This window comes from Kogia breviceps, chromosome 1, assembly GCF_026419965.1.
Source record: "Kogia breviceps isolate mKogBre1 chromosome 1, mKogBre1 haplotype 1, whole genome shotgun sequence".
NCBI lineage: Eukaryota > Metazoa > Chordata > Mammalia > Artiodactyla > Physeteridae > Kogia > Kogia breviceps.
In genome coordinates, this window is record NC_081310.1 from 143,349,659 (window position 1) to 143,493,837 (window position 144,179).

Genomic DNA, 144,179 nt, shown 5'->3' on the forward strand with positions numbered 1-144,179 from the left:
CAATAAATATGCACTGCAATCTTTATGACCTTCCATATGCCAAACCCTTCAAGTAAATCAATGGATAAATCAGGATCCCCAACTTAAAGTCTAGTGACATGGAGTTGGAAAGATCAGTTTCAGTTGGCAGAGTTGGACTGCATCCTTGGATTATCTGTCTTTTGGACAATGTACCTCATGACTCCAAAAAAGTGTTTTACTGGTGATTGGGTACAGTTTTTAGAATAGAATATCTATATTTAAGGTTCACTGAGTGTTGTTCAGAGTTCAGTACTAGATGTTGGCCTTATTAGCACTTTTGTCAAATAGTTAATCACCCAGACTGCTCCTAAAATATGCTTCCAAAAATAATTATAACATGATAAAATTTTAGAGCTGAGAAAGAACCAATTAGTGATCAGTTTTACTAGTCTTTTAACACAAGGTTTTCGTTTTCTTCTAAGGGTTCCTAAATATAATCATCGTTATCATCATCATCATCATATCTTGCAAGAATACCATGAGGTAGGTACTATTATGATCTCCATTTTACAGATGAGAAACTTAAGCCTCAGAGTGGGTAAATGACTGTGTAATGGTTTATGGTGATCTCACAGAGCAAGAGGCAGAGAGCTGGGATCTAGGCTATACCCGAGATCCAGCAGACTCCAACACTCATGCTCTTTTCTACTCATGTGTGTTATTCCCTTGGGAAATAAGGATCTGATAAGTCACTTTTAATATTCATAAAGACATAATAGACATTGTGAATTTTTTAAAGCAGTTCGTGGTGATGAATATTAATATTGCATGTTGTCTGCCCTACACTCAGTTTGGCAACATTGGTAATCTCAGGCAAGCTAGAAGCATTTATTAGCACTTAGAAATATCTCGTTTTAATAAAAATGGTTATATAAGTACCTGTTCAAAATAGGGGATCATATTTGTGGTGAACCAGTATTTTATCCCAAGCCTCTGGTTTCCAGATATGGACACTGGAACATAAGGAGTTAAGCCAGTTACTCTGAAGAGATGCATTTGGGAGCTACGGGGATGGGGTGTGTTGTAGCAGTTGATAGAAAAATGAGTTGAGGACTCATTAATCTTAAATGAATAAACCAGTGCAACTAGCCAAGAATATCTATGGATCCAATTCAAACTTGAAGTACGTGGGACACCCATTTCTTTCTTCTTAAATAGTGAAATGTAATATCAAATGGAGAGTAAATCTTGATATTGAATTCTGTCAACCTTACTTTAGAAATATCCCTTGATATTAAAAAAAAGGAATTCTAACCCTAAGGCATTATTATTTAAATGTGTGGAAGTTGCCAGCTTGTTGAGATGAGAACACAGAATGTGGAGTTAACTAGCAGTAAGGTGAGAAGGACATTCTTACTTCTTTTTATGATGCTCTGGAACCAATTGTGACAGGGAAAAAAATGATGTAAGATTCTGAAAAGGTAAAGAAAGAATGCAAAAATAACCCACGCTGGTCTATCTATGTTTGGGTACCAAAGTGTTGACCGCTATTGTTCACAACAATTCTGTCTATTTCTGACCATTTGCCATTTGATCTGCTGTTCTTTAAAGTAAAGATGGTTAATCACTATTCAGTGAATAACAGCTATTCTGGGGCTCCTCCAGGTCAAGGGCAAGTGTCTTCACATCTTGGTATCCTCAAGTGCTTAGAAAAGAAAACTTGGGACAAGTTAAGGGTGCAATATGTGCCTATTGGTTAAAGGGTTAAAGGAAAGAATAAATAAATAGCAACTGTATCCCCAGAACTGTTAAAAACTGTTAGACTCCAAGGAGATGGAATTTTATATACGTATGGTTTGGCACCTGTCCTTAAGGAGTTCCTGGTCTAGCTGGAGATTAGAATCGAACACTTCTATTAAGTGTAACCTGCATGGCATCTTCTATAAGGGCACCGAGAAATCAGGAACAGAGTAGAGGAGGAGACAGGATTTGGGATATTTCCCTTGGCATGAAGAGGGTGTAGGTGGAGGCGAGGGACAAGAAACCAGGCATGTAAGGGGTGGTGGGTGGTGGAAACTGTGTATGTGTGAGAATAGGATGTTACCAAACCAAGGGTCTGTTGGGCAATGTGAGTTATACTGGCCAAGTGGCTAGTTTATGTAACGTGGAACAGCCAGGCCCAGGAATTTAGACTTGATGGAGCAGGAAATCTCTAGAGTCCCACTTACCTTTGCCCCTGGAAGTTAAGCATAAATATAAATATATCCTTACAAAGAGAGGACAAACATTGTAACTTAATATGTGTTCCCTCTAAGGCAAATAAGGGCTCAGGCTTTTGAAATGCACACCGTGGGCTTGCTTTCACATTCACTTATTTATTCATTACACAAAACTTTACAGAGGACCTACTAGAGCTAGAATGTTGTTAAGCACCACGGGGGGCACAAAGATGAAGAGCACTCGGTCCCTATCCCCCAGGAGTTTACAGCTAAATGGTGGAGACAAACGTGTACACACAAGTCCTTGCAATAGGAGGTAAGAACGTAAACACAGGAATTGTAAGGGCTTAATGCCCGGAGATATTAAAAGGAGGTGGTTTAGAAAGTAAGAAAGATTTTTCAGGCGAGCTGGTTTTTAAATGAGATTTAAAACTCCGATGGGGTAGAATATATTTTCTTTCAAGGCAAGAGTCAGGGTTAAGGCTCTGGAAACCTATGGAGTGGGGGGATAATGTGGTAATGAACAGTGGTCTGATCTGGCTGGAGCGCAGGGTTCCCCAAGGGGTGCAGTGGGGGGATTTAGCTGGGTATTTGCCCAATAACGAGGCTGGGATCAGGCAGAAGGAAGCCCAGCTGCGACTTTATTCCGCATCTCCGTGCTTTGCCTTAAGCATCTATTGGGTCCCTTTAAAAAAATTCTCCTCCTCTTTCCTAAAGAGAGTTCTAGCAGTTGGGGGTGGGGACCATTTCCTAAAGTCAACGCGTAAGTTAAAGGTCTGCCGAGCTGCCCACGGGGGATTTACATCTCGCACCAGAAGAGGAAACGTGTGGGAAGCGGAGTAGGGGGAACCCACTAAACAACAACATCAACCCCAAACCACACGAGCCCCTGGCGGGACAGGTTGCCTTCCAGACCCGGGAGCGGGACACCAGCACCCGCCAGAGCTCGGAGCCCCGCACTGGCGGGCAAGAGGGAGTGGAAGAGCGGGAGGTAGGGAGGGAGGGAGGAAGCGCGAGAGGGAGGGAGGAAGAAAGGGAGGGAGGCGGCGTCATGTGATCCGCTTCCCTGCTCCTTTAAGCGTCCACAGGCGGCGGAGCGGCCACAATCACAGCTCCTGGCATTGGGGGAGCCCGAGCCGGCTGTGCCGGGGGAATCCGTGCGGGCGCCTTCCGTCCCGGTCCCATCCTCGCCGCGCTCCCGCAACCCTGAAGTTTTGCAGCGCCCAGAAAGGAGGCGAGGGAGAAGGGAGCGTGAGAGGAAAGGGAGCAAAAAGCACACCCTAAAACATTTATTTCAAGGAGAAAAGAAAAAGGGGGGCGCAAAAATGGCTGGGGCAATTATAGAAAACATGAGCACCAAGAAGCTATGCATTGTCGGTGGGATTCTGCTCCTGTTCCAAATCATCGCCTTTCTGGTGGGAGGCTTGATTGGTAAGTGCGAGAGCTGCAAACTTTTCCCCCTTTCTCTCTTTTCGGGCCCCTTCCCTCTTTGCCTCTTCGGCTACTTGTTACAGTATCACTGCCTTGCTTCTATGATCTAATTAGTCCGGCTATTGTGCTTAAGAAAGCAGAGCTCCATGGGGCTCCGTGGGGCACAATCCAGTCTAGTGGCTAAGAGAAAAGGAGGGGGAAAAGTTTTGGCCTAGTTTCAGTATCCACTTGAAAGGAAGGAGGGGGGTAGCGGGGGTGGGAATCTTAAGCATGGCGACGGATCGCGCGAGGAAGCGCTGGGTTACAAAGTTGATTGCCGCTCCCCCCGCTTTTTCCCGCGTTCCCCCCCTTTTCCTCTCGCTTCCCTCCCAATCAGCTCCCGGAGGGCAACGTAATCGACTTTATTAGGAACAACTGAAGAGTCAGAGAACTGCGCCCGGCGCAAACCCAGAGAGCCCTGTTACAGGGCTGTGATCTCTGCATGTGTAAACGCTTTGGGTTGACTCAGCTGGGGGCTGAGAGTTTGCATTTTGGGTCTTGACCTTCGTGCCCTCGGCTTCCTCGTCGCACTCTCATCCCACGCCCCGCCGTGGCCGTCCGCAAGGTCCGAGCCTTGGCCCGGAGCCTGGATGGGGTGAAGTAGGGTTGGAGAAAGTCCTTGGATGGCGCTGCGGGAAGTTGGAGAGGTCGGAGGGGAAAGGCGTATCAGAAAGGTGTTGCTTTTGGCCTCCCGCCCTCTCGCGAATCTCCCCTCCCCCACTTCTTAGAGCTCCGAGAGCCGGTGAGTCTGGAGCCCCGGGTCCTGCCTTGGCGCCTAGGAGGGCGGCCTGCGCCCCCGCCGCAGCCCCCCGCAGGTGACAGCTCCCACCCTGGGAGACCTCCCCTGGCGTGCATCGCCCGGACCTCTCGAGCCAAACACGCTTCCGGGTGAAGAAGATGGTTTCACGGACCTTCCACTCAAAAATACTCCCTTCTTCTTGCCGTGTCTCCATCTCCATCCATCGTCCCGCCTCTCCGCACACTCGCTTTCCCCTTACCCTCGAGATTTAGGACGTCCCGGCGCAAACTTCAGCGCCAACTTCGCCACGGGTGCGGATGAGAGGCTTGGCTTCCGTATTTCGCAGATCTGTAAAACTTTGCGGAGTGGAGAGTCTACGGAGGGGCTTTCTGCGCGCGTCCCTTTTCCGGAGCTCGCGCGGCGCGGGTGTCGTCGTGGTCGTGAGAGCTGCACAGGCTTGGGCACCTCGAGTCCTGTGCCTGGCGTTTTGTCTCCAGACTTGGGTTTGATGGGAACAGATGAAAGGCAGTCTGGTTCTGTAAATCACCGTAACACCCAAGCTAATTGTTTAAACAAAGGAGAGTGGGTGAAGCTTCACCAAGGAGAGAAATTTCTGGAGGAGATCGTGCCTTTCGCTGTGTGTGTATCCACAAAGCAGAAGGAGGTTCAGAGTTTTCCAAGCTCGTATCCTCAATTTGGGTCAAACAGCTTAATCTTTTTTATTCCTGGAACCCTCCCCCCACCCCTCCCGTTAGGAGCTCCTGTTTAGCTACGTGCAATCTCCATGTTTCCCTGTATTGGATTTTTCGAGGCTCTTAATACATTCTCTACTGCGAGCTGAAGGCAGCCTTCTCTGTGCCCTCACGGTGATTATGCAGCGGTTACAATTACACCTCTTGTCTCCCTTGATGAGCAGTTGCAGTTAGATGCCATTGGATCTTGTGTGATTTCAGTGGCAGACCATAATTAAAATTGCTTGCACCTAGTGCTTTCAGAATTAAATTGGCTTATTATCCCTGTCTGACCTTCATCCTCTTTGAGGTTTTTGCACAAGCAATGAACCATTACACAGTTCCCTGGTATTTGTTGGTGTGTGTTTCTTTTTCTAAAGTCGATCTAGCCCATTATCCACTGTTGTAGGTTTCTTAGGGCACTTCTGGAACTAGCATAATTTCTGGAATTTTAGTACTGTGGAGAAGGTCCAAGGGCACTGGTGAGTGGCTGCTGGACATTGGAGTTGCCATAGGATCAGAACAGTTGTAGGTTCAAAGAGGGGTTTGTTTGGAGTAAGTGGTGCCAAAGGTGGTTTTTCCCTGAGAACTTGATTAGTGACCGTATCTGATAACAATCTCAAGTTAGTGATAGGTCTAGATTCCCCTCAGTAAATCAACTGATTTAATTCCATCTTTGCTTGAAAAAGAAAACTATCTGTATAACACTTCTTGGGGGAAATTGTTGTGTACGTTTACCTCGTACCTCTCCTCCTTCCTCAGTTGCCAAGGCTATGTCTCTAGTTCTGGCCTGAAGGCTGAAAAGATCAGATCCATTTCACCGCAACACTTGAATAGTGGCTTAGCCTTTACCTCAACCAGTTATAGAGTAATTGTTTTGTTTGTTTTTGCTGTTAAACAAATCTAAGAACTTACTTATGCTATAAGACCCAAACATGGGAAATAAATATCAACAAAAGGTAAGTGATATGTTTTCCCACCAAACTTTCCTAAACTGGAAAGCAGGTGAAACTAAGCAAAGGATGGAACTTCAGGAAAGTGAGTGAGTGGAATCAGTAGCTGAAGAAGTGTGTAGGCTGGAAAGTCTAAGTAAAGTCCAGAAACCTCCTCTTCCACGCTCCCCAGTGAGAAGAGAACTTCTTCACTGCTCAAACCTATTGATCCGTAGGAAGTCCGGTGTCTTGGGTGTGCAGTGTCTTTCTAATTCATCTGCAGAGGCCAAGTGAGAAAGTGAAATCTTCACTTTGAATTGGCCTTGGTATATATTGTTCCTTTTTGATCACTGTTGTCCTAGATGAAAGGAAACATGACAGCCTAGAAAGGGGAGGATCCGAATGGCAAAGCTCCTGATGGTAAGGGTGTAAGTACTCCACACACGCAGATGCAAAACAAAAACAATCAACCACCACCCCCAAACAATAATGACAAACCACACGCACCCAAGGTGACAGGCACTTTTTCAGTTAACCAACAGGCTTCAGTCTCCTCATCGGTAGGTTGATGAGTTTAAGATTCCTTTCAGTTGTGAAATTGTATGAATTTTTCAGTGCTTAAGTTTTATGTGACATTCAGACTGGTGTTTGGTTGTAGCCTTCTAGAATTGATGGGGAAAAATTTAAACACTAGGTAAAAAGGAAATAAGAGGGATTGGGTTTTGGTTTAGTCAGTTTAAATCTTCCCCTGCTCCAACAGCCTTCTTAGAACCAAGGTTTTTTTTGTTTGTTTTGGGGCTTGTTTTGTTTGTTTGTTTTATGCCAGGGTCTGTATACTGCTAAGCCTTTAGTGGGATTTTTCAAGAAGTCTCTGGAAAGCAATATCTTATGTGGTAGAATTTGGGGTACTTAAGAATTCACTGAATTATGCCATGCTTTTGTAAAAACTTTGAGTCATTATAAAATCATGCATCTGATTGTTTTCTTATGTATTGAGGTTTCTTAAGTGGCTAACTTATTTTGTATTTAGAATTCATTAAAAAATTTAAGAACCCCTGAAGGAAAAGAAAATATTTTTAGAGATATACCTTAATCTTTAACCTCCTTAAAAAATAAGCCTGCAGAAAATGTAAAAAATAATTTTCCTTTGATTTCACGTTTGGTGAGTTTAGTTCATGGAGAAGCAGCTGCAGGGGTGGTGGAAGGGGGGAGGGGAAGGAGACCATGTGTGCTGAAACAAGAGTGCAGCCGACTAAAAATCATGAACTTGATTCCCTGGCCTATTATGTGCAATTTGCTCAGCTTCAAATTAGTCATGTCTGGGAGATATAATGGTTGGAAAAGCAGGTCACCGTTCCCACCTGTTCTAAAACTGGTAAGAGTATAAAGATCAGGATTGGATGAATAGAAAATTATTGCATTGTTTTAAGCATACCCATAAATTAGAATATTCCAAACTTAAACCCAAATAAGTATCAACAAATTGCCCATTATTTTTTTAGGAAGGATTGCTTTCTTTCAAAGGCTTAGTATGTGAGCAGCCTTTTCTTGTTTTTTATTGCTGAGAATATTACATGTGTGTATACATGTAGAATATACATACATATATACACACATGTATAATCAGTTTTCTCAATTTTAGCATGGACTTATCTACTGTTTTTCAATGATATAGCCCATATTATTGTGCTATTATTGTTTGAATGGAAACTATGGATGGTTTTGATTGTGGTCCATTCATATGAAGAGTTTTTGTTTCTGCTACTATCACTTATTTGAAAGGGGCAGGATTTTAAGAAATTAAATAAAATTACAGTTATGCAAAGTATCTAAGTGTTTGCTTCCCAATATATTAGGTTTTAAACTTGTTGTGGTATTTATTACATTTTAACATGTATTAATAATGCAATACTTGGCAGTCCTGCAGTGTTTGGATATCTGTTGAGAAAAGAACTAATGAACTTGCTTTTGGTTGATGTTACTCCATATTTTTCTGTATTTGATTCTTATTTTGTAAAATTTCATATCTGACTAAACCATGTTATTTTTTTCTTTGTTAACTATCAGAGTATCTAATATGGTTTGTGGAAGTACTGTGCAACCTCAAAAATTCTTTTGTAAAGGGTGGGAAATTTTTTGTAATTGAAATTACATTATTTGACTTTTAAAAAACTATCTAAGCTACCTACTTGATTATTGCAACAAAGTCATGCTAGTGCTAACAGTCTCTCATCATGCTTTCATCTAATCATTCAGTACAGCCTGTCTAGGCTTCTATTGGAACTTTCCCTTTTCCCTGTTCAAAGTGAGAAACATTTCCTTGAGATAATAGTGTGGCTTTGTAAGGTTTTCAAGTCCCCTGCCTGGAACCCAGATCTAGACTCAAATCCTTTCCTAGCTAGTTGACATTTTGCAATAGTGCAGCCTTAAAAAAAAATTTTTTTTTTAATCCATGTAGACTGAGGAAAGATTCTTACCTTATCTTCCTCATAAAGGTGTTTCTATGGAGATTTAGAATTTGGAATTGTGTGAAAGTCCTTAGCTTAGAGCTCATATATGTTATCTACCTAATGTGCAAAATGTTGATTAGAGCCTAATGTGTACCCAGCATAGGGCTACAATGCTGACTAGGGCTTAGGAAAGAGGGGACTTGAAGCCTGAGTAACCTCGGGGAGCCAGAGGTAGAAAAGAGTCCCTCTTAATCCAAGTTCACTAGCCAAAGATTTCTTATGATGAGGTTTTTAATATCATGATAATTCTCATTTACTGGGAATTTGAGAACATGTGAAATGAGAAGCCCTGTTAATTATGTCATCAAATAGTTATATTAATATTTCATCTTAACATATTAATAGAACAATATAATGCTAAACATGTGTTAAATATGTACATGTGCTAGACTGTTTAATTTGATTCATGCAAAGCCTTGCCACATTGGTACTGTTGTACCCATTTTACATATCAGTAAACTGAGGTACAGAAAGATCTAGAAAAAGAGCTCAAGATTACCTAGCTAGTTAGGGTCAAAACTCGGATTGGATTCCAGTCAATCCAGAATTATCAACCATTAGGTGCTCCTGACCCTACTTCCTAAAGCCTTGCCTTCTAGGGCTGAATAGAAATGGTTTGAATGTAGACAGACATGATAAGTAACACTGCAAATGCAACTAATTTCTCATTTCTAATCAACAGGTAATATGTTAAAAGAAAAAGTATCAAATCTGATGATAAGTGAAATGGAGTCCAGCTGTACTTAATAAATTAGAGCCTTGACCCAGATAAGGGAGGACAACTTCTGAGAAGTCTATATATGCCAGTCCAACCAATTTCTTACAGGTTCTAACCAGTCCCCATAATTCTATGAATAATCCAACTGGCTGAGCAGCCAAGTTCATTAGCCACAAAGTGTTTGAGTTCTGCTACCTTAAGGAAGATTACTCAATTTTATTTTCTCTAGTTAGTGGTTTTAACATATTTATACAGTTATTTAAGTCTGGACTCTTTCAAAGGCAGAGGAGAGAAGAAATCAACTGAGGTTGGAGAGGTTTTTTAGAGGGTGTGGATTGGCAGTGAGAACAGTTGAAAGAAGAGCCTCTTACTGAAAGTTGAAAATTCAGTTTCCCCAAAGGATAATTTTTGTTTATATATACACCCATGCATAATAATGAGGGCATTTCAAACTGGAGGCTTCCATGCTGACACCATGAATAGGTACATGTCCTATTGGAAAAAGTGCTGTTGGATTTTCTCTATTGAGAGATTTACTGCCCTCAGTTTTGATAGAGACTTTTAAGAGATGAAGGGAGACAGAGAACATCAAGATGTGAAAAGATCATGTCTATTTCATTTGTCTTCTGTTTTCTCTGAGGTGTTGTAACAGTGGCACAATAGAATAGACAAGTGTGCCAGATGTGGATGGTTCCCAGAAAAAGTGCCTGGATGGGGATGGGAGTGGAGAGGAGGAGCTTGAGGCACTTAAGTTCTCAAACTTGATGAAACGTTTTGCATTTTTCCCTTTTCATAATAGGGCTAATCAAAAAGAATTGATAAATAACAGAAAAGAGCAACTCATTTGTTTTAGAATACAGAAATCCTAAGGTTCTTTAGCCCTTTAGCACTACCTCTCCCTCCCCTCCATCCCTCCCACCCTACCATGTTCCACCCATAATTAAATTTTGTTGAGGAGCAAAAGGAATAATCAGAGTGTCATCTGACCAGTAGTGAGGGATTTGGCTAATTACGATTTGTTGCTTTTTTGAAGATTTATTGGGTGACTATGGAAAACATTTTACATGTATTGATTCACTTAATGAACATAACAACCTAGAGGAACAGGTACTTTCTCCAGTTTTCAGATGAACGTGAGGCTCACTTAAGGAACTTTTCAGAGTTAACAGAGATGGTAAATAAGAGGGCTGGCATTCAAGCCCATGATCCTGAACTGAATCAAGCCATGCTCTCAAGTCTAATGCCACTCTCCTCCTATTGTTCCTTCAATTTCTATGGGAAACAAAGAGTCAAGTGTGATGAAACATTCTACACAGATTCAATAGAAGATGAAAGCTCAGACTGGCTTTTTCTGCTTCTACGCCTTTCCCAGACCACATACTCCCATCACTGCCTGGGTACTATTCACTGACCTAGTTACTTCCTATACAAATTATCCCAATTCCTAAAATATATTAACCTCCTTCCCCAGCTATTGTAAATGTTGGCCAGTGCTTGCAGGCCATGCTGAAGAGGGCTGAACCTGAGGAAATTACACCCCAGCTCCCCGCCACCAGAAGAAATTATTACACACAGCAAAGAGTAACTGAGAGTTGTAATTGAAAACTTGTCAAAGAGTTGCTTCGACCTGAATGCCAGCTAGACTTAGCATACACAATAGGTCCTGAATATAGCTGTTAAATACAAGAGAGGGGAATGTGGGTGTGGAGGAGGGAGATAGGAGTAGAATATGGATTCAGGAAAGGAAAATTAAGGCCCCTATAAACATATGAGAACGTCTCTTTGGGACATAACTTATGCCTGGATTTCCAAAATCTACTTCCCATGTCACCCACTCCTCCAAAGCTGAGCCAGTGTTTCTCTCTACTTGCCTGTTTAAATCCTGGGCTTCAAGCGCAATTTCTGCTCTGTCTTTTTCTTTTCTACTCTATTCTTTTAATATTCCCTGGTAAAGGGTGTTCTTTCTTCACTGGCCCACAGGAATTATAGGGCCTTCTTAATCTTCTAGTTAATTCCCTGGGTTAACTAAGAGGCTTTATCCATAAATACACATTTCCAAGAAAGCAGAAGAAATTGAAAGAAGATGCCAAGTTATTACATTTGTTTTGGCAAGGCATTATGATTTTTCTTTATGAAGAAGGTAACCGGTCTGTAAATGATTGGTTCAGTTTTTTGTGTTTTTTTTTTTTTTTTTTTTTTTTTTTTTTTTTTTTTTTTGCGGTATGTGGGCCTCTCACTGTTGTGGCCTCTCCCGTTGCGGAGCACAGGCTCCGGACACGCAGGCCTAGCGGCCACGGCTCACGGGCTTAGTTGCTCCGCGGCATGTGGGATCTTCCCGGACCAGGGCACGAACCCGTGTCTCCTGCATCGGCAGGCGGATTCTCAACCACTGCGCCACCAGGGAAGCCCTGTTTTTTGTTTTTTATTTTTTCAAGCCCCAGATTAAGGAGGTTAAGCTCATGAGAGCTGGTTGGGGGCCAGTTATCTGCTGCTTTTAGTTTTGGACTGAGCCCCTCCCAGGGAGAGAGTGCCTGGTCTCAGGGCAGCATCGTGTAGTGGAGAGGAACTTGGCTGTAACTCTGCAGATGATCCGTGGTCTCCGTGATTGCAAATAAGTCACAAGAGCTCCTTGGCTCCCACCCTCAACTGTGATGTGGGGCAGAGGCCTCCTATTTCATGGATAACTGTAGTGAGGAATCCACTATCATGAGGATAAGGCACCCTTTGGGTTTCTCATTGAGCCAGGCCCACCAGAGATCTGATTCCCAGAGGACATTTTGCTGAAACCATCTGCTTAACCCGTATCCATTTCTCCTACTTTTATTTCCCTGAACCTCTCTACTCTCGGATCTGGAAGAATTTAGCCTTGACGTCATTTATTTTCTATTCTTTTTCTTTCTTGAGTCACCACCACTTTGTCAAACACCTCCAGATTCATGGATCTATTAAGGCAGAGGGAAGTGGAATGACCCAAAGCATTACTCATTTTGGGTTTGAAGGTGCCCAGAGAGGTCAACCTGCTTTCTAACATGAATTCTCATTATAACTGCATGTCTCAGAATGAGCTTTCCCCAAATGGTAGACATTAATATTGTTGCAGATAACTAGCTAAAAAGAACATGAGTCTAAATCATTGTCCTAAAGCATGCACATTTTGCTCCAGGTTAATTACTTTTGCTTTATAGGCAATATTAACAGAGCTTGGTTATGCCATTTTCTAAGTCTACAGCAGTTGGAACAACTTGCCACAGAAGCTCACTGGCAGCAGAGAGATGTAGATGTGTGGTAGGTAACATGAGGACACAGGAAGAGAAAGGGAGCATGCCCCGGCTTCTGGGGTCTCTGGATATAGGCAAGTCATTTCACACCTAGCAGTAGCACCCCTTCCCCCTCCAGTGGCATCGTTACATTATAGGCTGGGGTATGTTAATTGATTCCACTCTAAAGCTTTGTGATCTTATCACTTGCCATGAGTGCAGCTTTTTGGATCCGCTGTGTCCGTCCCCTTTGGTGGTATCTGGCCTGAATGGAAGCTGTGAAGCTTGAGGAGGAATCGGAGTCCCAAGAAAGGGAAGGGGCTCAGTTTACACAATTAGAGGCAGAGCCTTGGTTTAGACTCAGGTTCTAATGCCAGTCAGCACTCCAGGCATATATCTCTTTCTGCGTTTCAGCGTGAAGATCATCTGATTTCCGTCGTATAGTTATTGTGCAGAAAATTCCCAACTTGTGGTTCTTAAAGCTCTATTGACTTTCCTGTTACTTAAAGTAGCAATAACTTTACTGTCTTCTGCTTGCCTTTGTGTACTTAATGTTCTTAGCTAATTTCTGATGAAGCAATAGGATTGATTATATGGAGTGTTAAGCTGTTCTATGTGGATTCTAAAGAATACCACATAATAATAAAAAAACAAAAATAAAACTAAATTTCTTCCTTGTTTGCTGAGCGGGTGGTACATCCCCTTTCTCCTGCTTGAGAAAATGTAAATTTAAAGCTTAAAACAAAACTGTGCACTATAGTCCTTACCAATCCAACCAAAAGTGACATCCTCATGTTTAAAGACTTCATCAGTCTAAAGCTTCCTTGTCTAAATGTCTGTGACTAACTTTTGTGCTTTCAGGGGATGTTTGTGGCAGGCATAATCCTGAAGTTGTAGTGAGTTTAGGGGAAGTGATGTGCCCTGTATTTTCTGGGTCTATTTTGCATACAAAAGAAACAACAAAGTTGCTCATCCTTTGTGTCTGCCATTTCTGCACTCTGAAGGTAATTGCAAGTAGAAAATTCAAATTGCCAAAACAGGGCTTAAAACGTTGAAGGCCTTATGCAGTTGTGTCTGACAAGCATATTTTTGTGATTTCAGAGGTGCCAGTATTACAGGGTAGATTCTTCTTCTTTTATTTTTGCTGAAACTAAGTAGAGTCACAAAACACTGTTTTTCTGCGTCCTCTGATTTAGCTGTAATGAATTTCTTTTTCTTTTAATTCTCTCTTTAACATGCTTGCCTTCAGGTGATCCCAGCCAAAAAGTTGGGATCCATATTTGTGAAACCCAGCCCTCTCTCAAGGCAGATCAAGTCTTTTTTCTGTTCCTTTTACTCTGGGTTCTTATATATTTTATCTGCTCTCATTTAGGTTAGAACTCGTCTGAGAACGGAATGCCTCAAATGTAGAAAAGACACATCCCCACATTCCTTTCTTTGCTCTGCTCTGTTGAGCTAGTTCTGGCTTGTGTGAAATGGGCTCTGACTTCAGCCCCCCTGCGTGCCTGGGCAAAAGGAAGTCGTAGATAAGATTTTTACTGAGGCTTTGGAAAGACTGCACCAGGGGCCTTGCTGTCACTTAAAGAACCCATCTGTACTTAGAAGGGATCAGCTTCTTCCGAATTGCGAGGTGGCTGTGGGTGAGGTGGGGAGGGGCTTGTGACAGGCAACTCCAGGGCCTTGGACATCAGTTCAGTCACCCAGTCTCCCAACTGTACAGAGTCTGCATGTTCACGAGCCAGCCTGTGTTAAATCCTCGGCCGGCCTCGTTCTTTGAACGTGCCCAGATGGAACAGAGTTATGCTCTATGAGAATGTGGTGCTTCTGGATAATAGTTGATGAAAGAGAAAGAAACAGAATAATTTGTAGATGCCTAAGATTTTTAAACTAAAAGTATGCTAAGGTCCCCTTTCAGTTAGCATCTTATTTTTTTCTAGAGATCGGGAGAATTCTCTCATGTCGCTTCTCTACCCCACCTACCTGTTAAAAAAGGCAAAGAGAGAAAATATAGTTTGGGAGAGGGCTGGGCAGGAGGCTTTGGGATTTGAACAAAATCAGCCCTAGTATATATTTGAGAAGACAACATTTCCAGGTCAGGATGTGGTTAGGTACTGATACCAGCTCTGTCCAGGGGAACTGCCAACTCCCTGTGCATCTCACGTTAGAGTAACTCTCCCAGCTAAGCAGTGATGCTACAGGAATTTGGAAATTGCCTTTAATGACTTGGGCTTCTTATAAGATTCCTAGGAAATTGTCACACTGCAAAACAACATGGTGTTGGCTCAAGGTTTTCCATATGATGTTTCTGTTCAATGACAGACTTACTGATTTAAAGTGATCAGATTTCTACCTGCTGGCATGCGGTTTTTGGGTTGATAAATGGGTGTGATCCGGTTTGTTATCAAACTTGGACAAACCATTTACATTCTATGAGCCAGCCTCAGTTTCCTCGTCTAAACATTTTTCCCCTCACAGGAGGTTATGGGTTTAAATGAGAGAACATAAGTTACCTGTGCATATGTGCTAGATCCGTCAATATACGTTAGACCTTTCCCTGGATTAGAAGTCATCACTAATTAACTTTGTAAGGATTTTTTTGAGTCATCCATGTCTAGTTAGGCTCATGGCAGCTTATTTCTGCCTCTTAGTGAATGACATAAAATTAGAAACCCAGCAACCCTGCTTGATAGCCTTCCCATTAAGCATAATCCATGCAAGCCAGCAGTTCAAGAAGCATGTCATCCACACATCTGGTGAATTAGAACAGTTAACTTACTTTTTGATCCAGTTAGTGATAGTTTTCACCAAGGTTTAATTTGAATCTTAAATTTTGCCTTTTAAAATGCTTGCCATTATTCACGGCTCTTTATAGCATATATAGCCCAGGTAGCTTGACTTTTAAATGAATACCACTCAATAAGTGGAAGAGAGATTCCATCCATGCCTGCTGCATAGAAAGTCCCAGTTGTTCTGTTTTACATTATAAAATTGAAGTCATCATCCACTGGGAAATGTTTTTGCTTCTAGATATAGTATAAATGACAAAGACCTTTGAAAGTCAAGCTTCAAGGAAAGAAATGATCTTTTTCTTATAAAATATTAACTACTTCTGAAACTTGAGCTAGAATTATCGTGCTGTATTATAAGGAATTATAAAGAAAAATAAAGTTAAAATATAATGCCTGTAAGACTATAAGCTACATGAGAGCAAAGATGGTCTAATGCGCTCATCTTTATCTCCTGTGGTTACCACAGGGTAGTGCAGTATATATAGGTGCTCAGTAATACTTTTTGAAGAAATAGATAAATGCCTTGCATCTTGGACCTGTTGCAGGGGTAGCTAAAATGCTTCAACTTTAAGGCCAGCCCTAAAATTTCTAACACTCTATTCTGGGCTATTCTTTTATAATTTAAATGAGGACAGGTTTCTTATTACTTACTTGAACTTAAAAGATTATGTCACCTTCATGGTTTATATGCTTAGATTTATAAAATTGTAAGTTTGAGGAGTTTGGGAAAAGGACCTTTTCTTGTTATGTTGTATAATAGAAACTAAAGCGCAGAGAAATTGCAATGAGAGAAGATTTGAACCAAGTTTCCTGACTGCTAGGGGAGTGTTTCATTACCTATGCCAAGTGTTACAGTGATTACTACTAGGTCTGATTCATGTATTGGGTCTTTATTTGGCCATAAAGGCAGAAAATGGACTGTGGTTATCCATACTAGCTGATAAAGTTTGCTGGGAAAAAGGAACACACCCTAGTACATGAATCTTGAATATTCAAATGGGAATGTGGAACCATAATGGAATTTTGTGATTTATTATCTTTAAGAAGTAAGTGTGTTTCTTCTACTCCCTGAGAGCAGATTTTTTAGGGGCTTCTTTAAGAAGATCACATAATTTGCTTAGTTTTCTATAAACTTTTAAAGATGGAAAATTCATCTTTCAAAGTTTCCCTTCTAAGAATTTTGCAGACGTATTTATGGTTCTTCTTAGAGATCAGTAATGTATTTGTGATGTCAGCTTTTACAACTGCCCTTGACAAGAAAGCATAAGACATTCAAATAACCACCTCTGCATTCCGTTGTGTTCAGCTTGTTGATCTGGTGGGTGGGAATGAATTCATCCACACATTCTTCCAGGTTCCTGAACTGTACTGAAACATGCTGTGTGGAATAGGTGCCTGCAGTCAAAGAGGAGCCTGGGCCTGCTGACTTTCCAGTGGAGCCAGGTGGAAAGGTGGGAACAGAGATGTAAGAAGCAGATGTGCACTGAAAGGCAAGGAGGCAAAAGCCAAGGAGAAAGCTACGCAAAAGCTGGACTTGGACTTCTCTTAGCCAGACCTTCCAGCTAGAGGTGGAAGTATTGGGGAGGGGACACAGAGCTGACGCAAGAGGAGAGGGGGAGAGGAGGTGGCGGTGATGGAGAGAAAATGGGCTTGAAAGAGGCGACAGGAATTCCTCCTCGGCTGGGTCATCACGTCATCATGCAAGCCTTCCCTCTAAAATAATGACGTGTGTGTGTGTGTGTGTGTGTGTGTGTGTGTGTGTGTGTGTGTGTACACGCTATGAACCTATCCACTGTTTTATAGGCTAGGTAAAACCACAGCAGAAATGGAAGTTTGCTATTCTAAATGTAAGCAAGAGAATTGCATTCAGAAGGAGGACTGGATAGAAATCCTTGCTTTACCTCTTGGTGGCTATGTGGCCTTGAACAAATTATTTAAACTCAGAGCCAGAGTTTCCTCATCTACCTGTTGGGTAAAATGGGAGTAGTAGCGCTTGTGACATTGCTGTGAGGATTAAATGAAATAATCTGTGAAATGAAAAGTATGTGTACAGTAACTTGCAAATTGTAACCACATAGAATATGCTACATGTTATTTTATTATTAGTCTTATTCTTTTAACCCAAGAATGATTTCCCAGTGTTAAATCACCCAGAATCCTATGGGAGCTGACATAGAAGGTTTTCTGCTGGCTCTGAACCTGGATACAATGGTTCAGGGAGATGTAGGTGGCTCTAGAGTCGGGTTTAGATTGCTTGTGTGAAATTATCATCTAGTGACTAGAAACATGCATTTTTGTCCCCTCCTAATTTTATTTGTTTTAAAGCAAGAACACAATGATGTTAAAGGAATTAAAAGCAAAGAAAACAGGAAAAGAATCCTCCTAAAATGCACCATTTTAATACAATTCTGCGTTAATTTTTTATTTTTTCACACTTCTGTGACTATTTCCAATTTTGTATACAAGAAATGTAAAAACCTAGTTAGCAGAGGCTCAGACGTTCATTGTTTATGCCTCTACCAATTATGTGTTTTCTTTGGAAATTCAGCAGTCAGTTCCTCCTCTCCTTCTAAAACTCTTCTCTCATACTTAACTTAAGATTGCTTGTTGAACCATTGAACCATGGGAAATTCATTTTCAAAATCTGCTTAATTGCTGTGAGACTTTTAATTTGTTCTGGATGATGGTGCTAATGTCTGGGAAACTGGGACTGAAGCCCTCCAAAGTTGTTAATTCAATCAGCCACTGTGCCCTTGCCATGCCTAATGAAGGGAGGGGGGTATCCAGACCCCTCTCACAAAGAGGCTGGGTCCCTCCTGACCACCTCGTCAAAGATGAATAAGAGGGACCCCACAGTTAGGTCGAACACTTGGGGCAAATTACCAGGGTGTCAGTCCACATTATCCAAAGCCCTGGGTTGTGCTTTCCCAAATAATTCTTCAGTTGGTTTTATGTAGGAGCCCAGAGTTTTAAGGCATGGTTTTTGTGTGCATGTGTTCACACCTGCTAATCTGCAAAATTCTTTAATCACCAGCATCTATTTGGCTCTGTCTGCAATCTGTAAGATCATAAACATCACCCCCAGACTATTGATATTCCTGTTAACCACTGAAGTTTTCCATGGCGAGACTGGTGAAAGCTTGCTCTGTCCTCATGATAAATTAGCTTGTTTATTCCTCTTCTGCTTATTTCTATCCTGCTGTTGGTTAGTGTAATGAAGCAGAAGTCCATTGTGTATGTTCATTGGGTAGCGATCCTCTGGCACCAAAGGGGGTAATTGAGTAGAAAGGCAGAATGCTGTTGGTGCATGGGAGAAGTTAACACCACATGAGGTCACCAGGCTTCAAGCTTTAATCAATGTGGACACAATGCAATTGAGATTTTGAAAAGGGTTTGTTTATAGTGTGAGAGTAAGGGTCAGTAGTTAATTTGAAATGCTGTAGGTGTGTTTTCCTTGAACCAAGAAGGTACAGAGCATGTGTCATAGAGGATTGTAAATATCCTCAAGGGAGGGATGTAATTCGGGTGGAGGCTTAAAAAGAAGGGAATTTAAGAACTTCAGTGTGCTTATTATTGACCCATCCATGTTTCATTTAAACTTTTACCATTCTTCACAATGGGAAAAAGACTGTAGGAAAAAACCCTGTAAAAGTCCATAGTATAGAGGCACAGCCCTACCAAGAAACAACTTTTTTTTTTTTAAAGCAATGCTTTCCTTTGGGAAGATATTTGGAGTGCTATAAAATATTGCACTAAGAGTACTTAGTAGTACTAATGTTACTCTCAGTATTAGCTGCTAATTCTCAAAGAATTCCCACTCTCAAAAGTTTACATCTTTTAGGATTTTTAATTGCCATGGCTTGAATGAGATAATATGAAAACCCTTAACCCCTCTACTCATTTATGCTGCTGCCTCTTTCCATTTCAGCCTCCAGTCTAAACCAGGCATGTCTGTCTGCTTTTTGGGTTATCTTTGACATTTCTCCCCATTATTTAATTACCTAAGTTTCAACAGCTAGAAACACCATGCTTTTATAATCACTATTCCAATTTGAAAGTAGAGAGGGACCTATCCTTTTGTTTCAGGGAAACTCTGCAGGCCAACGTCTGGTTTTCAGAAATGACTACAGGAAAAGAATGTGAAGGCTATGGCAGAGCCAAAGACTAGACATAGACTCAGAGATGCTTTGTTAAGTGCATGTTAAACCTAGGTGATGACTTCATACTCCTAATACCTCATATTTGTATAGTGCTTTTATCTTTCTTCAAAGCACGTTCATAGAAATGATCTCATTTGATCTTAGTAACAGCACTCTGAGACAGGTCAGTCCACCAGGAATATTCACATTTTAAAGTTATGGAAACTGAAATGGAGAATAGCTGTGTTTGTGGTTAGTTTTGTTTGAGAAGTGTTGATTTGGTAAGATTTATTTGTGGTGGAGTTACTCTGAGGATTTGAAGATTAATTGCTACATGATGATATAGGATAAAGAGTAGTAAAAAGCTTAGTTTTTTAATATAGAGAATTATTTCTTACAGAAGTTGCTGTATATTAACCAAACATTACTTTCTGAGCTATCTTCTAGGACAAGTACATGTCACCTGTGGTCCATCATGTTTAATTTCCCCATGTAACACTCAGCTGCTCCCTTAAACAATTGTTAAGCAAACATGTCAAAAATATCTCTTTGAAGGAACAACAAATTTTAGCCTGTTGAAGGTGTCCAGATATTTTGACCTTTCCCTGGGCAGATCTGGGTCTTTATAACCCTATGGAAAATCTTAAAGAAGGAGCCAGGGAGCACCTAGAGATGAGAGTGAAATTAATTTACTAATATTAGCCAGTAAATGGTGCTGTGGTATGGTCACCCACTTAGTAACTCTTCCATGGTATGCCTTTCTCCCTTAAAGTCATGCCAACAAATATGCATTGAAAAGCCATTTTTGGTGTTCGTAGGATAGCCCATAGCATGGATTACCATACTTAGTTTATCTAATCTCCTACTGTTGGACATTGATGTTATTTCCAGTTTGGGGGCTATATAATAGCAATACTGGGAAAACCTCCCTTGTAGTTAAATTTTTATTCATACCCTTAATTATTTTCTTAGCAATTCACTTCTGTGAATTTATCTGAGGTCAAAAATCGTGCCCATTTTTAAAGATTTTGATAATCTCCATCTCGCCCTTCAAGATCAATGATAACCATCACATATACCTCATAAGCCAATCCTGGGAGTGTCCATATCCCTGCATCTTGGCCAGTACTGGACATTAATTTAAAAAATTTTGCTAATGTGCCAAGAATATTTTTTTCTTTTAATTTACATTTCTTTGATTACTAGTGAGGGTGAACCTATTTTCATATGCTTATTGGCTACTTATACTCTTTTGTGACTTGCCTGGTTGTTTCCTTCCTTTAGTATACTATTTTCAAAGTTGATCATCCTTGTAATACAACTTGTTAGAGATTAGGGAAAAAGGGAAGACTTACGGAGGAGGATGGTTCAGCCTAATTCTGTTGATAGCAGGATCCTGCATTTCCTTTGTGGTACCTCCCTTTTCCACTCTCAGACCATGAGCTTTAAGCTAGAATCTTCATCTCTGACTCCAGTTATGGACATGTGACCAAGCCACTGGGAACACGTGGCTCAATTTAGTCTAATCAGAATGAAGTCTGAGATTTGTTGTGGAAGCTACCAGGAAGAGATATCCTCTCTGTTTATTACTGAACCTGAACCCAGATAATATGAGCCTGGAACTGCTGGAGCCCTTCCAATGAAGTCTGAAAATGAAGCTAGTAAAATATGATAGAATTCAGTGACCGTAGAGAGATGAGATCTGTTGATATAATTTGATTTCTCAAAACAACCACTATCTAAAGACCATGCTGTTTCTGGACATTTTTCATCTTCACCTTGCTAATTGATTAATTTAATTTTTGCTCAAGCAGCTTTGTGCAGGGTTTCCTTTCTTTTGCAACCAAAAGACCCCAGACTGATTTACTTACTATGCCTTTGGTTTAAAGATAGGTCAATGGAGACTGCTGCTATATCGTAGAAGGTGTATTTGGAGAGTTTGCTCATGTTAGGTCTTTGGTAACAATTAAAAAATAAAATTAAGTATGGAACCAACTTCTATTAGGCACAGCTCTTCCAACTATAGCAATAGTTGAAATGGTGTGTGTGTGTGTGTGTGTGTGTGTATTGTATCACGGTTGGAGCACCAACTGGCTGGTGAAGATCATTAGTGACAATTCTTGGAACTTGGCCAGGCTGTTGGCTTTGAAGCAAAGCTCATTGCAACATGTACTCCTGCTGAGCTAGATGTGTGTGTGAAATGGATGGCAAGAGCAGCTAAAATGAGGTTCTTGATGGCACCACAGGAGAAGCTTAATGACTGCCCAAGCAGGCTAGTATTGGGGGGGATGGTTGGGAAACTTGAGTAGGTATTATGATGACTCGAGGTTTCTTTGGGGCATCCAGAAATCTATGAGGCAGAACAAAGGATGAGCTGGCACATGTTACTACAATCCCTGAGCTGGGTTAGTCATGGGCTACAGAAGGAATGCACACATGGATCTTACCTTTGGGCAATTTAACTTTGATTAGAGAGATAAGAGCGGTAAAATAAGATAGCCTGTTGTCAAGGTCAAAGTGGGTGAAATGGATTAAGTGCTCTAAGTATTTTTTAGATCAGATATAAAGATGTTTTTGAAGAGTTAGGGAGTTTGACCTGGGCCTTTGCAGTGTGGGTGGTCATTGGAAGCACAATTTGATGTACATAATTCAAGACAAGATTCACGTCATTCAAGGCACTGAATTAAGAGCAAGCTTAATAGAAAAAGCTATGAGTAGAGTATCAAGAGATCTGGCTCTAGCCCCATTTGCTTCCTTAGACATATCATTTAATCTCATGCTTCTTCTTGCCTTTGATTTTTTGCTGAGTAGAACTGGTAATGCTTTCCCTTGGCAAATAAAGACAGAGCTGAGGCATGTCTTTCTCAAAGCCAAATACATTGGCTTTTTCTACCAATTTCTTTTCTTTTTGTTAAAGGCATTAAAGTAAGTCCTCGGAGTCCTTAGATTACCGACAGATTAGAAATTTGTTTAGATGGTGATTAAGGTATATCTTAGCACTTTGCTAAATTCTGGGGAACATAAAGAGGCACAAATCATGATAATCTGCTCATCTGTCGTGTCATGGAAAGAAAGCATGAAGTTAATGAGTTGAGATCTCAGGGAACCTATTTCTCACCAGCTATGAGACTAGGTTTGCTTTTAGTATCTTGTCTGTACCCTACCATAGATCTGTAAATCTGTAGATAAGAGGATGTGTATGAAGGCAAGGCACTTTTGTAATGTACCAAAGACAAACGAGGTGGCACCGTTTTAGCTGAGTAGACAGGCAGGACATATATAAAAATAACATTAATAAAACAGAGCATGGTGTGGTAAAAATATTAGGTAATATTAATTGAGCACTTACTATGTGCTAGGCAATGTGCTAAGTGTTTTATATGCATTATGTTGGCCCGCTAACATGGTTGAGCTGGAACTAGAATCTTTGTTTCACTTGCTGTTTTCATGTTTAAAGGTCTAGAGAGACTGAATGATCCTTAAAGCACTGATTTGGACTTCTTTAACTCAATAATTGTATTTTCTTTAAAAACTGTAAGTTCGAAAAGCGGTGGAGTTTTGGGGACAAAACCTGGGGGTGGTTGTAAATTGACCAGAAGGTTTACAAATACCCATAAGGACGGGCATTGTGTTAGACATTGTGGGCAAATCCATTCAGCCTAGGGCCTTCCGTCTGTATTTCCCTTTGTGAACTCTTTTGCTGAATGTCCCATCATCCTTTGTGAGATGAGGTCCTGTTCATCCTGTCTGCTTTCACGACATAAATGTTTTAGGAACTCTCCACAGACTGGCTGGATTGTCTCTTTGGGCTATGAACAGATTGTGTGGGTGATGAGACAAGTAGGAAAAGACTCAGCAATCAAAAAAGGGGGTTGGAAATCTCTTTCTCTGGCTCTCAGAATGGAGCTTGGACACAAAGGGAACTTCGTTAATCATGCCTCCTTTGTAATCAGAATGGTGGAGGCATTTTTTTAAAAACCACTATTATTTTGTCCTTTGTCTCGTCTGAGTGAAACCAATTGTTAATAGCTAATCGAGGGGTTAAAAATTTCCCAGACATGGCCAGGCAGAATCAACTTCACTTGATAAAGTAGTGAGTTGATTCTGGTTGGAACACCAATTCAGGTGTGGTGACAGGCTTGTTGCAGACATGGTGCTGGTCTGATAGGATACCCTTGTCCAAGATCTACATGGTGGCAGCATTGTGCTTAGTTGATGAAAATTTCACGCGTGTGTGAGAAATGGGGAAGAGATAGGTAAGACTTGGGGCTTGCTTGTTTGTTTTTTTTAAATGAAAGCTTCTTTCTTCCTTCCTTCCTTTCTGGCTGTGTTGGGTCTTCGTTTCTGTGCGAGGGCTTTCTCTAGTTGCGGCAAGCAAGGGCCACTCTTCAGGGTGTTGCGCGGGCCTCTCACTGTCATGGCCTCTCTTGCTGCGGAGCACAAGCTCCAGACGCGCAGGCTCAGTAGTTGTGGCTCATGGGCCTAGCTGCTGCGCGGCATGTGGGATCTTCCCAGACCAGGGCTCGAACCCGTGTCGCCTGCATTGGCAGGCAGATTCTCAACCACTGCGCCACCAGGGAAGCCCGACTTGGGGGTTTTGGTGAGTTAGGATTCAGTCACTTTGTAGTACTAAGTCCCTAAAACAAGCACTGAGTGGACAACTCCAAACATCTCAATTTACTGAGCAACTTGGACAGCTTACTTGTTTAATCTTTCTGTAGTTGCTTTCTTAGAAATCAAAGGAGGATAATAATCTTTGGTACCCACTTAATGGGTGTAAAATAATGAGAATGTAAATGCTTTGAGTGCCCTGGAGATGAAGAGATAGGGAAAATTCTCTTAATGTATTATTCATATATAATACGGTAAGATGAATCAGTATGGTTTTTTTTTGAAAACCTGTTATTATTTTAGCACCTCCTCCCTTTTACAAGGGAGGTTGTGTGCCTTAGCAGAAGTTGACTTTGTAACAATTTTATTTGCCAAGACAGGTCCAGCAAATTTACAACGTGGTGGGTTTTCCAAGAGGAAAGGTTGAGGTTATCCCTGTCCTATCCATTCCCTCACTCTGGTGGTGAGTTGTTTTATAACGAATTGTTGGTTGAGGGCAAGTCAAGGATAGTGAAACCAAAGGCAATATCAGTGTTTAGAAGAAAGCTGTCAACTGTTATTCTAGCTATTCCTTACCTGGATGTTTGTCTATTTTCTTTAAAAAATTGAATGGATTTTAAAAGTCAGATAGAGCTGGCTGTAAATTCTAAGAAAGAGGCATCACAGTGTCTTAGGGTTGGAAGACAAAAGAAAGAGCTGCTTGATTCTTGGTCCTTTTTTTAAAACCCTACTGCCCTACCCCTTCATCTATTCAGAAGAGAAAAACATCCCCCACAAGGTCTTCCCCTCTTATCTGGTACCACCTAAATGATATTTTCTTCCCAGGCAAGATGGGAGTCTACCTCTCCTATTATGGTGATGAACTACTGCTGGTGCTTTTTGCCCAATGGAGATCCCCACCTTTTCCACCCTCCATTTGTCTGTTTTCAGCAGGAATCCACAATTTTCCAATTCTTTAGAGAAACAGAGATTCTTGTTTTGTAAGGGGCCTGGGAATTTGTCTAGTCTAAACTCACCCACACTGGGGTCTCCCCAACACAGACGACCTCCCTGGCAGCAGTTTTTCCATTCCAGTGACGGTTGCTGAGTAGACAATTAAAATTGTTTAATTTTCAATCTAGTTGAAACACTATGATGGTTAAATGTTCTTTCTTATAACTCAGCGGAAAACCATTACCACATTGTATTTTCCACTCATGAATCCTGGACTTTCCTTTTGTAATAATATAGAATATGTGCTGCTTCCCTTTTGTTAGATGGTGGCCTTTCAAATAATTGAAGATGACTATCATTTCTCTCTGACTTTCCCTTTTCCAGGTGAAAACACTGTTGTCTGGTAAGATTCCTTACCAGAATCTTGCTGTTCCTCTCTGGTGATTGTATTCCCAGTCAAGATTAAGTTTACCTCTGCTACCATGGCAACCAGCTACTGCTTGTTGTTTCTACTTAGAGGAAACCACCATTTTCCTGTCTTCAGTAGAAAATCCATAATTCAAAAATCAACTTGGTAGTGTCCTTAGAACAAACACGCCTCTATTACTGGTGATCAGCTTAGTTCAGAGAGCACCGAGTTCTTCAACAGTCTTTGTGCTGGCCTCCCCATTTTAACTCATGTAACTTATGAGAAATGTACTTCGCATATATGTCTGCACTGGTTTTTCTCATTAGTAGAAATAGTGTGACCTGAGACAGAGAGAGACTCTGGACTCAGATGGATTTAGGTTCAAACCCCAGCTCAACCCTTTATTGGCTGTGACCTTGGTTGAGTTATTTACATTTTCAGAGCCTCATTTTACTCATCTCTAAATGGAGATAATGATATCTACCACTTACTGCTGTATAAGAATGAAAATCAATCCAGTTAAATCCCCTAGCCTACTTCCTGGCACATATGAAATACCCAACGATTGGTAGTTGTTATAATCATTTATAATTTGTAGATGACAACCTGATGCCTGATGCAGCCAGTCCAGCATGCAGGCAACTGTGATGGTTATGGATTATTCAGAGCTTGGAATCCCCGTAGTTGCAAACTCTGAAAAGGGAGTGTCGCAAATTGGCTTAATGGGGTATGAATTTTTCTCCGAAGCCCGAGTGATTGGGATAAAGCCAGGGTTCTCAACCAGGAGTGATTTTGCCCCCCAGGGGATATTTGGCAATGTCTAGAGACATTTTTGATTTGCACTACATTCTGGAGGAGGAGAGAAGATGCTCCTGGCAACTAGTGAATAGAAGCCAGGTCTGCTGCCAAATACCCTGTAGTGCCCAGAAGAGCCTCCACATTTATCCAGCCCCAAATGTCAACAGTGCCGGGGTTGAGAAACCCTGGGGTAGAGGGATGGTGGCAGGGTAGCCAGGAGTTTTAAGAGGGAATAGGCATGTGCAGCTCTCTGATTGTAAAGAGACCAGGCTTTGAACAAAATATTGAAATAAAATGTTGATGATACAGTGTAGGTGTAGTTCTAACCTCATACGGTCAGCCCCATAATCCTAACGTGCCTTTATAAAATGTCAGTCCTTTCCATCTTCCCAGTGTCATGTGCTGATTAAATAAGTCCTGCCAAAGGTTTGGATGACGTTTTTGCACCTGTTAATCTGTTTTGTTTGTGTTGCCCCCATGTAAAGACATGACTAGCCTAATAGAGCCATCTTGAAGTAGTGATTATGTCAAAGAAATGGACAATCCCCTTAAAATGAATTTAAAGTAATATAATAACTTCAGTTCTCTATTCATACTGTGAAACACAGTAAAGAAGACATATAATCTGTAGTACTACTTCTGGAAATCCCCCTTTGCTTCAATGCTTCTAACTTCTCTCTTCCAAAATACCCCTAAAACCTCCTCTGTTAAAATTACCCCCAAGCCCATCTCTTCCACTTGTCCCTTTTCTCTTGATTGTGTATCGTGAAAACTCAAAGAATCCGTTTAGCAGTAAGTTGAACCCTTGTTGGGGGCTGGTGAGGGCCTGCAACAGAGCAAGCAAAACCAGCATTCTCTTATCTGCAGGGAGGAAGAGATGGGAAGACCCACATGAATACTTTTGGCTATAGTTATTTTCTAATAACTTATGGAAATAACTGAAAAAATATGTTATTAAGCCCATTTCACTGAGGAGAAAATTAAGAGCTAATTCTGTGTTCAAACAACAGGCTGCTTAGGATATCCCTGGGATGTTTCTTAGGGAAAGACATCTTAGATGTTCAAGTTAAAATTCTGATAGAATCATCTCCAGTTGCTGAGAACCTCTGTTTCTAATGACCCAAGATTCAGACCTTCTGGTTCCTTGAATGTTTAGATAAACACATCCCTGGGGGGAGGGAGGGGGAGACAGGATAGACAGCAAGGAGCATGTCACCATTTCCCACCAGATTATTCTTCTGCATCTGCTGGCAGCTTTCTTATTATCGGTAGTTAACATTCATTAAGGCCTCACTATGTGCAAGGTACTGTGATAGGCTCTTTTTACTAATTATTTTATCTTTACAACAAACTTACGAGGTGGGTACTCATAGTAAACTTTTCCAGAGGAGAAACTGGCATTTTGTAAGGCCATGAAAATTGCCCGACTAAATTGCTAGTAAGAAACAGAGTTAGATTTGATCTCAAGTTTTTCTGAGTCTAGAGCCCTTGCTTTTAATTTCTCTTGTTCTGTTTTTGTAGATGCCTACAGCAACCTAAAGAACCCTTTCAGTGAAAGCATTTCCCTTGCTGCACTGTAATTGTCATTTTCTCTTATGGAACATTTTTTCATAGAGGGTAAATTTTGAAATATATTAAGAACCCAGCAGTTTAAATGAAAATCTGAATGAATGTTATGAATTGATTTCTTGTTAGCAAATTTTGTCCATGATCTTTTGGCTTAGGGCAGTGTTTGCCATGACTTCCATTTCTTCTGAATAATAGACTCAGCTCTGTTGAGCCTATTTCTATCAACCTGAAAAATAGAGGTTGGACATACTCCAGATTATTTCATTGTGTTGGAATGTCTTTGTGTTGTTATACCGCAAGTGTATGGGCCATTGGCTGGAAGCTGGAATGGAGTTTTGGGTTTTTTTCCCTAAACGTTTTCATTATGATTAGGTTGGACCACCTTCCCATAGTATGTATTACAGGGGTATATTTCATCATGCTGAATATATCAGTATGAAATTTTACATATACAGTTGGCTCTAGCTTGCCTTTGCTTTCTGGAATAATTTGTTGATGTCAGCAGTTGTTGGAAGATAGAAAACACCCAGAGCCCATTTCGGCCTCAGTAAGCAACAGAGAAGAGTAAGAGATTACAGTCTTTTCCTCTAACAGATGTGAAAATACAAGGAAAATGAGGGGAGAAGGGGCTAGATTGGCAAGGTGTGGCAGCCTGTAGTGTTTTAATATATTTCAAAATGTAATATATTTCAAAATGTATCATATACATTGATCCTAATTTAAAAGGGTATTTTTCAACCTTAAAAGAATGACTTTCACCATAACATAGAACATATAAATTCCCTTTAGAGTCAAAGAATTTCTAAGTTAGGAATGTCTAGCAGTTAAAATACTGCCCTTTACAGTTGAGAGAACTGGGACCCAAGATTGGTTGAATACTTTGCCTGCTTAGTGGCATATCCAGTACTAGAACTCCGCAATCCTGATTCATTGATAATTCATGATAATTGATAATTCATTCCGCCAAGGTTCTTATCCTCAAACTTGTAGTAATTCAGGATAGCAGACCAATTTGTGGCCCAGAGTTGAAGCTCTAAATGTCTGAAGAGTGCTCATAGAATATAATGATGGAGAAGGCCCTAAAGGCTGTCTTTCCATCCCCATCCAGTGCTCAAATGTCCTCTGCACTCTTTGCACTTACCAAGTGTTTCTAGCAGGAGCATTTGTACTCACACAGGTATGACCAACTCATTGTCTTCAACTGGTCAGGTTAACTTCGGACCATCTGATTTCTATTGCTCTCAGATTTCCTTCCTTAGAACTTGCAACATTGGAACCACCTAGAATAAATCTAACTCCTCTTCCAAATCTTAGTCATTCATGTATTTGAACTTTTATCTGTAACACCCCCTGCATCATACAGACTGAACTCTTTAATTTAACAAGCTCTACACCCCCAGCTTCTTTATATTCTGCCTGTCATATGACATATCACTCATTTTCCTTTGATTCCTCTCCTAGCAAATGACATTGCCATCCATCTGCTGTCCATGCAAGGAACTTGGACATCCTTGACTTCTCTCTCTCACTCACGTCCTGTGTTAACCAAAAGGGCCCACAAATTCTTCCTCCTAACTAGCTCTTCCCTCCAGTTACAATTGCATTTGCCTGTCACCATTCAGAAGCGCCATGTGTCATCTCAAGACTTCTGATACCATCCTGTGCTCCACAGTTCCTTCAACACCAGAAGTCTTCCATTGCTTTTCTTTGCTACTCTTTTGTGAACTTTCATATGTAATTCATTGGACCACAGAGAAAATCTCATTTAGAGCTGCTAGCTAAATAGATCATAATGCCGCAGAAGATTCTTTTGTCCAGGTTTCTGTCTGAGCTGTTTTGTAGATTTGATCTCAAAAGTAGGATTTGATGCCTTTAAAAGCAGGTGACTTGTGTAGGGATGTTAATGAAATGGCCCCAAATTTCCCTATACATGTTCTTAGGAATATAGATTTTGTTATAAAATCTTCAAATTTGCAGCCATTAATTATATACACTTAAGTCTAAGATGTGAATATTTTATCTCGTTTTGTCTCCTATTTTCTTTCCACCATGCAGGCCTTGATCCCTTCAAGGTAGTGCTGGTATAGGGTAAATAACTGATAAGCCCTACCTTTGTGAACCTCAGTTTCCAGGAAATAGTGCTAAAGAGTGGTATCTAAACATGCTCCCACAATTTTAATATTGGCTGCAGACCCTCCTAGTAAACAGGTAATGGCTAATAAGTAAACTGGCAATTGAGGCAATGTGGTATGTTGGAAGGAGCAACAGATGTGAAGTGAGACCAGAGTTCTAGTCCCAGCTCTTCCACTTACTGGTGGGACAAAGCCACCAATCTTCTGCATATGCAGTGTGGACCATTATAATAACAACTTCACCTGTTTCCTATGAGGATTAGATGATCAAAGTGTCTGAAAGTGCTTTGTAAAATGTAACGTGCAGTTCACATATTAGTTAGTATTCATGTTTGTTATTAACATTGATAATATTGATAAAAGTAGAATATCTGTAATTTATAAATAATACATGTCTGATAATAATAAATTATAGGTAATAAACATGTGAAATTATTGTAGAATGTAATAGGTACTTCAGAACAAAGCAGCTATTTCTCCTAGAAGATTTAATTTGGGGGTTTTCTAACTGTAAAGTTTCACTCCAAAGGTGTGCCAGTGGTGAGCTGGCTGGTTCATAGAGCCAGGTGGCCACCTTTGTGTCTTCCCTACCCACATAGCTGCCAAGAGCAGCTTTGGGGGCCTCTACAGGGGCTCTGAGAGATTTTCCACACAATAGCTTGTTCACCCTCCATGCTGGGTTTATGAGATCATAGCCAAGGTAGTAAATTATAAGATGCTATAATTCACTTTCCATAGGTGGTCTTGGCTGCATTCCACAGCCCTTTGGCTGAATGGTGGCTGATTTTGACGCACTGGCACAAAGTCAGAAATTCAGCCCAGATGACTGGTTTGCTGAGCGATGAGCAATAGTGTCAACAGATGAGCCGTTTGCTTTTTCTGTGGAGGACTTTTGTGTTCACTTCGTGTGTAGTTTCTAGTGTTTTGAGTATTTTTGAAGCGATGGAAAAACAGTAATTGTAGGTATTTTTCAGAGCTAGAGGTTAGAAATATTTGATGTACCTGTCAAGCCTCTTAATTTAATCTCTGTTCGTTGCCATACACCAAAGTTGAGGGTCAGTTTTTAAAATCTGAATTCAGGATTGCTCCCCCAATTAGCACGTCTAATGGTTGGCAGATTTTATGTGCTAAAACTCTGGCAGGGCTCTTTATGTGCATTTTATTATTTTTTCAAAAAGAGGGGGGAAAAACTGGCACTAATCTTGAGCCTAAAGTAACTTCATGTTTACCACAGCATTTCAAATACTATGTAAGAATTTGGCTCTGTGTCCTAAAGCACAGTAATTTTTTTCCTCTTGGTTCCAGCGCTCCTCAATTCCACGGGATCCAAGCCAGACAAGTAATGGAAGCCAAGTGGCGCTTCATGTTTGCTGTGTAGATTCTGACAAATGTAGAGTAATTCTTCTAGTCCTCAAAGCTGTTGCATCTTTGGCTCCAGAACAATTGAGGTTGCAGGCTAAGCATTTAAAATCCTCATCAGCCTAAGATGTAAACATACACTATTTTTCAATATTTTTTAAAGAAGGAATGAATTACACAAGTGTTTGCTACAATTTCTGAACCTTTCCTGTCAAAATGTCTGTCATTTATTCATAAGTTTATGTTGTAGGGAACTGTTTTAAAATACGTGTTTGACTTGTGTGTGTACAGTACAAATTACTTTGCATTCATCTCTGCTATGTGGGGTGTGTGTGTGTTTGTGTGTTTTGGTGGTGGTAGGTTAGTGTAGAGGAATGTTCTGCTTGTTCTGCTGTGTTTAAAAATTTAGCTTTCTTAGAACAGATGTTAGCATAATTAACTACTACTTACTGAAATCGGCTGGCAAGAATGAATTACACGTCACTTAGTGTACCCCGTTACGCCCACTGGGGCATAGCTAGGATAATTCTGAAAATTACTTCTCCAGATCTTGGCCCTGCACACCCACTTTTGGTTCTCTAGTGACTGAGATTGAATCGTGAAATAATATTTTAGTTAGTAATCTAGTAAGATTTAATTGGTATGGTTGAAATATAGGAGAATTTTATCTTCAAAGTCAATGGCAGAGGTAGAGTGAGTGTCTGACCATTACAACTTCAGAGCAATTTATCTAAAGGAGTTAACACTGAGTCAGTTAATTCTGAAGCACTCAGTTTAACACAAGTATTTACACTTTCTTTAGCTGAAAAGTTTTGAAGTGGTCATTATTATGAGACAGTCTAAAACTTAGGTACATGCTGTGGTAGATACTAAGAAATCTTTTTAGGAACTGACCTGGAGGGAACAGTAAGCAGAATTGGTCAAGGAATTGCTAGTTGTCTAAAACCTCTCAACTCAACCAGATAATATGATCTGGCTACTTCAGTTGTATAGTATATCCCACATGTATCCTTTTAACTAGAATTAAGGTAGAAGGTTTCTGAGCTTAAGAAAGGCAGGTGCAACCTCTGAGGGAATTCAATTTAATACATTTAAAAGCTAATTTTTAAATTTAGCTGAAGATTCCTTTATGTTAAATGAGTGTTTGTGGGGGGTGGTTTGAATAAAACTTGTAGTTGTATAAATAACAGGTATTCATCTGGTCTCCTTGGTTTCTGTGGCCACCTGTGTTCCTCTGCTCCTCTTTTCCCCATCCCCTTCCTTGGGAGGGAATCAAAAAATTCTAAGCAAACCCTGGAATTGTCCAAGGGCCTTAAAGGCCCAATGCATTTCATATAAATTCTCATCTAGGCAAGCATAGATATTCAGATAGGTAAAGCTTAGAACCAATTTGAGTATATAATCTTTTATGAACATCTTATAACCATCCATGATGAACACGTTATACATACCGTTCATAGCCAGGAAATGGAAGTGTTCTTTATATTACAAAGTGAAATGGATATTGAGCCATTTAACTTTGTAGTTCAGGTGAAAGCTGTGGGGCTTACATTATCCAGCTATTGCTTTTATTCTCTACTTTCATAGATACAGACATAGGCCAAGTAATTCTTAGTGCCCCAAACATTAATTCCATGCTTTTAAATCAGCCTCAACTCTTTTTAAAAAATAAAGTCTAATATTCACTTCCTAGTATCCAAAATCTTTTAGGGAACAAAGTAGAGAACAAATAAACAAATAAAATTGTAAAAAATAAATAAACCAATTATTCATGTTTATACAGGTCAGAGATCATGACAGCAGATTTTTTTTTTAAACATCTTTATTGGAGTATAACTGTTTTACAATAGTGTGTTAGTTTCTCCTTTACAACAAAGTGAATCAGTTATACATATACATATGTTCCCATATCTCTTCCCTCTTGCATCACCCTCCCTCCCACCCTCCCTTTTCCACCCCTCTAGGTGGTCACAAAACACAGAGGTGATCTCCCTGTGCTATGCCGCAGCTTCCCACTAGCTATCTAATTTACATTTGGTAGTGTATATATGTCCCTGCCACTCTCTCACTTCGTCACATCCTACCTTTCCCCCTCCCCATATCCTCAAGTCCATGCTCTAGTAGGTCTGTGTTTTATTCCCGTCCTATCACTAATCTCTTCATGACTTTTTTTTTCTTAGATTCCATATATATGTGTTAGCATACGGTATTTGTTTTTCTCCTTCTGACTTACTTCCCTCTGTATGACAAACTCCAGGTCTATCCACCTCATTACAAATAACTCAGTTTCATTTCTTTTTATGACTGAGTAATATTCCATTGATGACAGCAGATTTTGAAGTAAGACCAGATTTCAAGAGTTAAATCAACCTCCCTCTTGAGTCAGGAGAAGTTACCTGCTAGCAATTGTCTGTTTTTATTTATTTATTTATTTATTTATTTTCACTTTAATATTTTAATACATCTCTCTTCTAAATATAATTCTGTCACATATTTTTTACACCTATATAAACAGCTTAATAAGTTATTTTAAGAAATAGGAATGAAATTAAAGGAAATAACACCTTAAGTTTTTATTAATTAGCAAAAGCAAAATAATAAAAAATAAGAGTAATGAACTCGTATACAAGTGCACCATTTTCTACAACAAAAAAAATAACACTTTCAAGAAATTAAATAATTGTAAGAATATAAATAATGTACTTTATTTAAAAAGCTCTATAGTTTACCTGGATCAGCCTTATTGCATATATTTCATAACAGTTTAAAAATTTCTCCAGATTTAAATGTTAAGTCCCCAAATTTATAACATTGTATATCACATTTCATTCCAGAAGAGAAAATGACCTGGTCTCAGGGAGAGTTGCTTACAGCTTGGATATTTTGTAAACTTTTATATGAAGTATTAATACAATTTCTTTCATTCAGACAATTAAAACAATTTTCCTGGAATACAGTAGGGAACAAAATGTATAGAAATCATATAGTTAAAGGGGTTCAAATCAGACAGCAAAGATTTCCCAGACCATAAAATCTATGAAGACAGGAAGCAAGTGATTTAACTTTCAAGATGTTAATTTACAGATCTAACTATTAATTTATGTTTGACATTAAAACAAATTTTGAATAAGTACTGTTATAGCATTTTTGTTTTAGGGACAATCTTATACTGGTTGGGTTATTCTGTCAGTTATTATATATTCATTATTAGATCATATAATTAATGGGAGTCTACTCAGCTTTGTTTCATTTCATTAATTGTAAGGGTGTGTTTTTATTTTTTTAAAATGTTTTTCTTCCAGTTTATTGAGATATAGTTGGCATACAGCACTGTGTAAGTTTAAGGGTTACAGGATAATGATTTGACTTACATATATCATGAAATGATTATGTTTTTAAATCAGTGTGTATAGTTTTGTTTTTTCATTTTTGTTAGCTAAGATGCTATTATAAAAATAAAATTCTCTAAAATATTTCTGAAACGTTTGACCATTTTTAATTAAAATCATTACTTTTGGGCTTCCCTGGTGGCGCAGTGGCTGAGAGTCCGCCTGCCGATGCAGGGGACACGGGTTCGTGCCCCGGTCCGGGAAATCCCACATGCCGCGGAGCGGCTCGGCCCGTGAGCCATGGCCGCTGAGACTGCGCGTCCGGAGCCTGTGCTCCTCAACGGGAGAGGCCACAACAGTGAGAGGCCCGCGTACCGCAAAACAACAACAACAACAACAAAATCGTTTTCAATTAGAGAGGTTCTGGTTATTAATGCTTGTAAACATGAATTACCCTATTAATTGGTCTGTTTTCCACATTCCTTCCCCTTGGAGCCCAAAGCACATTAATCCTGAAATATCATTTCTGTTGCAAGAAGCCAGTCTTCCTCTAATTTAGGTGAAGGCTATTCTGATAATGGAGACTGCACAGGCTCTTCGGAGACCCCATTGCCTTCTCCCTTCCTTCCGGGGCACCGTGTTGCTCATGTCTGGCCTTGTGGCTACCTATAAGATACCAACAGTGTCTTAGAAGGAAAGATTCCCCCAAATAAAAGTTCTTTGTTATTTGTGGGTCTCTTCATGTCGCTGTACAAAGTGAAGCTGAGACTGTTGGGAACAGAAGCCAAGGCCCCCTAAAGAACTAGACCCCTGGTCAGAGAAAGCAAAGGGCTGTAACAAGGTTAGGGCTGTGCAGCATTTTCACCTAGTAAATGATCTCTTCTTAAATTTGATGCTCAAACACAGACTGAACGATTGGCCTTTAGTATCCTCAGATCAACCAGCCAGGGATTGATCTGCTGATCAGGAGGGCCGACTGTATTGTGCCATTTTATAGAAGGGACTTGAGCATCCTCAGAATTTGGTATCCATAGGGGCCGTGGAAGCAATCCTCCATGGATACAGAGGGATGACTGTATTGTGGTTTTCTAGATAGCCTCTGACCCAGCACATGCTCTTCTTCAACGCCTTCCCTACTCCTGTCCCCTTTCACCTGGCTAACTAACACCTGCTCTCTTTGAAGTCTTAAGTCCAGGCCTTGGTCAGGCAGCTCTCCCAGCCCCCCTCACAAATGGTGCCTCCTGTGCAACATCTGTAAGGGCACGTTTCAATCAGGATGGACTTCTCTGCCAACTTCTCACCCTCCCACACTCGACTGTGAGCAACTCAGGGTCTGGGACTGTCATTTGTCTCTATCTTTAGGTTGCACAGTGCCCGCATAATAGTAATACTCCTAGATAACTGCTAAAGGAATCTTCTTTACTTGTAATAAAGCAAAGAAATAAATAGTCTGTGTTGGCTTAAACGGAGACCATGTGTCATGTCAGCATGTTGTTTTAATGTTATTTTAACTTTTCTAGGAGGCAACCAAGTCTTGTGTCTCTGTCCAACTCTCTAATTAAAGGTTCTGGCGGGAGTAGGGGCTAATGATTTGATGTTGACTCAACTTTGAGCATGATAGCGGTAGTGGTTGGCCAGATAGTAATTTGTAAACTGGACAGCCATTTGAGATGCCGTAACAGGAAGCTGACTGGAGTCAATGAATATTCTTCCAAAAGAAGTACAGGTTTAGTCATTGTTCACTTACATTTTTATTCAAGGTTGCATTGTAATGATGACTGGAATTTTTGCCTCATTCTAGTGAATTCATTTCTCCTGCCTTCCAAATATCTGACTATGGCCCTTTCTCAGGTAATGTCAGGGTAAATATAGTATCACCACAACTATAATTACTTTTTCCTGTAATTATTTATGTATTGTCTGTTTTCCCCATTATTTTTACATTCCACATGGCTGGTGTCTGCTAGGTTCCCTCAAGCACCTAACAGTGCTTCGTGCATAGTAGGTATTCAAGACATATTTGGTGAATGCAGTATGAGCCTCAGTGATGTATGTCACTGAAGCGTCACTGAATTTTTAAAGAGGCTTCACGTTGTGTTTGTGCAGTTTTTCCCAGCCCTGAAATAGAAGTCTTATTGATTTCACATCGCTTTAAAATTAAATGTTGTATAGTGTCAGATTTCACAGTTCTCTGCTATTGTGGAGAGACGGAGGCCAAAAATACTGTGTTGAAATACAGATAAAAAAAGGAAAAAAAATGGCCTATGTCTGACACAGTAAAGAGAACTGGCCTCAAAATGGGGTGGTGTTTTCAAAGAGTAGCTTGTGTTTTATAACTTCTGTGCCTACTCCAAAAGTTGTGTTAACCTACCATAAACTAACCAGTCCATAGTGCCTGGGCATATTCATTTTGGGCCAGACTGCTCTGTCTATGAAATTGTACTGATGTAGAAGTAGCTTTGGGCCACTTGTTTTCAACTAAGTGCTACGAATGGGTAGAGGGGACATTTATAATATGTGCCAAAGCAGCTGGGTGGTATTACATTACTGTCCTAGGAATACTGAGGAGTGGTTATTTTTAGCTTTCACCTGAGCAAACATGACTCAGTTTGTTGACCTGAATCCATCTAGTTCCTTCTTAAGTACACAAACTATTAATCCCTAGAACCACGCTGGTGACTGAGGCCTTCCTTACGTATAACTGTTGGTTAGTTGACTGTGGCTTGCTCAAAGGTCACAGATAATTTCAGCTTCTCCCATTTCATTCTTTTCTCTTACAATAAAATCCCTCACACTTTTTAAAAATTTAAAGACATAAATCAAAGTTCTTTTGATTTTAGACACTGCTTTGTGATCTATGTAGTCACATTGTTGGCTATAGCTGATGAAAACACCTTCTATAGTAGGCAAACAGCTAAGAGCTATAGACTTTGTTATTGGCTTACTTTGATATGCTTTCTACATAAGAAACACCTGGAAATTCACTTTTAGCTGGAGTAGGAAGTTGTCTTGAACTGTAAACATATTATTCAGGGAACATTAACTGTCCATGTTTGAATATCAGAATGTCTGTTCACTTTCTCAAATGATACAAGGGTTTCGCCTTTTGAGCATTATTAGAAATGGAAAATGTTGAATTATCTTCAGATTGTTAAAGTTATACAAAAGGTTTTTTAGACTAGATTTATTCAAGTGAAGAAAAATACTTGTGATTCTTATAGTATAGCTTGAGATGCACTTGTGGCTTCCCAAGTTCATTGCCATGCTATTTATGAAAATATTAGTATTCCTGGGATTTTTTTCTTTATGCAAAAAAACACTAGACTAATGAAAGAATGAAAATAATTCAGGCTGCTACAAAGGCAGGCGTTCACCGTGTCCATTAAAAATGCAGCCTTTGTGCCTGTAAAGTGTTCAGCTTCTCTGTTATTAAGTTTGGAATGTGGTTTTGGAGGTTAACTAGGAACTCAGATAGTTATTTTTCATTTTGGTCTAAGGAGGGAGAGACTTGTTTTTCAAAAGGAAAAAAAAATAAATGAAAAAAGGTTAGGTTCATTTTGGAAGAATAGAAGTTTTAAAATGTAGTAACTATTTTCTGCAGCAAATAGTCAGTTTGAGTATGTTAGCCAAAAATAGAATTCATGACTTTTGTCTCCCGGTTTATTCTCCTACCACATTAAAAGAAGTTTAGTTAAATGTGCCATTTGGTCTTTGTAATGTTGGTGGGCTATTTAGCAGAGTCAGGATAACCAAAGTTTGATTGGTTCATATTTCTAATAATAAGTGAGATGTCTGATTTTAGATGGATTAGGTGTAAAATGTATTCATGATACAGTTTTGAGTTTTAAAGAAAAACTTCCCTGGCATGGATTAGTGGTGGCTCTGTGTTGTGGTATTCAGGATACTACATTGAAGAACTTTCAGCTAGAGTTTAGCAGTGGTGTGTTTCTGGTGAGTTTTAGTAGGCATCATCCCAGCTTTCTGGGAACATAACATTTTACTACTCAAAATTTACTGTTAGGACTGATATTTAGGGATAGAAAAATGTGTATTTGAGCACTAGAAGTAGGGCAAAGTATTACTAATACACACTCTTGTGTCATAAATGACTTTTCCTCTTGCTTCACATATTCCTCTAGTTGCTATTTGATCTCTGTCAAGTAAGAGATGATTTCTGTTCATAAAGGGTCTGGAAGCACTGTGTGTCAAGTATCATATGTGAAAAATTAAACATATTTAAACCATGCACATAAACCAGATTTATGTTTTCCTTCCACTACTTTCAGAGAAAAGTTTTATAAATAGATTTAAAAATATATTGTAGTAGAAGGATCTACATGAAGAAAACTGTGAAAATTTTCAAAGAGATATTAAAATGGACTGTAGTTAATAGAGAAGTGATCACTGTTCTTGGGTGGGAAAACTAAATGTCAGGAAAGGCTGCCAACTTTGTCCACATTAATTTATAGACGTAATTTCAATCAGATCCCAGCAAAAAATATAAACATGAAACGGCATGGGGGAGGGGTTTTACTCTATCAGATATTGATATAAACCATTAGTTTACATGACTTAAAACCATGTTGTGGGCTTCCCTGGTGGCGCAGTGGTTGAGAATCCGCCTGCCGATGCAGGAGACACGGGTTCGTGCCCTGGTCCGGGAAGATCCCACATGCCGCGGAGCAACTAAGCCCGTGAGCCATGGCCGCTAGGCCTGTGCGTCTGGAGCCTGTGCCCCGCAACGGGAGAGGCCACAACAGTGAGAGGCCCGCATACCGCAAAAAAAAAAAAAAAAAAAAAAAAAAAAAAAAAAAACCATGTTGTGTTGGGCCATGAATTTACAGTCCAATACATGGAAATAGACTAGATTGTCCAGAAATATCTATTTGTATACATAAGATAAAGGTGCTGTCATAAAGCAACAAAAAGGGAGAGTTTGTTCAGTAAAGAATAATTTAAATATTTAGAAAAATGAAACTAGATTCTCACCTCATCCCTTATATCAAAACAAATTCCAGGTGGATCAACTATTTAAATATTAAAAAAATGAAATTGTTAAAAATGACTAGAAGGTAAAAGTTTATTGAATTTGGAGATTAGAAAGTCTCTCTATACACAGAAGAATGGGAAAAACATAAAAGTGTGATTTACATGAGATCTGGGATTTCTCTGTATTAAAATATGCAGTAAACAAATTGAGGCAGCAGAGGGAAAAGTTGAGGTAAATCACTAACAAAACATATTAGGCAAAGAATTATTCTTATTTATAGACAACCTTTACAAAACAAGGGGTGGGGGATATAGGTAAATTAAAAGTGTATCGTGGGGTTTCCCTGGTGGCGCAGTGGTTGAGAGTCCGCCTGCCGATGCAGGGGACACGGGTTCGTGCCCCGGTCTGGGAAGATCCCACATGCCACGGAGCGGCAGGACCCGTGAGCCATGGCCGCTGAGCCTGCGCGTCCGGAGCCTGTGCTCCGCAACGGGAGAGGCCACAACAGTGAGAGGCCCGCGTAACGCAAAAAAAAAAAAAAAAAAAAAAAAAAAAAAGGAGGGGGGGGGTATATCGTGTGATTATTTTGCAACCACTAGTTGAAAAAATTCTAATTACATAGAAAATATTTATAATATAATAGCTAAAATTTTATATTTTTTCATGTACTTTCAAGCACTGTTCTGAATACTTTTCATATGTTAATTTGTTTAATGTATACAATGACTCAGAGAGTGTGACAAGATCTGAGACATCGAGGAAGTGATTCCAAGGGAAATCGAAGCCAATGACATTGTGTCTTCTGTCCACAGTCCCCTCCCCTCCATGGAGATGAGTCCTTGGTTCCAGTTCATGCTGTTTATCCTGCAGCTGGACACTGCATTCAAGCTATTATTGTTGCCATTTAAGAGATAACAAGACTAATAGACAGGTTTAGAAATTCACCCCAAACTTTGCTAGCTTGGATTCATGGTGACACAACCAGAAATGAGAGAGCCAGGCAAGTTGGCTTCACAGCTTGCGTTATTTACCACTGTTCTACTCTACTTTGCTAAGTGATTAAAAAGAAGAAGCTACGAATAGGTATGACCCTATTTTGTAATAATGTGTGTTAATATTAGTATGTATTTTAAAGTTATACAAATTAATTCCTCTATAAATTTGTATCTAGTTACAAACTCATAGAAAAGACAGATAATACTCTGATATTTTTCCAACAGTGGTTACTTCTCTTTAGTGGGATTTTGGGTAAATGTTGTTTTGAACTTCAACATTTCTGTATTTTGCAAGTTTTCTGTTATAATTATGTGACCATTTTATAATCACAGAATTGTGTTGTTTACGTTATATATTTCAAATTTGATGATCCCTCTTGAAACGCATGTATCGTATTTTAGTATACCCTTGAAGTGTCAGTCAGTGTTTGGGTTCCATTCTCTGATAGGTGCATTAAATGGGGGCCCAAAGTCAGAAAAATTCTTTCTCTCAATCAAAAGCAGTGTTGTAGAATTTCAGAGTTAAGAAGAATCTTAGAAACCAGCCATCTTGGTTGAATTTTAGAAGCCAGCCGTCTTATTTCTCAGATGAGGATCCTGAACCTACTATAGATTTAACCAATTTACCCAAAATTACCTGAGAGTAAGTCATACAACCAGGCTTCAGATCCAGGTCTTCTGATTTCAGACACTGTGTTCTGTGAAGCCCCAGAGTGGAATGTGAAACACAGTTGATTTTTGTGACATTTGTTTGGAGTGAGGAGGTAACAGAACAAAACTGAAGAAAACAAATGTATTCTTTCAATAAATAAAAGTCACTGAAAACAATGGGATGGCTCTTGGGGATGCTTTATGATGCCTCTGGAGGTCACTGAAGGATCCTCACCCAGATTTGGGAGATCTCTTGGTATTAATGACCTCAAGTCATAGAAGGTGGTGTGAAAAATGGAGAGAGGACAGTAGTGGAAAGAATATTAGACAGAAATAGGCACTTCCGTGGATGATTCTTCTAAAACAGGAAAATATTCTCTTTTCAGCTCCTGGACCCACAACGGCAGTGTCCTACATGTCAGTGAAATGCGTGGATGTCCGTAAAAACCATCACAAGACAAAATGGTTAATGCCTTGGGGACCCAACCAGTGTGACAAGATCCGAGACATTGAGGAAGCGATTCCAAGGGAAATCGAAGCCAATGACATTGTGTTTTCTGTTCACATTCCCCTCCCCTCCATGGAGATGAGTCCTTGGTTCCAGTTCATGTTGTTTATCCTGCAGCTGGACATTGCATTCAAGCTGAACAACCAAATCAGTAAGTGCATTCTCCCTATCCCTCTCCTATCCTAGAGAATGTCTCTCTTCAGGCTTTTCAGAGCTGGTTATAATAACAGTAAAATGATAGTATTACTAGTGACAATTATCGACTGCTTTCTACTTACTAGACACCTTTCTGAGTACTCTACCTGAATTAACCCATTTAATTCCTAGAGGTAGGTCTTATTTCATTTTCCACATAGAAAACTCAGGCATCAGTGAGACTGCCCAAAGTCAGAAGGCTATATAAGTGGAAGAGCTGGAATTCAAAGTCAGGCAGCCAGAGCCCTGCCCTAACCAAGTTTCATCACCTCTCTAGTGCTGAGAGGGAGCTCATCCTAGTAGAGTGATTTGAGGGTTTCTGAAAGGTCCCATCTTTCCAAATGTCTTTTCTGGCTGGGCTTTGAGTGAAGCCATTGCCTTAGAAAAATATACCTGTCAAAATGGGAACACCAACCCACGAGCACTCATTTTCCCACAAACTGGGTTATTTTTCTAGCTTACTCAATTGTGATTCAAGACTCTGAGGGCATGAGGCATATAAACATTTTGTGAGAAGGAGATTATTGGGTGATTTTGGAGAGGAGGATCCACTTGTGGCATCTGAGGACAGTATAAGGAATCTGAAATTGAGAAGGAAGAGAACATTTTTTACTGAAACAGGATCATGGGTGAGAGTGAAAGAGAAAAAGGTGTGTTGAAGACAGCTCTGCCTAGGGCCTGTCCATGGATTAAAGCACTTTTTCAATTCTAATTTTCCTTTATCAACAATTATCTTGATACACAATCATTGATTTTACTCTGTTTAGGAGTTGGAGCAGTATATGTGCCTGATTGACATTTTTTTCTGGAACAGATTATGCTAAGATAATTTTTCAGAATGTAGAGTTTGCACCTGACCCCTAATTCATTCAGTCTCTTACCAATTATTTCAAACTGTTTTTGAGCACCCACTACGGCCGCATACCAAATTGATGGCTGGACATGTGGTTACATGTGAAGACACTGTCCTTCAAGGGGCTTATAGTTAAGTGGAAATGACAGGCAAATAACCAGTCATTACAGTATAGTGTGCTAGGTGCTCTTACCAAGGTATACCCAGGAGCTGTGGGAGCATAAAGAAAAGTCTTCAGAGCAGAGAAAGGGAAGGCTGCCTTGGTGCACACACATACACGTGCGTGTGCGTGCATGCATGTGTGTTTGTGTGTGTGTGTGTGTGTGTGTAGAGGTGAGCAGACACATCTTTGATGTGAGTGTTAAATAGTGGAAACCCTGACAAGGAGTTGGGGTGAGGGTGGTTGCAAGTGGAAGAGCACTTTAGGTAGAAGTAATGGCAGATTGGCACATCTGGACCTTCATAACAGCATTCAAGTGGTACTTCCCACATCCCTATTCCCTTGCCTATTGACTTGCTTACTCATTCATTGCTTGTGTAACACATTTGTTCATTCAAGCTTTATTAAGTCTCAACCATGTGTTAAGCAGTAGGTACTGAAGATACAAGATTGAACAAAGCACTAGGGAAGTAGTGGTTGGGAGAAAGATACTTTAACATACCATAAGGAAAGATAAGTGCTATAACGAGAGGAATATGCCATATAATGTGTGAGATTTGGGAAGGAAACTTTGCTATGAGGTTAAAAACTGAGACTAAAGCTTATGTATATATCGTGAGGTTTGGGTGTTCATATTCCTAATTCTAAGAATGTATTCAAGAAAAGGAGAATTACAACAGTTAGAGGAGCCATGGTAGGCTGACATGGGTAGATTAACTGGCTTATCTATGTTTTGGTGTGAAGGTCAAGGACAGAGTACTCTGTTATCTGGTTTCCTGTTGTGCATTTCAGGAATAATGTTCCCAGACAGACTCCTAGCTCCAAGTATAAAGGAAATTATTTACTCTGTAATATAAATTAAATAATTGCTCTGTATTGACTGTATTAGTGCTGGGTATAACAAATTATCCTGAAATTTAGCAGCATAAGTCAATAAGCATGTATTATCTCCCTATTTCTCCGGGTCAGGGATCTGGGTACAGCTTAACTTGGGAGTCTCTGGCTGAGCTTCTCTTTTGAGGTTGCAGTCAAGCTGTTGGTCTGGTCTGCAGTCTCATGAGAAGGCTTGAAGGCTCGACTGGGGGAGATCTGCTTCATGTGGTCACTCATGTGGTCATTGGTAAGCCTTGTTCTATCACCACATGGGTCTTGCCATGAGGCTGTCTTACAATAGGTCCCCCCCCAAACCCAATAAGGGCTAGTGATGAGAGAGAGGCAGAAGAGAGAGAGAGAGAGAGAGAGAGAGAGAGAAAACGCCAGTGCCTAAGACAGAAGCCACTCAGTCTTAGAAGCGACATCTCATCTCTTCTACTGTATTCTACTGGTTAGAAGTGAATGAGTAAGTCCAGCCCACACTTGAGGGAGATTACACAGGTTATGAATATCGGGAAATGGAGATCATTGAGGACCAATGAGTTGATCAATCAAGCCTATATGATGAAGCCTCCATAAAAACCCAGAAGGAGAGCTTCCAGGTTGGGGAATCAGAATGCTTCCATGTGGTACCATACTGGACCCCAACCTCCATGAGGACAGAAGCTCCTTTGTTAGGGATCTTGCCCTATGTATCTGGATGTTCATTTGTATCTACTTTAATATCTTTTGTAATAAACCTATAATCTAATGAATAAATGGGTTTCTGAGTTCTGTGAGTAGCTCTAGCAAATTAATCAAACCTGAGAAGGGGGTTGTGGGAACCTCTAGTTCATAGCTACTAGGTTAGAAGTACAGGTAACAAGCTGGACTTGGCAGCTGGCATCTGAAGTCTAAGGAGGAGATCATGGGATCCTCCAATCTGTAGCCAGTAGGTCAGAAGCACAGGTAACAACCTCGGCTTGTGATTAGCGTCTGAAGAGAGGGGCAGTTTTGTGTGACTGAGCCCTTAACCTGTGGGATCTGATAATATCTCTGGGTAGATAGTGTCAGAATTGAGTTGAATTGTTGGACACCGTGCTGGCGTCAGAGTTGTTGGATGTGTGGGAAATTTCACACCCCATCCTTATTGGTGGTCAGAACCTATTACATATCTTAATAACTTCACAGATGAATTGCTTCCCATCAAATATTAATTCTAAACATCAAAAATGCCTATGTTGGTAAGGCTTTAACTAAAACATTGCTATATGTAAATGAAATGTGAATGTATCTTATGGGTTTTTTTTCACAAGTACTTCTTCAGGTTCCAAAATATATTTTATCTTCATCTAGAAAAAGAGTGGACTAAAGATTATTTATCTTAGAAACATACTTTAATTTCTTATAACGTGAGGGTCTGCACTTAATAGGGGCACACTAAAAATTTTTTTTCCGAGAGGGGGCTGCTCTTCATTGTGGTGCACGGGCTTCTCATTGCAGTGGCTTCTCTTTTTGTGGAGCAGGGGTTCTAGGTGCGTGGGCTTCGGTAGTTGCGGCGTGTGGGCTTAGTACTTGTGGCACACAGGCTTAGTTGCTCCGCGGCATGTGGGATCTTCCCGGACTAGGGATTTAACCTGTGTCCCCTGCGTTGGCAGGCAGATTCTTCTTTTTCTTTTTTTTCCTTTTTGGTGGTACGCGGGCCTCTCACTGCTGTGGCCTCTCCCATTGCGGAGCACAGGCTCCGGACGCACAGGCCCAGCGGCCATGGCCCACGGGCCCAGCCGCTCCGCAGCATGTGGGATCTTCCCGGACCGGGGCACGAACCCGCGTCCCCTGCATCCGCAGGTGGACTCCCAACCACTGCGCCACCAGGGAAGCCCCCCACACTAAACATTTAACAAGATGGACAGCTAACAGTTCCTTCAATAAATGTATAAAATAACTGAAACCATAGAGTCATCAAGAAAACCAGATCAAAAAATGCTTATTTTGAGCAGTAGCTCTGGGTGGAGGCTGTTGACTTTAATATGAAAATGTTACATTTTGGGTTTATGAGAATATTTTTTCTTTAAATGTATTCTTACCTTTTGCTATGGGCACTAAGGAGGGCATTGATTAAAGAGGGATGGTATGTCTTTGCTGATTGATTGATATAGATATATACACACACACACATATATTTTAATTATAATATTTATAAGACATGGTAGGTCTGGGTTTTACCCTGATCCTTATATTAAAGAGTATGTGCAGCCACCGGTTCACTTTTTATATTTTATCATTGTTTGGATGCCTTTCTGACAGCAAGAGATGGGGCAGAAGAAAAAAGATAAGTGTGGTGGACAAGCTCCTATTATATGCGGATGGCTTTCTGTTTATTGGAGATTCAGCTCTAGCAATATTACCTCAAATGGAAGGAAAAGTCAGGACTAATCCTGTTTTTTCTTTAAACTATCCTAGACAGTCTGTAAAATGAGTTTCAGATTTCAAGTAGTAAGAGATTTCACATTTGGACTATGAAATTAAAGTTAGGATTATATATATGTGTATATATATATGTATTCAGAGTTTTCATGTATCTTTGAAGGGTCGTTGAGCAGATAAAATAATCTAAGGACTATATATTTTAAAGGACAGTCATTTGGTGCTAAATTTTATTCATTTTATTTTTAAATGTATTTATTTTTAAAAATTACTTATTTATTTATTTTTGGGTGAGTTGGTCTTTGTTGCTTTGCGCGGGCTTTCTCTAGTTGCGGCAAACGGGCTACTCTCCGTTGCGGTGTGCAGGCTTCTCATTGCGGTGGCTTCTCTTGTTGTAGAGCACCAGCTGTAGGCGTCGGGCTCAGTAGTTGTGGCACGTGGGCTCAGTAGTTGTGGCTCTTGGGCTCTAGAGTGCAGGCTCAGTAGTTGTGGTACATGGGCTTAGTTGCTCCACGGCATGTGGGATCTTCCCAGACCAGGGCTCGAACCCGTGTCCCCTGCATTGGCAGGTGGATTCTTAACCAGTGCACCACCAGGGAAGCCCTGTTTATTCCTTTTAAACTTTCAATTTAAGATGATACAGGTTTTGGCTGGGATTTGAGATCCTGACAATCTGTCAGAAACTGAATAAGCATTGACATTCACTTTAAAAACTGGTCATTGTTTCATCAACTTCAAGATTTCATCAGACTGATGTTTTTTGGAGGGAAATGATATTATTGGGTAATTTATAGTAATAAAAGTGTTTAGAGAATGTGTATATTTTATTTGACTGTTGAGAAAGACGATATTCCATAAAAGTAATCCATACTCAAAAAAGCAATTTTAAACAGAATCCCTACTCTCATTTTTTAAACATAAACATTTTAAAAACTTACAGTTGTCATTCAGTAGTAAGTATGAAAAGTAGTAGCCAGTTCAACTTGTAAATGGTGATAGTTTTAAAACTATAGTCTGCAGGATCTGGGAAGGGAAAGCCAGTTGAATAGAATCTAGTTCTAGATGCTTAGAAAGTGGACCTTTCAGTAAATGCCAATTACAGGTAGCCCTCCGTATCTCATCCTTGGATACCGAGGGCCTACTGTACTGTGGTACTTTGTATAGGTGACTTGAGCATCCATAGATTTTGGTATTTGCTGAGGGTTGGGGGTGGAGGGTGGTCCTGGAAACAATCCCCTTACATAACGAGGGATGACTGTACAAATTCTGAGCAGTCCTGTCTGTTGAAATCTATGTTTGGGTCACTGCTGACTTTTACCTAAACATTTCAGAGGCATGGAATTAATGTGTTTGTCAGGGCACAAATGTGGTGCTTCTATAGAGTTGAAAGAGACAGAGAACTTCAGTTTTTGCTCTGGAGAGTTAGAAAATGGAGGGAGTGTGAGTGGACTAAAAAGTGTCAAAAAAAAGTCAGCCTAAACATCTGGTGTCTGGTTGGTTGATCATTGAGAAAAATGAATGCTTATCTATGTGATGGGCTTAGATTGTTCTGTAACAGCAAATTCTGTTATTTGAAAATATCCTCTAGAGTGGGTGTATGTCATTCTTTTTAAAGTGTTTTATCAGCCACTTAATTTATGTATGTATTTGTGAAATACAGGTTTGGGTTGGCTAAAATGGTACCCACTTGTAATGGAATGTCACTCTACTGATTACAACTGCAAGTCACATACTTAGCATAACCTCAGACTCTCCATGGGGCTTCTTTGGAGGAACTTGGGTGGAGAGATCAAAGAAGGAGGGTTTTTTTGACATGTCTCTACCCAGCTTTCAAATCTACTGTTGAAATAGAAGCACTGAAATTCTCTGGCAGAAAGCCTCAAGGTGTATTGATCTGTCTTGAGTAGTAAATCTAGGATTTCAGGGGTCTAAAAATCCCTTAGGCTGAAGAAATACTGATAAATGGTGTGGGATGGGGAAAGCCAGAGCGTTTATTCTGTTCTTAGGTAATGGAGTCATGTTTTGCCTCGAACCCCATGCTGTATGCTATAATTGAGTATTGTCTTACTTGCTTGTTTCATTCTTGCAAATGACTACATGTAACGATGGAATTATTTCTATAACAAGTGATTTTTCTTTCTCAAACTGAAAACATTTCTAGTAAAAAAAGAAAAAAAGTAGAATGATATTATTACTCAGTCATTTTTCAAGTTAGATGGCTGAGTGTCCTGGGAGGAAATTGCCTAACTTTTTATGAAATGATTGTGTACTTCCATTTGTGTATCTATTATAGAATGTTAGTTAGACACCACATGAAGACAGTTAGAATAAAGGAGCAATCTGCTGACTGTAAAAAATAAACTGTCACATTACCTAAAATGATTAGGGGCGAATTTATAGAAGGAAGAAAGACGGAATCCTTTTGTGATCTTCTTGTTGACCATCAGCAAGAGTCATGGTTCTTAATTCTATTACATTTTGAGATGCCTCTTGGGAAGAGTCCACAAAGAGAGCTTAATGGGGCAGAGGATTCTGTACACCATAAAACTACAACTACTGTGATGGAACAGACCATTGATAATATGGTATTCACATAACTGGGATTCCATGCTTCCTCAGATAATCCTCTTTAACAAACTATATTGAAGCAAGTCACTGAGAAGAAATCTAATTCTACCTCCCCACTCCCATTCCCCCACCTCCCCTAAAAGAGACCTTCTTTGATTCATGACCATGTTACAGTCTCTATTTATAAGAAACATTTCTAAATGGACAGTTTTTATTACAGGCTGGTGACACCAAGATTTTTTTTTTTTTTTTTTTTTTTTTTCGGTACGTGGGCCTCTCACTGTTGTGGCCTCTCCCGTTGCGGAGCACAGGCTCCGGACGCGCAGGCTCAGCGGCCATGGCTCACGGTTCCCGCCGCTCCGTGGCATGTGGGATCTTCCCAGACCGGGGCACGAACCCGTGTCCCCTGCATCCGCAGGCGGACTCTCAACCACTGCGCCACCAGGGATGCCCGACACCAAGATTTTTAAAGTTATCTTTTAAATTCCTTTACCTGCCCCAGAGTCAATGTGAGCAGAAATAAAAACTATAAATTTTTCCTCTCCTCTCTCCCCTCTCCCTTAAAAAAAGATAAGCTGAAAAAGCTCAAGACATGCCAGAAAGATGTGGCAGACTTAAATGGAGTGGGGTTTGAGGCGGTGGGTAAAGGTAAAGAGGTTGTCACTATTCGAGATGGATTTACACGGCCAGTCCTTTTTCGTATGGAGTCGCGTTTCCCCTTCAAACCAAGGCTAGAACCTAGAACTTACAAGCATGACTCAGTCTTACCTACCGACTTGAAATAGAAGGAAACTAAAATCATGGGAGAAGACCATATTTTGTTGATTAACCCAGGATAGTGAATATTAAGGACATCATGTTTGTTTACTCTCATTGATGGATTATCTTTCCCTTTGCGGGAATCTTCAGGCACAACTTTGGAATTAACCATTGTGAATGTGTTTATATTGGCAGGAGCGTGGGAACCTTTGGCTTTGTTTTATTTGGGTGTGACGGGTGTAAGCACGTGACTTGGACAGCATCACTATAAAGCTGTCTGGATCTCTATATCTGGCTCAGTGGTTTTGTGTTATGTATTTCCAAATGAAAAAATCCATTTGAGAAACAGAGTTGGGCTCTTTCAAAACCTTCCCAAGATTTTGTATTAATGTTTGTAGTTTGCTTATCCAGTTCCTCCCACTTCCTTCCAGTCATTCATTGACTTACCAGTCAATTTAACATTGGAAGCTAGATCGTTTTGGATTGGTCTTTACTCTTAGCAAAACACTCATCTATGGTGTTGAATAATTTGCAGTAATTGTTACTAAACATCAACTGTGTGATTGCAGACTCTGAGCGCTGGAAGATTGGTTAGAGTGCTTCTGGTTTAATTATCTTCAACCAGGAGTCTATGGGTAGGGTTCAAGGGCCACATGAGCCCCTGATACTGTGTGAAATTTTAGTCATATTTACTTATGTGCATTTTGGGAGTAAAAGGGTTTGTGGCTTTTGTCAGGTTTTCAAATGGGTGTTTGGCCCTCATATGTTAAAGGACTAGTCCTTTAGTTTACTAGATGAGGAAACCTTACAATACTTGCCCACTGTAGCACAGCTGGCTGGAGACAGAGCAGGATCTCCTGGTGTATATCAGCCATGTAGGCAGGGGATGGTACCTAGCTACAAGTAGCTACCGTATACAGGGCAGTGAGCCTTCTGCCAGAGAGCGGCCTCTAAGATTCTTGGACAGAAGTTGTGCTGGTCTTTCTAAAATGGTGTATTCTCTGTTTTTTTTTTTTTTTTAAATCTCCCAAGTTCAGGAAATGTAGTGCAGTCTAGAATCTAGACTAGGAGGTAGGCTTGTCCTGTTTATAGTGCCACAGCTGCAGATCACCCACGTGTCTCATTTCCTGCTCTGAGTTTAGAATATAAATGAGGAGATTCTCTTTGCATCCATAACAAGTATATCCTGGTTACTAAAATAAAAGCCTGGTGACATCAATGAAAAATGGGAACAGCAAAGCCACCAGCAGCAGCAGATTCCTTGTTGGCACTCCACTATATATAAGGGTTTTTTGTGCTTTTACCTCCTCTTCTAACTTGGGGTATTTTTGTCAATATTTAAATGCCAGTCAATCACCACATAGCTAATATGAGGTTATTTTATGGGGAGTCATACCTTTATTTTGGGTAACCTAAAAAAATATGAAGTAAAATTATTTTCTGGATGATGCTTTTCAAAGCAAAAGAAAGTTAGATGGGGAAAGAAAATCCTTTGTTAAGCAAAGCAGAATTCTACTTGCAAAAGTGCCAGGGCTTCTACAATGGAAAAAACCACTTTCTTGAACATCTACCTACTGTCTACACACTGATGCTAGAAATGGTTCCAGTTCCTCTTTTGCTTTAGTAAGTTAGTGCTAATGGTATTAGTAGGAGAGGTAGTAGTAATTCTTTAAAGGAAGAAGAGGTTCTGTTTTTTTAATTGTTCTGGTTTAGGTTGTTTCCTAAAGTAATTGTCCAATGAATCTATCTCTCCTGCCTTACTGGTTATTCATTTTATGACCACAAAGAAAAGCGCAGGCCTGACCTAACAAGCAAGATTATGTGTTCTTTAAAGGTAAGGGTTGGGGGAAGATTGTAAACATTTAAATTTAGTATCTTCTAAAAAGTTACTATCAACGTAGAAAAGAGTTTTAGTAGTTGAAGTTGTTCAGCAATGAAAAGGCCGTCTCTTCAAGTAGTGAGCAGCCTGTCATTGGTAGTAATCAACCAGAAGCTGGTTGAGGGGGGAATCATAATGATGACCCCAAGTGATAACTTGCATTTGATGGTGATTTCTTTACAAAGTACTTTTGTACTAGGGGTGCTGGTGGTTGTCTGTGTTGCCAGCCATTTGCTTTAGCCTCATGTCATTTTCCTGCAGAACTTGTCTATCTCTCCTCTCTGAGTGTGGGCTCCCACCGTGCCTGCTGAGTGGGCACCTGGCCACATGATCAGTCCCACAGCCACTGCTGATTGGATTAGGATGGGCCCTTGCCCCAAGGGGGAGCAATCAGATTCTCTCTTATAACAAATTGGGATTCACTGTTTCTAGGCCCACCTTCATTGGCATTTAAACTGAAAAGTCCTGGAGGCTACCTGGGCAGGAGGTGTTGGAGATGTTGTAGAGAAAAGTTGTTTGGCAGATTGGGAAAATCAGATGTAAAGAAAAAAGTGGAGACAAAGGACCATGGGATATAATTATGATCAACTGCAAATGATGAATCTCTGACAGTTTTCTCTTCCTGGTTCTGGTTCCTCAAGCTTGTCAGCACTTTGTGTCCTGAGTTTCTTGAGATACCTTTGTATCCTTCCAGCTAATTTCTGCTTAAGCTAGTGTGCATAAAATCCTGTTACTTGCAAGCAAATCATCTCTGATTAAGACAACTTTATTTTATTTCATCTGATCATCTCAATAGTTCTTCTCCCTTATAAAATCAGAGGAAACTGAGGACGAGAGACGCTAAATGATTTGTCCAAAATCTCCCATCTGAGAAATAGAGGGGTTATAAGTGAAAGCAATCTTGGAACTCTAGTGCCTTGATCCCACTGAGTCTATGGCGTGAATCCATCCATAGTGCTCTGGAGAGGCTTCCTGATCTGAGTGGGAAATCATACGAGATGACTCCTAAGGTTCCATCCACTCTACATCTCTTTTGCTGAAGAGGCCATGACTCACTTAAGATTCTTTGGCTCTATAAAAATCTCATGAGTATCCCTTCAGCTTTGTGAATCATTTACTTCAAAGACCCTTAAGTGTAACCATTTTAGAAGATGCTGCTCAGTGGGGATGGATGCCTCTTTGTTAGTGGGTGAACTTAATGTTGAAATGAGCCAGTTTTCTTGTCTTTTATTTTGTTACATGTTACCTTGTGTTCATTTCTAGTCCTTGGGTAGGCAGACAGGGTTGGTGTACTGGAAGTATATTTTTAGTCTGACATTAAAAAATGTATCATAGACACCAACACAGGAAACAGTTTTTAGGTGAGTCAGTATATAAATAACCTCAAAGAGTTTTCATAAAGGGATGGTAGATCTTTTAAATTTAACAGTCCAGCTTCTGAGGCCCCCTTTCCAATGTCCTGCATTCATTTATTGCTTATTTATTGGGCTTCTACTATGTGCTGGCATTTTTTACTCAGGAATAAGGTATAAAGATAAGTCATTATCTTTCATAATACAGTTTCAAAAAACATCTTGACCCTTTTTTGTTTACATCTCTCTATCCTGAAAGACTGAATTTTGAGGGCAAGGACTGTGTCTTGTTCATCTTTGGGTCCCTAGCACAGCCCCAGGCACAGTAAATACTTGAAATGTAGTCAAAAGAATTAGGTGCTCACTGTCTAGTTCAGAGAGAAAGAAACAAAAATATCACACTAATGTGTTCAGTGCTAAGTGCCGAGAATATTCCCTGAACACAGAAGGGGAAATGATGAACTAACTGCGAAGATAGTTTTTTAACTGAGTCTTGAAGGGTGGAGTCTTAAAGGAGATGTTGGAATTTGTGAAATTTGTGACTGTCTACTATCTGATGGCAAAGAAGCAATCCAAGGGCAGCCTTATTTTGTTCTGGGAAGCCAGAGTTTTTGGGCCAAATCCCCGACCTATCACTTATAAATTATATGACGCTTTTGGTAAATTTGTGAACTTCCTTATACTTCATTTTCTTTATCAATAGAATAGATATAATAGTAGTACCATCCTTATTAGGATTATTTTAAGGATGAAACTAGAATAAAATACACGTGAGGCTTCTACATAGTAAGTGTACAGAGTAAATGCTTAGTAAAGGTGAGTTATTATTCTTGGACTTGAGCAGAGAGAAGAAATGTGAGTTCTGGAGAGAATATAGTAGCCCAGAAACGGAGGCAGCAGGGTCAAATGTGCAAAACAAGGACCTGGGTGGATGATGGCCTTAGGCCTTTCATTACTTCAGGACAGTGGTTCTTAACTTTGGATCAAGGACCTTGACCTTGGGAGAAGAATGTGCATAGGCCCCATTCAGATATTTTGTATTCATACTTCAACAGAAGACCTGAAGGTCGTCTGTGGAATTTAGAGGTTTATGAATCTCAAGGTAAGAGTTCCAACTTCATGGTATAGGTAGACCCCATGAGTGCCAAATTGCATGTTGATCACCACTTAAGCAATTGGAGAAAACCCTAAAATAGAAGTTATGGGAAATTCTCAGCATCCTTAGGAGAATATGTCCACAAGGGATGATTTAATCTTATTTGACTGTAAATATATGAATATGTAAATTAAAATGTTTGGGACTAGAGTAAGAAGTCAAGATGGGAGCAGAGGTATGTGGGTGACAACCTTTTAGAGGTCTGCAAACTGAGATAATAGAAGGTATGTGACTTCTCCAAGGTCATCTGGTTTGCAGCTAAGAAAGGCAGGACTAAGACCCATATTTTTCCACCGTGAAATACTGTGAAATGACGTGTCGTATGCAAAGGACAGTAAATTTACTTGTTAGAAGAATTCTAGATTGGAGAGAAAAGATAAGATCCTGAAAGATAGAGGGGCCAGTTGGTGAGTTGCCTTGAAGACGGGGCTAAGAAATTTGGAGTTTGATCCTTGAGAAAAGGAATTGAAAATCACATATTTAGGGCTGAAATGAAATGTGGAATTCAGGATTTGAGACTCATAGCTTGTCCTTTGAATTATACAGCAGCTGGAAATCGAATTTCTTTTTTTTCCATCTGGACTTCTCGCATGGTGGTCTTCCCGACAGGAGGGCATCTGTGAACTTTTTAATGGGAGAAGTCGTAAAGCTGGGTTAGGGCTGTGTTCGCACAAGGCTGGCTTCCGAGGCAGGTAAAATCGAACTCCCCTTTTTCTTTTCAGCTACAGACACAGCCATTGCTGCCACCACCAGCTGAGTGACTCGGAATCTAGGGGTTGCCAGTAATTGTGGGTTTTAAGTCACAGAGGAGAAAGATAAGAGGCGAGCAAGGCTGGTTTTTTCACAATTAAATGTTGCCTCTCGGGCTTCTCTGTCGGCAGGAATCCAAGAGGTCAGGACCCACCAGCCATATTATTTTTCTCCCTGGCTGCCTGCTGTCATTCTTATCCCCTACTCATTCATGGGAACGAAGAAAAGGTGGGTTAGAAATAAAAAGCTTGTTCTAGCCTACTTTTTCCTTTACGAAACTTGTCGGAAACAAAGCTTTCCCGTGAAACAGACGGGATCCCTTCTGGTAGCTGGCTTTTCCTGCCAGCAGCACAAAGATGTTTTATGGGGGGAGAGAAACCATTGTTGAAATGCACTTTTGTCCTTTTATAGTTATGACTTTGTTTTTTCTCAAGGACTGCCATGGACTCTGGTATTTTTGTATTTGCTTCTGTTTAACTCATGTTAGTCAAAATCAAGTTTTTATCCGTGGTTGCTCCAACTCCATTATAAGTGCCCTGAGGGCAGGAATTGTTTTACTGTTCTTTGTTTTTACCGCAGTGCCTCAAAGGTAGAAGGCAGCTAGTGGTTTAGTTTTCTGCATTCATGAGATGTTAGAACTAGAAGGACCTTAGTCATCATACGTTCAACTTCAGTATTTAATGAAAGAATACAATGTGTACAGTGACTTACTCCAGTTGTACAGCTAATTAGTGGCTTTTCTAGAGCAAGAAACAGGCCTCGTCCCCGAACTCATGACATGATAGGAAAGGCCTGGAGTGGTGGAGGTGGGCAAGCCTGGTTCATAGTTTGCCTCCTTCCCAGTTTCCTCATTTTGAGATTGCAGGTGATCATTTACATCTGGCAGGCATCTATGTGCAGCTGAAAATGTCTGCACATAATAGGCACTCAAAAATGTGAGCTTTAGAGAATCATTGTTGTATTTATTTTTAAAATACAAGACCTCCTTTATAAGAAGACACATTTCTTTTTAAAATTATTTATTTATTTTATGTCTTTAGAATATCCTTTATTATTATTTTTTTAACATCTTTATTGGAGTATAATTGCTTTACAATGGTGTGTTAGTTTCTGCTTTATAACGAAGTGAATCAGTTATACATATAGGTATAACTCCATATCTCTTCCATCTTGCATCTCCCTCCCTCCCACCCTCCCTATCCCACCCCTCTAGGTGGTCACAAAGCACGGAGCTGATCTCCCTGTGCTATGCAGCTGCTTCCCACTAGCTATCTATTTTATGTTTGGTCGTGTATATATGTCCTTGCCACTCTCTCACTTCATCCCAGCTTACCTTCCCCCTCCCTGTGTCCTCAAGTCCGTTTTCTACATCTTTGTCTTTTTTTTTTTTTAACATCTTTATTGTAGTATAATTGCTTTACAATGTTGTGTTAGTTTCTGCTTTACAACAAAGTGGATCAGTTATATATATATACATACGTTCCCATATCTCTTCCCTCTTGCATCTCCCTCCTTCCCACCCTCCCTAAACGTCTGTGTCTTTATTCCCGTCTTGCCCCTAGGTTCTTTAGAACCTTTTTTATTTATTTATTTTTTTTAAGATTCCACATATATGTGTTAGCATTCGGTATTTGTTTTTCTCTTTCTGACTTACTTCACTCTGTATGACAGACTCTATGTCCATCCACCTCACTACAAATAATTCAGTTTCATTTCTTTTTCTGGCTGAGTAATATTCCATTGTATATATGTGCCACATCTTGTTTATCCATTCACCTGTCGATGGACACTTAGGTTGCTTCCATATCCTGGCTATTGTTAATAGTGCTGCAATGAACATTGTGGTACATGACTTTTTGAATTACAGTTAAGAAAACACATTTCTGGGATCTCTTTAATGTCAGAAAACGTAGCCCGATTGCTGTTGTGAGAACAACTTAGGAGGGAGAGCAGGCTAATAAGGCTCCTGGTTGGATGCAGCGTAGAATTGCCTACAAGTGGAAACTGGTCCTGCCCACAGATAAGAAAGGCCACAAGTGCAATGCCTTTGCCTGGGTCCCATCAGCCCTCGCTGGAAGGGAGTTGGGTTGCTATGTTCAGCAGTTAGTAAGGGATGCCTGCTGTGCCTGCCTTGCTGAGCAAGAGGCTAGACTGTAGGGGTGGGAGGGCACGAATGAGAGTCCACGGGCCCAGCTTGCGTCAGGAGCGAGATAAACTTAGACGACGGTAGGCGATGCAGTGGGAGAGGGAAAGGCTTGGGGCTGAGAGAACACAAGAGGCACTGGCACAAGGCACGCAAGAGGACGCTGCCCAGGCCTAGTGTTGTTCAGAGGCAAGTTTGCGGAGAGGTGCACAGAGAGACCGACAGAGATGAAGGGGGTGCCAGCATTACATGAAAGGAAAGAGGCTTTCACAGGAGAGACTGAGGGAGATGGCTGGAGGGGAAGAACAGGAGAAGGAACCTCCTTTTAGTACTGGTGGCTTTTATTGAGGGAGGGGCTGCTGAGGTCTTCGGGGTCCAACCCGGGGTCCTGGTTTTCGGTTACACTTCTCTCTGTCCCACAGACACACACGCCTTCTCCACCCTCTTTGTGGTGTTATGAGTCCAACCATCTCCCGGAAGCCTGAGCAGCAGCCCAACATTGTCCCATTGCTGCCCGGAGGTCAGGGAATGCCCTTGCTGATGATCAAGGGGTGGACCTGCTCTGCAAATAGCACCCCAGTCCCATGTGCAATAATTCCCCACCTAAACTGCACGAAGCACATACTCTGTGCAAATAACACTGGCCTGACTCCAGCAGTGACACAGCTGTTGAAACAGCTTAGTCACCGGGGCGATGGAGGTGGTGTGGCTCGGGAATGCGGGGTGCAGCGATCTGACATTTAGCTGGCTGGCAGCCGCCCTGAGAGCCAGCACAGATCTGTGGGAGAGCTGCAGAGAGAATCTGCTTCCTGTCCACAAGCATTCCCTTGTTTCTTTTGAAGCCCAACCATAATCCCCTCCCTGGGCAGGGCAGACTGGAGAACAAAATGTTTTGGGACCGAGGAGAGGAAAAAAAGGGTGAACTCCTTTGAGACACCTGGTTTCTTTCCCTTAATGATCCATGTTAATTTCCTGGATAACCTTTTTTTATTTTTTCCCCCCTGCCTCAGGCTAGGCAGAGTGTGATTTAGACTTGGTGAAGGTAGGGCAGGGCAGGGGGGAAGAGCTAATTTATCTAGAAAATGGAGTGACTTTCTTAGCTTTTAAGGTATCCAGGTAATGTAGGAAAAAGTTAAGACAAGTCCTGGCCCTCCTGCCTGATCTTGATTGCATTTCTTCAGCCGTTTCATCTTTCAGAGCTCCTGTCTGAAGGACTCTGGGCAGATCTGGGCACACTACTTCACTGGTTTCATCAGGATTTGAGGAGGACTAATAAACTGCCACAGAGTGACCCCATTCCTCTTCCAGCCCTTTGAAGAAGTGACCTTTGTGTTTTCTCTTTATCCTGGACTTCTTCTGCACTGTTTGTTTTGGGAGTTGTTAAGTTAAATTAGCCATCCCTTTCCTCTCCTGGTTACTGTATGAGAATGCAGCTGTCAGTCTTAACTCTGCCGTCGTCTATTTTTAGATTCAGTGTGAATGAAGCTCTCTTCTCTAATTGCATTCAGAGAGAGAGAGAGAGAGACAGAGAGAGAGAGAGGGAGAGAGAGAGAGAGGTAGATTTTCGTAACCATCACACTGGCTATTATTCTAGATGCTCTGTGCACTGATGGTGTCCTGGGGAGAAAGCAAAGAAACCCACTGTGTGTTTCCCTCCCTTGGCTGTCAAGTTTGTTTTCACTCCACATTTATGTTGATTATGGTCAAATAGGAAAGAGCAGTGTCACCACATTTGCTCTCCAGTGTTTTAACACTTGCCAGCTTGGATGGTTCTGATTTCTCTACCTTTTTAAGGAAGAGGTTGGCTCATTGTTGAGTTCAAATTCCTTGGAAAATGGGGAAGGTCCGTCTGGTGACCTTTACTGTGAGAAGAAATAATCTTAAACGTGCTGAAAACTGTGTAAGTGCAGCGGGCCACAGTTTCTTCTAGATCTCTCTACCCCTTCCCCCACCTTATCCCAGTCTGCCTTTCACATAACTGCCAGATCTCTTTGCTTAAACATCCTTCTAAAGAAAATGCTGGGACTTCTCTGGTGGCGCAGTGGTTAAGAATCTGCCTGCCAATGCAGGGGACACAGGTTTGATCCCTGGTCCGTCCGGGAGGATCCCACATGCCGCGGAGCAACTAAGCCCGTGCACCACAACTACTGAGCCTGCGCTCTAGAGCCCACGAGCCACAGCTACTGAAGCCTGCACTCCTGGAGCCCGTGCTCTGCAACAAGAGAAGTCACCACAATGAGAAGCCTGTGCACGGAAATGAAGAGTAGCCCCTGCTCGCCGCAACTAGAGAAAGTCTGTGCGCAGCAACGAAGACTCAACCCAGCCAAAAAAAAAAAAAAAAGTAAAATATTAAAATAAATAAATAAATAAAATGCAGCGTTCAGAGCACGTTTCTTCTCTTTGTCAGAAAATCCTTCCTCCTCTCAACCTTGTCTGTTTTTTCCACTCCTTTTCCCATTCTCTGCCTTATTGAATTAGTTGATTTCTCTGACTACACTGTCCTATTTTTTGCTTCCATGACTCTTTAGGCATGCGGTTCCCACTGCCTATAATTTCTTCTCCTGCTTCCTTACTTAGTGAACTCTTACTCATCCTGTGATTCACAGTTAAACATCATCTCTTCTAGATGAGATAATCTAGAAGATCGTGTATTCTATGCTGCATTTCTTGTCCCCCTACCTAGCACTCTTGACATCTTTGTGCTGACGACAGTCATCCCTCGATATCCCTGGGGGATTGGTTACAGGATCCACCTGAATATCAAAATTCATGGACGCCCAAGTCCTTTATATAAAATGGTGCAGTATAGTCACCCTTGTATATCTGCAGGTTCTGCATCTGTATATAGAGGACTGACTGTATATACCTACTTTAGATGTACTACCCACATGAGATAATACTTATTTATGTATATGCCTGCCTTCCCCACCTTACTGTGAACAATCGAGGGCAATGACTTTGCCTTGTATGTCTTTTTCATCCCCACTGTTGTGCACAGAAACTAGTAGGTGCTTAAACATATTTGGTGGAGGAAAAAATGGATTGGATGGTCCATTTAGAATTAGAGGTTTCAGAGGTATATTATTCCATCTTGGTGGCCACACCAGCTGTTATGACTTCCTGTTATGAGTTCCTGATGGACTTCTTTTCCGTCCTGGAAAAATAGGCTTGAGTAGATTACCAGAGACCTGATGTGTTATACCCAAATGGGTGCTGTACAGTTCTTCTTCTCTGAAGTCTCTTGCCAGTAGTTCCACCTATTCTCTTATCCCTATAGACTTGGGCAGGCATGATACACACCTCAAAGACCCATCTTTTTATTGCTTTATTTAAACCTTAAACTCTAGAACAGGTCAGAGAACTATTTGGTTTCTAGTCTCTGTGGCTACATCCTTTCTCCTCCTTGACCCCTACTAGCCGTCTCAAGCAGAACACTACTGCAACCCCATATTATAACTCAGATGGAGCGGGAGGAAGGAGACGGTGCCTCCCTCAGGCTCACTCCCCTTCCACCCAGTACCAGGAACAGGCATATCGCTTCTTGATGGGACCCTTGGCCAAATTTGAGGAACATCCTTTTTTCTGAGTGTGTGTGTGTGTGCGTGTGTGTGTGTTGGCAGGGGGGTGTGTGGGAGAATGGGAGCAGGTAGTGGGGAAAAGAAAGTGAATGCCACCAAAACAGAGCAAACTATAGAGTACACACGTTTGTTATAGAGGTGATGGAGGGAATTTTGGATTGTAGGAATATTTGGAGAAAGAAGAATGATATTCATTAATTTGGCAAATATTTAATGATTCTCTGTTTTGTAAAGACATGGGTGATATAGCTGTGAGCAAGACTGAGGTAGTCCCTGGCTTTCAGGAACCTCTCAGTCTAAGTGGGAGGTGGGTAGGGAAAGAGATACAGGTAAGAAGACAGGTAGTTGAACTGCAGTAGGATACGTGTTACAGTGCTGGACACACAGGGTACTGTGCGAGCAAGAGGAGGGGCACTTCATCCGTTTTAGTGGGTGTGGGAAGGTGGGAATGAATCTGTAGAATTCTAGAAGATGAGCAGGAGTTGTTCTGGCATGAGTGGAAATGCCAAGCACCGTCTGCAGCCCAGAGGCAAAGAAGCTCTTTTGTAATTCATCCTCTCAAAGGGGACACCTATTAAAAACCTGGTGTGCAAGCAGGGGCCCCAAGTGCAGTAAGTGTAGGTAACCTTGAGTAGCAGACTTTAAAAAGCAGTCAGTCTTTACTGAGTGCTTACTTGTATGCCAGGGCTGTGCTGAGTGATTAGCACATTTAGTCCTCACAACCGTAGGAGATTGGGCATATATAGAGAGAAGATTGAGATTGGGCATTATAGAGAGAGAAGTTCAGTGGCTTGCCTACTGTTGCACACCTTGCCTACTTGGCCACCAAGTGGCCAAGGTGGGCCGTGATTCCAGGCTGCCTCTCTCCAGAGCCTGAACTCTTACCCATCTTCCAGGCTGGAGGCAGGATGGCAGGCTAAGGTGACTAGTCTCGGGGGGCAGGAATAGGGAAAGGTTTGCGAGATGAGACCCTCGGATGCTAACCAAGAGTCAGATCTTAGTCTCATGCTATTTAAGGAGTTTCAACATTAGACTGAGGGTAATGTAAAGACATTGAAAGTATCTCAGAAATCATCTATCTGGCTACAGTGTGAAACACAGGCATGGGGCATGTGTTTACATCATCTAGACCTGAGATGATGGTGGCCTTGAACATGGGGAGTGGTGGTAAGGAGAGAGACAGGGATAAATCTGCAAGACTTGATGAGCTGAGAGAATTGACCAGATTTGGTGGTTTGGCTTTCTTTTCTGAATCACAGAAGTAAAGCCATCCAATGGGTAGTGAGCGTGCAGATTTGAAACTTAGGAAGGGAATCTGAACTTGAGAGGTGGCTGGTGTCCCAAGAGCAGATGAGACCCCTCAGGGCAAGTGATCTGAGTTGGAAGGGGAAAGAGCTACTCTACAAGCCAGTGAACACCAGGATGTATTTTTTTCTATATTCTGTGGTCCTGCAGATTCATTTCTTTATAAAACATTTGATGCCCCAGCTACTTTTCCAAATGTATAGCCTTTAAGCAGTCCAGTAGGGTGCAATAAGTGTGAGTGGATGTTTCCTAACTGCAAAGGGCCTGATGTGAGGAACATTCCCCTATGCCCTAGTCATGTTTCATAGACAGCTTACTTCAATTAGGAGATATTGCTTCAGAATATAGCAAGGGATCATTCTGATGATGCTTAGAAAAATGTCTTCCTACATGTGGAAAATATTTCTCCACAACGCAAATGCTTGACGTGATGGGAGAAAAATGAGAGAGGTGGTGTGAACTAAACTGTTAGGCTGGTTTGCGAAATAATTGTACTCATTCATTTTATAACTGCTTACACCCAGGCCTGCATCTTAAGAAAACAGCTGAGACCAAATTTATAATTAGCTGAGTCCATTTTTGCCAGACCTAACCGTGGATGTAGGACAGGGTTGGTTTTGTTATTTCCTTAATTGAAAACGTCAAGAAAATACAAGCCAGGTCAGGGAGTTTTTGATCAGGGTAGGAATGCTGGCATAAATAACCCCAGATTATATGTCTGCAGGAGGCTGGGAGGAGGCTGGTCTGCACAGCCTCCTTCTGAGGTTACCCAAACAAACCTGGTGACTGGCAGCTCCCCTATGTAATATGGGAATGCATGTGAGCATTTTGAAATCTCTTTAATTTTTTCCCAGAACAAGGGCCCAGGGAAATCAAGGTTTCTTAGGGAACTGAAAAGCTTCTGAAAACCATAAAATAATTCTTTATTAACTCTTAATGTAACTTGTCCTCCCCCTTTTCCCCTTTATTTCCAGTTAATTGATCAATAATATAACATAACCATCCTAGGACTGGATGGAAAGGGAGTGAGTATTTTTAAGTACCTATATGCCAAGTTGTCCTGTCAACAGCCTTGGGAAGTAGGTCCCACTATTTCTATATTGCAGAGGTGGAAACTAAGACATTTCAGGTCTCTTAGCTAGGAAGACATAAAGGTTAAATTGAAAAGCAGATCTGTTTGGCCTCCAAACTCTTTGTACTATCCTGGCTGGCAAATACCTGTTTCTAAAAGTGTAAGTAAGAAGCATTTTGATTACTTTCTTTCTTTTTCCTCAAGGAAAGCTCATCTTTCATCACTTTAGCCCCTCCTCCCAGGGGCCATTCTTACATTAAACAGCTGCCCTAGGTTTCTTTTTTTTTTGCTACGCAGGCCTCTCACTGTTGTGGCCTCTCCCGTTGCGGAGCGCAGGCTCCGGACGCGCAGGCTCAGCGGCCATGGCTCACGGGCCCAGCCGCTCCGCGGCACGTGGGATCTTCCCGGACCGAGGCACGAACCCGCGTCCCCCGCATCAGCAGGCGGACTCTCAACCACTGCGCCACCAGGGAAGCCCTGCCCTAGGTTTCTTGAGGTGCTCACACTGTTTTCCTAGCTATTTGTCCCCCCACCATTTTTGGCTTATGCTAAGGACTTGCTCACCTCTCTGGCCTTCCACTTGTCTTCAGAAAACTGATTGACAAACACTTTTCTCATGAAGGGCAGGGTGTTTTAACTCATACAGAGATAAATGCTTCTTAAGGATATGATTGGTCTATACTTCCCAATATGGAAAGGCACAGATCTTTCTGCTTGTAATGATACTCTGCAGTCTGGGTCTGCTCCTCCGGAAGCCTGGAGTGCAGGTTCCTCACATCAGAGCACTGCTCCCATAACAGGATGGAAATACCGAGTGTGCCTTTCCATACCTCCCTTCCCAGTATTGAGAATGGATTTTCCCCGCACCAAAATGTGTCTCCAAAGCCATTTGAGAAACGTGAGGCTCCGACAACCCACAGGATAGCAAAGCTGCTGGTCTCGTTTTGGTGTGGAAAACCATGCATTTCAAGTCTATAAATGCCCTATGCTGATATACTTCACAACTTTACCCCATGGAACTGGTATAACCAGCATCCTTGTTTTTTTTTTTTTTTTCTTTTTTGCGGTATGCGGGCCTCTCACTGCTGTGGCCTCTCCCGTTGCGGAGCACAGGCTCCGGACGCGCAGGCCCAGCGGCCATGGCTCATGGGCTTAGTTGCTCCGCGGCATGTGGGATCTTCCCGGACCAGGGCACGAACCCGTGTCCCCTGCATCGGCAGGCGGACTCTCAACCACTGCGCCACCAGGGAAGCCCAGCATCCTTGTTTTATAGGGAAGGTTCTCCAGGTGCCAGAGGTAGCCTTGGCCTTCCTGCCATTCTCCCAGGGAGTTCGAATTGGATGCTTTACTTTCATTAGCTCTGTGGGGAGGGGTGGGGTGTCATTAGACCAGTGTTTTATTACATGCAGTGTAGTCATTAAAGCTGAACTTTGTTTCCGAGTCCATTGGAGACAGAAGAGAAAGTGATTCTGGTGGCTGACTTCAGAGCTTTGCTGTGTTTCTCTGCCCAGTGTTTTCCTTTTTCTGAGTTTTATGTTCCAGGTTTGGATACGGGTTCATAGTGGGAGGTTCCATGTCCCTGAAACCCAGTAATTATTTTGAATTAAAGTAAGTGTAAGACTGACTTTTCACTTCCCTAATAAAATGATAAAAACAATAGCTAACCCTTCATGCTTTCTGCACTATTATAAGGATTTTTCATGTAGTAACTAATTTAATGATCACAGAATCCTAGGAGGCAAGTCCTATTCCAACAGGGTAAGAAATCTGAACGTTCATGGCAGGGTGGGTAGGGGAGATCACAGAGTCCAGCCAGGGAAGGCTCCAGGGCCACTTGAACCAGCCATTCTCCCTGTGGTTTCTGTAAGAACTAGATGCCATGAAACTCTAGAAGCTTGAGTGTCTGATGTTTCTAGGGGTAAAGCTTTCCAAGTCTTGGCTTCTCTGCCTCACAAACAGGAATGATAACACCTGCCCCCAGATGGCAAAGGAAGTAAGGGGGTGATGTGTGAGGATTAGGCAGAGCATGTGGTAAAGTTCATGAACCAAAATAGAAAGCTTTAGAAAGAACCTCACCTAATGCTGAAATGGAAAGAAAAGAACGGTGGTGTGGGGGGAGTTTGAAAAGTGTCCCCCCAAAGAATGACACAGCTTGCCTGATGTCTTATTAGCTGACCTGCACAGAGATTTTGTTTCCTTTTATTTTTAGCGAATTGGTTATTGACATTTAAAGATTGAGAGATGTTGTATAACCATCTGAATTTCTGGCTTCTCTTGAAAGAAGCAGCAGGTCTGGTCAGAAGACCTGTGCTGCCTTACGATGATGGCTGGAGCTGAAAGCAGCTGCCCCCAGTCCACGGGGCTCACTCCTGTCCCTGACTACACACCTGGTTAGGGCCAGATCCACAACATGAACACAAACGTCCCCAGGCTTCCAACTCCACGCTGGGGGTGGGGTGGGGGTCGCATCACACTCCTCCAGTCAGTTTTCTGAAGTAGTGCTGTGTTTCTCTCCTGCAGAAAGTTGTGTTTGGTCAGAGTTGCGTGGTCTCTGCACGCAGTGTGTTTGATTCAACTGTTAAGTTTCTTTTGAATTCTGTTTCTACCAACAAAGGTAACAGAGGGTGTTGGGGTCTGGGGTGATCCGGACTGAGGTTTAAGGCCCAGCTCTGCAATTACTAGCCATGTACTCCTGGACAATTTATTTAACTAACTTCTTCTTTATAGGATGGGTGTGAGGACTGAAGGGGACAGTGTACATGCGGAGACTTGCTCTTATTAAAGACCTACCTATTCATATTTTGTAACTAGTTTGAGGGGCTTCTTTCATCACAAGTTACCCAGTTTTCTTTAAGCCATACAAAAAAGATGGTTGTCTTTTAAGGCAGTTTCAAAATACTTCTCTTTCTCATGTTACCAACAATAATACAACTTCAGGCAAGTCACTTCATATCTGAGGACCTCAGTTTACTCACTAATCAAAAGGAAATATCCATGCCCACTTTATAAGTTGTTCACGAGGTCATTTAGATGAAAGCATGGAAGTCATGAGGGCCTAACACAGAGTAATTGTGCACGAAAACAGTGTTTAAAAGTTTTGTTTTTAACAGCATATTTTAAAACAGTCTGGGGGGGCTTCCCTGGTGGCGCAGTGGTTGAGAATCCGCCTGCCGATGCAGGAGACACGGGTTCGTGCCCTGGTCCGGGAAGATCCCACATGCCGCGGAGCAACTAAGCCCGTGAGCCATGGCCGCTAGGCCTGCGCGTCCGGAGGCTGTGCTCCGCAACGGGAGAGGCCACAACAGTAAGAGGCCCGCATACCGCAAAAAAAAAAAAAAAAAAAAAAAAAAACCAGTCTGGGGATTCCCAACAGGTGGCAATAACTTTTAAAGCAGGGAGCAGGCGAGGAGGCCTGTCTTTGTCTGGCCCTTTCTCTCCATGAGGCACCTGCTCTGTACCAGGCCCACTCCTAACATTTGTGGGGTGCAAGGTAAGAGTACCTATGAAGGCATAGCTGCCACATGTCTAAATATTTTAAAGTGATAAACTTGGCTTAGCAAATTGTTAAGCCAAATAAGTCTTATCATCCAATTGTAACAAATTTACTTTTGTAATGCACTGGAAGTCTGGATGTGAATTTAAGATTCTTGGATGCCTTGGAATTCTGTGCCAAAAATGTGATGGACGAGGGAGTGTGGGCTTCTAGATGTCTTTTCTTCCCACCCCTGGCTCCATCCCATACAAAGAGTGTGTTTCTGTGTGGACACCCCACCCTGCAAGCTCAATCTCTGTCTGTATCCTCCTCCAAACAGCAGCCCTTTGAGCACTCCTGAGCCCAAGGGTGCACAAGTAGTCGTGTAGTTCCCTCTGGGAGGCCAGATCTGGGGAAGAGTTCCCCCCCAGTCCTACGATGTGGAAGTAGGCTCAGAGCTGTCTGGGTACGTATTCTGGGGTCCTGAGTTCCTGGACCATGTTCTAAAAATTGGGGGAGGGGTTAGGCTCTTGATGGACATGTCCCCTTCACTTAAGGGTCTTCTCATCTGGAGAGGAAGAGAACAGCTGGAAAAGGGCCAGACAGAGCGAGACCCTTTAAAAGTGTGGCACCCAGATTCAGGGCCCCTCCTGCTGTGTTGTGTCTAAGGCCACTGCTGCTCTGAACCCTGGTCCTCCAAGGAGCGCAATATGAGAATTGATAACTTCCTTTATACGTCTCAGATTTATACTGTTGAGTTCCGTGGTTCTGGAAGTGCCCTTTCAAGAGAGTTGAAAGTCCCAATTCCTAATCACAATGTTAGAAATGAAAAGGAGGTATCCTGGTGCCTAATATTCAACTCACAGATGGTAGCTCTGCTCAGTTCTTTCTTTGGACCACTGAGGCTGCCAAGTGACAAACAGTTGTAGCCATTCTGGTTCCTAACCAAGAGGATATACAAACTCTGAGCATTGCTTCTGCCAAGCCAGGCATCCCACAGTTGCTTATACAGACTCTTATTATCCATTCTCAGTCCTGGGTGTCTGCACAGCCTGGTGTCCTCAAGTCCAGAGTCTCCTGGACTTTGTGGAGATGGAAAGATGGATGAGAACTGGGGTTCCAGCGATTCTGTGTACAGACTTTGACCCTGCTACCCTGTTGTCAGCATCTTGCCTCTTCTGTCTTATGCAACACCTGGTGCTTTCCAGTTCTGAGTGGCTTGGGGGTCTATTGGACATGTTGGTTCACTTTTCCAAAATATCCCTTCTGTGGAGTTTCGGCTGTGCCCATCTCTGTGGCTGTCAGGAAATCCTACTCCATCTGTTTTTCATCTTCGAAAAAATTGTTGCAATCTCTGGTTTGCTCATGTCACTACCATTTTTTTTCCCCTTGTGATTTAATATCCTTTGTGTTCTTTTACTGTTTTTTTGTTTGTTTGGTTGGTTTCTTTGTGGAGTTTCAGGAGTGAGAGGAGGAAAACATAAGTAGCCAATTCACCATGTTTGACTGAGATTTATTATCTTTAGTTATTTTTTTCATTGAAGTATAGTTAATTTACAGTATTATATTAGTGTCAGATATACAGCATAGAGATTCAGGGTTTTTTTGTTAAAATTTTTTTTTTTTTTTTTTTTTTTTTTACAAATTATACCGTATTAACAGTTATTATAAAATAATGGCTATAATCCTATATGCTATACAATATATCCTTGTTGTTTTTCTATTTTATACATAGCAGTTTGTATCTCTTAATCTCATATCCCTTACATGCCACTCACCCCTTCCCTCTCCCTGCAGGTAACCACTGGTTTGTTTTCTATATCTGTTTCTGTTTTTCTATATACATTCGTTTGTATTATATTTTAGATTCCACATATAAGTGATATTATATAGTATTTGTCTTTTTCTGACATAAGCAAAGCATAATATTGTCTGGGTGCATTCACATAGCTGCAAATGGCAGAACTTCATTCTTTTTTATAGCTGAGTAATATTCCATTGTGTGTGTTTATGTGTGTGTATGTATTTATATGTGTATATTTATATATATATATATATATTTATACCACATCTTCTTTATCTGTTTGTCGGTGGACACTTGGATTGCTTCCATATCTTGGCTACTGAAAATAGTGCTGCTATGAACATTAGGGTGCATGTATCTTTTCGAATTAGTGTTTTTGTTTTTTCTGGATATATACCCAGGAGTGGAATTGCTGGATTGTATGGAGTTCTATTTTTAGTTTTTTGAGGAACCTCCATACTGTTTTCTGTAGTGGCTACACCAATTTACATTCCCACCAACAGTGTACAGGGTTCTTTTTTCTCTACATCCTCACCAACACTTGTTATTTGTAGACTTTTTTTTTTTTTTTTTTGAGGTACGCAGGCCTCTCACTGTTGTGGCCTCTCCCGTCACGGAGCACCGGCTCCGCACACGCAGGCCCGGTGGCCATGGTTCACAGGCCTAGCTGCTCCGTGGCATTTGGGATCTTCCCAGACTGGGGCATGAACCCGTGTCCCCTGCATCGGCAGGCGGACTCTCAACCACTGCGCCACCAGGGAAGCCCTAGACTTTTTGATGGTAGCCATTCTGATGGGTGTGAGGTAATATCTCACTGTGCTTTGACTTGCATTTCTCTAATATTAGAAATGTTGAGCATCTTTTCATGTGCCTGTTGGCCATCTGTATATCTTCTTTGGAAAAATGTCTATTCAAGTCTTCTGCTCATTTTTTGACTGGATTGTTTGTTTTTTTGATATTGAGTTATATGAGCTGTTTGTATATTTTGGGTATTAATCCCTTGTCAGTTGCATCATTTGCACATATTTTGTCCCATTCTGTAGGCTGTCTTTTTGTTTTATCATTGCTTTCCTTTGCATGCAAAAACTTTTAAGTTTAGTTAGGTCCCATTTGTTTATTTTTGCTTTTATTTCTTTTGCCTTAGGGGACAGATCCAAAAAAATATTGCTGTGATTTATGTCAAAGAGTGTTTTGCCTATGTTATCATCTTTATGGTATCATGTTCTACATTTAGATCTTTAATCAATTTTGAGTTTATTTTTGTATATGGTGTGGGGAAATGTAATCTCATTCTTTTACATGTAGCTGTCCAGTTTCCCCAGCACTACTTATTAAAGTGATTATCTTTTCTCCATTGTATATTCTTGCTTCCTTTCTCATAGATTAATTGACCACAGGTGTTTGGGTTTATTTCTGGGCTCACTATTTTGTTCCATTGATCTATGTGTCTGTTTTTGTGTCAGTACCATGCTGTTTTCATTACTGTAGCTTTGCCATATAGTCTGAAATCTGGGAAGGTGACACCTCCAGCTTTTTTTTCTCAAGATTGCTTTGGCAATTCTGGGTCTTTTGTGGTTCCATATACATTTTAGGGTTATTTGTTTTAGTTCTGTGAAAAAGGTCATGGGTATTTTCATAGGGACTGCATTAAATCTGTAGATAGCTCTGGGTAGCATGGCCATTTTAACAATATTAATTATTCCGGTACAAGAGCATGGGAGATCTTTCCACTTCTTTGTATCATCTTCAGTTTCCTTCATCAGTATTTTATAGTTTGCAGAGTATAGGTCTTTTATCTTCTTGGTTAAGTTTATTCCTAGGTATTTTATTCTTTTTGATGTGATTTTAAATGGGATTTTTTTTTTTTTACTTTCTCTTTCTGATAGTTCATTATTAGTGACTGAGGGTTTAAATGATACTAATAAAGGAGTGGGTGCTGATGTTCATGAAGGTTTGATCTATATCAGAATGGCCTCAAATTCCTTCTTTCCTGCATTATTTCCTTTTCATCCTAGATTTCCTCAGAGAACCAGGGATTTACCACACTGTCAAATTGTCTTCAAGCCACACTGGGTCAGTGGAAAGAACAGCCCTAATTTTCCAGACAGCAGTTATTCTTATGTTTCCCTTGTGACCTGATATTCAGGTTCCAGAGCCTAGAACTGAGCCGTCTCATAACCCCAGTGGGAGCTGGCCCACCAAGGTCATTTTGGAAATGTAGCCTGTGCTTTTTTCCCTCCATTAAGACTCCTCTGTTCTTGAACTTGCTCAACAGAGTATAAAACAGACAAAATGGATAGTTGCAGTTTTTATTACTCTAATCTCCTTAATGAGTTCTATGGTGAGTTAAACCCATTCATGGTCCTTATTGATATGGAAGTGTATGTGAATGTTCCTTTGCACAATTATGAACTTATTATTATATTCCTGTCTGTGTATAAGTCTTTAATTTGGAAAAATCCTTTATCTCTTATATTAACTTCATCCATATTCTTAAAAAGGGGTTTTGAGAAGCAGCAGAGACTATATTTGAGAGCTTCTTGGGGGTAATTTTAAAAAGGATGCTTTCAGACTAGAGTGTGTCCTGAAGAAAGCACCCAAGGTACTTAAATCATGTCTCTGAGGGGTGGCTGAAAAAGTTGGTCATTTTTATCAGAGAGGAGAGGAAACACAGGCAGATGAGTTACACGTTTCAAGTACCTAAGGAACTTTTGTGGAAAAAGGACCTCATCTGCTGTGGGACTCCTACAGGCAGACCTAGGACCAATGGTGCAAGTTAAGGAGGATGAATGCTGACCGTGAGTTAGAATGTGACCATTTGAACTGCCTCAGAGAGAGTGAGACCCCCGTCTCTGGAGGAATTTAAGTGGATGCTCTTTGACTTCTTGGCAGAGCAGTTGGTTATGGGAGGGGACCCAATGTCCAGCTTAGACAGTCATCCTATGACTTTTAAGTCGTCAGGTTTGGAGAGTCAGGTTTGGCATTTGATAGGAATTGATACGTCTCTTTTGTCTTATTGGTTTCCATGGTAGAGCCTATAAGAATTTTTAAACTGTTGCCAAAGTATCTTCCCAGAAGCTGTTTCTGAATTGTGCATCCTTTCTCTTGCAGGAGAAAATGCAGAAGTTTCCATGGACGTTTCCCTGGCTTACCGAGATGATATGTTTGCTGAGTGGACTGAAATGGCCCATGAGAGAGTGCCCCGGAAACTCAAATGTACCTTCACCTCCCCCAAGGTAGGGTACCTTGAAGTCTCAGTTGATGGGTTTTTTTTTTTTTAACATCTTTATTGGAGTATAACTGTTTTACAATAGTGTGTTAATTTCTCCTTTACATCAAAGTGAATCAGTTATACATATACATATGTTCCCATATCTCTTCCCTCTTGCGTCTCCCTCTCTCCCACCCTCCCTATCCCACCCCTCTAGGTGGTCACAAAGCACAGAGGTGATCTCCATGTGGATGGGGTTTTTTATTTGGTTTCCAGGTATGTGGGAACATTTGCTCAGACACATTTCTTGTTCCTAAGCATGCATGACCCACAAAGGATAGTAGTCACTGTCCTTTGTCCTAGAAGAGGGCAATGTAGATATTTCATGTCCCTACAAAGGAGGAAAGAACAGAAGAAGGAATGTCTGTTTGAAGTGATTTAGTTGTTTCTCTGAAATACCTCCATAAAAATAAATTCTTGGTTCTTTGGATATTAACAAAAAGTGTTTGAAGATCATTGCTAAGTTAATTTTAGGTGTACAAATCTGTTCATATTGGTTCAATGCATGTGTCTGCTTCTCTGTTTCATTGGCATCTCTGTTGCCAAAGTCAGTGTACAGATGTGAAGACTAACAATACCAGGGAACAAACACCACAGACAAAAAGAGGACCTGAGGGAGAAATCTAGTTTCCTTTGAGACCTCTCAGTTCTCTTACATACTTTTAGGACTCTCCCTTCTTTGGTTCTTCCAGGAAGACTCATTTAACCACCAAGGGGAGGAAAGCCACTATACTTCATTGAGAGTAGGGAGACACTTTCTCTTGGACAAAGATCTTAGATTCTCCAGGAATTAAAATACAGGCATGGCCTCAGTGACCGTCAGAGGATAGTGGGATTTGTCTGTATAAGGACCAAATCAGAATTAGTGAGGGGCCCTTTTCCGGTGCCACATCCTGCCCTCACACATGCCTCTCCAAGATTCTGTCCGCCTCCCACCTCATCACCCCCTTCCCCCCTTGAAAGTTTCTGTGAAGTTGAAATGGAGCCGTAGTTACTGTTACTCATGGTTACTCATATTCCTCAAGAGTGTTGACAAGGAGCACCACCAGCTAGGTGATCTCTGATGTCCCTTCACAGACATAAATAGTCTTGTTTTCTTTGCACGAAATGCATAAGAGGCCAAACTGCACTGAAGCACATTCCTGATTATGTCATTTGTCACTTGACATCTTCAGGTCAGTTGCTCCTGAAGGATTTGGGCTACTTTGTGGTACTCGCTCTTTTGACTGATTTAGTTCCTCTCTTCTAACATTGGCCTTTCCTAACTTCACTTTTGCCTATAACTGGAAAATTGGGTAATGGTAAGAATGGCAGGTTGAAGCGTCTGAGTACCATGCCCCTGCTCTGTCCATCCTGCCCCAAAGAGGAGTAAGATGGGGCCGGGCAGGTTCATGAACATTAGTTAAAGGCCTGGATCTGGAGCAAAACATACTTGGCTTCACTTCTAGGCTGTTTCACTTATTGACTTCATGAAGTCAGGCAAGCTTGCTTCATCTGTCCAAGCTTCAGTTTCTCCTTTGCAAAATGGGATAATAATACCTGCCCTGGGAATTTTTATAAGGACAAGATGAGATAATGAACCTTATCACTTAAAATCGGGTCTGGGACACGTTTCACCAGTCGGACCAACAGGACAAAAGGTATAAATTAAAACTCTCATGGGCAAACCATGCACCCTGTACATAAGCATCTTTTGGGGCACCTGGTGTTTGTTAATTCTCTCTCCCCAGGTTCCCTATACAAGAGCTATGGAAAGTGTGGTCTAAGGACTAACAGCGTTAGCATCATCTGGTAGCTTGTAGGAAATGCAGATTCCCAGGGCACACCCCAAACTTATGAATCAAAATCTCAGCATGTAGGACCAAAGAATCTGTGTTTTAACAGGATTCCAATTCCTTCTCTTAAGCTTGATAAAGTTTGAAAGTCACTTCAGTAGACCCTTTGCTGAATGGTCACATATAGGGTTCCCCCAACCCCAAAGCTATCTGGAATTGTTTTGGGTAGGCCTTTGGGGGCAATCTATAGGTAAAAATGAATGGTCAAGAGAAATTGGAGGTAGCAGGAGAGAGATATGTAATATTTCTAGACCTCTGTATGCAATGGAGGAAATTAATTAAAAGTTGACCTCATCATTCAGAGGTAAGACTGGTTGGCTGTCTAAGCTAAAGGATATAAAGCTCTTGGATATGGAATTTCAACCTCAGAAGAGGGAAAAGTCATTTCTCACCTTATGTATACACTTAGAGGGCACTGAGAAGCAGAGTCAGAGGGAGGCCGTTAAGAAGACTGCAACTGCTTCTTAATGACAGTTGCTTAATTATCTTTAGGATGTGTTGATCCCTTTCAAGCAAGATATTAAACCTTGAAAAGTGTGAAGGAAATGAATCATCAAATCTATGCTTTTTGATTGCAGTGAAATTTAGACTTGAGTTTGTAGATTAAATGAGAAATTGCTTTAAAGCTTTTTAGTCCCTGATGGATTGTGAAGTTAAAAAAAAAAGTCAAGTTGCCACCTGCTGTAATTTGTCCTAATTAGCCAGGCTTATGCTGGATTTGGGGCAGGCTTATGCTTATGGGGGAAAGGAAAAGGAGGGAGGAAGAGAGAGAAGGAAATCTTTCTTCCTAAATGCCCTAAATACTGGCAGAGGCAGAACCTCAGTGAATTAGGAAAAGTCCCCTGCAGGATACAGTGAATTTGTCTCTGAGACAGGTAGGCCTGGCCAGGATCCCAGGACACTGTGTGTCTCTCTCATTGGTTGGACACCTCATGTGGTGGTGTTACCCTCTCTGTAGGGACAGGGAAGTGGAGGACACACAGAGACCCTATGATGGGGCATTAGAAGGAACCCCAGAGATCATATAATTAACCTTCTTGCTTTACTTGGGAAGAAAGTGAGACCAAATGAGGTGGATGACCTTCCCCAGGTACCCAGCAAGAGGTGAGGTCAGGACTAGAATTTACAGCCTCCTGGCTTGAAGTTCAGTTCCCTCCTTATCACAGCACAATGCCTGCCTTCAGGCATGTCTGAGGCAAGACAGCATTCCTTTCTTCCTGCTGCACTCATGAGTCCTCCGCATCAGAGCTGGAGGCTGGAATTGAGAGACCTACGTCCTCAACCCAATTCTGCCGTGACTTTTGGACCTTGGGTGAGCCACATAATCAAGTCAGTGGCATTAGACCAAATACGTTTTGTTTTCTTCAAACTCTCAATTTCTATAAATAAGACCCTGAATGGAAACACATCAGAAAACCCACCTCTTGCTGTTACCATAGCAGGTAATCAGCCTCCTGAGTGCAGCTTCATCTGAGGCTGAATTAGAGCCTGTACTGTATTTTCAGTAGTTCTGCAGAGGCCTAATAATAGCCTTGATTTGTAAGTATAAGAGAAAGGAGCAGAGGGGAGAGGAAGACAGATCTATACAGGAAGACTCATCCAACCTGCAGCTGAGGTTTGGAAAAGAAGGATCCTTTCTACAGAAGAATTTTTAAAATCTTACATGCTGTGTCTAATCAACTGGTAATTCTGATAAGAGCCCCTTAGACCTTAGAGGATGAAAAATTATCATGATTGGTTAGTGATGTCTGCCATGAATGGGAAAGGGAAAAATGGAAGTGCACAAGCCAGATATTTGCCTGCTCTACCTCTACTTATGTCTTGTGTGTCTTCCATTCCTGTACGAAGGTCTGTTTATTGCACTCTAAGCTCTGACTGTCCAGTAAAGAGCCTCCCTCCCCACCCCCCAACCCCCGGCCCCAAGATCACAAAAGAAACAGACTCCTTGGTATCTTCCTTTTGATATCTCCACTGGACTTTTTACTCTGAAGATTTACAAAAAATTTTGGAGGCCCTGAGAATTCAGGGTTAGGAACACCAAATCAGTTCCCCATCACTTCATCAGGAGGTAACAAGCAAACATTGAAGCTGGCATATGAACCCAGCAGTGAAGACAAGACACTCATCTGCTTTATCAGGGAAGAGTCCTCGGTTGCTGAAGCTCCTGCCTATATGTGTCCATACCCACCCGCTTCCCCCACCCCTCAGCTGGGACACATAGCCATGTGTCCTGCGAAGGTAGAGCAGAATTTAGTTTTCAAAAGCAAGTTGTACTACTTGCCAAGCTCCCACTGCCGTGTGCTGGCTGGTACCTCTTAAATTGCTTGGCAGGAAGTCCAGGAGGCTTTTCTAGAAACTGGGCTAAATTTTTGTTTATTTAATTTTTGCTCCCTCTGCCATCTTGTCTCTTGGGCAGTTAGAAAGCTTTCCAGGTGGAGAATTGCCAGTGTTCATCTCTAGCAAGCTAATACATTGTTTCCTTTTATCCCTCTGTGTCTTCCCCAAGTTCGAAGGGCTCCTTGGGTAGCTTCTTTTTTATTTTTTTTGGTCAAATCAATAAAAAAGTAGATATTTTCAGCTTCTTGTAGCTTCTGCAGGCCATGTAAATAAGTAATCATCATCCAAGAAAGTGATGAACATTAAGCAATGGCTTCCTCCTGAACATTTGAATTGACTGTTCCAAAGAGCCTTATAGGTCTTCGATGGTACGCTGCAAATAAAATTGTAGCCCTGTTAGACCAGATTAGTCTGATGTGAGGCTCTAATGAGGACTGAAGAGCTGAGAAATGTGTTGAAATAGAAGAAATTTCTGCTTGTTACCTAAAATTTCTGGTTCTATCTCGAATGTGGCTGGGTTTTATTATTATCTTTTTATAAATTTATTTCTTTTTGGCTCTGTTGGGTCTTTGTTGCTGCGTGCAGGCTTTCTCTAGTTGCGGCGAGCAGGGGCTACTCTTCATTGTGGTGCACGTGCTTCTCACTGTGGTGGCTTCTCTTGTTGCAGAGCACGGGCTCTAGGCACGCGGGCTTCAGTAACGAAGGCTCAGTAGTTGTGGCTCACGGGCTTAGGTGCCCTGTGGCATGTGGGATCTTCCTGGACCAGGGCTTGAACCCATGTCCCCTGCATTGGCAGGCGGATTCTTAACCACTGTACCACCAGGGAAGTCCCTGGGTTTTATTTTGGGGGAGTGGGCAACCTGTAGATGCCATGCCTCCAGTGTACCCTATTATCTGTACCTCTGAGGTATACCTTTAAGCATTAGCTTTTTAGAATTGGTGATATGAGGCAAAGGCAAGACAATTCAGACATAGGCTATTGGAAATAGTGACCATGCCTCAAACCCTCCACTCTTCTTCCAGACCGCAGAACATGAGGGCCGTTACTATGAATGTGACGTCCTTCCTTTCATGGAAATTGGGTCTGTGGCTCATAAGTATTACCTTCTAAACATCCGGCTGCCTGTGAATGAGAAGAAGAAAATCAACGTTGGGATTGGAGAGATTAAGGATATCCGGCTGGTGGTAAGTGAATCTGATTGATCCAGGCAGCCTGTCACATCAGAGCACTGGCTAAGAACACTGGTTGTAAGCATGTGTATTGATCCATCTCACTCTTGAATTCTCCATGTCTCAACTATTTCATTAAGAAGTAGGAAGAATAACAAACCCATGGAAGTGGAAAGTAATGAAATTATTGTGTCCATTTAAGATTTTATTATGATGATCATGATTATATAGTGAATAACACCAAGATAAAAGTAATTTTGTTTTTACATGTTTCACCTTTCAAGCACAATTGTTAAAGGGAGCAGTCGTGATTTAGGTTCTTTCCATTTTATCTCTTTAGTAGGGGAAAAAATAGAATGTGCAGCATGACTTTTTATATCTAATTTAGGTTTTTTTACATCTAAAAAACAAATACATGTTTACTCTAGAAAATTAGAAGCACAAATTAGCACAGAGTAGAACATAAACGTTATCCATAACATCCTGCCATCTAGAGAAATAACCACTTTGAGGTTATGCTGTATCTCCTCAATTTTTTTCTCTGTGTATGTACATATATAATCCTTCCCTTAAAAAAAAATAGGCCATCATACTCAACTGACTCTTTCGTTCCTTGCTTTTTTTTTTTTTTTTTTTTTGTGGTACACGGGCCTCTCACTGTTGTGGCCTCTCCCGTTGCGGAGCACAGGCTCCGGACGCGCCCGCTCAGCGGCCATGGCTCACGGGCCTAGCCGCTCTGTGGCATGTGGGATCTTCCTGGACCCGGGCACGAACCCGTGTCCCCTGCATCAGTAGGCAGACTCTCAACCACTGCGCCACCAGGGAAGCCCTCGTTCCTTGCTTTTTAAAATTAATTGTATGTATCTTTCCTTGGAAGAAATTTTGAGAATATTTAAAATGTCTTAATTTGGGATTATTCTACATGAAACCCAGAACTTCAGTGTTTCTGTATCTTCATTAGCAAATACTAAAAGCACTTTGATACAGTGGTTTTCAAGAGTTTCTTCACTGTGAAATATGGTGGCTGGTGCTTACGTATATACCAACTTTCATGGGCATACTATGTCAGTAGCCACCCACAAAATCTTTTTCATTTCTTGAAGAGAGAATGTGTTTTTATGCAACTCCTGTGGCAGTGACATCCATTCCACCCCTTCCTCTCCACTAAAGGAAGGATATTGTAACACAAGTAAGGTATAATGAAATTTTATGGGAATAACCTGAAATCCACTCTAACAAATTTTTTTAAAAAAGTTACCATTGACAGTACTGTATTAATAGAAACAAATCACATTACAACTGTATTCCAACTGCTGGCACAATGTAGGCACTCAATATTTGTCTAATGAGTGTATTAACTAGACACCCACGTATTACTGAACGTCCACGTATTATTAAAAATGTGATGGAAAATATTTGTGTTGAGATCTGGGATTGATTTACCAATGAATGGCAAGGGTATGTGTAAAGTTACATATGTATTCAAGATGTTGATAATATAATACATTTCTCTGAGTTCATAAAGAGTTTGTGACCAAAGAAAAATTAATGGTATATTGTGAATACAGTATAAATATACTTTGTAGTACTGCTTAGCATTCCACAGTACGGATTTACCTTAACACGTTTTACCAATGCCAACATTTTGGGCATCTAAGATAGCTCCAATGTTTCAATGAAAAACTTACAGACAAATCTTTGATCATGTTCTTAATCATTCCCTTAGGATAGAGTGAGTCTATCTTTATGCCTTTTGATTTATATTTCTACAATGCCTGAGGAGGGGCCCACGGGGGTAGTATGAGGACAGTACATGCTGTGAATGTTAGCACTCTTGATCTTGAAAGTTCAGCAAAAAAGATCTCCATTTACCTCTCCCCAGAATGCATCTGCTGGTAGAAAATAACACTAAGATATATTGACCTTCAAAATTATGATTGGTCTCTATCTAGGGAATTCACCAAAATGGAGGCTTCACCAAGGTGTGGTTTGCCATGAAGACCTTCCTTACACCCAGCATCTTCATCATTATGGTGTGGTATTGGAGGAGGATCACCATGATGTCTCGACCCCCAGTGCTTCTGGAAAAGTAAGAGCTGATTTTGGAGCACCCTTAAGGAGCATTGGCATCCTGTGGTTTGCCTGCAATGGACCTGGTTTTGCTGGGGGCCTAGTTCAGGTGGTCAGTGTGTTATCAATACTTGGGCTGGTGATTTGACTGCAAATCAGCCTGGACTCCTTTTTCTCCTTCAGCTCTCATGTGCAAATTATTATTAAATCCTAGGGGTTCTGCTGCTTTCGTATTTCCAGCTCTCTGTTGTATCTTTGCTCTTCATTCCCATGTTCTGCATCAGATACTTCTCTCTATTACAGTGAACGAACTGCCTTGCTGCTAACTGATCTCAGCCCCCCTCACCGCCAGAAGGATGATGTTTCTGTAGACATAGCCCCTTTCTCTCCCACATTATTGACATTTTCCTTTCTGCTGGATTATTCCCATTAATACACAGACACACTCTGCCTTCTCCCATTCTTAGTCAAAACTCTTTGTATTTCCCCCTGAAGCCACCACACCAATTTTCTGCTCCTTTTTACAGCAAAACTCCTCAAAAATTTTGTCTATATATCTTCTCCTCCTGCTTTTTCTTGAGCTCCTTCAACCCCTTATTAAAATTGCTCAACAAAATCACCAATGACCTCCACATTCCAAATCCAATGTTCATTTCTCAGTCCTCGCTTTTCTTGACTTGCCATTAGCATTTGGCATAACTGATCACTCCCTTTTTCTTCATAGAGCCTCCTCCACATTTTCATTGTTATTCTCCTTTGCTGACCACTCAGTCTCCATGGCTGTTTCCAACGATTTTTTCCGATCTCTTAAACTTTGGAACCAGGGCTCGATCTTTGGACGTCTTCTTTTTGTTAGCTACGCTGCTTTCCCTGGGTGATCTCATCTAGTCTTGTGGTCTTAAAAAAATCATCTACACTCTGATGACTCTACATTTACATGGTCAACCTCAACTTCTCCCATATCTAGACCCAAATATTCTACCTGTTTACTTAACATCTTTACTTACACAGAAATGTAACACATACAAAGAACGCTTGTTTTCCTCTCACTTCAAACTTGCTCCTCTTTGGGGCCTCCTGGTCTTAGGAATTGGCAACTCTATCCTTTCAGCTGCTCAGAACCAGCTGAGCAGACATGTAGGAGGCATCCTTTACTTCTCTTTTTTCACACGCCTCTTCCAACACACCGGGAAATCTCACCATTTCCATTCCTACCACCCTAATCTAACTCACCATGGTTTCTCACCTGGATTATAGGAAATAGCCTCTTATTTGCTATAAGATGCTCCTCTTGTTTCCATCATTTTCCTTCCTGAAATCTATTCATACAGCAGCCAGACTGTTCCCTTTTAAGTAGAAATTGGATGACGTCACTGCTCTGTTCAAAGCTCTCTGTTGGCTTTTCATTTCCTTTTCTCTGGCCTATAAACCCTCGATGATCCCGGCTCTTCACCACCTCTAAATTTTATCTCCTATTCTGTGCACCACCTACCATCCACCTTGATGGTTCTCAGACATGCCCAGCATGCACCCCACCTTAGAGCCTTTGCACTTGCTATTCTCTTCATCTGAAGTGCTCTCTCCCAGGTATCATTGTGGCTCAATGCCTAATTTCCTTCAGGACCTGATATAATTTCTGTCTTAAAGGCTTTTTCCCATCTACCTTATTTAAATTGCACCCAATCTCCATTCTCCTACCTTGCTTTATTATACTTCTTCATAATACTCATTCTCTATTTATTATCATTCCTCCCATACCCCTCCACTCAACCCATCTGAATACAAGCACCACTAGAGCAGAATTCTTGCCTACTTTGTTTACTACTATATCCCCAGCATTTAGAATAGTGACTGGAACATAGTAGGAGCTCAATAAATATAAATTTGTTAAATGAATAAATGGAATGATGTCACTCCATTGCTTAACCTTCTTATTGGATCCTCAGTCCTTTCAAGATAATTTTCAAATTCTCTAATGAGGTATGCAAGTTGCTTTACCAGCTCAGCCTTTTTATTTCTCTGGTATCGTGTCCTGTCATTTCCTGATATGTGCCACATACAGATCCCCAAATGCTTCAGGCTGTTCCAGACTTCCATGCCTCCCTCCAGGCTCTTCCCTCTGCTTGGAACGCCCTTCCACCTCCCTAGTCTTGACTTACAACTCAGTTCAATTTCTGTCTCTATCAAAGTGAGAAGTCCTGGTAGCAGCCTGTGCACACTTCTGTCACATTACTTATCACATTTGTCTGGCTCAGCCACTGAATATACCTCCTTGAAGGAAAGAACTGGTCCTATTCATTTAGGTATGTATGTCCCTAACAAAATGCCTGGTACATGATTTGTGCTTAATAAACATATCATGGGTATGAATGGAAGTGTGAATAAGTCAGTAACAAAATGAATGATATTTTGATAGAGAAGTGGAAATAATAGGAGAAAAGCAAAATAAAAATGAAACAAGCAGCTAAAATAATTTGTATTTCATATTGTTTGGAGTCATGTATTATTGAAACAAATATGCTTGTATACTTTATAGTTGCTGAGGATATCATAATAATGAGTGTTCTTAATGATCAGGTTAATGATAACCGGAATAGGTAAGAGCAGATAATTATATTCAGTGAGGTCTGTTTAAGAAGGCAAGGGAGGGTGAAAACACTATAGGAAGCTCTTGATCTGAGGTGGCACCAAGATAAAGTTCAGAGCATTCAGGAGATTAGGTTCAGTTACTGTGTAGAAAGATTAATGTAATACTCCTTCATTCTGCAGTGGTGCCAATGAAAGAAGATATTTAGCATCTCCGTGTAAAAACTCATTATGAGAGCAAAGAAACTGATCATATGGCTTCAGTCCCAATATGTAACATCTCAGTTCCCCAAACTGGGTTTTGATTTTTAAATCAAAAATGTTTTGCCTCCCAGATGAATAAAGTAGTTTTCCTGATATTGTCTCACCATCAGAGTCATCTTTGCCCTTGGGATTTCCATGACTTTTATCAATATCCCAGTGGAATGGTTTTCCATTGGGTTTGACTGGACCTGGATGCTATTGTTTGGCGATATCCGACAGGGCATCTTCTATGCAATGCTTCTCTCCTTCTGGATCATCTTCTGTGGTGAGCACATGATGGTAAGAGCGCCCTGGGGAAGAGGCAGTGGGTGAGGCCGAATAAGCGAGTGGTTACAGGAGTAGTGAGCTCAAGAGCCCTGGAGTCAGACTCGTGGGTCAGGTTCCTGCATTACTACTTATCAACTAGATGGCAAGTGACTTGATCACTCTGAATCTCAGGTTCCTCAACTATAAAATGGGTTTTAAAGGCTAATGTATAGGTTTTTCGTGAGGTTTAAATGAGATAATGTGGATAAGTATTTAGCAGAAAGTAAATGCACAAACATTAATGATTATCACTCTGTCTTGTCGTTTGGCTTCAGCTCTGCTTGTTCCTAGGACCAAGGTAACTGCCAGAGAATGTGGGCCGGGCTCTTTCCAGCTGGCAATCTGTCCAGGTGGCCTAGTAACCCCTATTACCCTGAAATACTGACCTCCCTGTTTTCAGTTTGCACAGACACCAAATCGTATTTCAAGAGGGATTGAAGATACCATGGATAAAAATAAGAATGGTGCAGTCATCGTGTTGTGGCTAGGAGGATAGGCCAGCTGGAGCTTGGTCCTTGTGTCAGGCACATGGGCCTCATAGTAGAATGGACTGTTTTTAAATTCCATTAGGGTTTGATCATTGCTTCTGAAGCCTTGCAGCCCTTCCACAAGAGCAGTGAGAGGAGAGAGAGGCTTTTCCTTACAGCTGGGGTGGGCATGAGGGGTCCTTCAGCCCTCGGCAGCAGGGATGGGAGTTGAGGGGACTCAGGTGCCAGCAGCAGGACAGCCAGTCTGGGTGGATTGCCTAGCCTGGATGCTACGACATGTCTTTTACCTTTCCCTGTTTTCTCACTTTACATTCCTTCATTTTCTGTCTCTTAACATCTTTGTATATCTATCAAGAGGAATCATTCTTCTTTTTAATGAAGATAGACTTTATTTCTATTTTCCTAACCGTAAGAGACCTCTTACACTTGACATATTTTAATGCATTTAAGTCTTTATTTTGTCCTCTGAGAACTACCCCACCTGAAAAAACACAAGTGATAAGTCACATAGGAATTTAATTTTGAATGAGTTATTTTGTGGATCACAGAACTTCCACTATCTAAGGTATGTAAGGGAGCAAAATTTGCCACTCAAAACCAAAATATCTCCTTGGCGTGTGAATTATTTCTAGCTGAAACAATCAAGGTTCAAAAGACTCAGGAAGAAACTTGGACCTTCCCCCTAACTGCCTAAAAGAATTTCAATAGAGGCCCTGTTGCCTGAATAGAGCTATCACCAGAGACATCTGCAAGAATATGGGCTGGGTGTGGTGGGGAAAACTCTAGGCAGGGCCTCAAAAATCAGTTTACTCCATCTCATTTTGTCTGCAGGGCCCAGCAAACATTTATTTACCAAACATTTGCTTTTCCATCTCCATGTGAATTGCCTTCCTCCCCTCTGAAGTCCCAAACCACTACCCACAACAGCTTCTTTTTTTTTTTTTTTTTTTTTGCGGTACACGGGCCTCTCCCGTTGCGGAGCACAGTCTCAGCGGCCATGGCTCACAGGCCCAACCGCTCCACGGCATGTGGTATCTTTCCGGACCAGGTCACAAACCCGTGTCCCCTGCATCGGCAGGCGGACTCCCAAACACTGCGCCACCAGGGAAGCCCCCCAACAGCCTCTTTTATCTTTAGCTGAAGATGGTATTTAAGAGGTGAGGGTCAGCGGTCTTGTGATTAGGTCAAGGTATTTATAAAAGGTAAGCAAAGTGTGGATCTATTTTTTAGATAATTTATGGAAGATATCAAGAAAGAGTTGATAAGGCTCTATGATGTAATTTTTTAAAAAGAAAACCAAAAAGCTATGTACAACTTAGAGAAATGTTTTCCATTCGTGAACACTCTGTTTCTTACCTATATCATGAAGGAATTATGGAATGGGTGCATTTTTCTCTAAGTAAATCTTCCACCCATTTATCGCTATCAACAAAAAAGGGAGGTGAGGGTTTGGGCCATTTTGGCAAGTTACTCAGTTTTCCTGGGACTATCCCATGTTATTACACTTTTGTTTGATTTTCACTTTGTTAATCTGTCTCATGTCACTTTAATTCTTAGACTAACCAGAAGAACCTAGAAGGGGAGAGGAAAATATCTTCCTCCCTGACAGGTACAAGGCCTTTGTGTACCCCTCCTGTAGCATCCTGTTCTTATGAGAACAGGATGAGAGCCCTTATGGATGGGCTTGTATGCTGGTCTAGCACAATGCTTGATACACAGCAGGTGGTCAGCAAGGATTGCTGGATGACTGAGTCGCCTATAGAATTGCTTTGCTCTCCCCCATCTTTATCTCATTTTTCAACTTGGTTTTCCTCAGGATCAGCATGAACGTAATCACATAGCAGGGTATTGGAAGCAAGTTGGACCAATTGCTGTTGGCTCTTTCTGCCTCTTCATATTTGACATGTGTGAGAGGTGAGCAGGGGCATCGTGGGACTCTGGGCTGAAATGCATGTCACCAGGTCCACTCCCAGCTCTTTTGAAAAAGTATCTGAAAAAGAGAGGGGGTGGACGGGAGCCTGTAGGATGAAAGCACTGGTCACAGTCACATCCTCGGATAAGCGCTGGGATTAAGTCAGAGACAGAGCTCTTTATAGATACAAAATATCTGGGCTGATGGTATTCTTCAAACTCCGTTTCTCTTTTAAGTCCTCTGTGACTTAGTCTAAATGCAGTCTCTGCCCCTCTGGCCGAAAAGCTGAGAGTCTGTAAGAAGGAAAGTTCCCCTTTGCCTCTGTATTAATTGTTTCTTGCCTTTCCATCTCATTTCTCTTTGTAGAGGGGTACAACTCACGAATCCCTTCTACAGTATCTGGACTACAGATGTTGGAACAGAGCTGGCTGTATCCTTTCCTGATGGGCTCAGGGTTTTATTTCGTCCCATAGCCGCCTGGTCCCCAAGATCATTTTCTAAGTCCCGATGACGCTTTCCATATATGCTCAGCCAGGGCTTTGATCTTCAGACCAATGAGAACAGCACAATTAAGGCAAATAATGAGGAGAATTAGTGCTTGCTTTCAAGCCTGGGTGACAGCAGGCCAGATGAGGAGGTAGCAGCACATCCCCATGACAGAAGGATCAGCGTAGCTGGTCTTACTGCTGCCTGTCTAAATGATCTATTATACACTTGTTTACTGCAGACGGAAGCATGACTAGCTTTTCCCTGGAGCCACAGAGGTTCATCTCTGGGCCCCTGTGGGAGAGCCCGTTTCTGAAGCCGTCTGTGTGCAAGGCTTCTTACAGTGACTTTGGTGTGCTGGCATCCCATGCTGCTGCTATTCATTTCCAAGACCAAGTGGAGATAAGGCTAAGGGGATTAGTTCCAGAGGAGTCGCCCAGGCTTCTGGTTGGTTGGCATAAAGTGTCTTGAGTCATCTTTATGAAGCAGAAGCGACAGTCTTAGCTTATCCCTTTTAGGATGCTGGATTTAAATATTTTATCTTCCTCAACAATATGTTAAGTGCTTCAGGAGAAAAAGACTGTCCTCTGGAGAGGGGGCTTGAGTTGTATTCTTTCTTGATAGATAATATCTTGTCATGTGCTGGTGAATATGCTTTGTTTGGCCATGATCAATAGTATCATTGCTTTAAAGACGAGAGAGTTGAGCTCCCCCTTTCCACTCCATGCCCCCTCAGATGTGAGCTGCACAACACCGAGAATATTTATAATGTTAAGTCTGCCTCAATCCCTTCATTCTATAGATGTGATAGAGGTCTAAGGAAGCAAATAAATTGTCCAGTCTTGCAGCAAACAACTCTTTTCTCTTCATCCAAGGGTACCATTGATTTTAGGAAAGAAAGAGAAACTGCATTAAATATATTATTTAATGAAATATAAATGCTGAGTTCACACTTGTTAAAATTTTTTAAAATATGCAACTTGGCATGGAGTTGTAGCAGAAAAAAGTTGGAGTCTGGTCACCTGCCTCCCAAGCCAGCTCACTCTACCCCAAACCTGGTTGGTTCTCAGATTAAGCTTTGAAGATCGGCCTCAGAGTATATTGCTCCCACTTTGGCCATGTGTTCTCCTCCTCCCTGTCCCATTTGACAAGATTTTTCTCGTGGTGAGAGAAGATTGCGACAGAACTTCATCCCTGGTTTTTCTTGAAGACCTGCAGTCTCAGGCCCAGTATCCCTTGTAGCAGCAGCTGCTGCTATTGGACCCAACCCCGCTCCATCCCCTCCAGATTCCAGGGTATCTCAGTCTCCTTATAAAAATCCAGGGACTAGCCCAATGGTTCCCAAACATGGTTGTACTTGGTTTCCCAGCCCTTGGAAAATCTGATTCTGTAGATCTGCAGTGAGACCTAGGCACCTGTGATTTTAAGGCAACTTTCCACTTGATCAATATTTTACAACCAATATCCAATATTTTACAGCTTTTCAAATTTACTGTGCATATGACAATCCTTGAGACCTTGTTAAAAGGCAGATTCTGATTCAGTAGGTCTAGGGTGGACCCTAGAGTCTGCATTTCTAAAAGCAAGGCTCCATTCCTCTTCTTACTCAGCTTAGAAAGCAATTTGGAACATTCCTCACTGGTACTTTTGTGTCAGAAAACCTCTCTCTAGTTGATATTAGAATGCCAGGTTTTAAGATTTTTATCCTCCCGAGAATTGCCTAAATATTTGGAGACAAAGAATATTGCCCACAGAGATGGGGAGAGAAGTACTTGAGTCCTTGGTGATGAGCTGGCCATATCCTTGACTGGACGCCATCAGATGGCCTTCATCATTGTGGCTGGCATCTGCCTCTGCCTCTACTTCCTGTTTCTGTGCTTCATGGTCTTTCAGGTGTTTCGGAACATCAGTGGGAAGCAGTCCAGCCTGTCAGCCATGAGCAAAGTCCGGCGGCTGCACTATGAGGTGAGCACATCTCTGGGCTCGTTCAGGAACTGGCGCCCACCATCTCCTGCTTGTTGTGAACCCCCCCCCCCCCACACACACACACTACACCTGGAGATGTAGGGGAGATAGGAAGCCTCTATTTCAAATACACAGCGAGAGATTCTCATGTAATGTAGAACCTCTAGGCAAAATAAGAGGCTAAATCCTACTCTGAGAGGCATCTAGCTTTCTGGCTTATCTAGATCTTGGAGTTTTCTGTGGTACAAATGTCTTTCTATGCCCAATGAGAAGTAAACTTGTTCAGCAAGTTCTTCAGCTTTGGAATGGAATGTGGGTGTGTACTAGATAGGAGACCTGACTATGGTAGAATTGGGATTTGGCTTGGAGTGAGGCTTTATTTAAAGTTCTCTTGCTGAGAATCAGCCTTGAGAGTGGGGTTCTGCCCAGGTGATCTGATTTCCAGACTTCAATTAACCAACTTGCCCCTAAAATATCCAGCAGGTGCTCACTCTGTTTATAGATCATGTCCCTATTCAAGAGAAACACACGACGGCCTCACATCTCTAATGCAGGCAACACATTCTTAATTTTTCAAGGATCCCTTAGGCTCATGCCTAAGTGGCTGTCCTTGGAGACATGGGCCTAATTCCTTTGTGCAAAGAGAAACAGGAACTGCAGAACCACAGGGTTTTTATATGCAGCGGAAATAAGAGCCCCTGAATAAGATACGTCTCTCCCTGAAACACAGGTTCCCTCAAATTCTCTCAGGAAAGCAGGGGCACTTTCAGAAGCTTTGCCTGTGTCTAGAGTTGGAGTGACACATGAGAAAATTCAACCAAATCCACTTCATGTTGATTAATATGCACATTTCTCTTTGTTCACTGGAGCAGAGTTTTATTACAACCGCAGAAAACTTGGATTTGGTAACTTTGAACCCTTGCAGAGAAGCATAACTAGCATAGCAGGGAAATTAGCAGCCTCATGACGTGCTGTGAATATAATTTCCCAGGCTCTGGTATCACTGTTTCATGACAGATAAGAACGTTGGAAATATTGGGCCCAGTAAATTTTCCAGCCATATTCACCTCTGCAGGAGAAATGTTACTTTGTGAAATTATTTGACTGTTACTCTTAGGGATTTGGTTTTACAGATTTCTTTAAAATTAGCTTTTGATAGATTTATATATTGAGAAAAGGATCGGTGGTAGCTGGTAGAATGTTAAACTGCTCTTTCTCTCTTTCCTAATAGGGGCTAATTTTCAGGTTCAAGTTCCTCATGCTTATCACCTTGGCTTGTGCTGCCATGACTGTCATCTTCTTTATCGTTAGTCAGGTAAGTTGACCCTGAGAGGTCAGGATGAGAATGTCCTGAAAAGATGCCTCTGCTTTGCACAGAAAATTCTATAGAGCTACTGTGAAAGGAGCAGAGAGGCTGTTATGCTGGGCAGCTGATCAAGCCATTGCTTTTAGGCTGCTCTAATCTGGGACCTGTTATCACCTGGCCAGAGGTAGACTGAATTTTTCTTTCAGTACAGCCTCGTAGGAGGGAAAAGTTGCTAAATAAATTAAAAGCCTGCAGCTAGACTGAAGGGCACTTGTTTCATTTACTTAAGAGAATAACTTTTCAAGCCCCGTAGCAGATCACCAACAAGCAAGTATTAATTTGATTTGATCCTTATCTAGCATTAACATAGATCCTTTTACAGTCCATCAGCCATTCTTTGTAACAATTATATTGCCACTTAACATGAAATGTAATTCAAAATTCCCCTTGATAGAGCTTTAGCTTTCTGCTGGTTATTTCCAAAGCTCAACATTTTGCTCTATTTGAACATCTCAATAATGGTAATGATAATGGTTTTTAAATATTGGTAACTTGCTTTGGAAAGTGGAAAGTACTGTTTAAATCATACATATTACGTACCTATCATGCTTTTGAGCTTCACAAAAATCTGATGGGTAAGTAGGATAGGAATTGCTATGCCAGTTTGCTAGAATATGAAGTCTAACGGCCTTAGAGACATTTCTCATTTATGCTGTTTTCCAACTGGGTGGGACTATGGATGGATTACTGAACACTTCTAAGGTTTAATTTTCTTATCCATAAAATGGATATAATAATAACACCACCTGAAGAAGGCGGCTGTAAGGATCATATGAAGTAATGCTTGCAAAGTGATTTGCAGAGGGCCTGGCAAGCTGTGAGTAGCTGTGCTCTTATGAATAGCAGCAAGGTGAGTGTTGTACCAAAGGACATACAGTGAGTTAGGCACCAGAATCCAGTCTTTTGATTTTCTTTGCCAGCTGCTCTGTCAACGCTGTATTTGATTAAAAGTGAGAATGTTAGTAGTGCAGATAGAGCCTTAGGACAAGACTTGCCTCATTCTGCTAGCAAGCTTCCTTTTAGGAGAGGGGCTCCTAAGCTTTTTTGTGTCCTGGACCCCTTAGGTAACCTTAGGTGAAGGCCATGGCCTTCCAAACACCCAAAGGCCTCTTCTTTGAATGTTTTTAAATGAACGAAATACTTTGGATTTCAAAGGGAGTCATATAGATACATAGATAGGTGATGTATATTTGCAATTATACATATTACAGAGATTTCAGATATATGTGTAATTGATATGAAAATATGTTTTCTGTTGGTGACAAAATTACAGGTATTACTAATATTATGGGGATTTGTTTGTTACATTCATAATTGAAAGAAATGGTAACTTTCAGTTAGAGACTGGTGAAAATAAAGACGTAATTTTTTCCCGCTCTAGTTCATGGACCCCTTGAATTCTATCCAAGGATACCCAAGGGTACCTCTACTCCCTAGAGCCCCGTTGGGTACCCCCACTGGGCAGTGTTAGTGCTGCTGCTGAAGGCTGATGTGAATAGAAAAAAATAAAACAAATATACACACACATCTTCAGAGGTCCTGTTCACCACCTCTGCTTTGACCTATAACAGTGCTGTGTTTGTATCAGACTGTTTGTTTATAAAATCTTGGAAACTTCACCCTCCACTCCAAATGCAGTAAAAATATTTCAGATTCTGAATGAGTTTTTTATTCAACCAGCTGAGGCTCAAACAAGGGTGTCTGAGGCCAGACTTATCCCTTGGCTGATTCCCTCATGTGCCCAAAATGCTTTCCAGTCCTCCAGTCCCTCAGGAATGCACGGTGACACTTAATACAGCCAGTTCTGCAAGGCTGTGAGAGCAGGACACACTCCTTGGAGAAACAGAACCTCGAGGAAGATGGGCTGAGGAATAAAAGGTAATACCGTTCTCAGGGAGGCAGAAAGAAAGGACCCCTTTGCTCCTAACACGTGCTTCTGCTACTTTAGAAAGCTGAAGTCATTCCCCCATGGGTCCATCCCATCCCACTTACTCTCTTGCTTCTGCAGAGCATCTCTCCCATCTGATCTTTAAGCTGGCTATGTGTTGCCCCAATTTAATCTTGTACATGTTTCATTAGTACACCTTTCTGAAGCAAAGGAGGCCAACCTTCCAAGTCGCAGAGTTTGTGGCTTTTCTTCAGAGAAAAAGATTAATATTCTACTGCCCTGTATTTTCTAACACGGCTGCAGCCTGTGGCTGGCTTTTTATATCTGCTGCGACAGTTGGCCTGGAGTGGATTTCAGCTCCAAGGGGGTAGCGATGAGGTCTTTTGGATGCCATTAGCACTTTACAGTCCTCCTGCTGGGTTAGATTTTTTTTTAAGGTTTATTTATAGATATCTAAGACGTTTCCAGACATAACTCTCAGTGTCCCAGGTACTGTATTAATACAATCATCAGAGGATTTATTTTTTTAATGTCATTTTGGAATGTCTCAGCAATGAGCTCACCTGAAAGAAAACCTATTGGGTAACTTTCTGAAATAGATCCCAGCCTTAGGTAAAAGGAATGTATTAAAACTCCCATTATACTCTCAGGCTTGCTGGGAGAGCTTGCATTTAAGCCCCATGAAATATAATGCGGAGGGGATCTCGCCAGGATATTGAAGCTCTGAGGCCAGGAATGAAAGGCCGACGGAAGCTGTGGAATGCAGTGACCTTGAGGCTTTGTAGTTGGGTACTGAGGTGCAGTCTTTTAATGCCTGCCATTTAAATGGCCTCAGTCATAGCAACCAAGTGATGGCGTGTCACAGTCTGGTATTTTAGCCCCTTCCCTCTGGAAAAGAAAGAGGCATTCCATTTAGGGATGGCAGGCAGTAGGGAACAGAAGTGCAATGCAGGAAAGACGCTCACTGACCTTCATTCACTAAGGGGATTCCAGGTGCCTGACATTCAGGTCGAGCCACATGCAGCAAACTCCCAGAGAGCCTTCCCCAGTTCTTTTTTTGTATGTGATCACTTCATTCTGTTACTTACAGAGGAAATGTTTCCAGTAAGAGAGCCTGTGTCTGGGATTTGGAAATCTCGTTGTAAAGTGGAATGTTGGTTGTCAAGACTACTGGGTGTAAAGGGATTTGACCTTCACTTGGCTACAGGGGTATAATTGGGTGGTTTCACACAAAAGTAAATTGTTCAAATGTGAAATCAGGAAAAACGGGGACTTTTAGAAATAAGACTTCAGGCAGAGGGGAGATTCTTTTTTTTTTTTTCGGTTGGGTCTACCTGATTTTTCTCTCTGGAAGTTTAAAGGGGGTGACTGTCACCTTTTTGCCTTGCCATTAATAAGATTTTGGATTTACAAGGCCTGCTCTGTTGAGGCTGCTCATTGTGGTACATATTGGTGGGAATGTACTCGGAGCTCAGGATGTCTCAGGCATGAATAATTGAGGGAGAAGAGGGGAAAGCACAATGGGGTCTCCAAACAGTAGAGTGACATTATGTATACAGTCCGTTTATGCAAATTCAACTCCTTGCCCTCAGCAGGAAGTAATGCATTTAGAGATTACAAATCAAATAGTATGGGTAATTCTGCAACTCCATTTTGAACAAGTGCAGGTGTCCCAAAGCAAGCATGGGATGGGGGCATGAATCTACTGTTTTCTCAGCCAGTCCTGGTTCCAGTGCATCCCTCATAGTATAAGCATCTCATTTCAGTGTTTCTACTGTAAAACTGTATTTTGCATATATACCTAGTTTGTTATATACCAAACATTACTACATCTGGGATACATAGTTCATATAATTACAGATTTGAATATAAAAACCTGTGTATGTATATGTGTGTGTATGTATATATATATATATATATATATATGTATGTATATACATATATATATATATATACATACACACACATACTGTATAAATATGTGCATTGTGCTCAATTAAGTGAATTTCAAACGAAATTTGACCTAATAGTTGCCTCTTAGTCTCTCTAACTAAGAGACTCATCCTATTTTTTGTTTTCATCTGTATTGGAGTATAACTGTTTTACAATAGTGTGTTAGTTTCTCCTTTACAACAAAGTGAATCAGTTATACATATACGTATGTTCCCATATCTCTTCCCTCTTGCGTCTCCCTCCCTCACACCCTCCCTATCCCACCCCTCTAGGTGGTCACAAAGCACAGAGGTGATCTCCCTGTGCTATGCAGCAGCTTCCCACTAGCTATCTAATTTACATTTGGTAGTGTATCTATGTCCCTGCCACTCTCTCACTTCGTCACATCTTACCCTTCCCCCTCCCCATATCCTCAAGTCCATGCTCTAGTAGGTCTGTGTTTTATTCCCGTCCTATCACTAATCTCTTCATGACATTTTTTTTCATAGATTCCATATATATGTGTTAGCATATGGTATTTGTTTTTCTCCTTCTGACTTACTTCACTCTGTATGACAGACTCCAGGTCTATGCACCTCATTACAAGTAACTCAGTTTCATTTCTTTTTATGGCTGAGGAATATTCCATTGCATATATGTGCCACATCTTCTTTATCCATTCATCTGTTGATGGACACTTAGGTTGCTTCCATGTCCTGGCTATCGTAAATAGAGCTGCAATGAACATTTTGGTACATGACTCTTTTGAATTATGGTTTTCTCAGGGTATATGCCCAGTAGTGGGATTGCAGGGTCGTATGGTAGTTATAGTTGTAGTTTTTTAAGGAACCTCCATACTGTTCTCCATAGTGGCTGTATCAATTTACATTCCCACGAGCAGTGCAAGAGTGTTCCCTTTTCTCCACACCCTCTCCAGCATTTATTGTTTCTAGAGTTTTTGATGATGGCCAATCTGACCGGTGTGAGATGATATCTCATTGTAGTTTTGACTTGCATTTCTCTAATGATTAATGATGTTGAGCATTCTTTCATGTATTTGTTGGCAATCTGTATATCTTCTTTGGAGAAATGTCTATTTAGTTCTTCTGCCCATTTTTGGATTGGGTTGTTTGTTTTTTTGTTATTAAGCTTCATGAGTTGCTTATAAATTTTGGATGTTAATCCTTTGTCAGTTGCTTCATTTGCAAATATTTTCTCCCATTCTGAGGGTTGTCTTTTCGTCTTGTTTATGGTATCCTTTGCTGTGCAAAAGCTTTTAAGTTTCATTAGGTTCCATTTGTTTATTTTTGTTTTTATTTCCATTTCTCTAGGAGATGGGTCAAAAAGGATCTTGCTGTGATTTATGTCATAAAGTGTTCTGCCTATGTTTTCCTCTAAGAGTTTGATAGTGTCTGGCCTTACATTTAGGTCTTTAATCCATTTTGAGTTTATCTTTGTGTGTGGTGTTAGGGAGTGTGCTAATTTCATACTTTTACATGTAGCTGTCCAGTTTTCCCAGCACCACTTATTGAAGAGGTTGTCTTTTCTCCACTGTATATCCTTCCCTCCTTTATCAAAGATAAGTTGACCATATGTGTGTGGGTTTATCTCTGGGCTTTCTATCCTGTTCCATTGATCTATATTTCTGTTTTTGTGCCAGTACCATACTGTCTTGATTACTGTAGCCTTGTAGTATAGTCTGAAGTCAGGGAGCCTGGTTCCTCCAGCTCCATTTTTCGTTCTCAATATTGCTTTGGCTATTCGGGGTCTTTTGTGTTTCCATACAAATTGTGAATTTTTTTGTTCTAGTTCTGTAAAAAATGCCAGTGGTAATTTGATAGGGATTGCATTGAATCTGTAGATTGCTTTGGGTAATAGAGTCATTTTCACAATGTTGATTCTTCCAATCCAAGAACATGGTATATCTCTCCACCTATTTGTATCATCTTTAATTTCTTTCATCAGTGTCTTATAGTTTTCTGCATACAAGTCTTTTGTCTCCTTAGGTAGGTTTATTCCTAGATATTTTATTCTTTTTGTTGCAATGGTAAATGGGAGTGTTTTCTTAATTTCACTCTCAGATTTTTCATCATTAGTGTATAAGAATGCCAGAGATTTCTGTGCATTAATTTTGTATCCTGCTACTTTACCAAATTCATTGATTAGCTCTAGTAGTTTTCTGGTAGCATCCTTAGGATTCTCTATGTATAGTATCATGTCATCTGAAAACAGTGACAGCTTTACTTCTTCTTTTCCTATTTGGATTCCTTTTATTTCCTCTGATTGCTGTGGCTAGAACTTCCAAAACTAGGTTGAATAAGAGTGGTGAGAGTGGGCAACCTTGTCTTGTTCCTGATCTTAGTGGAAATGGTTTCAGTTTTTCACCATTGAGAACAATGCTGGCTGTGGGTTTGTCATATGTGGCCTTTATTATGCTGAGGAAAGTTCCCTCTATGCCTACTTTCTGCAGGGTTTTTATCATAAATGGGTGTTGAATTTTGTCAAAAGCTTTCTCTGCATCTATTGAGATGATCATATGGTTTTTCTCCTTCAGTTTGTTGATATGGTGTATCACGTTAATTGATTTGCGTATATTGAAGAATCCTTGCATTCCTGGAATAAACCCCGCTTGATCATGGTGTATGATCCTTTTAATGTGCTGTTGGATTCTAGTATGCTAGAATCTAGTATGCTAGTATTTTGTTGAGGAATTTTGCATCTATGTTCATCAGTGATATTGGCCTGTAGTTTTCTTTCTTTGTGACACCTTTGTCTGGTTTTGGTATCAGGGTGATGGTGGCCTCATAGAATGAGTTTGGGAGTGTTCCTCCCTCTGCTACCTTTTGGAAGAGTTTGAGAAGGATAGGTGTTAACTCTTCTCTAAATGTTTGATAGAATTCGCCTGTGAAGCCATCTGGTCCTGGGCTTTTGTTTGTTAGAAGATTTTTAATCACAGTTTCAATTTCAGTGCTTGTGATTGGTCTATTCATATTTTCTATTTCTTCCTAGTTCAGTCTCGGCAGCTTGTGCATTTCTAAGAATTTGTCCATTTCTTCCAGGTTGTCCATTTTATTGGCATACAGTTGCTTGTAGTAATCTTTAATAATCTTTTGTATTTTTGCAGTGTCAGATGTTACATCTCCTTTTTCATTTCTAATTCTATTGATTTGAGTCTTCTCCCTTTTTTTCTTGATGAGTCTGGCTAATGGTTTATCAATTTTATTTATCTTCTCAAAGAACCAGCTTTTACTTTTATTGATCTATGCAACTGTTTCCTTCATTTCTTTTTCATGTATTTCTGTTTTTTTTTTTTTTTTGCGGTATGCGGGCCTCTCACTGTTGTGGCCTCTCCGGTTGCGGAGCACAGGCTCTGGACGCGCAGGCTCAGCAGCCATGGCTCACGGGCCCAGCTGCTCCGCGGCATGTGGTATCCTCCCGGACTGGGGCACGAACCCGCGTCCCCTGCATTGTCAGGCGGACTCTCAAACACTGCACCACCAGGGAAGCCCTTCATTTATTTCTGATCTGATCTTTGTGATTTCTTTCCTTCTGCTAAATTTGGGGTTTTTTTGTTCTTCTTTCTCTAATTGCTTTAAGTGCAAAGTTAGGTTGTTTATTCGAGATGTTTCCTGTTTCTTAAGGTATGATTGTATTGCTATAAACTTCCCTCTTAGAACTGCTTTTGCTGTATCCCATAGGTTTTGGGTCGTCATGTCTTCATTGTCATTTGTTTCTAAGTATTTTTCGATTTCCTCTTTGATTTCTTCAGTGATCACTTCGTTATTAAGTAGTGTATTGTTTAGCCTCCATGTGTTTGTATTTTTTACAGATCTTTTCCTGTAATTGATATCTAGTCTCATAGCATTGTGGTTGGAAAAGATACTTGATACGATTTCAATTTTCTTAAATTTGCCAAGGCTAGATTTGTGACCCAGTATATGATCTATCCTGGAGAATGTTCCATGAGCACTTGAGAAAAATGTGTATTTTGCTGGTTTTGGACGGAATGTCCTATAAATATCAATTAAGTCCATCTTGTGTAATGTATCATTTAAAGCTTGTGTTTCCTTATTTATTTTCATTTTGGATGATCTGTCCATTGGTGAAAGTGGGGTGTTAAAGTCCCCTACTATGATTGTGTTACTGCCGATATCCCCTTTTATGGCTGTTAGTATTTGCCTTATGTATTGAGGTGCTCCTATGTTGGGTGCATAAATATTTACAATTGTTATATCTTCTTCATGGATCAATCCCTTGATCATTATGTAGTGTCCTTCTCTGTCTCTTGTAATGGTTTTTATTTTAAAGTCTGTTTTGTCTGATATGAGAATTGCTACTCCAGCTTTCTTCTGCTTTCCATTTGCATGGAATATCTTTTTCCATCCCCTCTCTTTCAGTCTGTATGTGTCCCTAGGTCTGAAGTGGGTCTCTTGTAGACAGCATATATATGGGTCTTGTTTTTGTATCCATTCAGCCAGTCTGTGTCTTTTGGTGGGAGCATTTAATCCACTTACATTTAAGGTAATTATCGATATGTATGTTCCTATTACCATTTACTTAATTGTTTCAGGTTGTTCTTGTAGGTCTTTTCCTTCTCTTGTGTTTCTTGCCTAGAGAAGTTCCTTTAGCATTTGTTGTAAAGCTGGTTTGGTGGTGCTGAACTCTCTCAGCTTTTGTTTGTCTGTAAATGTTTTAATTTCTCCATCAAATCTGAATGAGATCCTTGCTGGGTAGAGTAATCTTGGTTGTAGGTTTTTTTCCTTCATCACTTTAAATATGTACTGCCACTCCCTTCTGGCTTGTAGGGTTTCTGCTGAAAGATCAGATGTTAACCTTATGGGGATTCCCTTGTGTGTTATTTGTTGTTTTTCCCTTGCTGCTTTTAATATGTTTTCTTTGTATTTAATTTTTGACAGTTTGATTATTATGTGTCTTGGCATGTTTATCCTTGGGTTTATCCTGTATGGAACTCTCTGTGCTTCCTGGACTTGATTGAGTATTTCCTTTCCTATGTTAGGGAAGTTTTCAACTATAATCTGTTCAAATATTTTCTCAGTCCCTTTGTTTTTCTCTTCTTCTTCTGGGACCCCTATAATTCGAATGTTGGTGCGTTTAATGTTGTCCCAGAGGTCTCTGAGACTGTCCTCAGTTCTTTTCATTCTTTTTTCTTTATTCTGTTCTGCAGTAGTTATTTCCCCTATTTTATCTTCCAGGTCACTTATCCGTCCTTCTGCCTCAGTTATTCTGCTATTGATCCCATCTAGAGTATTTTTCATTTCATTTATTTTGTTGCTCATCATTGCTTGCTTCCTCTTTATTTCTTCTAGGTCCTTGTTAACTGTTTCTTGCAATTTGTCTATTCTATTTCCAAGATTTTGAATCATCTTTACTCTCATTATTCTGAATTCTTTTTCACGTAGACTGCCTATTTCCTCTTCATTTGTTAGGTCTGGTGTGTTTTTATCTTGCTCCTTCATCTGCTGTGTGTTTTTCTGTCTTCTCATTTTGCTTATCTTACTGTGTTTCGGGTCTCCTCTTTGCAGGCTGCAGGTTCATAGTTCCCATTGTTTTTGGTGGCTGTCCCTAGTGGCTAAGGTTGGTTCAGTGGGTTGAGTAGGTTTCCTGGTTGGGGGGACTAGTGCCTCTGTTCTGATGGATGAGGCTGGATCTTGTCTTTCTGGTGGGCAGGTCCACATCTGGTGGTGTGTTTGGGGATGTTGGTAGCCTTATTATGATTTTAGGCAGCCTCTCTGCTAATGGATGGGGCTGTAGACCTGTCTTGCTCTTTGTTGGGCATAGGGTGGGGTGTCCAACACTGTTTGTTGCTGGTCCTTGAGTGAAGCTGGGTGTTGGTGTTGAGATGGAGATCTCTGGGAGATTTTCGCCGTTTGATACTGCATGGAGCTGGGAAGTCTCTTGTGGACCAGTGTCCTGAGGTTGGTTCTCCCACCTCAGAGACACAGCCCTGACCCCTGGCTGGAGCACCAAGAGCCTTTAATGCACACGGCTCAAAATAAAAGGGAGAAAAAATAGAAAGGAAAGAAAGGAAGGAAGGAGAGAGGGAGGGAAGGAAGGAAGAAGGAAAGGAAGGAAGAAAGCAAGAAAGGAAGGAAGGAGAGGAAGAAAGGGAGGAAGGAAGGGAGGAAGAAAGGGAGGACAGAAGGAAGAAAGGACGGAAGGAGGGAAGAAAGGAAGGAAGAAAGGGAGAAGACAAAATAAAGTAGGATAAAATATAGTTATCAAAATAATTATTAAGAAGAAAAATTTCTATTAAAAAAAAAGGGTCGGTCTAACCCTAGGACAAATGGTGTAAGCAAAGCTATACAGACAAAATCTCACACAGCAGCACACACATACACACTCACAAAAAGAAAAAAGGGGAAAATAATAGTATATCTTGCTCCCAAAGTCCACCTCCTCAACTTGGGATATTTCGCTGTCTATTCAGGTTTTCCACAGATGCAGGGCACTTCAAGTTGATTGTGGATCTTTAATCCGCTGCTTCTGAGGCTGCTGGGAGAGACCTCCCCCTCTCCTCTTTGTTCGCACAGCTCCTGGGGTTCAGCTTTGGACTTGGCCCCACCTCCGCGTGTAGGTCGTCCAAGGGCGTCTGCCCTTCGCTCAGACAGGACAGGGTTAAAGGAGCAGCTGATTCGGGGGCTCTGGCTCACTCAGGCCGGGGGGAGGGGGGGGCACGGATGCGGGGCGAGCCCGCGGCTTCAGAGGCCGGCGTGACGCTGCACCGGCCCAAGGCGCGCCGCGCTTTCTCCTGGGGAAGCTGTCCCTGGATCCCGGGACCCCAGCAGTGGCGGGCTGCACGGGCTCCCGGGAGGGGCGGTGTGGAGAGTGACCTGTGCTCGCACACAGGCCTCTTGGTGGCGGCAGCAGCAACCCTAGCGTCCCACACCCGTCTCTACTGTCCGTGCCAACCGCTGCGGCTCGTGCCCGTTTCTGGAGCTCCTTTACGAGATGCCCTTAATCCCCTCTCCTCGCGTCCCAGGAAGCAGAGAGGCAAGAAGAAGTCTCCTGTCTCTTTGGCAGCTCCGCGCCCGTTTCTGGAGCTCCTTTAAGCGGCGCACTTAAACCCCTCTCCTCGCGCACCAGGAAGCAAAGAGGGAAGAAAAGGTCTCTTGCCTCTTCGGCAGCTCCAGACTTTTTCCCGGACTCCCTCCCGGCTAGCTGTGGCGTACTAGCCCCCTACAGGCTGTTTTCACTCTGCCAACTCCAGACCTTTCCCTGGGATCCGACTGAAGTCCGAGCCTTAGCTCCCGGCCCCCGCCCGCCCCGGCCCGGTGAGCAGACAAGGCTCTCAGGCTTGTGAGTGCCGGTCGGCACCGATCCTTTACGGGAATCTCTCTGCTTTACCCTCCACCCCCTGTTGCTGCGCTCTGCTCCACCGCTCCGGAGCTTCCCCCTCCGCCACCCGCAGTCTCCGCCCGCGAAGGGGCTTCTAGTGTGTGGGAGTCTTTCCTCCTTCACGGCTCCCTCCTGCTGGTGTAGGTCCCGTCCCTATTCGTTGTCTCTGTTTATTCTTTTTTCTTTTGCCCTACCCAGGTACGTGGGGAGTTTCTTGCCTTTTGGGAGGTCTGAGGTCTTCTGCCAGCGTTCGGTGGGTGTTCTATAGGAGAAGTTCCACGTGTAGTTGTATTTCTGATGTATCTGTGAGGAGGAAGGTGATCTCCGCGTCTTACTCTTCTGCCATCTTCTCGCCTCTCTCTCGAGACTCATCCTATTTAAGATAATATTCCTACTCTTGTGTTGTATAATGGTTAGGAACACCCACCTTTTTGGTGGGTCAGAGCCACAACTTTCTGGCTGAGCAATCTTGGGCAAGATACTCTGTGTCACAGTTTACCATCAGTTGAGTGGAGATATTACCTGCCTACCTCATAGAATTGTTATTAAGACTAAATGATATCTTCCACATACAGTTCTTAGTACAGTGCCTGACACGTCATTAGCACTGAATAAACGTTAACTATCATTATCCTTGTTATTATTTCTAAAGGTCTTAGCTTTGTTAATATCTACGTTAACGATTTGTTTTAAGTGATAATAAAGGAATATATTTAGGTGATTTGACCTATTGACTACTCATTTTACTTTTAAGTGTAATTTTTATGGTTTACTATGGACTGCAATATTTTCTTTTTACTTCTTAGATATTTCCTAAAAGTGACTCTTTCTAGACACCCTTTCTACCTCCCTGTATTTGTGCTGGCATTCTTGCACGCATCCCTGTGCTTTTGCCCGTATTGATTCAACAAATATCTGTCTGTAGACCGCCATTGTGTACCAGGCATGCAGGGGGGTGTTTCCTTAGATGGATCAGTTATGCCAATCCCAGCAAGAATCAATTTCAGCAAAGTTGTCAATACTGAGTATTCCCAGCTTGTATTATGGAAAGTAGGCTCTCCTGCAGGCCCTTCCCCTAGCTGAGGGGCCCACTGCCTTAACAGAGTAGAAGAAAATAAGAACTGGCTTACTACTCCACATTACCTTTAGCTCTCCCAGCCTCATTTCCCCTCCTTGATCACATGAAGAAGAGTTCCCTTTGTTATGATAGCAGGTACATGGATTTCCAAAAACTATTTTAAGGCTACTTCTCCCCCTCCATTATATGCATTAAAAATCATCTTAAGTATGCTCTAAGTATTGTAATTTTTATAAAGTTAGGATATTCTGTATTTAAAAGTAAGAAGAGTGACATTTGGAGATGTTTCTAAGAAGCAGTCCTATATAGCTTGACTGCTGGTACATTTTTCTAAAATCATTGATGGTTATGAAATCCTTCTTTGCCAAAAAAACTTTCCTGAGCATGTCATATAAAGTGAATTATTTCCCAAAGTAAATAAGGGTTAGTGGTGGAGGTTTGTTTATGAATCACAAAAATGAAAAATTATGTATTAACAAGGCCAAACTAAAACTGGCAAGTGTATAATCCATTAACCTGGTTAACTGACACTCCAGGTCTTTCAGAAGGAGATACCTGTCCTTATAGCTTTATTCTGCCTGGGGCCCCTGTGGGTCATGGGTTATACAGAGGATACCAAATGAATATAGACCCACCGCCTCATAAACAGGAGGTGAAATCAACCTACTTGTTTAAGTCATTAACATTTAGAGGTGGCTTGCCATCTAACACTTTAGCTCCTAGAAGGAGGGGCTCCTAGATATGGTTTATATAACCCAGCCTCATCACAAGAACATCTGTCCAATACTTTCTTTTACTCCCATTTAAGATTTCCTGTAGCAAGCAGAAGCGGTCAAAATCATTTCATTGATCTCAGAGCTGCCACAAATCCGTAGTTCCTCTGCTCAACAGTTTTCTTGACGGTTCTTAGTGCAAGCCATATGTCATCAGCCCTTAAAACACATACCAAGTCATTAAGACAAAACCAGCCTCAAAACATTCTTGCCCAATTGTAAAGCATATGAAAGCTTCCTAATTACCTTCGTGAGTGACTTACATAGGGTGACATTATAAAATAAGATTTTTTGAGTGTTTGCTGTGTGCCAGGAAATTTTTGTGTGTGTGTGTGTGGTACGCGGGCCTCTCACTGCTGTGGCTTCTCCCGCTGCAGAGTACAGGCTCCAGAAGCACAGGCCCAGCGGCCACGGCTCACGGGCCCAGCAGCTCCGCGGCAAGTGGGGTCTTCCCGGACCGGGGCACGAACCCCTGTCCCCTGCATCGGCAGGCGGACTCTCAACCACTGCGCCACCAGGGAAGCCCTAGAAATATTTTTACTTAATTCTGCTTAGTAACCCTGAAAGTTTTTGTTTTGTACTTCAGAAAACGGAAGTTTAGAGTCTTAATCTTCTCTTACATTAAACAGAAAGTGAGTGATAGAGTCTGGACTTGAATCCAGGTCTCTGACTTCAAGCCTGTGTCTGTCTGCTTCTCCATACTGCCCCACTCAGGAAAACTACTCACTCCGAGCACCCATTTGTTTATTTAACCAACCCTGTGGTATATCAGGTGCTGAAGATACGGCAGAAAACACAGCAGAACTGGTCTCTGCCTGCACGGAGTTTACATCCAACTGGGAAGACAGGTAGCAGAGGAGGAACTATAATTGTAGATAAGCGTTAAAGACTCAAATGCCATTTCGTTAAATTAGGGATAATGATGTGCTGCCGTTTTAGGAAGAGACACTACCCAGGTGATGCTGATGTGCAGCCAAGATGAGAACCACTGACTTTGTGCCTGACACATAGTAAACCCTCAATTAGCCTTAATTCATACTAGTATGATTCAGATTACAAGACGGAATCTTACATGGCCCTTCGCTTTCACATATACGGAAGAGACTTGGTGTTTGTGTTAGTTGGTTCCTGTGTTGGAGTTGTTTCTTCTTGGTTCCAACTGAATGTCACTCCTTTATCCTGTAGGTGACTGAAGGCCATTGGAAGTGGGGCGGCGTCACGGTCCAAGTGAACAGTGCCTTTTTTACAGGCATCTATGGCATGTGGAACCTGTATGTCTTCGCTTTGATGTTCTTGTATGCACCATCCCATAAGAACTATGGGGAAGACCAGTCCAATGGTGAGTTCCAGCCTCTTTGGCATAGCTTTAATCAGGATAAGTAGGCTTCTGTCTCTACAAGACTTAGATAGTAAAGGCTCTGGGTTTCCCAGTTGAATGTTTCCTCCAAGTGTGAATGAACACCTCCAGAGACTCTGGGGCCATAAGACAAAATGCCAGCATAGGGCAGATATTTCCATTAAGTCCTCATTTTTAAAAAGTCTTTAAAATACATTGGGAATATTGCATTCTAGTCTACAATATCTCCCGGTCTTAGTACAAAAATTAAATTTACTTTCCTCAATTTTTTGAACAAAATTGACTGTTGGAAAGTGTGCTACATTTATTCTTCTAGTTTGAGGACCACCGTCTGAGATATCGGGTGGGTAGGGACTGGGCCCTGAATGGAAGCGGAGCTAGCTTCATTTTTCCCCTGCTCATTTTCCTGCAAGCCTGTTGACGCATCCAAACCAGTAGCTATTCTTCTGTCCCCATAGCCTTCCTCCCCTTAAGTGCTAGTATGTGCTGTCTTTGGTGCTGCTGCAAGGAGCCTTGGAGAACTTAGTCAGTCCAGTCATTTTATAGATGAGGAAACTGAGACCCAGAGAAGGGAGAGGCTTGCCTGGGGTTTCTCTACCAGCCACGGCAGAGGCAAATGGACATTACTGCCTGGGCCAGTGCTGTTAACATGGAAGAGGTGACCTGGTAAACAACACATCTGAGAGCTCCTTTTTCTTTGCATACTTAGGCCTACATTGTTTGGCTCCACCCTTATTCTTTCTTCCCTTTTTCATGCCTGCTTTACCCTGGCCATGTGCCTCCTATTCCCCAAACAAAAGATGCTTTTTGTCAAATCAGAACCAGTGCCCTTCACTCTGCCCTGAAGCAGAGATCAGGGCTTTAAGGTCTGCATGTCTGCGTGGCACCGAGGGTTGGCCTTGCTCATAGGAAGTGCTCAGCAAGTGTCTGCTGAGTCGATAGATTCATATCCTCCCTCCATCTGGGCCTGATAAAACCCTACTTGTCTCTTAGGTCCATTCAAAATGTTTTCTCCTCCTTCAGACCCATTTCTGATCACCCCAGTTGGAGTCTGGCAAATTACATTCAATAGAATATTGTTGCCATGGGATGTTGGTAGGCTTTAGTAGTCAAATGAGTTTGAGAATCATTGGGTTTTTAATCAGCATTAATATGATTTTACTGCAAGATATCTTAATGCCTTTAGCACTTTAATTTGTACTACATCTTAAATGGGTGGGGGTAACCGCACTTCCAAATTATTATTTTTAAAATTTATTTATTTATTTATTTATTTGGCTGTGCTGGGTCTTAATTGCGGCACATGGATCTGTAGTTGTGGTATACAGGATCTTTAGTTGTGGCATGTGGGATCTAGTTCCCTGACCAGGGATCAAACCCGGGCCCCCTGCATTGGGAGCGCAGAGTCTTAACCACTGGACCACCAGGGTAGTCCCACTTCCAAATTATTAAATCATTTGGCCCTGGAACCCTTTTTCCAGGCATGGTATCTTTTGGAACTAGTGTTCTGAAGAGCAGGCCTGGGGGAACATGACTACACTTTTCACATGACACTCACTGTGTAGGTGTAGTAGATGAGTTTGCCTGTGCCTTCTCTCTCCTGCTGGAACACTTAACTCCTTAAGGGCCAGGATCGGTTCTTAAGGGTGCTTTGAAAATGTTGAGTGCATTAATGCTTTAGAAATAAGAGTTCTAGATTAGCTTTCTTATTTCACAGATGGGCCAGTGATCTTGAGATAGGTCATCTTGAGATGACATGAGGGATGGAGCAGGGAGAGGAGGGCATCCGTGCTGAGGGTCAAGGGTCATGGAATGGTCTCAGCCACCATCTGTCCCCAGTATTACGCCTGCCTCTTCTGTACAAAAGCATTCTAGACATCAGGCCTCTCTTCCTTTCTACGAGTTCCTGTCACACTATCAAGTCCATCTCTGGCCATGGGTCTTGGGCAAGAATAAAGACCTTTGGCTCACCTACCCACCTGCCCAACTCTTGGTTTGATTGACTTCCCTTCTACAAAGCTTGTGAGCCAGGTAGCCTTCAGCTTCCTTTCCACTGCTAGCACTCTGTGTTTTACTACATGCATGGTAATGGGAGTGTGTAGTCTCTTAGTGGCCCTCCATAATGCCAAAGGAAGGGATTCTGGGCATGTGAACAAGAATCTTGATTTCATTTCCTGGCCATCCTCTTGGACCTTGACAGAAACCATATGGACTTTCCTTGACTTGAGAGTATTAAGCAGGAACCTAGTAGGTGGAGTTCCTGCCTTCCAGGGAAATACCACCTAAAGTAATGGCTGGACTTCCTGGGATGTTGGAATAATAATCCTAGCGGGTAACAGTTATTGAGTACTGACTGTGTGCTACAGCACTTTATGGACGTAAACTATTCTGCTTGTTTTTGCTGTGTGACTGGTGGCGAACTGCTTCCCTCTCTGTGCACCACTTCTCCCACCTGTACGTGATCTCTTAAAATCTTTTGGGACCGTAAAATTCTATGATTCTCTTCATTCCCGTTAGCAAGGAAGGGGCAGAAGAGCACCTCCTTTCATAATGTGGCAGCCCAGGGGGTGATTCTGTCACAAATAAGGGATTTCTAAACACTGGTGAGAATTCGCCCAAGCCCAGCACTTTCAGGCACATGGGAGGCCAGAGCTGTGGCCAGGCCTGCAGAGGCAGGATGACTGCCTGCCACCCTGTGGGGTCAGATGCTTGAGCTGCGAGCCAAGTGTTAGGCAGCTCCCATGAGGACGTCTTACTCAGCACAGCAGCCACCCTCCTAGGCTTCGAACCTTGCCGTTGAGACTAGAACTTGATTTGTTCCCCAACAGATTTGATGTTTTTGAAGTCTACACAACACACACATCTGTAATTTCACAGAAAGCTCAAAAGCTATTCTCAACAGGAGGTCATATCCACTGAATCCCTTGCAAAGAGGTGTTTGGAAATGTCCATGGCTGTACTGGATTGTCATTTATGACTGGGACGTGCCACTGGCATTTAGTGGCCAGATTCTAGGGACGCTAAATGTCCTACAAGGAGCAAAACAGTCCCTTATAGTAAAGAGTTATCCTGCCCAAAATGCCAATAGGGCCCTTGTTGGAAAACATTCAAGCAATCTAGCAGGCAGACTCTTTTGGGACCCTGTTCTGATCATAAACACAATTTTTAGTCACACGATTTAGCAGCCCTGCAGTGGTGACATGACCCACTGTGACTTTGCAGAAGCCCATAAGCCCCTAGCAGCTTGTTGTGCCCTTAGCTTACCTGGCTGGTGCTGTGCCCTGTGCATTTGGAAAGGGCTCTTCCAAGTTGGGTTATCCGATCATTTTCCTTCTCTGCTCTCTTCCCTTTTCATCTCTTCATCGGCCGCCAGATCACACAATGTATCATAGGAATTATGGAGCGTTTGTCAAGATTTTGAAGCTCCTTGGAAAAAGCTAATTTGGAATATTACATGGAAACCTAGAAGATGAACTCTCAGAGGGATACACTGTATTTTTTTAAATACATCTTTATTGGAGTATAACTGCTTCACAATACTGTGCTAGCCTCTGTTGCACAACAAAGTGAATCAGCCACGTGCATACATACATCCCCATATCCCCTCCGTCTTGAGCCTCCCTCCCACCCTCCCTATCCCACCTCTCTAGGTCATCACAAAGCACCGAGCTGCTCTCCCTGTGCTATGCTGCTACTTCCCACTAGCTAGCTATTTTACATTTGGTAGTGTATATATGTCCATGCTACTCTCACTTCGCCAAGGCTTCCCCCTCCCCTCTGTGTCCTCAAGTCCATTCTCTATGTCTACATCTTTGTTACTGCCCTGCCACTAGGTTCATCAGTACCATTTTTTTATTGTTGTTTTTTTTAGATTCCATATAGATGCGTTAGCATATGGTATTTGTTTTTCTCTTTCCGACTTACTTCACTCTGTATGACAGACTCTAGGTCCATCCACCTCACTACAAATAACTCAGTTTTGTTCCTTTTTATGGCTGAGTAATATTCCATTGTATATATGTGCCACATCTTCTTTGTCCATTCATCTGTTGATGGACATTTAGGTTACTTCCATGACGTGGCTATTGTAAATAGTGCTGCAATGAACACTGTGGTACATGTCTCTCTTTGAATTATGGTTTTCTCAGGGTATATGCCCAGTAGTGGGATTGCTGGGTCATATGGTAGTTCTATTTTTAGTTTTTTAAGGAACCTCCATACTGTTCTCCATAGTGTCTGTATCCATTTACATTCCCACCAACAGTGCAGGAGGGTTCCCTCTATACTACACCCTTTCCAGCATTTACTGTTTCTAGATTTTTTGATGATGGCCATTATGACCAGTGTGAGATGATAACTCATTGTAGTTTGGATTTGCATTTCTCTAATAATTAGTGATGTTGAGCATCTTTTCATTTGCCTCTTGTCCATCTGTATGTCTTCTTTGGTGAAATGTCTATTTAGGTCTTCCTTGCATTTTTATTTTTATTTTTATTTTTTATTTATTTATTTATTTTTTTGTGGTACGCGGGCCTCTCACTGTTGTGGCCTCTCCCGTTGCGGAGCACAGGCTCCCAACGCACAGGCTCAGAGGCCATGGCTCACGGGCCTAGCCGCTCCGCGGCATGTGGGATCTTCCCGGACCCGGGCACGAACCCGTGTCTCCTGCATCGGCAGGCGGATTCTCAACCACTGCGCCACCAGGGAAGCCCTTCCTTGCATTTTTAAATTGGATATTTTGTTTTTTTGATATTGAGCTCCATGAGCTGTTTGTATATTTTGGAGATTGATCCTTTGTCCGTTGTTTCATTTGCAAATATTTTCTCCCATTCTGAAGGTTGGCTTTTCATTTTGTTTATGGTTTCCTTTGCTGTGCAAAAGCTTTTAAGTTTCATTAGGTCCCATTTGTTTATTTTTGTTTTAATTTTCATTACTCTAGGAGTTGGGTGAAAAAAGATCTTGCTGTGGTTTATGTCAAAGAGTGTTTTTCCTATGTTTTCCTCTAACAGTTTTATAGTGTCTGGTCTTGCATTTAAGGCTTTAATCCACTTGGAGTTTATTTTTGTGTATGGTGTTAAGTAGTGTTCTAATTTCATTCTTTTACATGTAGCTGTCCAGTTTTCCCAGCACCACTTATTGAAGGGGCTGTCTTTTCTCCATTGTATGTTCTTGCCTCCCTTGTTGTAAATTAGGTGGCCATATGTGCATGGGTTTATCTCTAGGCTTTCTATCCTGTACCATTGATCTATATTTTTGTTTTTATGCCAGTACCATACTGTCTTGATTACTGTAGCTTTGTAGTATAGTTTGAAGTCAGGGAGCCTGATTCCTCCAGCTCTGTTTTTCTTTCTCAAGATTGCTTTGGCTATTCGGGGTCTTTTGTGTTTCCATACAAACTGTAAAAATTTTTGTTCTAATTCTCTGAAGAATGCCATTGGTAATTTGATAAGGATTGCATTGAATCTGTAGATTGCTTTGGGTAGTGTAGTCATTTTGACAATATTGATTCTTCTAATCCAAGGACATGGTGTATTTCTTCATCTGTTTATGTCATCTTTGATTTCTTTCATCAGTGTTATAGTTTTCTGAGTACAAGTCTTTCACCTCCTTAGGCAGGTTTATTCCTAGGTAGTTTATTCTTTTTATTGCGATGGTAAATGGGATTGTTTCCTTAATTTCTCTTTCTGATTTTTTGTTGTTAGTGTATAGGAATACCAGAGATTTCTGTGCATTAATTTTTTATCCTGCAACCTTACCAAATTCATTGATTAGTTCTAGTAGCTTTCTGGTGGCATTTTTATGATTTTCTATATATAGTATCATGTCATCTGCAAACAGTGACAGTTTTATTTCTTCTTTTCCCATTTGTATTCCTTTTATTTCTTTTTCTTCTCTGATTGCTGTGGCAAAGTCCTCCAAAACTATGTTGAATAAGAGTGGTGAGAGTGGACATCCTTGTCTTGTTCCAGATCTTAATAGAAATGCTTTCAGTTTTTCACCGAGTATGATGTTTGCTGTGGGTTTGTAATATGTGGCCTTTATTATGTTGAGGTAGGTTCCCTCTGTGCCCATTTTCTGGAGAGTTTTTTTTATCATAAATGGTGTTGAATTTTGTCAAAAGCTTTTTCTGCATCTATTGAGATGATCATATGGTTTTTATTCTTCAATTTGTTAATATGGTATATCACATTGATTGATTTGCATATATTGAAGAATCCTTGCATCCCTGGGATAAATCTCACTTGATCATGGTGTATGACCCTTTTAATGTGTTGTTGGATTCTGTTTGCTAGTATTTTCTTCAGGATTTTTCTGTCTATGTTCATCAGTGATATTGGTCTATAATTTTCTTTTTTTGTAATATCTTTTTCTGGTTTTGGTATCAGGGTGATGGTAGCTTTGTAGAATGAATTTGGGAGTGTTCCTCCCCCTGCAATTTTTTGGAAGAGTTTGAGAAGAATCAGTTTTAGCTCTTCTCTAAATGTTTGATAGAATTCACCTGTGAAGCCATCTGGTCCTGGACTTTTGTTTGTTGGAAGAGTTTTAAGTACAGTTTCAGTTTCATTACTTGTGATAGGTCTGTTTATATTTTCTAATTCTTCCTGGTTCAGTCTTGGAAAATTGTACCTTTCCAAGAATTTGTCCATTTCTTCGTGGTTGTCCATTTTATTGGCATATAGTTTGTAGTAGTGTCTTATAATCCTTTGTATTTCTGTGGTGTCAGTTGTGATTTCTCCTTTTTCATTTCTAATTTCATTGATTTGCATCCTCTCCCCTTTTTTTCTCAATGAGTCTGGCTAAGGGTTTATCAATTTTGTTTATCTTCTCAAAGAACCAGCTTTTAGTTTTATTGATGTTTGCTATCATTTCCTTCATTTCTTTTTCATATATTTCTGATCTGATCTTTATGATTTCTTTCCTTCTGCTAACTTTGGGGTATTTTTGTTCTTCTTTCTCTAATTGCTTTAGGTCTAGGGTTAGATTGTTTATTTGAGATTTTTCTTCTTTCTTGAGGTGAGATTGAATTGCTATAAACTTTCCTCTTAGAACTGCTTTTGTGTTCCATAGGTTTTGGGTCATCATGTTTTCATTGTCATTTGTTTCTGTGTATTTTTTTTATTTCTTCAGTGATCTCTTGGTTATTTAGTAGCTCACTGTTTAGCCTCCATGTATTTGTGGTTTTTACAGTTTTTTTCCTGTAATTGATTTCCAGTCTCATAGCGTTGTGGTCAGAAAAGATGCTTGATGATTTCAATTTTCTTAAATTTACCAAGGCTTGATATGTGACCCAGGATCACCAGAAGTGATCTATCCTGGAGAATGTTCTGTGTCTACCTGAGAAGCAAGTGTATTCTGTACCTTTCGGGTGGAATGTTCTATAAATATCAATTAACTCTATCTGGTCTATTGTGTCATCTAAAGCTTATGTTTCCTTATTTATTTTCTGTTTGGATGATCTGTCCATTGGTGTATGTGGGATGTTAAAGTCCCCTACTATTATTGTGTTACTGTTGATTTCCCCTTTCATGGTTGTTAGCATTGGCCTTATGTCTTGAGGTGGGTTTATGCACCCTATGTTAGGTGCCTAAACATTTATAATTGTTATATCTTCTTCTTGGATTGATCCCTTGATCATTATGTAGTGTTCTTCCTTATCTCTTGTAACAGTCTTTCTTTTAAAGTCTATTTTATCTGATATGTGTATTGCTACTCCAGCTTTCTTGTGATATCCATTTGCATGGAATATCTTTTTCCATCCCTCCATTTTCTGTGTGTGTCCCTAGGTCTGAAGAGGGTCTCTTGTAGACAGGCATATATATGGGTCTTGTTTTTGTATGCATTTAGCCAGTCTCTGTCTTTTGGTTGGGGCATTTAATCCATTTATGTTCAAGGTTATTATCGATATGTATGTTCCTGTTACCATTTTCTTAATTGTTTTGGGTTTGTTTTTGTGGGTCTTTTTCTTCTCTTGTGTTTCCTGCCTAGAGAAGTTTCTTTAGCATTTGCTATAAAGCTGGTTTGGTGGTGCTGAATTCTCTTAGCTTTGGCTTGTCTGAAAAGCTTTTGATTTCTCCATCGAATCTGAATGAGATCCTTGCTGGGTAGAGTAATCTTGGTTGTAGGTTTTTCTCTTTCATTACTTAAAGTATATCCTGCAACTCCTTTATGGCCTGCATAGTTTCTGCTGAAAAGTCAATTGATAACATTATGGGATTTCCTTTGTATGTTATTTTTTGTTTTTCCCTTATTGCTTTTAATATTTTTTCTTTGAATTTAATTTTTGTTAGTTTGATAAATATGTGGTTTGATGTGTTTCTCTTGGGGTTTATCCTGGATGGGACTCTCTGTGCTTCTTGGACTTGGGTGACTATTTCCTTTCCCATGTTAGGGAAGTTTTCAACTATAATCTCTTCAAATATTTCCTCAGACCCGTTCTTTTTCTCTTCTTCTTCTGGGACTCCTATAATTTGAATGTTGGTGTGCTTAGTGTTGTCCCAGCGGTCTCTGAGATTGTCTTCAATTCTTTTCATTCTTTTTTCTTTATTCTGCTCCTCAGCAGTACTTCCACCCTTCTGTCTTCCAGCTCAGTTATTCATTCCTGTGCCTCAGTTATATTCTGTTACTGATAACTTCTAATGTATTTTTCATTTCAGTTATTGTGTTGTTCATCTGTGTTTGTTTGTTCTTTACTTCTTCTAGATCTTTCTTAAACATTTCTTGTGTTTTCTCAATCTGTGCCTCCATTCTATTTCTGAGATTCTGGATCATCTTTACTATCATTACTCTGAATTCTTTTTCAGGTAGATTGCCTGTTTCCTCTTCATTTATTTGGTCTTATAGGTTTTTACCTTGCTTCTTCATCTGTGACATATTTTTCTGCCGTCTCTTTTTTTTTTTTTTTTTTTTTTTTTGATGAGTGGGATTGTGTTCCTGCCTTACTGGTTGTTTGGCCTGAGGCTTCCAACACTGGAGTTTGTAGGCTGTTGGGTAGAGCTGGGTCTTGGTGCTGAGATGAGGACCTCTGGGAGACCTCACTCCGATGAATATTCCCTGGAGTCTGAGGTTCTCTGTTAGTCCAGTGGTTCGGACTCAGAGCTCCCACCGCAGGATCTTTGGCCAGGCACCCGGCTCGTGAACCAAAATCCCACAAGCCTCCCAGAGGCGCCAAAAAAAAGGGGGGGGGAGAACAATAACAAAGTAAAAAATAAAATTATACTAAGAAATTAAGAGATATATTAGAAAGAATGTAAAAATAAAAATAGAGGTGAAACAACAACTGGAAGGCAAAACAGAACCACAATAGTAAAAAAGAGGAGGAGAAAACGTAGAAAAGGTGGAAAAGGCCTTTGCTATGGAGGGCATGGCCTAAGCAGGGGTGGGGTTTGGGCAGTGGGTGGGCCCTATGCTTAGAACCCACAGGACTGGAAAAGGCACTGGGGGTGTTGGGGGTGGGGCTTAGGCTCAACAGAACAGAAGGGGCTCAGGTGTACCTCCCGCCTCTGGTCTCAGAGCACTGGGGACCCCACCTGGGAGCTCAGTAGGTTTCCCGGGCTTGAGTGGGTGGGGCCAACGCCCTCTGCTCCTCTCCCGCTCCTCTGGTCCTGGAGGTCCCTCCTGCCCGCCTCTCCTGATCTCCTCCCAGTCTCCCTCCTATACCCCCAGGACCCACACAGCCTGGAGTTGGCCTCTGAGGGTGTAGGACCTGGCCCGAGAGTCAGGCAGACTTCTCTGGACGATTGGGCAGGGGATGCGCTGGGCGTGCTTCCCCTGATCTAAACCTCCAAGGGTGAACCCCTTCCCCCTCTCAGCCACCCCTCAAGGGCACCCGTCCTGTCTGGCCTCCACTTCGCCTACCTCCTCAGTCCCCCCACATCCTACCAGTTCACTTGGGGGTTCCTCCTGTCACCTTGGGTTTCGAGGTACCCCACCAGCATCCTGCCGGTGCCCAAGTTGTGGGGAGATGCGAACTCCTCATCTTCCCTCACCACCCTACACTGTATTTTTAAATTCTCCAACTCCCTGGATGGCATTCCTCCTCCTTCCTCAGCCTTCCCATGCTCCTTTTCCTTTCTTGTGGAAAGTTTTTATTTTTAAATGGCTTGGACTCCCTCCCCACTCTAGCTTTTAAGGTCCAGAGCCAAGAATTTGGATCTCTTGCTATGGAGAATGAATCCTAGGTATGTGGCTCTTCTTGCCTTTGTGAGATGGATCCTGAGTGGAGCTCTGGAGAAAGCTCATTTCCAGGAACTTGGCAAGCAGTTTCTGATGCAGCAGAGGCCAGAGGGGCTAAGGAAAGAGAAAGATCCATTGATAAGTGTTATTTTGTTTGGGAGATGGTGAGAGATGCCGAGAAATGTGTCCGTGGGGCGGGGAGGGGGAGTGGATAGGAAGGAAATGAAAGCAGAGAGCATAGACTTTTGCTTCTCCCTTTTGGTCAAGGAATGGACAGAGAGAAACAAAGCAGGTAGCAGGTTTGAGAAAGGGTCAGTTTCCAAAGAACATTTTCTCCACATAATTCTGTTTATTGTGTGGCTCGGAAAATGAGCCTTAAAAATGAACCAGTGAGTGCCTCAGTGCTTCGCGCTGTGCTGGGTTTGAGAGGATGAGTGACAAAGACACATGCTTGCTCTCACAGAGCTAGTAGTCTGATCTAGGAGACAAGACTTCCTCCTCTGCCTCCTGAAACATGGGACGTGTCAGGACAACTCCAGCCAGGGTGTCCAAGCCAGAATGTTTCATGCTGTCGGCAGCTGATTGGTGCTCCAGGTTCCTAGCTGTCACTTGATCCACCATAGCTGCAGTGTTGGTATAAACACATTCAAATCAGTCTCTCTCTATATATATCATCGTAAAATTAATTTACGTCCATGTTTACTAAACAATTACCCTTAGTTTTGTAAACCATAGTGATCCCAATTATCAGATTCTTATATCAGAACAGGAATGTTTTTGAATGCTTATAATCTGTATTTTGATTGAGGATCATACAGTAGATTTTGAAAGGCTTTATTTAGACTATGTGTGTACTTAATATATGTTAATTAATAAAACTGAATAGGGCTTCCCTGGTAGCGCAGTGGTTGAGAGTCCGCCTGCCGATGCGGGGGACACGGGTTCGTGCCCCGGTCCGGAAGGATCCCTCATGCCGCTGAGCGGCTGGGCCCGTGAGCCATGGCCGCTGAGCCTGCGCGTCCGGAGCCTGTGCTCCAGAACGGGAGAGGCCACAACAGTGAGAGGCCCGCGTACCGCAAAAAAAAAAAAAAAGAAAACAAAAAAAACTGAATAGTTTTTAATGTGTTAAAAATATATATAATGAGACTATCAATGTATACATATGTATCTGTTTACATATAATCATCTTATGTGTATATATGCATATATGTGTATACATATATAGATATACATATACTTTTTTTTCTTTAATTTAACAAAGATACTTTAGACCTTCTCTTTCAAGGACCATTCACATTTTCTGCCGTGCTTCTGATGCCTTTTCATTAAAGCTTTTCCTTTTACCTGTTTCCATAATCAATCTGCGAATCGTTCTGGATGTCTTCCCAGGCAGAAACAAACTGCAACACAGGCTGATGTTAACCCTTAGCCTGGAGCAAAGGCTTCATCTCTCAGGGGTACACCATTGATGCCCTGCACACAGGATACACTGTCCAGATCCCCTCAATCACCAGTTCATGTAGGGAAAAAAAGTTGGAGTTGCTTATGAAGTCAGTTCTTGATACTAGCTTTCATTTTTGTGTTATTTCGTTTATAAAATTCTTAGAAGGTTTTAGAAAAAAAGTGAGAAATGGAATTCCTGACTGGATGGCTATGACAGAGGGAACAGGAGACACTCTAAGTGCCAACAGGTTCTTTTCTATTTCTATTCGCACGAAATGTCTTCTGTCTGACACATTCTTTTTGCTGGAAGCCACAGCAGCAACCCCAGGCCCTGTGTCTTGGTAGCTACCGTTCAGTGTCAGTTTTGCTTCTGGAGGCTTCTGAGGTCTCCTGCTGCTTGTTTCACAGGAAAGGTGGTTTTGGCTTTTGTTGCCTCAGTAAATGTTTGGTTTGAGTCATGAGGCTTTGACAGTGGCTGCCTTTTGTTGCGATCTTTCCCCTGCTTGTGTGTTAAGTGACACGCATCTACCCATGGCCAGGCTGGTTTCCCCTTGATGTCTGTGAGCAGCGATGGAATCGGTCTTCCCTCCAGGGCTGGACTCAGATTCTGAAGTGGGTCTTGATAGCCTGACTCTTCACATGGTCTTCCCTCTGTGCATGTCTGTATACTCATCTCTTTTTATCTCAGAAGGAGAAATTATGGTTATATTGGATTAGGGTTCACCCTAATGACTTCATTTTAACTTAATCACCTCTTTAAAGACCCTGTGTCCAAATACAGTCACATTCTGGGGTACTGGGAATTCGGACTTCAACAAATGGATTGGCAGGGAGGTACAATTCAAGCTACAATGCCAAGATTTCATGCAAAATGTCTAAGATTTATTGTTCCCCTCCTTAGAGGTGCCTGGCACTGAGTGCTGGAGGCACCTTGGAGGTAGATGGGAAATGGCTCACTTCAAGCCTGGTATAAACCAACTTGATCGTTGAAAGGGACTGAGAGACCCTTGAACCCTTCCTACCAAGGCCTCTCTGCCTTATCCCCCAGAAGGCATCACAAAGGCTGAGTCATCCCAAAGCACATCTGTTTTCTAGCTGAGTGTTTGTCCCTAAACCCCAGTGGGGAATTCCAGTGCTGGGGTGCTGGGCTAGAGAGAACCATGTAGAACAGAGCAGGGAGGGGCTGGGCTGGCCCACGTGAGGAAGTATTGGTGGGTGTTTTTTGTTTGTTTTTTTATAATTGCAGCTTTTTTTTTCTTTTCTCCTTGCGTTACGTGGGCCTCTCACTGCTGTGGCCTCTCCCACTGCGGAGCACAGGCTCCGCACGCGCAGGCTCAGTGGCCATGGCTCACGGGCCCAGCCGCTCCGCGGCGTGTGGGATCTTCCCGGACTGGGGCACAAACCTGCGTCCGCTGCATCGGCAGGCGGACTCTCAACCACTGCGCCACCAGGGAAGCCCCGGGTGGGTGTTTTTAATGATCACTTACTGCAAAGCAGATACTGTGCTGGTGATTTACATTCTTTAAAAAAATTTTTTTTTATTTTTAAAGATTTAGAAAACCCACCATCCAGTATTTTGTTAACACCCAAAATGTAGAAAGGATGTAATTGTAAACAACAGTCCTTGGCATGGAAATAATTTAGCTTTACAAACAACACACTCCTTCATTTTCTCATTTTGCCATGAACCAGGGACATCATTACAGAGAGTTATCATTTGAGCTTAGCTTTGAAGGTGAAAATGGGAACAGGTTTGTTGTGGGACTGGGAGAAATTCCACAGAAAAGTCAGGAGTGTTATAGAAAGAACATAAGCTTTGGAGGTAGACACAGATGGTTTGGAATCCTGGCTCCAATATATACTGTGTATGACCTCAAGAAATAAATACAAACTCATAGTATGAGAGCTTTCTGGCTTCCACATCTGGGTAATGAGGTATTAATTTGCCTTAGTGTTTGTGAGGACAGAATTAGGTAGCCCTTATTAATATTAGAAGAATGTGGATCTCTCCCAAATTCTGTGAAACAACCTTGGAATTAAATTAGAAGTGTCCCTTCTTTGACTAAAGTAGACACATTTATACAAATAATTGTCATTAAAATGCTGCCAGTTTTAGGAAGCTGTGCTCATCATTATATCATTAGAGTGCAGTTTATGTAGCTTTCTACATCCCCAGTATGCATTCCAGCAGTTAAAATCAAGCAGCAGCTGCATATCTGTGGATGTCATACCGTAGATGTGGATCTATTGATAGTCCTTTGAGATTAAATCCCGTAGCAGAGATTGGTCTCATTTCACAATGGTTAGAAACAAGCCTTCATCTTATTGTTAATTAGCTGAGATGAACTGACATCATAACTAGGAAAAGAGACTTACTGCAAACTGAAGAATTCTTTTCCTTTCATAATTTATTCTTTTCCATTTATTCTGCCCCTACCCCCTAATAAGAAACATATCACATTTTCAGAAGGGTTTGTTTTGTTTTGTTTTGTTTTGTTGTCTTGGAAGGGAAGAGACTTTGAACAGCAGGAGCTGAGAGAGGGAGGGTAGTAGATGGAGTGAGACTTTGGCAGAAGAGGAGATCTATGGGGTTTGGAGACAAATGGCGGGATCCCTACTCCTGCTATGTCACACTGTCATTTTCCCATCCGTTCCCCAAGGGGAAAATGTTGGTCTTCAAGGTACAATGAAACCACACATGAATCATGGATTTTCCTAGCCAGAGTCCCATTGATCCAGGTCCTCATTCCGGCTCTGCTGGGAGCAAGCCTGGTCACATTAGAGAAATTCATTGCCTATTTGAGCCTTGGTGTCTTCACATCTTGTTAGGAAATATACAGGGCACGCTAAGCCCCTAAAAGTGCGTATGGTAAATACTCATAAATAATAGCTCTCCTTACTATCAGTGCACTGATGTTGTGTGCCATAAACTTCCTTTCATCAGATGCAAATGCAAAATTAATATGCTGAACAATTCATCCAAATTACTGTATGTATATGTCTATGACAGTAACGTATTGTATGTGGATTTGTACTTCACCGGCAGTCTCAATGGTTGTTGGAAACTTGAATATTTACACAGAGGCAGCATAACCTAAGGTTGAGGAGCCTCATTGCTCCGGTTTCAACCCCACATCACTATTTGTCAATTTGAGTCTTGGGAAAGTTACTTGACCTCTCTGTGCCTCAGTTTCTTCTTCAAAAGAATGGAAATGATGAAATAGTACCTCTCTCAAAGGGCTGGTAATAAGGATTAAATGCATAAATATTTGTAAAGTGTTTAGAATGGAGTCAGACATAGGACAAGCACTATAATATAGGTACCTGTTAAAATTAAAAAGCCCAAGTAATTTTGGCTGTTTTTTCACATGATGTGATCTGTGCAGTCATACACATTTTCCAAGACCTGCTAATTGGAATCACATTTTAAGCTTAAATAATTGGTGCCGTGGGTTTAAAACCTGAGTAGAATTACAATGTAGTATCTATTTCTACGAAGTCTTCAGTGAAAGGGATTCCTTAGGTAAACACTTGGAGGTACTAATGGGTCTACAGGGGTGCTCAGGACTCTCTGAAATTTTGATGACTCTCAGGCATGCAGATCATGAAATTGGCTTTGAAGTTTTGGTTGGCTCACCCAGATATGCAAATCCAGAACTAGCTTTGACCAGGAAATTTGGAGGCTTAAGCCCATTCTTGACTGAGGAGTGGACTAGAAGTTGCAGCAGCAAGAATGTAAGTTAGTGACCTGGGAAAACTTGCTCATTGTATAATTAATGGTTCCACATGGCCCCAGGCAGCTCTGTGTAAAGCCTTTAAGCAGCCTTTCCACCCTATTGGTGCATGCCAAGGGCCATAGCATTGGAGTCTGGCCTGATACCCCTTCGGTACCTGATCTACCCATTGTCCTTGGATTGGACACTTGCTAGAACAGCCCCAAATTGCTATTAACAGTTTCTGCAACAGCTAATGACCCTGCTTCTGGGACTAAAGATGCTCCTGGGTAGAGAGCTGCAATTCTAGCATTTCATAAGACTGATTTAGTTGCACAGCTGCTGAGGGTCTACAGTGAAAAACGAATACCTTGGAATACCCCGTGGCACACATGAAGTGCACCAGCCAAGCAGCCTGCAGGGCCAGTGAGTTGGGTGACCCCTAGGGTCCTAAGGCCATCAGATTAATGGATGCCCAGCAATTCCTAAACTAGTGACAAGATATTAGTTGGGCCAGAGATTCCTAAACTAGTGACAAGATATTAGTTGGGCCAGAGCTTTCTTCTAAGTAATAGTATGGAATCCCAATTGAAAACAGTGCTTGTGTGTTTAATTCCATGCTTTGAAGTAGGAAAAATTTCAATTCCAGAAACTATGAAATCATATGTGTACAATGTAAGTAAAAAAAAAAATCCCAGACATAACCTTAACCTTTTGTTCTCCAGCACCCCTCTCTGCAAATATTCCTGTACATGTGCACCCCACATACAGTCTAACTGAGAACCATTGGGTCTTGATGTTTTTCGTTTTCCCTTTGCCAACTGTATATTCACTTGATGGTCTTAAGGCAGGTAGCAGACTTTAAGGGTTTAACACAGAAACTTATTTTTCTCCTGCTAGTTGAGAAGAGGCCACATTATTCCATTTTAGCAGAGGAATACCTTTGTCCATTGGTGATGACTCCAGAACACTGGTGTTGTGTATAATCCTGGGGGCAACAGAAAATTCAGAGCACATTTCTTATGCTTTTTTCCTGGAGGAGAAAACCCCTAATTATTCCTAAAGGCATTACACATAGTGCCCTGTCCAATCTGTTGGTAAATATAGGCAGGTCTTCTTTACCTTCACACGGCCGTAGCTGCTTTGTAAATTATTCACAGCGATTGTGTACGTGATTTTGGAGTCAGACCTACCTTCCTTGGCCTAGTTCCCGGCTCCATCGTGTGTCTGCTCCTCTTCCTGACCCCCATCCCAGCTTCCTCACCTGTAAAGCTGGCAAGACCAGAGTTCCTGCCTCGGAGGGCTCTCGTGAGGATTAAATACGACAAAAACCGCATGGTCGTGTCAATAGACGCAGAAGACGCATTTGACAAATTTCAACCATCACGTATAAAGCATCAAGAATAGCGTCAGGCACAAAGTAAGCTCTATTAAATGTTAATAATATTACGAATAATGTAGGCAGTAAGCTGACTCATCTATCATTAAAATGTCTTCTCTGGGAGACGGAAATGCTAAGAAATTACTGGCAAGTCCAAGTGCAAAGGGTGGGAGTCAGCCCTAGTTTTAGGTGACTGTGCCCTGGTTTTTTCTCTAAGCTCAGAATGTGAAAGAGCTCTGGCATTGGGTGGTTGTTACTGAGACGAATCCCAGCTTTCTCCTTCCTCCTTGATCACATCTAACACCAAAAACCCTGTTTCAGGCGATCTGGGTGTCCACAGTGGGGAAGAACTCCAGCTCACCACTACTATCACCCATGTGGACGGACCCACCGAGATCTACAAGTTGACCCGCAAGGAGGCCCAGGAGTAGGAGGCTGCAGCACCCGGCTGGGACTGTCCCCCACGCCCCAGCCCCTCTAACTAGAGTGGGGAGCGTGCCAGAGAGCTCCACGTGCAAATGAATGCTCTGTCTCTTAGCTGTGGTTTACTTGGACCAGCAGTGTGGATGTTTGTCAGCTTGCCTTCTGATGGTAACTCTGGGAGGAAGATTCCTGCAGCCACTAATGCATTGTGTATGATAACAAACCCTCTGGTATGACACATGTTCTGTGATCATTGTTAATTAGTGACATAGTAACAGCTGTAGCAGGTGGTTAGTAAACCTCATGTGTTGGGGGTGCACTCCTTGGGGGATGGTTTGGGCCAGATGGGGTCTCTATGGAGTGGAATATTTGATTCTTTTTTTTCCTGTTTTAGATTCTAGGATAGAGTTTAACATTCTTTGCTGTCCGAGATGGGCTGGTGTCATAGTCTTCTTGCTCCTATAGTCCATGACCACTTTTTTTTTCCCCTATTTATATCACCAAGTAGCCTATCGAGTTAATATTTAAGTTGTCAATAGATATGTGCCCTTATTTTTTATGGCATAATATAAAATAACTGAATTTCATGAGAAGGTCTGTTACACCAGGGGCATTTCAGCTTTGAAACCAAATCTGTATATCCAATACTAACCAGTCTGTTGGATGTGGGTTTTAAAAAATGTTTGCTAAACTACCCAAGTAGGATTTATTGTATTAAATGGCCTCTGGGTCTGAAAAGCTTTTTTAACCTCTTGCTTAAAATGTGTTTTCTTTTGATAAGATGCTTCAAACAGCCTCAGAAAGTGTAGATCCGATCATTTAAATAAACCTGTATGTATATGCATATATGTATATGCACACCTCATGCTCAGCCAGAACACGTGCATGCAGATTCTTTTCCGTGTTGCGTCTATGGGGTAGGGGGAAACAGCTCTATGAAAAATTGAAATATTTTGCCATCAAATCAAAGTGTTTGGGGGTGGTATATATTTCTGGAAATAGGGTAACGTTTTCTGCACTGGATGGTTAACCTACCTAGGCTGGCATGTGTGACAGAAAGGGTGGGGGGAAAATGTACATGATTTAGAAGTAAATTATGACCCTCCTACCTATGCCCACTTCCCCAGATAGCCTGTTTCATTGTATTTTAACTCTGCCATTGGAGAGACAACGTGGTACAGCAGAGAGAAAGAATACTGGATCTGAGATTAGAAGGCAGAGTTTCCTAGCAGAGGCCCAACATTTATTATATAGCATGACCTTGTTGAAGCCACCTGACCTGGCTGTTCCCTTACCTACAAACTGGCATTCATAAACTTTAACTGCTTCACGGGGTGGCAGTGCAAATTAAGTCAGTTAATGCGTATGGAAATGCATTTTAAACTCTGAAGCTGTGTAACTATGTTCTTTCTGGATTTTAAAGACAATTTCGTGAGTATCCTGTTTTTCAGACACTGATGCCTGGAGGTTTGGGGCACAATCCGTTTAATTTGGCACTCCTTCTCCATCTTTTCTTTTCCCTGATTTTGGCTAAAACCATGGTAAACAGTGATGGGAGGAAATACTTTGGCTTTGGCTTTTCTCTCAGGCCTTTTCCTGTCCTGGTAAACATTTGATGGTGTTTAATCCAATGTACTCAACATCCACTTCTGATTGACCACTGTGGTGCCAAGAATTAAATGTGGCCCATGCCTCACAGTCTGGAAGGGAAGGTGAACTTAAAACACGACAAGTAATCTCCTGCCCCAGAGGACGGATGAGAGTTTCTCCTAAGGAGATGGGGAAGGGCCTGAGATAGGCCTTAAAGAAGAAGAAGTAAGATTTTACGAGGGTTGAAGGACAAAGGGAACAACAGTAAAAAATCATAGAGGAAGTGAAGAACAGAGAATGTTTGGACAAGGCTGGTCATCAGGCCTGGCTGGCACATAAAAGGAGTGGATATAGCAGAAGATGGGCCCCATGCATTTGTGAGCCAGAATGAGAAGGGTCCTTAATGCTATGGGAAGAGCTATCAGACTCAGCCTAGAGTTTTAGGCAGAAAAGTGATATGATCAGAGTTACTGCTGGAGCAACAGAAAGGCTGGACAAGCCCAGCAAAAAGATCCAGGGCAATAATAGTAGAGGACACGGAGAAGAGGGGATTAATTTTGGAGATAAAACCGGCAAGGCCTGAGCATTCTGAATGTGGACCTCATGAAAAGCAAGAGCAGAGTCAAGTTTCAAGCCCTCCTAGGTGAGGGAACGTTAGGGCCCTTGACAGAATTAGGGATTTTTGGAGAGGAAGTATCAGTGAATCTATTACCTAAGGGTCTGTAAGTACTAGAAGCCAAGTCTAGCAAGCTTAACTAAAAGAGGGGCTTTAGTAGAACTTTCCGAGAGCACCCAGCACCAGGAATTCATGGACCTTTCCCCTAAAACACTACCATTAACTAGTCCAAGTCTTTGTCTCTCTCGCTTCAAAACTAGGGGAGGGTGCGTGAGTGGCTCAGGCTCAGGCAGGTGGCTGCCCCTGTGCAGATCACCTGTGATCAGGAAGCCAAGTCAAATGGCTGCTAGCAGCTTACCCTGTGGATTGACATCAGTTTCTAAAGAAAGGAGAATCCATTTTGAGCTGGGCACACAATCAGAAAAGATGAATTACAGTGGGCCAGGTGAGGAGTTTGGAGTTTGGGGTTTTAAAAGCCATCTTCCGGAGGAATTGACAAGCTAGCAGTTGGAAACAAGAGAAGAAGCAGACCAGTCAGGGCAGGAGGCTTTGCAGCCACCATCATTGAGAATGAAGTTCAGCTTGGCAGAGCAGCAAAGCGTCAGATAGCTGTGAGTGATGAACTGGGCACAGCCCATTCAAGAGGTGAGAGGAAGAAACTGAGGTAGATGACTCACAGGAACGCAAGGTGTCAAAGAAGCCAAAGAAAGAACCAGACCCAAGGGAAAGAAGTTCAGTACCCTGAGAGATTCAACAGCATTTAAAGATTGAATAAGGCCTGTTGGATTTGGTGGTTTGGACATGTGGGACCTCGTGGCAAGGGCAGACATTAGAGTGCTCATGATGGGAAGGAAGGAGGTAGGACGGTGGTCGAGGAGGAACCAGAGTCTGGGGAGAGAATGGGACTGAGTTTGTAAACTCTGAGGAGTGAGAGTCGGCCATGAAGTCAAGACAATGATGAAGTAACATAAGCCCCAAGGAAGGTCAGAGACTTGGGATAAAGGACACAAGCTGATGAGTTAGCTTTGAAAGAGTGAAAGGTCACTTTTATCCAGAGACCAGGAGAGAAATAACTGATGGATGTTAGAGGAGAAACTTTAGGTCAAAAGGAGAGAAGTTGCAGCCTGTCCCTCTGTGTGTTCTGTTTTCTCCACGAACATGAAATGAGCTTGGAGTTCTGCTGAAGAAGTTCTCGGTTTCAACAATGCAGGTTGAACACAGTTGTTTTCGATCAGCTGGAGACTTCAAGAAACGCTTCAAGAGGTGAGAAAAAGCCTTTATTAAGGACTACCAACCTAGAGCAAAAGTTAATTATTGGCCATGTATGCATTTTACAAATTATTTTAAATTTTTAAAGTAATTTTGAAGAATATTATGGAGAAGTATAAAATTCCCCAACTATCGGCCTTTAAAAAATAAGAATTTATGATTATATTCATCAAACAAGTAAGGTACAATTGCTATTTCTCATAGAAAATCAGTTGTATGTTGGTTAAGCCATTGGATTCACGAGGTGTTAGTCCTACATTTTCCCCTTAGGGGAAGAAAACGTCCATAAAAATGAAATAAGTGGTTTCTCTCACAACCTCTCGGTAGTTCTAATCATTTCTCAGAACCGAGATGTTGTCTCAATTCTAATATGTAAGAGCTGGTGAAGCCTTTGGAAGTCAGACCCCTCGGGGTTCTGGCAGGTACTTTGAGAAGCTCTACAGAAGTGTCAGAAGGGAGGTTGGTCTCGCATCTCATCCTCATCTTGGCAGTTCTAGAAACTCTATTTTGTCAACTCTTTCAAACTGATCCAGCTTTGAGAGGCTGCCTGGTCACATGGGGGAGTCTCAATGGATGGCAATTCCCATGCAGTCTCACAGTGAAGCGTTTGACACGCCTTGTGTCTCCATCATCAAGGACATGTTCTTCCTTGCTATTGTTGGGTAACCATGGAGGCTAAAAGAGGAAATGGGAGGTTTTTGGTGCACAGGGGATAAAAGCACAGAGAAATGAGAGCCCTTGAAAGAAATAACGTCTCAACCATGATGAAGCCTGAGGGATCATCCCTGTACCTCCAGAGAAAATACAGCTCCCTGAAGAGTGCTTAGCACAGTGTGGGAGTCCAGCTGGGGAGCACTGGTGGGTGAGCCAGTGAACGCACCTCAGCTCAGCCCATTCTCTCTGACTGCTGGGGATGCCCTTCTTCCCTTGATTCAATCAGACCCTGCTCCTTTCACTGCCATTCAGCATCAGGGTACGTTAGTGCAGTTGATTCGGCTTGATGTGTGGGTGTAGCCTGACTTCCATGAGCCTATGCCTCACTCCCTGTATTTCAAGGTCCTCTCGTACTTTAGTGCTACAGGAACCATTCTGACTTCGGCTGCTTGCTCTTACCCGTCACATTTTGCTACAGGGATGACTTTCATTGTACAGAGATGACTTGGTTTCTGAGACAGTGTCAGTGGTGCTTTTCTTTTCTCCTGACATCAGAGGGCTCTTCAGGCACTCCTGGAATCACCTCAGTGCCTAGAGCTTCCTGTCTCTATGATCATGCACTTAGCTTCGGTGGCTGAGAAGACCCTTCAGTATTGAGACCAGACCCCCCCATTGCGACTTTGGCCATTTTGTTCTGACTGCAGTTCCTCCCACAGGTCCTGTCCCACCCAGGACTGCTCTCCTCCAGGCTCACATCTTGATTCCTCAGCTCCTCCTCCAGATGTGGTTTCTGGACCCTTGCCTCATGACTGCTCGCCTATTAAGTGCCTTCTAGTTCCTCATTGTTCTAGAATTTGATACTCAGACTGCAGCATTGCTCCAGCTGGCACAGATTAGTGTGAAAATAATACTACTAGGGCTCGACATCCTAAGAAAATGGCATTAGATTTAAAAAATTATCCACTTCTTACCTTTTTGCTTCTCATGAACATGTAACCACTAAAACACTTAAGAGTCTTTAAAATTAATACAGGCATACCTTGTTTTATTGCACTTTGCAGATACAGCAATTTTTACAAATTGAAGGTTTATGGCGACCTTCTGTTGTCAGATGATGGTTAACATTTTTTAGCAATAAAGTATTTTTTAATTGAGGTATGTCCGTTGTTTTTTAGACATGATGCTACTGCGCACTGAATAGACTATAGTATGGTGTAAACATAACTTTTATATGCATTGGGAAACCAAAAAAATCCATGTGACTCCTTTTATTGTGGTATTCACTTTATCACAGTGGTCTGGAGCCAAACCCGCAGTATCTCCAAGGTATGCCTGTATCGCCAATACCCGCCTTTGTATTCAGCAATATTTTTTAACTAAATTGTAGGACTTTACAAGTGTATCTGTGAATTTCACTTTTTCCCACACACAGGTTCAATAGGTAAAGCACATCTTTAACTTTTAAATAAGCACAGTTTGAAATGTAAATAAAAGTAGTTAAGACCTAAGTGCAAAATGGATTGGTTGCAACTGCTGGAGAATTTCCTCCCTCAGCCTGGATCTCTCCTTTGTCCAGCTCTCTCTCCACACATACACACACACACACACACACACACACACACACACACACACACGCACACCCCATTACTGTTAAACTCCTTTTTTCATGTGCATGTGTTTTGTAATATGGAACTTTATAATTTATATATTTTTCCTTTAATATCTCCTCTTCATAGTCACATAGTGACTACATAATAAAGGAGTGAGGTTCAGAGAAGTGAAATGACAAAGTTGGACCTAAGAAGACATCTTCAGTCTCTGAACCTGTCTCTTCAGTGGCATATTTGCAGCAGAAGAGTCAAGAATTTTCTTTTGAGCTGCAACTCTCATCAGAGCAGAATGACCTTATTGGGAGATGTTATTCCAGCCTAAAAAATATGTGCTTCCTCTCCACTTCCATCGATGGCAAGTGTCTGCCCTCTTCCGGCCAGAGGGAGGATGACAGCTACCACTGAGCAAATTCTTAGAACAAAAGTCGGACCTTGGAATGGAGGAATTTGCAGCTGCTCCATGATAATTATGGCTTTTCAGTGAGTTCTTGTCATGGCTTTGCATATGACTTTGCTCTGGAACCCTTAGGGCAGTTGCCTACACCCCATCCCCCTGGAACTAGGTGATCTCTGAAGTCCTCACCAGCCCTGATTCTAAGAACGGTAAAGGAGGCTATGTGTTAATGACATCTCACAGCAATGCAGGGCACTTGATCCAGATCCGCTGTGGGCAGATGCGCTGGCATCGCAGCCTGAGGGGGGTGCTAGTGTAAATAGATCCCCTGCATTTATCGATTCGGAAGCCCCTCCGATCCTTCTCACTGTTCTTCTGAGCTCCTCTGAAGCTCTGAGCTCCCTCAGGTGGCTGCTCTACCCAGCAACTCTTTCCAGGGTGATGAGTCAAGGTCAGGATGGTCTTCACTCCCATGAACTCTTCTCAATTCAGGGACACTGAGAGACTGAAAGTGAGCCAAAGACAGGAGCGGCCAACACATGAGATCTTTCCATCGCATGTGCTTGGCGGACGTTCCTCACATGCTGACCGGATGGAAACTCCAGGCCAGCACGAAAAGGCCAGAAGCCGGTCAAGACTCACTGCGAACTGAGAATCCGTTTTAAAGAGACTCTTCCTTTTTGTGTGAAATGCTTCACAAAGGAGCTGTTCCTAGGAATGGGCAGGAGCGTTAAATCACGGTTGTGTGGCTTAGCCTGGTCCCCCGAAAGGCAACTGCTGAGACAAGGATTCGTGTGCAGGTTCCTAAGGCGGTCCGAGGAGACACAGAGGGAGCGCGGAACTTGCGCTGAGCAAAGGGAAAGCTCGGTCCCGGTCACCACTGCACTGCTCACTCAGGCTTCTTTGGGCTTTGGGCTTCGGGCTTCCGGCTCCCTAGAAGCGTGAGCGGCAGCCTCGCTGATCCAGGAGGCGGGGCCTAGCCAGCACCCGCCCTCTGTTGGTGCAGGGTCACCCCTGAGCTGTTAGCTACCTGGAACCAGAGTCAGCTTGAGTAATATGGGTGCTACATTGTGTTCTTACCTGATTCCCCAAAGCAAAACAGGCTTGTTGTATAAACCTTGGAAAGATGCATGAGTCAAGAAAAAAAGGCAAACTTTTCATTGATCACACCAAGTATGAGACATAAATACTTAAAATGTCAGTGTTCTTACACAAGTTTTTATATCCATGTATATGCATGTGTGTTTATATTTGCATAGATCATATTTCCTATGTTTATATATGCATGCATATATCATGTATGTGTGTATATATCAAATATATGTGTACATATATAACATGTATTTTATATATATTACAATGATATATACAAAAGATTTCTGGAGAATTTCTCCAGAAATTCTCTAGAAAACAGTATTATGTAATCTGCCTTCTTCACAATACACTATATCTAGAAACTCCATATCATTATATCATCTACAACTTGATTTTAATGACTTTATTGTAGTCTCTAATAAGGATGTGTCATTTGTTTATTAAGCCCCTATTTTGGACATTTAAATGATTTGCAAAATTTGACTATTATAGGCTGAAATGAACATCCTTGAATATAAATCTTGTTGTAGATCTCTGATGGTTGCCTTAGGATCAGTTCCTAAGAGTAGAATTACTGGGGCAAAAGTTCAATCATTCCTTCATTAGGTGTATGTTGAGCACCCTAGTGCTCTTCTAAGTACTTGGGACAGACAAGTAAGCAATGACCCTGTCACCAAGGTGCATATTGACCTGGTAGGGGGAAGCGGTGAGGGGGAATAAGTAATAAATAAACACAGTGATGTGATAAAGACTATGGAAAAAAGCATTCGTGATGGACACCTGTAAGTTTACCATGGCCCTCAGAAATGTGCCACCAGCAGAATGGGGGCCTGTGGCTTCACATCTTCACTGACACTATGCAGTTTTGACATTTGCCACTTGAAGATGCAAAAAAAGTTGCATTGTACTTATATTTCATGACTAATGAGATTGAACATGTTTTATATTCCTGTGGGTTTATATTTTTAGGTTGTCAGTTCAGATTCTTCATCCGTTTTCCTCTGATATTCTGGTTTAGGATATTCATCCTTTGTCTCTCATACATGTAAGCCAAACTTTTCCCAATTGTTACTTGCTTTTGATTTTGTTTTTGATGTTTCTTGGGGGCATGGAGCTTTTTAATTTTATATAATCAATGCTGTAAATCTTTTCCTTTATATTTTCTACCTTTGCTGTAATGCTGAAGGGAATCTCTCTAATCTGAGATAATAGAACAGGTCAACCATATTTTTTTCTAGTTTTCTAAATATTCTTTTTAAGTTTTCTTTCTTTAATTCATTAATTCGTATGGAATTTGTTTTTTACAGTAGGAATCTCAAATACTTTTTTCTAAAGTTTTTTTGGGGTAATGATTGGGAAAGACACTATCTTAAGCAAACTGGGGAGGCTGTAGCAGTGGGCCACCCATGAGCTGAGACTCTGGGACAGCCTTGAGGCTGAAGTGTGGGAACCGTTCCAGCCGCCAGGCACGTTAGAAACTGCCTGTGAGAAGTAGAGCTCTCTGTGCTCCTCTACCCAGGTGCTACCCAGGTCCTCACCTTGACTTTGCCTGTGTGGGCCCTGTCATTGGGGAAGATGGACTTGCACTGGGTCATGGAGGAAGCTTGAGAGCTGTGGGCAGGGGCTGAGTTGGCTGAGGGACAAGTAGGTATTGGTTGCTGACTGTCCTCTGTGCCTGGACCTCCCAGGGGGATGCCCTGGGAAGCAGTCAGCTCCTCCATTGCAGAGCTTCAGGGAAATAGCATCTGGGGTCAGGAGCTGATGACCACGTTGATTGGATCAATTAATGGGGACTGCTTGAGTCTTCTCTGTGGGTAGGAGGGGAGGTGAGTGATGACCCGGTGGGATGGACAAAGCAGAATGCCCTGGCTTATGCTGTAACTTTGCAACTAATTGCTGTGTGTCTTTGGCCAAGTTACAGTACCTCTCTGGGTCTAGTTTTTAATCTATCAGATGTTCTTTCTATTATACTATATTTAGCAACACTAATTGATTGGGAAGAATGTCCACTCTAGACTTAATGGTTTGGAGTGCAAGGTGCAGTAGTACAGATAGAATTTGGGAATGTGTACAGTATACTAGCTTGATGCATTGGATTGAGAGTGTGTGTGTGTGTGTGTGTGTGTGTGTGTGTGTGTGTGTGTGTGTGTGTGTGTGACAGAGAGAGAGAGACATAATTAGAGAAAGAGAAGGGAGGAAGGAAAGAAGGGAGGGAGAGAGGGAAGGTGGAGGGACAGGACGAAGGAAGTTGAAAATAAGTTGGCCCTGTGAGAATATGGAACCAAGGTTTGTCCTGAGTTGGAATTTCTGTCAATCATCCTAACTGCATAAAGGTAAGTGGGAGGGGTAGGGGCCACTCATACAGGTGCAACAGCAACCTTTCAACCCACCAGCTGGCTCAGGAGGGGACAGTCCTGTTAGCCTTCAAAATTAACATTTAAAACCCCCTTGTCCAGAATGACTGTCAGTCATAGCTACTTGCTGCCCTCTGCTGGTCAAAATGAATAATGTCTGCATTACAAAAGAGTTCTAACTGATTGTAATAATGATATTTATTTACCCCCAAAATATTTACGGAGCACCTATTAAGTGCCAGGCACTGTTCCAAAGCAGACCGGTAACCAAAACAGACAAATATCCCTACGTTCATGGGATTTAATTCAATAATAACAATGATAATGTCTAACATTTATAGATCCCATGCAACGCATGTGCCAGGTAGCATTTTAATTCCTAGATATTTATCAATTCATTTCCATCCTCAAATCAGTCCCAAGAGGTAGGTATGATTATTTCCATCGTTTTAAAGCTGAAGAAACTGGTGCACATCTAGGTTAAACGATTTCCCTGAGGTCAGACAGCTGGGAAATAACTGAGCCAGGTTTAATTCATTTTGCTTCCAGAGCCTGTTCTTCACCACTCCATTCACTGCCTTTACTGGCGTTTCTAGCAGATACGCTTCTCCTCCTGTCCCAAATACTGTGTAGGCGTTGGCATTATGAGGCGGAAAGGCAAACACCCACCTGCTCCTTTGGCGCAGCCACTCATCCATCTCAGCCTCTGTGTGGCCTCGAGCCAGTCCCTTACCCCATGCAGCTGTGGGAAGATTAACGCATGGCGAGGGCATGCTCACAGCAGGGTCCTGTCAAGTGTTGTCCCTGTCCTCCTCCATCCCCTAAGCTGACCCTCAGATGGGAGGCTCAAGGAAGCCGCTGGAGGGGTGGAATCTCTAACCTGCTGCTCCAGGCTTCTGTCTTGAGGTCCTAGTGAGTCCTTCTCCAGTTCAGCACTAAGGGCAGGAGGCAACCTGGAAGTTAGTGATGAAACGCCAAGAGTTCTTTCCTGCTTGGCCTAGATTTCTGGGGCAAAGGGACAGCATACAGCAAGAGGGCTTCAGGTCGGTCAGCTCCAGGGGAGAGCTGGCACCTACTGACCTGGGAGGTGGAGCTCCCCCAGTCTCCAGGGAGAGCTGCACTAAAATGCCAGCGTCTGCTGCCAGGAGGGAAAGGGTCCAGAGCAGTGGGGCACAGGAGGCGTGAGGAAGTCCTCAAGTTTCGTAAGCCCTAGATTCCTACTTGTTAATTTTTTTGTTATGTGTGCCCAACCTCATATAAAATGTCTCTCTTATAGGGAGAGAACCTATTTTTTAATTTTATTTTTAAAAGAACCTCTTCAGAAATTTGATGTTTTTAAAAGGCAAATTTAAGAAGTATTCTGTTATTGTATACCCCGGAATCCCCTCTTGTAACCCATGTCTAAATAACAACATTGTAAGAGCTACACTTTAGGAAGCACTGATGATGTGCCAGCACTTCACAGTAGCCCCATGACATAGGTTCTTTATTCACGTCACTTACAGATGAGCAAGCTGAAACTCAGAGAGGTTAAGTCATTTGTTCTGGGTCACACAGCCAACTCTCAAGGCTGTGCCTAGATGACTCCATTACCACCACCCTATACTATGTCCCAAAGTGAGGAAAACACCATAAACTGAGCGATTGACTTCTAGGTCCCAGGGACCTCTCAGTGTCATCCCAAGAACCAAAGATGATTTATCTGTGGGTTTTGTCTGAACACACAATAGGGGTTTTATCCTCATCTCTGGAGTTGTCTCGTGTGATTTGGAAGCAGCAGATCTGCATGTCCATGGGAGAGGGGTGATTGGGCCAGCTCTCATGTGATCCGGATCTGCCAGCCTGGAGCAACCACAAGCCCAAGGGAGCCCCGGAAAGGACCTCGTGAGAAGCAGTCAGTGAGTTGAAACAGGAGGTGCCAGGGACTGTCACACACACTCGGTGAGAAACTTTCAGCAGCTTCACGTGGGGACGGGGAGGAGGGGTATCATTATTCTGAACACTAAAGAGAAGGGACTAAGGCCCAGGGGAAGAGGCCTGCCAGAGGCCCCGCAGCAGCTGGGGTCCAGAGCGGGTAGAGCTCAGGCCTTACAGAAACAAGTTCTGCCTTCCAGGTCTGCCTTCTGTCCTGCCTTCCAGGTCTGTCCCAGCAGCACTGGCACCACTGGGGCATGACAGAAACGCAGAATCCCAGCCCTGGCCCACTACTGAGGCTGCTCTAGTCTGCACCTGCCCACCTAGGGCTACCTCACACCTGAAGTGACACCCCCAAATTTCAGACAGGAGAGACATTCTCCCAAAGGAGATTCGACTTTCTTGGTTTACACTATTTCAGTAGGAAGGAGACCGTAGCGTGGTAACTGGAAGTTTTGCTGAGGCACGAATTTGAGTCATGGCCACTGCCAGGCTGGTGCTCTGGGCAAGGCTCTCAGCTCTTGGGGGCTGGCTAGGAGGATAGAGGGGACCCAGGGACCACTTCCTCCTCTGGCTGGTTTGGTCCTGTCACCTAGATCTCAGAAGTTGCATTCAGCGTAAAAGGGGTTGAAGTGAGGAACCAGCTCTGTGCCTCAGTTTCCTAGCGTGGAAAGTGATTCACACTGTTTATCTCATTGCGTCGTAAGGAAACATGAGTTAGGACAGTGCTTGGTGTGCCAGAAACTCTCCATAAATGTTAGCTGTTATCATCATCATCATTGCCACGGACTCTTGACACCTGTGAGTATATGTAGCCCAGATCCTTTTCCAGTTCCCTAAATGACAAATAAGGAATGCTTATATTGGCTCCTGGGTTTCTCCAAATGACATGTTCCATCTAGAATGCAGTGTTTCCTATGTACATCCTCACAATGCACGTTAACCAGCAATTTAAATGATCTCGAAGGCTTATCTCTCATGCAGTGGTGGTATTCACTGAGATGCAGTGTTTTTATTACCCCATGAGCTTTGCCACGGACTCGGTCAGAAGCAGAGACCAACCCAGCCGCGTGAAGGAGCAGTCCCCGGGTTCCCCCGCCCCACGACCCTCCAAAAGCTTGCCAGAGCTGAGACTTTTGCCCAGAGCCCCAGCAGTAGGCATGATTCAAATCTGTGCCTCAGCAAAGCTGCCAGTTATCGTGCTATGTCAGAGAGCCATCACGGTTTTTCCCAAGGTAGGTTTCACAGGACACTAGTTCCGTCGGATGTTTACAGGTGCTGAGTCATTGTTGGGCTGTCAAGTGAGTCTGAGGAACATTGGCATTTAAAACAAGTTCCTTTTCTGAGGACATCTGAACCTTTCGTATGACAGCTTTCTGAGTCTGTGAGGGAGGGACGGGTAGGGTCTTCCTCAAACTTATTTGACCGTCTACTCTTTTTTGTGTGGGACATGTTCTATCGCAGTGCTTTCCAAACCTTCACCTGCACATGGTTCACCTGGGAGCTTAGTCAGGTGCAGTTTCCGACTCAGAAGATCTCGGGAGAAGCCCGAGATCCTGCCTTTCTACCAGGCTCCCAGGTCGCGGGGATGCTGCTGGTCCACAGACCACACTTTGAACAGTGGGGTTTGAGAAGATATTTCTGAAAGGTGTGTGCTGTGTTCCCTACCCCAGGGGCTCCTGTGACCTCCCTGTCACAGCCTTAACAGCTGCTCAAGTGCTCGGATCATGTGAAAAGTGAGCTAGGCACTGAACTGGAGTGGAAGCTTGTGAGAGCAGAGGGTTCCATCTGTTTTGTTCCCAGCTGTATGTCCAGCACCTAGAGCAGTGCCTGGATTGCAGAGGGGCTCAGTCATACCTGTGGAATGATGGTGTTACTAGGGAAACTCAGCAAAGATGCCCGTTTCCAGGGATTTTCTGAAACATGCTGTGCTCAGTTGTGGTGGATTTGAGTTTTTAAGTGGTCTGAGATTGCTGCAAACTCACCAAAGAGTTTGAAAACCGTCCAAAGCATCTCTTTCTTAAGCTCATAAATCTGACTCGGCCAACATCTAGGTGAGTACTTCACTTGTGAGGCACAGTTGCTTTTCTTGTTATGGGAGCTTCAGCCCATGTGGCCTCCAAGCACTCATGAAGAGCGAGTGCTTCCCGCTCTGGCATTAAGGGGTGTGAGCTACAGGCGGACCAGTATCTCCAGAACGAAGCACTTTCTGTGAGATGGGACCAAAGTAGCCCAGGCCGAGTTCATGGGCAACTTATTAAACCAGGTTCACGGATTTGGCCTCAATCTTGTCCTGATGTTCTCATTACCAGTCCAGGCAGGGAGCCAAATTCCTTGCTCTTCAATGGTTTGTTTGTTTGTTTTGATCTGAGAGAATAGGAGAAGCTATTTGTTACCATGGTAACTGCTCAGTGAGATTCTTATTTATTTAATTTATTTTTTAATTGAAGTATAGTTGACTTATTATATTAGTTGCAGGTGTACAACAGAGTGATTCAGTATTTTTATAGATTATACTCCATATTTAGTTATTATAAAATATTGGCTATATTCCCTGTGCTGTACAATATATCCTTGTTGCTTATTTTATACATAGTAGTTTGTGTCTCTTAATCCCCTACTCTCGTCTCACCCCTCCTTCCATCCCTTTTCCTACTGGTAACCGCTGTGAGTCTGTTTCTGTTTTGTTATATTTGTTCATTTGTTTTATTTTTTGGGGGATTCTACATGGAATTGAAAATATACAGTACTGTCTTTCTCTGTCTGACCTATTTCACTAAGCATAATACCCTCCAGCAAGTTTCTTAAGTTGGGGAGCATAAGTCTCCTCAAAAGCTTCCTACCTTTGAGAAACTTATGATCTTTTTTAGGGAGCTAGGCTCTCAGTACATGAGCTGTGCAGTCAGTGACCAATGGGAAGGGAAGTACAGTGGGTGCTTTTTAGTGGTTTCTGAGCTGGAGCAATTTGGGACGGCTTCTCAGAGAAGCGAAAATGAGCTGAGTCTTCAAGTGGGTGGATAACAGGGCAGGATAAAGGAGGAGTGTGAGAGTGTGAAGATGAAATTTCACAAGCATTTTTTGGAAGACAGTGACTAGAGTAGCCTGCCTAGAAGAAAGTCTGATGTGTAATGGATAGAAAAGCAAATTGGAAGCAGAGTGTAGAAGGCCTTGAATGTCAGGCCACGGGGGCTGGACACCTGGACCCATCTCTTTAGAACTGGAGTCCAGTTCAGGCAGCCACGAAGCAGTCACAGAAAGGCAGGCTCCTCCTGAATGAAGCCAAGGCTGGGTCACCAGACTAATAGGGAGCAAGAGGGCTTGACTCCTAGGTACAGTGGTACAGCATGTGCACTGCACAAGAGCACCTGGGCAAGGGAGCAGGTTCTCACTCCTCATCAAGCTATGCACCCTGGCATGGGGCTGCCTTCTTCTAGAGGGGCCCTCCATCCAGTGTTCATAAAATCACTCCCACAAGCTGGCAGTGGTCTGATTCTCTAAAGCCACAGCCATGGGTGTTTTCTCCTCACAGAAAGGCATTTTCTCAGAGCAGCCAGTCGTGTACGTTCCCAGGGTGTCCCAGGGAGGGCGCTGCTCAGCTTTGCACAGGACGACAGAGCCCAGAACACAGAGTGGTTCTGAGAATGCAGCTAGAACTGGAGCAAGCCAGTTTTCTGGTCCTGGGCAGACAGACCAGCGAGCAAGTGTTCTGTAACTGTCCACTTCAACCGAATTTAATCAAATCTTACTGCGAGGACGACTTACAGCTCCCAAGCAGGAAAGGAGTGAGGACAGAGCATCAGCAGCCCTAAAGATTCTGAAGTTAGGACCAGCACCCTCTGTCCTGAGGGGTCTGGGTGGAGACTTGCTTGCTTCCCAGAGGCCAGCAGTTACCAGCTGGGCAGGAGTGAACATCACATATACAGACGAAACAGAGAGACACAGAGGGCTCCAAGGATGGGAGAACCGGTGTGTCTCACCAGGGCCACTGCTGGCCTTTTGGTTCCCAAGTCCCTGTGACAACCAGGAACTTTCCCCTGCATGATTCAAAGGCTCTCTGAGGAGGATTGAATCACCCCCAAATGAGCACTGAGCTAGCAGCATGTGGATAGAGGCAAGGGTCCCAGTCTCAGTCAAAGGCTGCTGAGTGGGCAACGCCACTACCTCCCAACAGGTCCTCGGCTAGCATCCTCAGAAGAGTGAGTTTACTCACTGGGACACAACCCCCAGCAAGGAGACGGTGCCCCCAGTTATTTTCAGGGAGGTGAAGCCAATGGCAAATCACCACGTAGATAGAGAAGGTCATGTGTTCCTTTGCCTTATTTTCATATTTTATCACATTCTTTTATTTTTTAATTTTAATTTTAATTTATTTTTGGCTGCGTTGGGTCTTTGTTGCTGTGCGTGGGCTTTCTCTAGTTGTGGCGAGCGGGGGCTACTCTTCGTTGCGGTGTGCGGGCTTCTCGTTGTGGTGGCTTCTCTTGTTGCGGAGCACAGGCTCTAGAGCGCAGGCTCAGTAGTTGTGGCCCACGGGCTTAGTTGCTCCACAGCATGTGGGATCTTCCCTGACCAGGGCTCAAACCCGTGTCCTCTGCACTGGCAGGCAGATTCTTAACCACTGCACCACCAGGGAAGTCCCTATCACATTCTTATGAATGTTTAAATGATGTATTGTTTCATCTTGGTCGTTTGGGAATGTTAGAAAAAGATCATACCCTAGGTAAGCTACATTTTTTTAAAATTCAAAGCTATGTTTGTGAGCTTCTTTTGAGTTGATGCAAATAGCTGTAGTTCATTCATTTTCACATTCTCATTACAGGTCTCCCAGTGCACATGAGCAAGAGTCTCTCCAGGTATGTATTTAGGAATGGAATTGATAGGTCATAGAGTTAGCAAATTTTCAACTTCACTAAGCAGTACCAAATCATTTTGCAAAATGATTGTGGATTTCATACATAGTTATTTCATATTTATATATGACTATTTTAATATTTAAAGTCCTTGAAGATCTAAATCTGGTGTTGTTTCTGCTGCCTCTGGCCCAAAGTGGTTTGACTTCTTATGTTTTGGTTTCTTAAATTTTATTAAGAGCTTATATTTTGTTGATCTTAATCTGTGGAAATCCTAGAAACCCTAAATGAGGAAGCTTTTCTCCAGAGCAGAATTGTATTGGCATTTGCTGAGAGTCAGAGAGTCAGTGTTACCCAGCTTATACTTTAGGCCCCCTATAGAATCTCAGACTTAATCTCTTCTCCTTGTTACTAAGCTTTGAGTTTTGGTTTTAATATCAGCATTTGCCAGCAGGGCAGCACTACCTTTCTCCCATACTTACCACTTATCACTGTGAGTTCAGATCTTTGGGAAAGGGTGAGTGTGGGTGTGGAAGAGTCATACACCCACCCCTTCTCGCAAGCCTGGGAATGAAATAAAAGGTATGTTTTATCAGGTTGTATTCATTTCATAGTAGTGGAGACTCCATAGCATGTACTTCTCTGTAGTGCCAGAAATGCTTTTTAACACTTCACTATTGGATTCTATTAACAGGGAATTTTGGGTGTAGATGATCAGGATAGAAATTTTGGTGTAAATGGTCAGGACTTTGATGTCTTCACAGTCATCTCTACCTCCCAAACACCTTTAGGCAATACCATTTGTTTCCTTTGTATTTCTTTGGCCTTTCTCTGAATCTGCAGCATCTTTGGTGTGCGAATTTTTCCCAAGATAAGAAAATCTCTTCAATTTTTTTCACCTCTTTGGTTTCTGTTTTACCCTCTCCAGAGAATAAATCTATAAGCCTGCACTATTCAGTATGATAGCCACTAGCTCCATGTGGCTATTTAAATTTAAAGTACTCAAAATTAAATGAAATTAAAAATTCAGTTCTCAGTGAAAAATCTCAAAAGAGCAAAGTGTTCCAAGTGACTGTGTTCAGCATGTTGATGGATTTCTTTGAGGTCAGGTCATCACTCTTCGGTGTAGCTGCTCACCTCATTCTAATCAACCCCAGTAGAGAAGGGAGTTGGGGGCTGGGGGTAGATCACAGAACACAAAGCAGGGCGGGAGAGGGGAGTGTACTGCCTTAGAGGGAGCAGGGAGACAGTGGTGGGCATTTCTAATATCCTCTATGACTTCATTTGGTTCTCAAGAAAATCCTGGTACACTATGAGCCCTGTTTAAGCCCCCTTTTAAAAGATGAAGATACTGAGAATCTGCGAAGTAAAGTGAGTTGACCAAAGATGCAGAGCTATGAAGTGTAAAGCAACACACACACACACACACACACACACACACACACACACACACACGCACACACACACGCACACACGATTTATAGAATAATCCTTTTCCCACTTTCCTACTGAACGTCTCTGTGCCTTCCTCTGACTTTCAGTGTATAGTATTAAAAGGTTTCTCATAGATGTAGCCTCAGAATCCAGTCCTGTCTTCCCACCCCTGCTTCCTAAGTCAGACTCCTTGCTCTAAAACTGAGGTTACCCACACCCTCCACATTCTAATAAGTATAATTTTCCAGTTTTACATGGTAGCTAGTTTCTTAGTAATTTTTGAGCAGAATTCAGAGAGAAAAGTAGGATCCTTTCTTGTATGGGATTTGGACTTTCTGAAGAGCCCAGGGCCCCTTTGACAGTGAAGCCTGCCATCGTTTCATAGCTTGACATTTGCAAAGTTGCCACTCACAACCATTTATTTCTTCCTGGAATCTTTCTCTCCAATGAGGCAGACCTTGGTTATGGCTTTGTGGCACATAAAACTAGATTTTCCGTAAAAGTGACTGAACTGAATGTGTCCATTTTTATAGACCCGGGAACTCTTCGTTAAAACAACTAAGTAGCACAAAAACAAGCAATACTAAACAATGTGAAAGGGCTACACAAAATATAAACACTCAGGTTGGAAGTCTTTTTCCAAAATCCTAAACTATTACCTCTTACATGGATAATATATATATATATATTATCAGATAAACTAATTATGATGTTTCAGTAGATCAGAGAGGGAGCAGGACTCCTCAGCCCCTGCCTTTCCTCCAACCTTTCTGTCAAGGAATTGGAAAGAGAGACTAGACATTGATAAAGGGTGGGTTAGACATTTAGTTTCATTAAACATACTGGTCTGGATAAGTTAGAGCTGAGGAGAACGGGACCATACCAGTGAGATCAATTATCCACAGGCAGTGACCTCCTGGGACCTTAAAGACCAGGAGAGGTGCCAAAGAGCCAGAGACAGGAGGCTGCCACCTCTACCATCCTGCATTTTCCAATGCTGAAGGTGAGCTCGTAAACTTGACAACAGAAGCAGATAAGGAGCTAGGAGCCTTGGACATCCACGGTCCCAGTAGAGCTGGGGTGGGGGCCATGTAATGTTGCACCAACAAAGGAGAAGCAGTCTGAGGGTTCTCACTGATTGCAGACTCCAACATGAATCACGACTGGCATGTAGCAGCCACGAGCTAATGTGACCTTCAGCCACATTCACGGAACTATGGTGTTTCCCAAAGAGAGCACAGCGAGTCCCCACACCCGCCCCCAGACTTAGTGAAACACCGAGTCATCCTCTGTTGATCCTGATATTGTATAAAGTAGAGTTTCATATGACATTTACACTGGGCAACAGGGTCCGTGCTTTGATTTTGGTTTTTTATTGCAATGAAATAAACATCACGGGGCCCTAGAGACAGTGGCTCTTCTCTTTGTTCTTTTTTTTTTTTGTGTGTGTGTGTGGTATGCGGGCCTCCCATTGTTGTGGCCTCTTCCTTTGCGGAGCACAGGCTCCGGACGCGCAGGCTCAGCGGCCTTGGCTCACGGGCCCAGCCTCTCCGCGGCATGTGGGATCTTCCCGAACCGGGGCACGAACCCGCGTCCCCTGCATCGGCAGGCGGACTCTCAACCACTGCGCCACCAGGGAAGCCCCTTCTCTTTGTTCTTAATCAAGCGTTGTATCAAGGAACATTCTGTTTTTTTCCCCACTGCTGCTCCCCTCCATCTGAAGGTAGGAGTCCCCAACTGAATGGATAGTCCTGGGCCCCAGAGCTAGTGTGGCTTGGTGATGATGAGCATATAGGACAGAGGAAGGATATGTCTCAGCTTATAAACAAGCCTCTGGGAACTTAGCCAGTCGACTGCATCAATCAGGGAAAGTGCCACCCACCCTGCATCCCATATTTTGACACACTTATAAGGCAGATTTCCTAACCATCAGGGCTGTTTAAAAGTAAAATTGGGGACTTCCCTGATGGTGCAGTGGTTGAGAGTCCGCCTGCCGATGCAGGGCACACGGGTTCGTGCCCCGGTCTGGGAAGATCCCACATGCCGCAGAGCGGCTGGGCCCATGAGCCATGGCCTCTGAGCCTGCGCGTCCGGAGCCTGTGCTCCGCAACGGGAGAGGCCACAACAGTGAGAGGTCTGCGTACCGCAAAAAAAAAAAAAAAAAAAAAAGTAAAATTGGCTGTCTTGAGGAGGAGTGAGTTCCTCATCATTGGAAATGTGCAAGAGCAGAGTGTGGGTGACCCTCTGAAAATGAACGTGGATCAAGAAAAGGCCTGGCAGAGATGATGCTGGGCCCTCCTCCAAATCTAACACCATGATCTTACATTTAGACCACTCTGCGTTTTGCTGGTGATAAAATTTTCCAAGTAGCTTGATCCTCCCGGTTTGGAGTTAGCAGCCCCCTCTGAATTACAGTGTTAGGATTCTGAATCTATTTTAAAATAAAAAGCCTTTGCAGATGTTCCTTTGCCTCTCTCCATCACTATCGGTGTAGCCCTCAGTGCGTCTGCTATGACCACCTGAATTCATAAGAAGGGAGAGACTGCCCTCTTGGGTTTTCTGGATTTCCGGGTCCAGTAGAAGGACACCATGGTTTTCCCTCTGGCCTCCTCTCTAATCCCCACAACCTTTTTGGCAAAGCGATGGAAAAAACACTTTACAAGGAATGTGAACAGATTGCCATGGGAGCCAACCTGTGGTCATTCTCTCCTCCTCACCTGCTTCCCAGCCAGCTCAGTCCAAATGCATTTGAAGCGAGAGCATGAATTACTCTAATTTAGGGCAATTATAGGATTTACAAATTAAACATATCCCCAGTGGTTTCCCTGGCAACCATCTCTGAATCACACAATGAGATAAAACTATTGTTCTATTTAATAGAGTCCACTGTTAAGAGAAGTCCAACTATAATTCACAGCGAGTACCCACCTGGTGTGGGCAGAAAGAACACTGGGCAAGGGGGCAGGAGACCTATATGCAGGTTCCAGTCCACAGGGGTCAGATCCAGAACAGGAACACATCCTGAGACCCTGGTGACAGTGCCCCAGCAAAGCAAAGCGGTCTGAGCAGGGCCAGGAGAACGAAGACTCAGGTGCTTCTGAGTGAGTGAAAACAAGCACAGAACAAGTTGAGGCAAGGAGTCTATGTGAACGATGATGAGACGTAGTAGGGTCCGGTGCAAAGCAGGCTTATGCAGTGCCACAGGGCTCAGGCAGTGCTTAATGTGGCAGGACCAGGCCAGGCAAGCAAGCAGTCTTAGGCAACATACTTCATTAGGCTGCTAGCCTCGGCGGGGTCTCGGAGGGCAAGCCGGCAGGAGGGCATTCGGTTCCAGCTTTTCACCTGTACGATCGAGACTTGAGCCATATCCCTTTCAAGCCCCCTTCTAGCTCTTCTGGGTAGTAGGACTTATCTGGTTCTGGAACAATTAAAAAATAGTCGTACTTATAGTCAGATAGAGATGAAAATAGCAGCTCTATTGGTGGTCATGTTGGAGCACTTCAACTGGACCTACAACCAAATGACCTTCAAAACGGCACAAACCTGATTGAGTCTGGACCTGCACGTGGGCAGAATTGGGGCTACAGCTCAGACACACGAGAGTGTGCAGCTTGCCTCGAACCCATGAATTCTGGAGAAAGACGTGTCCCCCTTGACTGTGGACTGGGATCCAACTGTTCTTCTTACAGGAAAGCAGAAACAGTGAAAAACATCTTCATCCAGCACACAGCCAGCCTAACAAAGAGAGTCCACGTTTCAGGCCGCTTCTCCAATCTCACCAGAAAGAGAAGTCTTTCCCTCCCCTGGGAAGAAATGAAGGAGAGGGAGAAAGATGGGTGTGACCTAGCTCTCCAGTAGCCCAAAGAGGGCAGAGATTCCTGTTTTGTGTACTGGCAAGAATACCGGAGGGGAGAAAAGGATTCCCTAACACAGGGCCAGGGGGTGTTGAGTGAAATACTAGAGGCACGTAGCTGGCTCCTGGTGGACTCACTTTGCCTCTTCTTGCTTCCCAGACAAAAGACGTCTGGCCACCTGCACCCCTGTGCGTGCACGGAGAGCCTGCAACTCCCAACAGCTGCCACCCATACACGGACAAGTCAAAGTCCCTTTGAAAATTAAAATCTGCAATAAGACATGTCGTTTCTGTCCAATGACAGGTTTGAGTAGAGTGGAACTATTGAGTTATTGAATTTTTAAGGGTATAAAATGTGTTTTTTAGTTTTCCAGTATTTCTCACTATGACTGAACTATAGAGTTCCATAACGTTCCTTGTAAAAGAAGGAGAGTGTGTAAGCATGCATTTTGCAAAGTCCCTTGCTGTTAGTCTTTCTGAACTGTCACCAGTGGGAGATTCATCCCCAGTTCACTGCCTTTCTAGATTTCTTGTACAATTATTCAAAGTTCCTCATTTAGGAGCAAGCACTGTAGTAATGGCAGACGCTGACATGTGTTATATTCTGCGCAATGAACAAATGTTCGTCTAAGGGTCAGAGGGGGAAGAGAACATGCTCAGGAACTCACTACAGTGAGTGAGCTGGGTTCCACCCCACATCCATGCTGCTTTGCACTGCTTCTCATGGGCCTAGAGTGACTGGGCTTTCAGGTGCTTTCTTTCCAGACAGCGCCCCGCCTCCCATCCCCCTCCACTAGATAACTGGGTTCGTGGAGGAGGTAAACACCGAAATAAAATCTTTCTGGGGTGGAATAACATGTGGCCTCCTTTCTTCGGAGCGTGAAGGAAAAATCTCTCTCTTCTGGTAGGTTGCTGATGCCCGATAATATTTATTGGCTCCTGACCCTGTGCCAGGCATGGTGCTGGGCAATTTATGTTATTTCATTTAATCTTCACAGCAATCCCATGAGCAGTGATTATCATTCTCATGTTACAGTTGAGGAAAAGGAGGCTTGGAGACCCTTCGGTAACTTTCTGTGCAGTCTCGCTAGAAAGTGGTGGAACTTGGCCAGCTTAGACAGTTTCATTTTAAATTCTTGCCAAAACCTTTACCCTCTACCTATCCATTCCTCCTCCTCCCCAAAGTTGGAGATTTATTCAAAGGAAATCCACTTTGAACGTGCACGTGCCTTGAGTGTTTGAGTTTATGGGTCACTCACACTTGATTTGTTTCATTCTTTGTTCTCTGTACTTAGGGACAAATGGGAGTTTGGAGAGTAAGAGGACAGTTGGGGGAAGGCGGGATTTTGAAAGCTGCAGACACTCTGGGTGCAAAGATCACAGGCCCATTCTCTGCATCCTCTCCCTGGGCCAGCTCCAGCCATGGAGTGCTGGGAAGAGCAGCAGACTGGAGCCGGTGACCTGGCTCTTCCACTACCTTAGCTACACGAGTTTGGCCACTAGATTTCCACTCTCCGCTTACAGTTTCCTGCACTGTAGCACAAGCAGGTTGGGATTGATGAATGTTGAGTTTCCCCTGAGCATCGGAGCTAAGTAATTCAATCTCACATCACTCAGTGAGAGAAACTGCTAGGAAAAGCTGTGTTTTCTCTGAGCAACTGTTTTAGCTTGTTTGTTTGGCAAATGCTTATATAACATGTACAAGTAACTACTGTGTACTGTTTTAGGCACTTTATGAATATCAACTTAACTAATCCTCCCAATAGTCCACGTGATAGGTATTCCAGGTATTATTATTGTTATCCTGTTGATAAGCAAGGGGACTGAAGCACACAGAGATTTACTCAAGGTCCCCAAACTAGTAAGCATGGAGCCAAGTTGAATCGAAGCAGTCTGGCTCCAGAGTCCACGTTCTTACCTTGTTTTTATCTCCTGGACAGTGGAATTGTGTAACTGATCCAGTGCCCCTCTTTAACTTGACAACCCAGGCTACCTCTTACCTTTAGCAAATGTACAAGCCCTGGGAGTGTGTGCTTTAGGCACTAGGTTCACCCCCAGCTTCATTCTGCCTGCCTGTTTTCCCCTCATTCTTCACCCCACCAGATTTTTTCCCCCCTGTTTATGAGTATACCTCTTTGTCACTCACCAAAACATCCTTTGGGGAAGATGATAAGAAATTTTAAGAATAATAATAAAAATAAAGATGATTCAATGATGCAAGTTTGGAATCCTTCTAAGGGGCTTGCTGTATCCTCCAGCGTATGTGTGATGCTTTCACAGAGTTTGGGAGAGAGAGTTGGGGTGAGGAGGCAGCTCTACCTCGGGGAACAAGATTCAGGTTCTCAGCAAGGATGACAGTGCTTCCTGGGGGCGGGCAGTGGTTGTTGGAAAATTTATTGTGGGAGGGGATTGATTATTGCAATAATTGGGGGAGATGCTATTGGGATAAACTGGGTGAGGGACAAATCCACTAAAGTCCTACAGTGAGGGAGACAGCCCCACACAAATTACAAATGCCCCATTGGAAATATATGTAGGTGAAAATCTCTATGGTTACCAGAGCCTAACACCTAACTCTATTTTACATATGTTTAAAAGGATATTTTACATGGTTTTGACATATACTGAATTTTCCAGGAATGCAACTCCCATGTAAATCAAGAGAAGATTGAACTTTGTTTCAGAACTTTACCAAGAATTGTTCACCACTTGGAAATATTCCATCATCAACAACAGCACTTCTGGTATCTGAGTCAACAATGCAATATACCATATCAGTTTACACTTGTAGCTGTCACATTCATATTAATACTACATATATATATATACACACAAATATGGTCATTTAGCTTTTATCTCAAAATGTTCAATATAAAGAAAAAGTGTCAACAATAAACATTAT

General features: G+C 42.2%; 1 protein-coding gene across 4 annotated transcripts; it reads left to right on the forward strand.

Annotated features, from left to right (window-relative positions):
* Window positions 1-2,921: 2,921 nt before the first annotated feature.
* WLS (Wnt ligand secretion mediator) lies at window positions 2,922-120,525 on the forward strand. Of its 4 annotated transcripts, XM_059046421.2 has the most exons (13): window positions 3,242-3,611; window positions 41,628-41,900; window positions 71,186-71,310; window positions 76,541-76,702; window positions 78,640-78,776; window positions 81,718-81,886; window positions 84,218-84,315; window positions 84,680-84,743; window positions 86,621-86,764; window positions 87,996-88,079; window positions 102,343-102,496; window positions 119,051-119,263; window positions 119,546-120,525. In XM_059046421.2, exons 1-12 carry the CDS (start codon window positions 3,506-3,508, stop codon window positions 119,248-119,250), a joined length of 1,716 nt encoding a protein of 571 aa, XP_058902404.1. In that variant the 5' UTR covers window positions 3,242-3,505; the 3' UTR covers window positions 119,251-119,263; window positions 119,546-120,525. The 4 variants fall into 4 exon arrangements, with proteins under 4 accessions (XP_058902422.1, XP_058902404.1, XP_066862125.1 ...); XM_059046439.2 differs by lacking the exon at window positions 119,051-119,263 and having other exon boundaries at window positions 2,922-3,611; XM_067006018.1 differs by lacking the exon at window positions 41,628-41,900 and having other exon boundaries at window positions 3,291-3,611.
* Window positions 120,526-144,179: the final 23,654 nt, after the last annotated feature.

Bases quoted from the DNA above. Each gene is read 5' to 3' on its own strand.
- WLS (XM_059046421.2), top strand. From the start codon at position 3,506: ATGGCTGGGGCAATTATAGAAAACATGAGCACCAAGAAGCTATGCATT. The intron at 71,311-76,540 runs GTAGGGTACCTT...CTCTTCTTCCAG, and splicing joins GTACCTTCACCTCCCCCAAG to ACCGCAGAACATGAGGGCCG. The intron at 88,080-102,342 runs GTAAGTTGACCC...TTTATCCTGTAG, and splicing joins TCTTCTTTATCGTTAGTCAG to GTGACTGAAGGCCATTGGAA.